At 39.5% G+C, this 144179-nt stretch overlaps 1 pseudogene; it reads right to left on the bottom strand.

Annotated features, from left to right (window-relative positions):
* Positions 1-26522: 26522 nt before the first annotated feature.
* LOC112311251 (Y-box-binding protein 1 pseudogene) lies at positions 26523-27499 on the bottom strand (annotated as a pseudogene).
* Positions 27500-144179: the final 116680 nt, after the last annotated feature.

Below are 144179 nucleotides of genomic sequence, written 5' to 3'. Positions count from 1 at the left end.
CCTTTGGATCAGGTACCTTTTCCTAATTTCTGACTTAATCTTTTCTGCTTGATATTTAAGTCTATATTCTCTGGGTTTCATCCTTTTGGAAACACAGAGAACAGCAGTTTGAGGACCTCCTGCTTCATAAGTTAAAGAATTCCCCCATTACTTCCTTTTATTTTCAGCTGAAATAACTGATTTCCATAACCTTTCTTATAGTTTCATTTACTATTCCTTTATTTTCATAACTCTACTTTGGATGTAACTGCTTATGATAAAAAAACTAATCAATGAAAAATATAATGAAAGAACTATTTCCTATTTTTTCTAAGACATTTCCAATTAAAATGCTCATCTTAGTTTTTAAAAAACAGCTTTTCTGACTATTGTTAATTTAGATTCAATTTGTGGTCCACATGTTCATGGATTGTTGAGGAAACCTATTTGGTTTGAAGAAAATTGCTGCAGACTAGAAATTCAGAGACTTACCATCTTAACCCTATTTTGTCACAATGTGAAACAACAAACAAACAATGTATCTTTTTATTTACTTTTAAAAACAGATTTAAGCCTGTTTATTTCACCTATAAAGTGAATCAGATGGAAAAATTGACCTCTAAATTTATTCACACTCTTCCCTGGCTAGTGTGGCTCAGTAGATTAATTGGCATCCTATAAACCAGAAGGTCACCAGTTCCATTCCCAGTTGGGGTACATGCCAGGGTTACGGGCCACGTCCCAGTTGTGGGCATGCCACAGGCAACATATTATTTCTCTCACACATGGATGTTTCTCTCCCTCTCTTTTCCCTTCCCTTCCCCTCTCTCTAAAAATAAAAATAAAATCTGTAAAAAAAATTTACTCTCACTCTAAAATTCTTATTTTCTACTCTCCTTTATTTTGATTCATGTTTTACTTTTCAATAACAAAGCAATTTGAACTCCTATGGCACTTTAGTTGTACATTTCTTAGAGTTGCTTCACTCCCTACCAACAGTACAATTATTTATCTCATATAATGCATGCCACACTTTCCCGGTAGACTAAGATCTCCTTAAAATCAGGGCCCAAGAGACTCTGTGACTGGCTTTAGGACAGTTCTTTACCAATAAACATTTGTTGAATAAGGTTATGCATGAATATTTAATGATCCTCTGTCAAGTCAAAAGTAACAATTTTAGGAGTAGGAAAATTATGCTGGCAAATTTGTCCTCTGTGTCCCCTCTGTGCTGAGATGTCTTCACTATTTGTTTTGGCCTCTTCTAGATAGTCTATTGCATGTAGATATGTCAACAATAAACAGATAAATGTGGATAAACAAGGTTATTTTCCCCAAGAGAAAATCAGAAACTTTAAAAGATTTGCAATACAGAGAGAACAAAGACTCTAGAGAAAGAAAGAAAGGTTAGTAAAGCAGAGAGGAGATTGAATTGGAAAAAAAGTCTCTGAAGTAAAGTGAAACAGGTTTCTCGGGCAGTCCAAAACCAAGGGATTAAACTGAGAGGTTAGAGATTTGGGCTTCAGGGAAATTGGTGAGAATAGTCACAAAAGTTGGACCTTATCAGTTCTGGGCACCTGTGACTTTCTAACTTGTAAATATTTTGAACTTCTATTGACTCACCTGCTGGATAGAACCCATATTACTGCAGACCAGAGACCCAAACGGTTTGAAGTTGCCATGGTGAAAACTTAACATGAAAAGTGGCACAAATTTGAATGGAGTGCTGCTGTGAGAGATTGGAAGAATTTTCAGGCTGAAAGAACAGAGAGTCCCCAAACTCTGGGAAATAGACTAAAAATGAGCTGACCATCCTCCATTCCAGAAGGCTAGCTTTAGGCACAGTCTACTGTTGACCATTCTTGCTCTCTTTTCTTCAAAGAAGTCTAGTAGGCCCAATAAAAGACAGTTTACAGTTGATTTATATTTTCCTTAGGTCTTTGACTCAGGGAAATAGATTCTGACATGGGGTAAGTCACTAGAATGCAATAGAGACACCACAGACATTTATGTGCCTTCAGAGATTGGCTCCAGAGTACTTTTTACTATCCAGGGATTCAGGAGTAACCTAGCCAATCCAATCAAATTTTGTGTATAGAATGAGGATATGTTCTGAGCACCAGAGTCACATTCTACTCCCCATCTCCCTTGTTTTTAACTCACTGTCTAAACAATTTGATGGTGCTTCTAGATGAATTGGAGGCCCACGACTCAAGAGAAAAGAACAATGGATACACTCTTATCTGAAGATGATAGTATTTTATTATTACAGGCTAGAAGTAGCCTTCCAAGAAAATTGTCCTTGTGATCTTGTTACTGCCAGAAAAAATGGTCTTTCAAATTAACCTTTCTAAGACCAAAGGCATCGTTTCTGGCAGTCATCTCCCAACTTTTTCCAGTCTTTTAGCTACATCTTACTATAAGTATGGTATCTGGGATCACTCTGCTAGAGTTTGAAGCTTGGCTCCCCTTCTCAGTTGTCAGATGATATTTCTTTAATTCTTCAGTTTATTGATCTGTAAAATGGGGACATAATGATAATTTTTATTTCACAAGGTTGTTGTGAGGATTAAATGTGTTTTGTGTAAAATGCTTAGTAGATAGTAACTATTTATATACGGTTACTAACCACATCTACCAGATGATGTCATCAATTACCAATACATACTGGGGAAGGTCAATTACTCAAAGCTAAGGACTCTTAGGTATTAGTATTATGTACGGTTTTTTTTTTTAGCTTTTCATGGTACTTGTTGCTTTTTAATGGTACAAATGAACAGTTGGCTATATCTAATTTAAAATGTACCCAGGTTAGACTTATTCTGGCACTGCTGAATAGTGCAAAACTTGGGAATCTCTCTCTATCATTTGCCTATGAGTCAGTGAATATCCAAAGTAACTTCCTCAGGACACTCTTGGCCTTTCCCCCACTGGCTGCACTCAGAAAGAAAGTGACGGTGCTTCTATTTAGACATGGTCCTTCTCTGGTTTCTAAATTTATTTTATATTGTACCTCAATTACAGTTCTCTGGATTTTCTCCTCCTTCCCCCACCCCACCCCAGCCAAACCCACCTCCCTCCCCTGCCTCAACCCTCCTCCTTGATTTGTCCATGTGTCCTTTATAATAGTTCCTGAAAACCCCTCTCCGCACTATGCCCTCCCCACTCCCCTCTGGCTATTATTACATTGTTCTTAACTTCAGTGTCTCTGGTTATATATTGTTTGCTTTTTTCTTTTGTTGATAATGTTCCAGTTAAAGGTGAAATCATATGGTATTTGTCCCTTAATGCCTGGCTTACTTCACTTAGCACAATGCTCTCCAGTACCATCCATGTTGTTGCAAAGGGTATAAGCTCCTTCTTTCTCTCTGCTGTGTAGAATTAGATTGTGTAAATGTACCATAGTTTCTGGATCCACTCATTTGCTCATGGGCACTTAGGTTGCTTCCAGTACTTGGCTATTGTAAACTGTGCTGCTAGGAACATTGGAGTGCATAGGTTCTTTTGGATTGGTGTTTCAGGGTTCTTAGGGTACAATCCCAGCAGCGGAATTGGTGGGTAAAAAGGCAGTTCCATTTTTAGTTTTCTGAGGAAATTCCATACTGTTTTCCACAGTGGCCTCACCAGTCTGCATTCCCACCAACATTGCACTAGGGTTCCCTTTTCTCTGCATCCTCTCCAACATTTGTTTGTGGATTTGTTTATTTTGGCCACTCTGACTGGTGTGAGATGGTACCTCATTGTGCTGTTACTTGCTTCTCTATGACGGCTAGTGATGCCGAGCATCTTTTCCTATGTCTCTGGGCCCTCTGTATGTCTTCCTTGGAGAAGTGTCTGTTCAAGTCCTTTGCCCATTTTTTAATTGGGTTGTTTGTCTTTCTGGAGTGGAGTCGTGTGAGTTCTTTATATATTTTGGAGATCAGGCCCTCGTCTGAGGTACCATTGGCAAATATGTTTTCCCATATTGTTGGTTCTATTTTCATTTTAATGCTGTTTTCTTTAGCCATGCAGAAGCTTTTTATTTTGATGAGGTCCCATTTGTTTATTCTTTCCTTTATGTCCCTTGCTTTAGGGGACGTGTCTGTGAGGATGTTGCTGCATGGAATGTCTGAGATCTTCCGGCCAATGGTTTCCTCTAGGACTTTTATGGTGTTATGACTTATATTTAAGTCTTTTATCCATCTTGAATTTATTTTTGTGTCTGGCGTAAGTTGGTGATTGAGTTTCATTTTTTTGCATGTAGCTGTCCACATCTCCCAACACCATTTGTTGAAGAGGCTATTTTTGCTCCATTTTATGCTCCTGCCTCCTTTGTCAAATATTAACTGACCGTAAAGACTTGAGTTTATTTCTGGGCTTTCTGTTCTGTTCCATTGGTCTATGTGCCTGTTTTTCTCCCAGTACCAGGCTGTTTTGATTACAGGGGCCTTGTAATACAGCTTGATATCACATATTGTGATCCCTCCAGCTTTGTTCTTCTTTCTCAAAATTGCTGCAGCTATTCGGGTTATTTATGGTTCCATATAAATTTCTGAAATGTTTGTTCTATATCTGTGAAATATGTCATTGGTACTTTAATAGAGATTGCATTGAATCTATAAATTGCTTTAGGGAGTGTCGCCATTTTGATGATATTAGTTCTTCCAATCCATGAACATGGTACATGCTTCCATTTGTTTCTAACTTCCTTAATTTCTTTCTTCAGTGTTGTGTAGTTTTCTGAGTACAGGTCTTTTACCTCCTTGATTACATTTATTCCTAGGTACTTTATTTTTCTTGTTGCTACATCAAATGGGATTTTTTTTCCTGATGTGTTTCTGATATTTCATTGTTGCTATACAGGAATGCCTTTGATTTCTTAGTATTGACTTTGTATCCAGCTGTTTTGCCAAATTCATTTATTAGGTCGAGTAGTTTCTTGGTGGAATCTATAGGATTTTCCATGTACACTATCATGTGATCTGCAAACAATGACAGTTTTGTTTCCTCCTTTCCAATGTGGATGCTTTTGATTTCTGTTTCTTGTCTGATTGCTGTGGCTAGGACTTCCAACACTATGTTGAATGGGAGTGGTGAGAGAGGGCATCCTTGTCTTGTTCCTGATCTTTGTGGGAAAGCTCTAAGTTTTTGTCCGTTACTATGATGTTGGCTATAGATCTCTCATATAAGGCCTTTATTAGGTTGACGAATGCTCCCTCTATTCCCACTTTGCTGAGAATTTTTTTCATAAATGGGTGCTGTATCTTATCAAATGCTTTTTCCATATCTATTGATATGATCATGTACTTTTTGTCTCTGCTGTTGCTTATGTAATGTATTATGTTTATCGATTTGCAAATATTGTACTAACCTTGCATGCCTCGGATGAATCCAACTTGGTCACTGTATATGATCTTCATAATGTATTGCTGGATGCAGTTCGCCAATATTTTGTTGAGCATTTTAGGGTGTGTATTCATCAGCGATACTCACCTGAAGTTTTCTTTCTTTGTTGTGTCCTTATCTGGTTTTTGGGATTAGGATGATGTTGGCTTCATAAAAAGAGTTTGGGAGTCTTCCATCATTTTGGATTCTTTGAACTAGTCTGTGAAGACTAGGGGCTAGCTCTTCCTTAAATGATTTGTAGAATTCTCCTGGGAAATCATCTGGTCCAGGGCTTCTGTGTGTTAGAAGCGTTTTGATTACTGCTTCAATTTCCTCTGCTGTTATTGGTCTGTTCAGGCTTTCTGCTTCTTCATCATTCAGTTTTGGAAGATTTTATTTTTCTAGAAATGTATCCATTCCACCTAGGTTTTGAAATTTCTTGTCATACAGTTCTTCATAATAATTTCTTACAATCCTTTGTATTTCTGTGGTATCAGTTGTAATCTCTCCTCTTTCATTTCTAATTGTGTTTATTTGGATCCTCTTTCTTCTTTTCATGGTGAGCCTACTTAAAGGCTTCTCAAGTTTGTTTATCTTTTCAAAGAACCAGCTCCTGGATTCATTGATCCTTAGAATTGTGCTTTTAATCTCTGTGTGTTTTAACTTTGCTCTAATCTTGGTTATTTCCTTCCTCATGCTTGCTCTGAGCTGTCTTTGTTGTTGTTCCTCCAGTTCTTGTAGGCTTAGGGTTAGGTTGTTTGTTTGAAATGTTTCTATCTTTTTAAGGTAGGCTTGTATTGCTATGAACTTCCCTCTCAGGACTGCCTTTGCTGTGTCCCATAGGTTTTGGATTGTTGTGAGTTCATTGTCATTTGTTTCCAAAAACTTTTTGATTTCTTCCCTAAATTCGTTCTTGCCCCATTCATTGTTCAATAGCATGCTATTCAATCTCCGTGATTTTGAGTGTTTGGGGTTTTTTCATTTGGTGTTGGTGTCTAGTTTCAGTCCCTTGTGGTCAGAGAAAATGCTTGGTATGATTTCAATTTTCTTCAATTTGTTGAGGCTTGCTTTGTGTTCTATCATGTGGTGTATCTTTGAAAACGTTCCATGTACCCTTGAAAAGAATGTGTATTTTGCTTCTTTGGGATGAAAAGCTCTATATATACAAGTTAAGTCCGTTTCATCTATGGAATTGTTCAATGCCACAATATCTTTGTTGATATTTTGTTTGGAAAATCTGTCCATTTTTGACAATGGAGTGTTAAAATCCCCTACTATAATTGTGTTGCTGTCAATATCTTTCTTGAAGTCCTCCAAGATTTTCTTTATGTATTTGGGTGCCCCTATTTTAGGAACATATATATTTACAATGTTTATGTCTTCTTGGTGGATTCTTCCTTTGAGAATTATGAAGTGACCTTCTGTGTCTCTCTTTATGGCCCTTTTTTGAAGTCTATTTTTCTGATATGAGTATTGCTACCCTGGCTTTTTCTTTCCTGTCCATTTCCTTGGAAAATTTGTTTCCAGCCCTTCACCTTCTGTCTGTGTAGGTCTTTTGTCCTCAGGTGGGTCTCTTGTAGGCAGCATATATGTGGGTCATGTTTTCTTATCCATTCAGCTATTCTATGTCTTTTGATTGGAGCATTTAATTCATTTATGTTTAAGGTTATTATCGATAGGTAGTTATTCATTGACATTTTTTTCATACCTGTGTTCCTCTCTCTTTCTCTTTTTCTTCCTTTCCTTAAGGGAGTCCCTTAAGCATCTCTTGCAGAGCTGGTTTGGTGGATGTGTATTCTTTTAGACTTCTTTTGTCTGTGAAGCTCTTTATTCGGCCTTCTATCTTGTTTGAGAACCTGGCTGGGTAAAGTAACGTTGGTTGCAAGCGTCTGGTTCTCATTACCTGGAATATTTTTTGCCATTCTCTTCTGGCTTGGAGCATTTCCATTGAGAAGTCAGCTCCTAACCTTATTGGGGCTCCCTTGTATGTTACTTCCTGTTTCTCCCTTGCTGCCTTTAAGATCCTCTCTTTGTCTTGGAATTTTGCCATTTAATTATGATGTGTCTTGCAGTGCACCTCTTTGGGTTCCTCTTGCTTGGGACTCTCTCTGATCCTAGACTTGTGTGATTTTTTTTCCATCAAATTAGGGGAGTTTTCCATCATTACTTTTTCAAACAGGTTTCTATCCCTTGTTCTTCCTCTTCTTTTTCTGGTATCCCTATTATATGGATATTGTTACGTTTCATGTTGTCCTGCATTTCCCTTAATCCCTCTTCATTCTTTCTGAGCCTCTTTTCCTTTTCTTGCTCTTTCTGGGTGTTTTTTTCTACTTTGTCCTCCAGCTCACTGATCCGATCCTCTGCTTCATCCAATCTGCTTTTGATTCCTTCTACTGTGTTTTTCAGTTCAGAAATTGTATTCTTCATTTCTTCTTAGCCCTTGTTGATAGTTTCTATTTCCTTTTTCATGTTAATATAGTTTGCAGTGAGTTCATTGTAGTTTCCCTGTAGTTTCTGGTAGTTCTCTGTGAGCTCAGTGAGCTTCCTGATAACCATTGCTTTGAACTCAGTATCTGATAGTTGACTTGCCTCTATTTCATTTAGCATTCTTTCTGAGGCCTCCCCCTTTCATTTCATTTGGGGATTGTTTCTTTGTCTTCCCATTGTTTGTGAGACTCTTTTTGTTAGCCTCTGCTTCTTAAGTTGATCTGTTCTGACTCCCTGAGTTTATGGTATGAACTTCTATGGTAGAATGCCAGTGGGATTCAGTGGTGCTGTCTCCATAATCTCCTGAACTCACTGGTCTTGGGCTGTCGTTTATGTTGGCTCTCTGTATGTCTTTGGGTTTTTATTGTTGTTGGTTCTTTCTTTGATGGGTCCTTTCCTTGAGCTGATTAATTGAGGGCCACTTTGTCCCCCACGTCTTGTATTCTGTCGTGCAGGTGTGGACAGTTTGTGTTGAAGTTGATTCTTCTGTGTGTATAAGGTTTTGAGGCTTTTCTCTCACTCTTGTTCAGTTGCTTGTTCTGAGTAATTTCTGTACTATTTAGTTGTATTTCCAGATCATTCCTGGATTGAGGTTAGTGTGGCTTCCACTCCCTTCTTCACCTTCTTCCGTTGTTATCTGTTGGTGGTTCCTTTGTTGGTGGGTTTCCTCTTCCAGCAGGTGTACTAGTGTTCACCGCTCCCACCTTGCAAGTTCTCTGGAGTAGCAAACTGAAATTTGTCTCGCTGTCTCAGTTATTAGGATGACCCCTGTTTGGGTTGAACTCTGGTCTTTTCAGATATCCAGGTTTTATTGTCTGACCTGTGGGAAAAGGAAAAAAAGAAAAGAAAAAGGGAAGGAAGGAAAAAGGAATAGAAAAGGGAAGGAAGGAAGGAAAGAAGGAAGGAGAAAAATTTTGGAGGAAGGAAAAGAAGAAGGAATTTTTAAAAAATTAAGATAAAAAAATAAATAAAAGAAGGCAGGAAGAAGGAATATAAAATAAAGGCAGAAAAAGGAAGGAATAAAAAAAGAAAGAGGGACAGAAAGGAAGAAGGAAATTTTTTTTTAAAGTCTTCTCCTGGCTTTAAACTGGTCTGGTCAGTTCTGCTGTTTTTTCTGTCTGTGAAAAGGGAGGGGGTGGGTGGAGGAATTGGTTTCACTTTTCTCCCTTCCTGAGCCACACTCTTCCCTGTTTTCCAGCCTCCAGTCCTGTTCCTCAGGGTCCTTCTGCTCCCCCCTAGGCCTTTAGTCCACCAGTTGTGCTGTCCTTGAGGTGCACCAATTAGGGGCAGCTCACACTCCACCTTCTTGCTCTTTGTTGTCCTAGATGCCAGTGGCTCTTGGTGATCCTTCAGGGTAGTTCAGCCCCCTACTGAGTCTAGTCTTTCCCGGGACTGCCATCTCCCCTTACCATGCATCTCCCTTCTGCTGGGCATTCTGCCTTCCTCCTAGAGAGGGAGTAGGCCCTGCAGGGCTCTGTGCACAGGGGCTAGGTGGGAGATGTTCAGTCCCCGGTGCTTCAGGCGTGGTTACTCACAGACAGCCGGGCCGCTGATCTGGGTGCATCCGACCCAGGCTTTGGGCCTGTGCACCTGGGTATCCAGGCCACTGATCTGGGTGCAACCCACCCGGGGTTTCAGCTGTGAGCACCCAGGCGGCTGGTCGGGGTGCACACTGAGCTGGGCTTCAGGGGTGTCCTGGGGCTGCTTATCCAGTGTTCACAGTCCAGGGACTGAGGGAGTAGGGGTGCAAGAGGCCACAGCTGCTGGGGAGAATTCTCTAAACAGCCACTGTGTGCCTCTCTTTTCTCTTTTTCTTTTTGAGAAATTCCTCCTATTCAAGCCCCCCAGTCCAAACAAGCACCTGGCCTCTCACACAGCCCAGCCTAGCTCTCTCCCAAGAATCTTACGGCAGACCCCGCCACCCCGGCTGGGGGCTTCAGCTGCCCTGGTCCCCGCACTGGTCCCAGGGACCTTATTGTCCTTAAGCACTCTTCTTACCATGTGATTTTTCAATGTTCTCTACAATTTTGGTCTCTGATCTTCATATATACTGGAATACCGTTGGCTGTTCACTCTGTTCCTCAGATCAGCTAGGCATTTCACTGGTGCCAATGGGAAGTGGACTCCGCTCCCACCTATCTCGCCACCATCTTCTAAACTCCCCTGGTTTCTAAATTTTTATAGCAGTGTAACATCAATTCTACCCCCAGATTGACTGATTTTTAGAATATATGATTTTGTATTCAACTTGTAACATTGGAGAGCTGCATTCCAGATGTTTGTCAAAAGGTATAAATTCAGGCATATTGATGCAGGTAATAAAGATATCAAAAGCCCTGCTGAAAAAAATAATATTCATGTAGGATTGTGTTGAGTTCCATTCTCTTAGGTCAGTGATTTCCCAGATTTTTATATTTCACAGACAAGATTTTTTTTTAACTTTATAATGGTTGCTGACATAGGTTGCTAATTTATTTTACAAAGTAAGATGTAACAAAAGAATAGGCTTTTAAGTTGAAGTTTTATAGAAATTTAGTATTATGAAAAATTCACTACTAACTGCAGTGTTCTTTTTTCAATTTTCATCAGGAACCCATGGAAATTTCATCACTGACTACCAGACTGGCACTTGAGAACAACTAGATAATTTACAAGTTGTCCTTAGGTGAAACCAGCTCACCAGTGATTTCATGCCAGGGATGCATCATTGTGGGTCCCTGCAGAAGTGCTTCTACTGAATTGCAATTTGATACAATGCTCTTAGCTAAATGAAGAGTATTGTTGAGATCATATGGTATTTCTCACTGCCTGGTGTATTTCACTTAGCATAATGCTCTCACCTATAAGTGGAACCTAATCAACAAAATAAGCAAGCAAAATATAACCAAGTCAGTGAAATTAAGAACAAACAGAAGGTAACCAGAAGGGAGGAGTGAGGGGATAATGGGGGAGAAAAGGGGAAGGGTTTTCAGGAACAACTATAAAGGACACGTGGATAAAATCAATCAATACTTTAAAAACTTTTCTTTTAAATAAACAATTGTTTTCCTTGTATGAGTGTTTCTATCTTCCCCAGAGATAACCACTGATCACTGTATTTTAGAACCAGAACAAAACCTTTAAAATATTAACAGTACATCCTCTCCAAATAACAAGTGAGGAAATTGATACCCATGCAAGTCAAATGACTTGGTCAGATTTAAAAATAACTAGCCATTGGCAGAACTGTGCCTACATTTTTAAAGCTTTGTGGATAAGTGAAAGTAAAAAAGGAAGGAAAGAAAGATGGACTCATGGAATAGCTGCGTTCCAGCAAAATTGCCAATAGAGTAAATTTCTAAGATGTAATTCTGTGTACCTGTTATTTTTTGTCCTAAAATTAGAATAGAGATGGGGTATAGTTGAAAACATGTGGCCATTTAAAAGCCAGACAGCCCTGGAGTGCTGCTGGTATTTAAATATAGTGCTAGAATTCCTGAACATAATAAAGGCCATATATGAGAGACATACAGCCAACGTCATACTCAATGGACAAAAACTTACAGCTTTCCCACTAAGATCAGGAACAAGAAAAGAATGCCTGCTCTCACCACTCCCATTCAACATAGTATTGGAAGACCTAGCCACCGCAATCATACAACAACAAGAAATAAAAGGCATCCAAATTGGAAAGGAGGAAATGAAACTGTCACTGTTTGCAGATGACAGGATAGTGTACATGGAAAATCCTATAGACTCCACCAAAAAACGGCTCGACCTAATAAATGAATTTTGCAAAACAGCTGGATACAAAGTCAATATTCAGAAATCAAAGCCATTTTTGTACACCAACAATGAAATACCAGAAACAGAAATCAGGGAAAATAAGCCATTTGAAAAGTAAATAAAGAAAAGTAAATAAAGTAAAGCAAGAAAAATAAAGTACTTAGGAATAAACCCAACCAAGTACGTAAAAGACGTGTTCTCAGAAAACTACAGAACACTGAAGAAAGATATTAAAGAAGACACAAGTAAATGGAAACATATACCGTATTCATGGATCAGAAGAATTAACTTTATCAAAATGTCCATACTACCCAAAGCAATTTATAGATTTAACACAGTCCCTATTAAAGTACCAATGGCACATTTCACAGATACAGAACAAACACTTCAAAAATTCATATGGAACCTTAAATGACCCCAACAGTCACAGCATTTGAGAAAGAAGAACAAAGTAGGAGAGATCACAATAATTGATATCAAACTGTATGACAAGGCCACTGTAATCAAAAGAGCCTGGTACTGGCATAAGAACAGACAGATGGACCAATGGAACAGAACAGAGAGCAAAGAAATAAACCCAAGTCTCTTTGGTCAATTAGTATTTGACAAAGAGTGAAGAAGCATAAAATGGAGTAAAAATTGCCTCTTCAACAAATGGTGTTGGGAGAACTGAAGAGCTACATGCAAAATAACGAAATTTGATCACTAACTTATACCATACACAAAAATAAATTCAAAGTGGATAAAGGATTTAAATATAAGTCATGACATCATAAAAGCCCTAGAGGAAAACATTGGCAGGAAAATCTCAGACATTCCATGCGACAACATCCTCACTGACATGTCCCCTAGAGCAAGGGACATAAAGGAAAGAATAAACAAATGTAATCTAATCAAAATAAAAAGCTTCTGCATGGCTAAAGAAAACAGCATTAAAATGAAAAGAGAACCAACAGTATGGGAAAACATATTTGTCAATGATACCTCAGACAAGAGTTTGATCTCCAAAACATATAAAGAACTCACACAACTCCACTCTAAGACAAGCAACCCAATTAAAAAATGGGCAAAGGACTTGAAAAGACACTTTTCCAATGAGGACATACAGAGGGTCCAGAGACATGTGAAAAGATGCTCAGCATCACTAGCCATCAGAGAGATGCAAATTAAAACCACAATGAGATACCACTTTACACCAGTCAGCATGACTATCATAAACAAATCAACAGACAACAAGTGTTGGAGAGGTTGTGCAGAAAAGGGAACTATAGTATACTGTTGGTGGGATTGCAGACCGGTGCAACCACTATGGAAAACAGTATAGAATTTCCTCAAAAAACTAAAAATGAAACTGCCTTTTGACCCACCAGTTCCACTTCTAGGATTATATCCTAAGAACCCTGGAACACCAATCCAAAAGAACCTATGCACGCCAATGTTCATAGCCATAGCGGCACAATTTACAATAGCCAAGTGCTGGCAGCTACCTAAGTGCCCATCAGTAAATGAATGGAACAAAAATCTATGGTACATTTACACAACGGAATACTATGCAGGAAAAAGAAAGAAGGATCTCCTCCCCTTTGCAACAGCATGGATGGAACTGGAGAGCATTATTCTAAGTGAAATAAACCCAGCGGTGAAAGACAAATACCATATGATCTCACCTTTAACTGGATCCTAACCAACAAAATGATCAAGGAAGCAAAATCTAACCAAAGCCATTGAAATTGAGAACAGGCTGACACTGACCAGAGGGGAGAGGGGAGGAGATAATGGAGGTAAAGGTTGAAGGGTTTACAGTAAGAATTATAAAGGACACATGGACAATAATAAGAGTGGGTAGAAACAGGGGAAGGAGGTGGGGAGGGCTGTGATGGGGGGGAGAAAAAGGCAGAAAACTGTACTTGAACAACAATTTAAAAAATAATAAATTTTTTTTTCAATTACAGTTTACATTCAATTTTATTTTGTATTAGCCTCAGGTGCACAACATAGTTGTTAGATAAGAGACGCTCATTTTTTAAAGTATATTTTATTGATTATGCTATTACAGTTGTCCCAATTTTTCCCCCTTTGCCCTCATCTGCCCTTCCTTCCAGTAATTCCCCTCTCCGTAGTTCATGTCATGGGTTGTGCATGTAAGTTCTTTGGCTTCTCCATTTCCTATGCTATTCTTAATTTCCCCCTGTCTATTTTGTTCCTACCAGTTATGCTTCTAATCCCTGTACCATTTCCCCAGTTGATAATCCTTCAAATGATCTCCATATCAATTATTCTGTTCTTGTTCTGGTTGTTTGTTTAGTTTTTTGTTTTTAATATAATTTTTTGATAGTTGTGACTATGTTGCCTTTTTAATGTTCATGGTCTAGATCTTCTTTTTATTAAATAAATCCCTTTAACATTTCCTATAATAATGACTTGGTGGTGATGAACTCCTTTAGCTTTACCTTGTCTGGGAAGCACTTTATCTGCCCTTCCATTCTAAATGTTAGTTTTGCGGGGTAGAGTAATCTAGGATGTAGGTCATTGCTTTTCATGACTTTGAATACTTTTTTCCAGCCCCCTCTTGCCTGCAAGATTTCTTTTGAGAAATTTGCTGATAGTCTTATGCGACTCCTCTGTAGGTAACTCTCTGTTTTTCTCCTGCTACTTTTAAGATTCTCTCTTTATCTTTAACCTTTGACATTTTAATTATGGTATGTCTTGGTGTGTTCCTCTTTGCATCCAACTTGTTTGAGACTCTCTGTTCTTCCTGGACTTGTATGTGTATTTCCTTCACCAAATTAGGGAAGTTTTCTCTCATTACTTTTTGAAAAATATTTTTAATTTTTTGCTGATCCTTTTCTGCTTCTGGCATCTCTATAATTCAGATGTTGACATGTTTGGAGATGTCCCAAAGGTTCCGTAGCCTCTCCTCATTTTTTTCTTTTTAAAAAAATTCTTGAATTAGAGAACCAAGATGGCAGCGTAGGTAGACACACTGCGCCTCCTCGCACAACCAGAACTGACAGAGAATCGACCGGCAAGGGGGTCCCACACCAAGGAAATAAAAAATAAACATTCATCCAGACCAGTAGGAGGGGTGGAGACGGGCACTGGGGTGGAGAGGACTCGCGTGGCTGTGGCGGGACCGACACTGGCGGAGTGTGGGACTAACGGGGCAGGTAGTCCCAACACTAGCAGGCCCTGCAGCCCCACATTCGCGCACAGGTAAACTGAGAGGACCAGAGTCAGAGTGGCGGAGAGCGGGGGCAGGCAGAGCGTGGGTAGCACACCCCGGCCCCACACTCCTGCACACAGATAAACCAGGGCAAATGGCGGGGAGCGAAGCAGACCACGCAACCCAGGGCTCCAGCTCGGGGAAATAAAGCCTCAAACCTCTGATTGAAAACGCCCGTGGGGGTTGGGGCAGCAGCAGGAGAGACTCCCAGCCTCACAGGAGAGGTTGTTGGAGAGACCCACAGGGGCCTAGAGTGTGCACAAGCCCACCCACTGAGGAACCAGCACCAGAGGGGCCCAGTTTGATTATGGGTATTGGAGTGAAAGATTGAAATCAGGAGGAGAGTGAAGCGGGCGCCATTGCTCCCTCTCAGCCCCTCCCCCACGTACAGTGTCACAGCCCAGCGACCAGCATTACCCAGCCCCGGTGGAACACCTAAGGCTCCACCCCATAAAGTAACAGACGCGCCAAGACAAAAAAAAAAAAAAAACAGGCCCAAATGACAGAACCCTTCAAAGCTCCAGAAAAAATACAACTAAGTGAGGAAGAGATAGCCAACCTATCGGATGCACAGTTCAAAGCACTGGTTATCAAGATGCTCGCAGAATTGGTTGAATCTGTTTGAAAACCAGATGAAAAAATGAAGCGTATGCTAAGAGAAACAAAGGAAAATGTACAGGGAACCAATAGTGATGCGAAAGAAACTGGGACTCAAATCAACGGTGTTGACCAGAAGGAAGAAAGAAACATCCAACCAGAAAAGAATGAAGAAACAAGAATTCGGAAAAATGAGGAGAGGCTTAGGAACCTCCAGGATATCTTGAAACGTTCCAACATCCGAGTGATAGGGGTGCCAGAAGGAGAAGAGGAAGAACAAAAAATTGAAAACTTACTTGAACAAATAATGAAGGAGAACTTTCCTAATCTGGCAAAGGAAATAGACTTCCGGGAAGTCCAGGAAGCTCAGAGAGTCCCAAAGAAGCTGGACCCAAGGAGGAACACAGCAAGGCACATCATAATTACATTACCCAAGATTAAAGAGAAGGAGAGAATCTTAGAAACAGCAAGAGAAAAGAACACAGTTACCTGCAAAGGAGTTCCCATAAGACTGTCAGCTGATTTCTCCAAAGAGACCTTACAGGCAAGAAGGGGCTGGCAAGAAGTATTCAAAGTCATGAAAGGCAAGGACCTACATCCAAGATTGCTCTATCCAGCAAAGCTATCATTTAGAATGGAAGGGAAGATAAATGCTTCTCACATAAGGTCAAGTTAAAGGAGTTCATCATCACCAAGCCCTTATTATATGCAATGTTAAAGGGAGTTACCTAAGAAAAAGAAGATAAAAAATAGGAACAGTAAAAATGACAGCAAACTCACAGTTATTAACGACCACACCTAAAACAAAAACAAGAGCAAACTAGGCAAACAACTAGAACAGGAACAGAACCATAGAGATGGAGATCACATGGAGGGTTGTCAATAGGGGAGTGGGAGGGGGAGAGGGGGGGAAAGGTACAGAGAATAAGTAGCATAGATGATAGGTGGAAAATAGACACAGGGAGGGTAAGAATAGTGTAGGAAATGTAGAAGCCAAAGAACTTATAAGTATGACCCATGGACATGAACTATAGGGGGGGAATGTGGGAGGGAGGGGGTGGGCAGGATGGAGTGCAGTGGGGGAGTGGAATGGGACAACTGTAATAGCATAATCAATAAATATATTTTTTTAAAAATCTTGTTTCTTCTTTTTGTTCTCCTTGAATGTTTATCTCTCTTCCTTATGTTCCAAATCATTGGTTTGAATCCCAGCTTCCTTCCATTGTTGATTTCCTATAGATTATTCTTTATTTCATTTAGTGTGACCTTTATTTCTTCCTTTATTTATTTTTAAAATATTTTTTAATTTATTTTTAGACAGAGGGGAAGGGAAGGAGAAAGAGAGAGAGAGAAACATCAATGTGTGGTCGCCTCTCACATGCCCCCTCCTGGGGACCTGGCTTGAAACCCAGGCATGTGCCCTGACTGGGAATTGAACCAGTGACCCCTTGGTTTGCAAGCTGGTGCTCAATCACTGAGCCTCACCAGCCAGGGCTTTCTTTTTCTTTTTTTTTCTTTTTTTTTTGCCACACTCAAGGAATTCTCTGAGCATCCTGATAAGCAGTGTTTTGAATTCTGCATCTAATAGGTTGGTTGTCTCTGTTTTACTTAGTTCTTTTTCTGGAGTTTTATTCTGTTCTTTCATTTGGGCCATTTTTTCTTTGACTCTTCAATTTAGCAGCCTCCCTGTGTTTGTTTCTATGTATTCAACAGAGCTGCTTTCATTCTCTGTCTTAGTAACATGGACTATGTAGAAAAGGCACCTCTAAATTGTGTGGGGCAGAGCTTTAAGTAATTGCTAAGGTGGAGCCTTAAGTAATTGCCAAGACGGAGCAACCGGCTTCACTTTGTGATTGTGTGGGGAGGGCTCAGAGAGGGAATAATGATGCTGCCTGGCTTCTGGTGGTTCATCCAGTGCTCCCTCCTTTTCCAGTCACTTCACCCCCTTCCCATTTGCAACTGGCACCCTTCCATCTGCTGCCCCAGTGATGAATCCCAGGGTGGGTGGGTTTGTGAATGTTCTAAGACTGTGCTGGCCTTTTAAGTGGCAAAAATCCGGCAGTTTCTTCTGCCACCCCAATCTGTGCTGGTTTCTACAGCCAGAGGTAACAGGGATCTATCTTCCCAGTGCTGGAACCCTGGGATGTGCAGTGTGGCCTGGGGCTGGGAACGCTCACTTCCAAGGTATCCTTCCTCTCCATCCCATCACCACCCCAGCCTTCCCCACACCACACTTCCTCTCCACCCCTTTCTGTGATTCTGTCCCTCCTACTCAACTAGGTGAATGTATATTCTTTAAATCACTGGTTGTTGGACTTCTGTACAGCTTGATTTTCTAATCGTTCTGGGTTTTCTAATCGTTATGTGTTTGAGATCTGGCTGTAATTCTTTCTATGACTATGCAAGAAGGTAAAGTGTGTCTATGTATGCCTCCATCTTGACCAGAAGTAGTCAAGCTCATTTTTTTTCTTTAATGTCATGATCAGATTGGCAATTTCTTTAGTTGGAGTCACCCTAAGAGGTCATGTATAAAGATTAAAACATGTCCAAGAATTAATAAGGTCTTAAAAGAACTAGTTAATTGTATGGAGTCTAGAGATTTAAAGACCAAGGCAGGATTCATTGATTTAGTACACCTGTGCAGTCACACAGCCCCACACTCAGAAGGACACCATCCTGAGTTTTACGACAGGTAGTTGGCATTTCTCGTGAAATTTTTAATGATTTTATCTTTGAACCTGTGTTTTGCAAGTAAAAGATGATGGGATATAGAGGCATGTGTGAGAACCGAAGAGATACATACAGCATGTATCCAGAGTTCCTTGCAACACCATTTGTATAGCATCTCTGCTGTCCTAAAAACACAGAATTCTGGTGACTCACGATATGTGGGAGTTCAGCAAGCCTCTAAGGAAGGAGAAGGTGGACTACCAATCAAGATGGAAGAGTAAGTAGATGCTATATACACTTTCTCCGACAATCACATCAAAATTACAACTAAACTACAGAACGACCATAACTGAGAACTGCCTGAAATCGAGCTGAACAAAAGTCTTATAACTAAGGATGTGAAAAAAACACATCAAGTCTGGTAAGAGGGGCAGAGACACATAATGGGCCAGTCCCACACCCACATGTGGCAGTTAAAAATCGGGAGGGGTATCTCAGCTACAGAGGTCCTTCTTGAAGAAAAAAGGGTCCCAACCCCACACTGGGCTCCCCAACCCAGGGTTCCAGTGCTGGGAAGAGAAGTCCACATAACTTCTTGCTGTGAAAACCAGTGTGGGTTGTGGCTGAGTGAGACTGGAGTACTGCTGGAGTCCTAGGTGTTCCTCTTAAAAGAAACTGCACACAGATTTACTCACTAACAGAATCACTTCCTCTGAGATCCAGCACTGGGGCAGCAAATGGAAAACCACTAGGGGCTTGTGGGGAGGAACTAAATTGTCTGGCTTTAACGTAAGGGCTGGAGGGGCAGCTTTCTCCTAGACTGAAGTGCTGGCAGAGTCCATTTTTCCTCTGTTGAGCTCTGCCCTCAACCAGCCTTCAGGTGCAGCTAAGCACCAAGTCTGACACTCCATCAACCTAACACTGTTTGCCCCACCCAAACTTTGGAACAACCCAAGCCTCTTCCAATGGCTTTTCCATACAAACAAACTGTCTTGTCTTGTGCTGCAAACTTCCTTAGAATCTCTCAAAGGTTTGCAAACACAAAACAAGCAGCATCTGGCCTTGGAGTGTCCTGTACCTCTTGCTAAACATCCCCAAAAATGGAACTAGTGACAGCCAGATTTGATTTGCAGCTGAGCCTCTCCCAGGCAACTCCAAGCCCACACAATTGGCAACCAGCTGCATGTCACTTTGTAGCTCATAGCAGGTGGCCTTGGGCAGAGCAAAAGCAGTGGCTAACCTTCACCTGCACCAGCGCCCCTCCCAATAGGCACCAAAACTAACACTCCCAGTGGCCAGCTTTAGAGCACACAAGAACACCATACAACCACCTCCAAAAATGGCACACCCAAATGGCACACTCACCTTACTTAAATGAATTTTGCTCCATGGTGTCAACACCTGTACTCCTCCAAATCTCCTCCACTCTAGTCACAGCCACTTCTCATAGCCTGTCAGCTTGAGGGTCAATCCCTCCTGCTGATGTGCCAACAACAATCAATGCTCAACTACAATATAAGGCTACACACAAGTGTGCAATGAACACACCTGGAGCACCTGGCTCAGGTGATCAGGGAGACCACAGTCACCGGAACCACAGGACACATAGTACAAAAGGATAACCTGACAAGATTGGGAGACATAGCATCTCTACCACATACCTAGAATCAAACACAGGGAGTCAGTCAAAATGAGGATACAAAGAAACATGTCCCAAATAAAAGAACAGAACAAAAGTCCAGAAAATGAACTAAACGAAATGGATGCAAACAATCTACCAGATACAGAGTTCAAAACACTGGTTATAGGATGCTCAATAAATAGAGGAGGAGTAGAGGAACTCAGTGAGAACTTTAACAAATAGATAGAAAACATGAATACAGATATAGAAAATATAAAATTAACCAGTCAGAAATGAAGATTACATTAGAAGGAATTAAGAGTAGATTAGATGCAGTAATAGATTGGATCAGCAATTTGCACCTGTCAAAGGAGCAGAAAACGCAGTATCAGGACAGCAAAAAGAAAAAAGGATCCAAAAAATGAGGATAGTTTAAGGGGTCTTTGGGTCAATGTCAAACATACTAGCATCTGTGTCATAGGGGTGCCAGAAGGAGAAAAGAGAGCAGGAATTGAAAACCTATTTGAGGTTGCTTCCAGTACTTGGCTATTGTAAACTGTGCTGCTATGAACATTGGGGTGCACAGGTTCTTTTGGATTGGTGTTTCAGGGTTCTTAGGGTATAATCCCAGCAGCGGAATTGCTGGCTCAAAGGGCAGTTCCATTTTTAGTTTTCTGAGGAAATTCCATACTGTTTTGAGGCCAAAAAAAGTGGCCTCACCAGCCTGCATTCCCACCAACAGTGCACTAGGGTTCCCTTTTCTCCGCATCCTCTCCAACATTTGTTTGTGGATTTGTTTATGTTGGCCACTCTGACTGGTGTGAGATGGTACCTCATTGTGGTTTTAATTTGCATCTCTCTGATGGCTAGTGATGCTGAGCATCTTTTCACATGTCTAAGTGCCCATCAGCAAACGAGTGGATCCAAAAACTATGATATATTTACACAATGGAATTCTACGCAGCAGAGAGAAAGAAGGAGCTTATACCCTTTGCAACAGCATGGATGGAACTGGAGAGCATTATGTTAAGTGAAATAAGCCAGACAAATACCATATGATCTCACCTTTAACTGGAACATAATAAATAGAAGAAAAAAGGAAACAAAATATAACCAGAGACATTGAAGTTAAGAACTATCCAACAATGGTCAGGAGGGAGTGGGGAGGGGACAGTGGGGGAGGGGATTACAGGAAGTACTATAAAAGACACATGGACAAAATCAAGAGGGAGAGTGGAGGTGGGGGAGGGAGGGGGGTTCGGCTGGGGTGGGGTGGATGGAGGGGGAGAAAAGGCACACAACTGTAATTGAGTAACAATACAAAATTAAAATTAAAAAAAAACAGTTCGAAAGTTGGATATTGCCTATGTAAATAAAGCCTATCATCTCGAAAGAAAGAAAAAAGAAAAGAAAACCTATTTGAGGATGTAATGACAGAAAATTTCCCTAACATGGTGGAGGAAACAGACATACAAGTCCAGAATCACAGAGAGTCCCAAACAGGATGAACCCAAAGGGGATCAAACCAAGACACATCATAATTAAAATGCAAAAGGTTAAAGATAAAGAGAGAATCTTAAAAGCAGCAAGAGAAAAGCAGTTAGTTACCTACAAGAGACCTTCCTTAAGACTGTCAGCTGATTTCTGAAAAGAAATTTTTCAGGCCAAAAGGGACTATCAAGAAGTATTCAAAGTGATGAAAACCTTGGTCCTATAATCAAGATTACTCTACCCAGCAAGGCTATCATTTAGAATCAAAGAACAGATAAAGAGTTTCCCAGATAAGAAAAAGCTAAAGGTATTCATCACCACTAAACCACTATTATAAGAAATGTTACAGGGTCTTTTTTAAGAAGAAGAAAAAAAGATTAAAAATGTAAATAATAAAATGACAATAACTACATACCTGTTAACAATCACTTTAAATGTAAATGCATTAAATGTTCCAATCAAAAGACACAGCTAAATGGATAAGAAAACAGACCCATATATATGCCCCCTACAAGGGACCCACTTCAGGTGGAAAGACATAAGCAGACTGAAAGTAAAGGGATAGAAATAAATATTTCTTGCAAATGAAAAAATTTTTAAAAACTGGGATAGCAATACTTAGTCAAAATGTACTTTAAAACAAAGGCTATAGCAAGAAATAAAGAAGAACTCAGCAATTTCACTTCTGGGTATTTATCTGAAGAAACTCCAAATACTAATTTGAAAAGACATATGCACCCATGCTCACTACAGCATTATTTACAATAGCCAAAATGCAGAAGCAACCTAAGTATCTAATAAGAAAATGGATAAATAAGAGGCAACACATATATACAATGGAATACTACTCAGGCATAAAAAAGAATGAAATCTTGCCATCTGCAACAACATGATTGACTTAGAGGATATTATGCTGAAATAAGTCAGACAGAGAAAGACAAATACCATATGATTTCACTTAAATGTGGAATCTAACAACAAAATAAACAAACTCATACATACAAAGAACATTTTGATGGTTGCCAGATGAGAGGAGGATTGGGGGGTTGGGTGAAAAGGATAAGAGATTAAGATATGCAAATTGCCGGTTATAAAAACAGTCATGGGGATGTAAAATACAGTATAGGGAATATAGTCAATAATGTTGTGATAACTATCTATGTATGATGTCAGATTGGTACTAGATGTATCAGGATGATCACTTGGTAAGTTCTATGTAATGTTTAATCACAATGTTGTACACCTGAAACTAGTATAATACTGAATGCAATTGTAATTGAAAAACAAAAAAGTATTTAAAAAATAAATTTAAAGAAAAGTGAGTGGAGGCAAGCATGTTACTTCAACAATTAAGTAGGCGGTGGGAGGGAAATGAAAGCTCTGAAGAGGCCACACTTTCTGTTTGAAACAGAACATGATTCCAACACACATGCACAAAAAGGTAATGGACTTCTAAGAAATAGAAACAACTAATGAATCCTATTATATCCTTTCTCATTTACATTACTTCCCTTTATAGACTACTACTCACACTGAAAATGATGATCTAGAAGGAAAGGAAAAGAGAACAATCCCTAGCCTCTTTGCCTTTCAGTCCTTCCTTACTCATCAGTAAACTGAAGGTAGAGAGTATTGGTAGAATATACACATATCAGAAGTGAAATGAAAACAGTTGTTAACTTTGTACAGTTTTCCCATTATTCTAAGAATGAAATACATGTACATGTGAGAGCTATGAAATTCTAATTGTATAACAGTGACTCCCCATGAATTAAATACTCTTACATTTGCATTTAAAGCTGATATTGTACAATATAAAGATGAATAGCAAAATTCACATTAATAATTTAAAATTTTAATTTTCCTTTACTTAGAATGACAGTAGATAGCAAATAAAACACACCATGAAAGTTGATAGACTGTGAAAGAAAGGAAAACATGTTATGTTACAGTACCTTTAACAACAATTTTTTCCTGCATTTTGAACAAGGAGTATCAGGATTTCATTTTACACTGGCCCTCACAAATGCTAAAGTCAGCACTATTAAAGATAACTGTTCAGCCTCCCAATCTATATGACAAACTGAGAATAGAAGAGACATGTAACTGTGCCCAAGATCACAGAAGTGGACCTGGCTCTACAGTCAAGGTGCAACCCCCAGGCCAGCACTCTTTCTACCATTCTTGCAGCTATTGAAAAAAGAAAGGAAAAAAAGGAAGGAAGGAAGGAAGGAAGGAAGGAAGGAAGGAAGGAAGGAAGGAAGGAAGGAAGGAAGGAAGGAAGGAAAAGAGAGAGAGAGAGAAAGAAAGAAAGAAAGAAAGAAAGAAAGAAAGAAAGAAAGAAAGAAAGAAAGAAAGAAAGAAAGAAAGAAAGAGAAAGAAAGAGAGAGAGAGAGAAAGAAAGAAAGAAAGAAAGAAAGAAAGAAAGAAAGAAAGAAAGAAAGAAAGAAAGAAAGAAAGAGAAAGAGAGAAAGAGAGAAAGAGAGAAAGAGAGAAAGAGAGAAAGAGAGAGAGAGAGAGGGAGGGAGGGAGGGAGGGAGGGAGGGAGGGAGAAAAGAAAGACAGACAACAAAACCCAAATTGACTTAAAACTAGGGAATTCCTACACAGTATTTCAAGTCAGGAAGTTTAAAAAATAACCAAATTACACACATTTGCTTCAGATGACTTTCAGAGACTTTGAGAATGGCATTGTGGCAGTTTGTACAAAGCAAGTAAGCATATTTTATGAGCCTCAAATTTTCCCATTACTAGAGAGCTTAAATAGATTATAAATATAGCATAGAGAGTATTCATTGGAAACCACTAAGGCTAACTTCCTATTTGCAAAGCTGGTTAGTTTCCAGTTAAGTGTTTAAAAGAAAAAAATACATATGCTGTATTTAAATGTGGACAGAAAGTGTCTTGTGTCCTGCCTCCTTGAGTACTTAAATGTTGGTGTCCATAGTGGCTACAAGTACCAGATGACCACACTGGACTGCAAGGGACAAGAGATTTGCTCTTCCTTTAATGCAAGCAGAGCACCATTTCTCATAATCAAAACTAGACAGGTAAATAAAACCTGCTCTTTGATTTTTATGATTTTTTACTATTTAAGATTTTTTATTAACAGGTGCTTGCAGTTTGTTGACTTTTTTTTTGAAAAAATCAAGTTGTAAACTTTTATTACAAATTAGAAATGAGGTTCTTGAAAATCTCAACTTGACCAGATATGAAACAATTTAAAAACCTTTAAACGTGTACTGAGAAAAACTAGGCTTATTGTTTTATTTTTATTTTTTAAGTATATCTTATTGATTAAGCTATTACAGTTTTCCCAATTTCCCCCCCTGTATTCCCCCTCCACCCTGCATGCCCCACCCCTCCAGCATTACCCCCCCCACCTTAGTTCATGTCCATGGGTTTTACATATAAGTTTTTTTTTGAGTTCTCTGTTTCCCATACCATTTTTGACCTCTCCCCATGTATTTTATGCCTACCAATCATGCTTCTTCTTCCCCGTACATTTTCCCCCCTATTCCTCCCTTCCCCCTCCCCACTGAAATCCCTGTTTGTGATGTCCATTTCTCTGATTCTGTTCCTGTTCTAGTTGTTTGCTTAGTTTTTGTTTTTCTTTTCTTTTAGGTTCATTTGTTGATAGTTGTGAATTTGTCGTCATTTTACTGTTTGTATTTTGATCTTTTTCTTAGATAATTCCCTTTAACGTTTCATATAAGGGCTTGGTTATGATGAACTCCTTTAATTTGACCTTATCTGGGAAGCACTTTATCTGTCCTTCCATTTTAAATGATAGCTTTGCTGGATAGAGTAATCTTGGATGTAGGTCCTTGCCTTTCATGACTTTGAATACTTCTTGCCAGCCCCTTCTTGCCTGCAAGGTTTCTTTTGAGAAATCAGCTGATAGCCTTATGGGCACTTCTTTGTAGGTAGCTGTTTCCTTTTCTCTTGGGATGCTTTTAGGATTCTCTCTGTATTTTTAATCTTGGGTAACTTAATGGTGATGTGCCTTGGTGTGTTCCTCTTTGGGTCCAACTTCTTGGGGACTCTCTGGCCTTCCTGTACTTCCTAAAAGTCTAATACCTTTGCCAGATTGGGGAAGTTTTCCTTCATTATTTGTTCAAATTTGTTTTCAATTTCTTGCTGTTGTTCTCCTTCTGGCACCCTTATAATTCAGATATTGGAACGTTTCAAGTTGTCCCAGAGATTCCTCAGCCTGTCTTCATTTTTTTGGATTCTGGTTTCTTCATTCTGATCCAGTTGGATGTTTATTTCTTCCTTTTGTTCCAAATCGTTGCTTTGAGTCCTAGTTTCCTTCCTGTCACTGTTGGTTCCCTGAATATTTTGCTTTATTTCACTTTGGTTATCTTTCATTTGTTCTTTCGTTTTTTGACCAAGCTCAATCAGTTCTCTTAGTATTTTGATTATCAGGGCTTTAAATTCTCCATCAGATAGGTTGGCTATCTCCTCATCACTTAGCTCTCTTTCTGAAGTTTTGCTCTGTTCTTCTATTTGGGCCATATTTCTTTGTCTTGGCTCACCTGCTAAATTGTAAGGGGGCAGGGCCTTAGCTATTCGCCAGGTCTGGGCAGCCCTCCTTGCTTCTCTACAGCACTGCCTGTGGGGTAGGGGCCAGAGAGGGAACAATGCAGGTCACTTGGTCAGCTCTAGCCCACTTTCCAAGAACTCTTTTGTGAGACTGGGTGTTTCTCCCACTGCAGTAACCCCTGCCATAGTTCACAGTGAGCTCTGCATCTCAGTTTCTCCTTCAGCCAGCCCCACCTGTGCAGTCTGCTACATTGCTGCAGCCAGCCCCGCCAACGTGGTCCACTGCCCTCGGAGGTTTCTCAACCTGCCCTGAAACAGTCGCCACCTCACTACAGTTTTTCTCAACCAGCCCTGCCGGCGCCATGGGTTCTTACCATTCTGGTTGTTTTGGTTGACTCTTACTTTAATTTCTTGGTTGTCAGAGTTCCATGCAGTTTGATTTTCTGGCACTTCTGATCACTTACTGAATTTAGATTAGTTTTTATCCTCCTTTTGGTTGTGCAAGGAAGTGAAGGGTTTCTACCTACGCCTCCATCTTGGCATTGTTTTAAATAACGTGCTCGTCATTACTAGAAAGAGATGTCTTTAGATAAAAATAATAAAAGCCCCATGCTGCATAGATAATGCAGATAGTTCTAGTCATCTGGTCAGTGAGCAAAAAGCAAGCACTTAAGGTCTTCACCTCTAATCTTTTGTTCATTTCTTATTGCTGGAATTTCATATTCATTTCTTCTTGCTAGATGACTAAACTGGGTGATGGTAGACGTGGTAACCCAGCATTTACTCTGCCCGACCCCATTCAGCCTCAGGAGCAGACAAATTCTCACCTGATGGATTGGCTGCTCTGTCTCTTTGCCATCTTATGGTTTAGGGTTTTCTGGGCATCTGCATGGGTAACTGAAGTTGCAGCAGTACCAAGTTGAGGTTGCTGCTGGCCTTGGGTCTCATCTTGATTTTTCTTATCTTCATTGCCATCCTCTCTAGGCTGTCTTTGGTGAGGAAGGCCCCTGAAAATTGTGGTCTGTACCCCCCCATAGATATTCTGCCTCACTGGCTGACCCTGTGCTCCTGCACCCCAGTTGTCAGCACCTCCATCACTTCTCCCTGAACAGGAGGGTTGAAATACTATGGTTGATGCCCATGGGGTCTCCGCATATATTAAGGTAGGAACTGTTACCTGCGGTAGGGCCAACACTGTTTGGCCTGGACTTTGGGAGCATTGTCTGATCCCTCAGTCTTTAACCCATTGTCACTATTCTGGTAATTCTGCTGGTAATTGTGCAGAGTACACGGATAGTATCTGTAATGGTTACAGTCTGCTGCATATTTACTGCCTTGCACTGTTAGGTCCACCAGGGCTTCAATGTTTGCTGTCTCTGCATCCTTTTCTCCTTCAACATCAAACTCCACGGTCTCTCCATTTTCCTACACTGTGAAGGTACTTCCTGGGGTTATTCTTCTTTATGGCAGTCTGGTGGACAAATGCAACTTCCTTGGTGTCATTCCTGTTGATGAAACCATATCCATTTCTTATATTGAACCATTTTACTATTCCCAAAACCTTCATTGCGATGACCTTCTTGTCCCCTCCAGCAGGTCCCCCGGATGTGAGGCTGAAGCTGTCTGCTCCCTGCCCTGCTGCCTATGGTGTCCAGCTTGGTGTCCACAGCACTGAGGGTAAGGGCAGTGGGAGTTGGGGGGGGGGAGTTGTGTGGGATGGAAACAGGTGGCTGCTGGGTATTGGCCTCGCTGCTCATGGTTGCCGTGATGGTGACTGGGCCGGCTGTGGCAGCTGCAGCTACTCTCAGGGTGTGATGGTAACTAGTCTGGCATGAGGCTGCTCTGGGCTCTCTGGGGTCTGCTCTCCTCTTCCAATATGGATCAAACCCTACCATTTGCTTTTTAAATTCACAAACAGCGATGATCAGAAGCAAGCTCGGAATCACCTTTAGAGAAATCTATATTTAGAATCACAAGATGTCATATGCAAAAATAAATAAAATGAAAACCTGAATCAATCTAGTTTGAGTCAAAAAGAATCTTCCTGGTTAAGTGTATGTTGCTGATTAAATAAATCTCCTTGTAGTCCTTAATGCTTTGAATCCTATCCCACACTCTGGTTTCCCTTCATCCTCTTTTCCCTCTCCTCCATGCAATGTTACAGACACATAAGCTCCTATAGGGTGGTAAGTAAACACTAAGCATTACAGTTAGGGGTTGGGAAAGGTGATCGACAATCATAATTAGAACTAACATTTATCTACTGTTTACCATTTATTGAGCACAGTACTGTTGTTACCTTACCAGGGCTGTCAAACTCATTTTCACTGGTGGCCACATCAGCCTCATGGTTGCCTTCAAAGAGTCACTGTAAGTTTAGGACTGTATAAATGTAACTACTCCTTAACTAGGGACAAGGAACTGGGTGCTGCTGCTGGATAGAAACAAGGTACCAGGCTGGATACAAGATAAAATAAGATTTGGCTGTGGGCCTTGTATTTGCCACCTGTGTCTTAAGACAGTCAGAATGCTGGGGAGTCTCCCTCATTGGCCAGTTGTGACAGGAGTAGATTCTTACACTGAATGTGCCAAAAGCTAGAAAAAATGAATGAATTGAGCCCAAGTATGCAAAAGCTAGCAAGATAATTATATGGGAGTGGGGGGAAGCCCTTTTCTCCCTATAAGGAATGGTGTGCTTGAGCAGGGAAGAGGTGGTCTTTGAGATGGGAGTCTACCATCCCCCCAGGTTGCCTAGAACCTGAATAAAATCTCTCTCTTTTTGCATCAGCACCTCCCTCACAAGTTTGACTTTCATTGTGGCAGACAGCTGAACTTCCATTTGTTAAGTTACACTATCCCATGGTTATACCATCTCATTTAAGATGAAGAAACAAAATTACAGAGAGGTAAGTAACTTGCCCCTTAGGTCACACCAACTCTAGAATTCAAAGCCAGTCTGATATCAGTTATCTATCAGTATGAGGTTCAGATACTGAGCTTTCTGTCCTTTTTTTTTCTTTTACCTGCACTGATACCTTCTTATTTTTCCCCCAATACTGCTCATCATTATAGCATCCTGCTGCTGGGACACTGTTCATCCAGGTGGTCAAGTATCAAGTATAGTGATGTACTGAAATCAGTTTACTCTAGTCCGCCATAAACCAGTCTTTTTGAGAGTTAGAAATAGTCACCTTCCTATGAGCTGACACAAAGGCTCTATTTGCTCTCACTCTCCTTAGGGAACAACCTCTACAGTATACATGGAGGTTCTGAGCTTATCTCATTCATTTTTTAGAGGATTTTTGTTTTTTTATTATACTTCATTGATTATGCTATTAAAGTTGCCCCAATTTTCCCCCTCTTTACCCCTTCACCCAGCACCCTGCACTCACTCAGGCAATACCCACACCATTGTTCATGTTCATGAGCCACGAGTATAAGTTCTTTGGCTACTCCATTTCCTATACTGTCCTTTACATGCCAATGGCTATTTTATAACTACCTATTTATACTTCTTAATCCCCTCACCTCTTTACCCATTCCCCCACAATCCCCTCCCATCTGGCAATCATCAAAACACTCTTTGTGTCCATGATTCAGTCTCTGTTCTTGTTTGCTTAGTTTGTTTTTTAGATTCAATTGTTGATAGATATGTATCTTCTGCCATTTTATTGTTCATAGTTTTTATCTTCTTTTCTTAAATTAGTCCCTTTAACATTTCATATAGTAATGGTTTGATGATGATGAACTCCTTTAGTTTTTTTCTTGTCTGTGAAGCTCTTTACCTGCTCTTTGATTCTAAATGATAGCTTTGCTGGGTAGAGCAATCTTGGTTGTAGTTCCCTGCCTTTCATGGCTTAAAATATTTCTTGCCAGTTCCCTGTAGCATTTCTTTGGAAAAGTCAGCTGACAGTCTTATGGGGACTCCCCTGTAGGTAACTAACTGCTTTTCTCTTGCTGCTTTTAAGATTCTCTCTTTATTTTAACTTCTGGTGTTTTAATTATGATGTGTCTTAGAGTGGGCCTCTTTGTATCCACCTTGTTTGAGACTCTCTGTGCTTCCTGGACTTGCATGTCTATTTCCTTCACCAAATGAGGGACATTTTCTTTCATTACTTTTTCAAATAGATTTGCAATTTCTTGCTCTTTTTCTTCTCCTTCTGGAACCCCTATAATGTGAATGTTAGAATGCTTGAAGTTGTTCCAGAAGCAGCTTATACTATCCTCGTTTTTTGGATTCTCTTTTCTTCTTGTTCTGATTGGTTGTTTTTTGCTTCCTTATGTTCCAAATCATTGATTTGATTCTTGGCTTATTCACTCTACTGTTGTTTCCCTGTAAATTGTTCTTTATTTCAATTAGCGAATACTTCATTTCTGACTGGATCTTATTTATGCTATTGATGTTCTCACTAAGTTCCTTGAGCATCCTTGTAATGAGTGTTTTAAACTCTGTATCTGATAGATTACTTATCTCTATGTTGTTTAGCTCTTTAAAAAAATTTTTGATCTGTTCTTTCATTTGGGCCATGTTTGTTGTCTTCCCATTTTGGCAGCCTCCCTGTGTTTTTTCTATGTATCATGTAGAGCTTCTATGACTCCCTGTCTTGGTATAGTGGATTAATATAGTAGGTGCCCTATAGGATCTAGTGGCACAATCTCCCCTATCACCAAAGCTGGGTACTCAAGATGCACCCTCCACGTGGGCTGAGTACATCCTCCTTTTGTAGTTGAGCCTTGGTTGTTGTTGGCAGGTCAACAGGAGGAACTTACCCAGGAAAATTATTTTCAAGGGTTGGCTCTGACCACTGACCACCAACCTCCACCCTCCATGGAGGATCAGCTATTCAGGGGCAGGTGGTGGTGCTCTGATGTGGTCTGTAACTGTCTACTGGGTGTTCAGGCCCTGTGGTTTCCTGGGTGGTGTAGGCCAAGATCAGCCCCCACCCATACTTTTCTTGGGGCCACCCTGACTGAGCTATGGAGTAATCTGAGGTGGCTGCCTCTTGTGCTGGGCTTGGAGATTCCCAAGTGAAGCTAAGCTGTAACTCTAGACTGGCTGCTGTTAGTGCCATGCCTGGAGCCACTTAGCAAAATCCATGGAGGTTGGGACTCACTAAAGTCAGCTGTTGCTTGTTTGAAAAGAGTTAGGAAGTTGTGAAGCTTGAGCCAAGACCAGCCATTCATATGGTAAAGCCACTGTTAAGTTGAGTGGGACAGAGACTCAGGAGATCTCCAGGGAAGGAAAACAGTGTTAGCCAAGTTGATGGAGTCTCAGATATGGCATCTGCCTGTCAGCTCTGTGGCCCTGCCTGCCCTTCTGTCTTTAAGAAAGCTGTCCCCCAGCTCTTGCCTTGATGCCAGCCACTTCAGTTCCTCCCTGTATGCCACTAATGCCTTTCAAGCTGCTACTGTGGTGCTGGAGCTCAGAGGGAGTGAGTCTAAGTAAGTTAGTGTGTGGGTTCTTTAAAAGGAACTGCTTGGCACTCCAGAAGTTTTTTCTACCAACTCCATCCCTGCTGGTTTTGAAGCTAGAAATTATGGGGACTTATCTTCCTGGCCCTGGTACCCAGAGCTGGGGGGCCTGGTGTAGGGCTGGGAGTCCTCACTCCTGAGATACCTCTCTCAAATTTTTATCCAGCACACATTGATATGGGACCAACCTGTTCCACCTCTCCACCCCTCCTACCAGTTTGGACGGATGTGGTTTCTTTAATTGCATAGTTAGACTTCCATTCAACTTGATTTCTGGCAGTTCTGAGTGATGGTTGTTCTATAATTTAGTTGTAATTTTGACGTGGTTGTGTGAGTGTGTGAGCCATGTTTTGTTTACCTATGCTGCCATTTGATTGGAAGTCCTCCTATCCCAGTCAGTTTGAATGAACTCATTTGAATGTCCCATTTTGAATGACAACAATATGATTATACTTCGATTGATTACATATGGACTATTATATGTTCCAGGGAAGACAAACCTGTCCTTGAAAGGAAATAAAAGGTTATCCAACAAATTAGTAAACCTCTATTCTGCAGTGGTTTCTCTGAGATCCAACTCCCAGGAGATTATCTGAATGAAGACTGGAGAGTTGGGTGCTGTTGAAGAGACTCATTATACTCAATAATACTTAATAAATAGACATACAGAGGAAAACTCCATGTGTCTTTTATATTAGAGTTCCTGAGAGAGAGCAGAATGCAACCATTAGGGAAATAAATAAAATCAGTAACAGTTTACTTGAACACAATCCAAGCCATTGGGTAAAGAAAGATAAGGACTAGATTTGCTTTCAAAACAATGGCTGGATCCTGAACCTAATAATAACTTTCCTGCCATCCAACCAAGAACAATTCAGCATTCAATTTGTCTGAATCTCCACAAATTTATTAAATGTAGGGAATTGAGTCATTTCTTTTGTTGTGAGAGAAGCACTCATTACTATGGAAGTCTCTAGAATTTACATCAAGGAATTAATCTTTCTTTTCAGTGATAGGACAAAAAAAAGAAGCTAGTCATTTGGTATGGCTCAAAATTCTAACACTCTCAGGTGGGTACAAGACAAATTCTAATTTCAAAGGCAGATTGTCAAGATATGTTAAATTATATTAGAGCCTTCCAAAACTATTAGGTCAAAATATCTTAACACAATGACAAAATTTGTGTGTAAAAAATCAGTGCTTCATATTGACCATGGACTTTAGAAAGATCCCTCTCAGAATTCTCCCTTTGAAACCAGCTTTTGTAAATAGGGGCTCATCTAATAACAATGGTTGACATAAACTTGAATTGTTTAAGACTTAAATCAAAAAAGACCCTGATGAACCACCACAATCTTGACAGTCTTCAAAAACTGTGTAACAGAACTATAATTTAGTTTGAACTGTATATGGGGAGAATCCATGGCAGAAATCAGAGCCTCAGAGAATGAAAAGTCAACCCCATTACCAATAGGAAGTTATATTAGGGGCAGCAAATCCTCTAAAGCAGCAAGTTTCTTTCAAAATCTTCTGTACTAAGATAAAAGAAAAAAGTTTTTAAGAAAAGGAAGCAAGTGTCAAATAACAGATTTATTTTCAGGATTATGTAAAGCACAGAAATGGAAGGATTCTCATTGTGCAGTGTTGTCATGGTTACCTGATCTTTTATCAAAAAGGAGAATCACAGAGAGAAGGGAAACCTAGAAGAGGCAGTAAAAAATGAGGCCTGCAGTTCCACAAGTGCTTTCCATCCAATTGAAGTTGTTTACAAGGGTATAAAATAGGGGATAACATTTTGCTGCTCTAGGTAATTTTTAAAGGATCTTATTTTGCTATGCAGAATAAGAAGTTCATTCTGCTATGCTTTCAAAAATGTGGAAACACGCTAGTTAAAAAACACCCATCATTTTTTGCAAAGATGTATAAATAAACAGGAAATAATGTACCTTTAAAATTTCCTCTCAATTCGATAAGCAAATATTTTCCCCAACAGCAAACTTGGAGTAGAGGCTGAATTGTTTTCTTAAGATAGCTGTATTTTTCTCCTCCAAAATATTTTAGAGGATTTTATTTGAAGGCTACCAGTTTAAGAAAGAAACTGGCAAATTATTTTTAGAGATTAAAAAGAACACCCCCCACCACCACCTTGGTTTTTGCTTCATAGCATAGAATGTGAACAGCAAAAATAGCATTGAATGGAGCAACACTTTACCACTTTTGTCCTTCACCATTAGCTCTACCTGCCTCTATAAATGATTAACCATCAATAAACATTTGTCCTGGAGAAAAAGAGACTAGTGATTGCTTTCCAAATCACAATCCAGTATTTCACATGCCTAACAACAGCTTGCAAAGTGCCCTGACCTCCAATGGCATATAGTGTAGAATCGGCATAAGACAACTAGCATAAAAAGATTCAGCTTAAGAGAAGAATGGGGCTGGAAAAGCAGTAAAGGCCAGTGTTTCTTTAACAGCTCTATATTTGGATTACTCCCACTTGTTATTTCCCCCACTCAAAAGACATTAAGCCCAACTGGGTAAACCACGCAAAGGGGACAAATAAGTTGGGACTCACAGTACATTTGACATTTCCGGGGGGAAAATGACAAGACTCAACATTCATTGAGAGCCTACTATGGGCTAGATATTGTACCAAGCACTTCATAGGTAATATGTTATATAATAATAGATAACATTCCTGTGAAATAGTGAATTCATTTAAATATGAGGATGCTAAGACTCAGAGAAGATGAGTAATTTGCTCCAAGACACAAAAAGCTTACTTCTAAACTCATTTATTGCTTTTCTCAAAACCTGAAAGAGCAGAGCACTAAGTGTTTCTCATTCAGATCACTTTCACTCCCTGGGAAATGTTTTGAAAATTTACACAGTTTATCTTCCAGTTTAGCCCTTCAAATACTGAAATACATATTGTTTTGTTATATTCATTATATTTATTTTATATCACATTTTGTATTTCATATTTTTAATTATGTGTATAATTAGATTATATTACCTGTGAATTTCATTTCAGAATAATAAAGAGGCATCTCAAAATATGCATGTATAATGTATAGACAGGCTTTGAGTCTGAAAAGCCTGAAAACCAACTTGTTATTCCCAGGTTAATGAAGAGTTGACCCTAATTTTTCGTTTTTTTAAATTGATTTGAGAGAGAGAGAGAAACATCGATCAATAGCCTCCTTTATGCACCCTGATATGTGCCCTGAAGGGGAATTGAACCCACTACCTTTTCGTGTACAGGTTGACACTCCAACTAACTGAGCCACCCAGCCAGAGCTCTAATTTTTCTTTAAAATTTGGAACACAGAAGCATTTCTCAAGTCTAAAGTGAGAAGTCATTGTTACTGGTGTGCAACTGTAAAGTTTCATAAACTAAATGTATGAGTATTTCTAAACAGTAACAGGGGAAAGGAAAATCCAAATTCATTTGCAAGGATAAGTCTCCTTTTCACTGTACCAAGCCTAGTAGTCAGAGGCCAGACTGTCAAGGGAAGCAACAATTAATTGCAATGCTGATGCTATACACAGAGCTAGAAATAAAAAAATAAGGCTTCATTTAGGCACTGGGTAAATGAAACAAGAGGTGGCTTCTCACTTTTTTATTTGTTTGTTTCCAAGTCCCATACACAATCCAGGAGAAGGGGATCTCCAGGTTATTTTATTTGAAGTCTCTAGCACCCTGGCATATTCTCTGGCATATACATTCACTTGGGCTTTTCTCCAGGAAAAACTTGGACTTTGGGCTACTTTAAAGTAATGAATATGTCCAACCAACTCACCTATTTGATTTTATGTGTACTGCCCCATCTTCCAACTTTAAGAAAGAATAGTAAATAGAATAAAAAAATAACAAATTCTCTTGAGCCTTTCTTTTGTTATTTTGGATTAATACCTTTTAGTAAGTGCCCTTATTCAACATGTATACAATGCAAGAAAGCACAGGATTTCTCTAGAATCAAAGTGACTTTTCAAAATTTATTTCCTCTGACAAGAAACCATGTTTTAATGGGGGAAGGAGGTTTTTTTTAGGTATTTAGGGGTTTTTTTAATTTTTTATTTTTTTAAGTATATTTATTGATTATGCTATTACAGTTGTCCCATTTCCTCCCCCTCACTCCACTCCATCCTGCCCACTCCCTCCCTCCCACATTCCCCCCTATAGTTCATGTCCATGGGTCATACTTATAAGTTCTTTGGCTTCTATATTTCCTACACTATTCTTACCCTCTCCCTGTCTATTTTCCACCTATCATTTATGCTATTTATTCTCTGTACCTTCCCCCCCCTCCGCCTACCACTCCCCTATTGATAACCCTCCATGTGAGCTCCATTTCTGTGGTTCCGTTCCCGTTCTTGTTTGCTTTTGTTTTTGTTTTAGGTGTGGTTGTTAATAACTGTGAGTTTGCTGTCATTCTTACTGTTCCTATTTTTTATCTTCTTTTTCTTAGATAAGTCCCTTTAACATTTCATATAATAAGGGCTTGGTGATGATGAACTCCTTTAACTTGACCTTATGTGAGAAGCACTTTATCTTCCCTTCCATTCTACATGATAGCTTTGCTGGATAGAGCAATCTTGGATGTAGGTCCTTGCCTTTCATGACTTGGAATACTTCTTGACAGCCCCTTCTTGCCTGTATGGTCTCTTTGGAGAAATCAGCTGACAGTCTTATGGGAACTCCTTTGCAGGTAACTGCGTCCTTTTCTCTTGCTGCTTCTAAGATTCTCTCCTCTTTAATCTTGGGTAATGTAATTATGATGTGCCTTGGTGTGTTCCTCCTTGGGTCCAGCTTCTTTGGGATTCTCTGAGCTTCCTGGACTTCCTGGAAGTCTATTTCCTTTGCCAGATTAGGAAAGTCCTCCTTCATTATTTGTTCAAATAAGTTTTCATTTTTTGTTCTTCCTCTTCTCCTTCTGGCACCCCTATAATTTGGATGTTGGAACGTTTCAAGATGTCCTGGAGGTTCCTAAGCCTCTCCTCATTTTTCCAAATTCTTGTTTCTTCATTCTTTTCTGGTTGGATGTTTCTGTCTTCCTCCTGGTCCACACCGTTGATTTGAGTCCCAGTTTCCTTTGCATCACTATTGGTTCCCTGTACGTTTTCCTTTGTCTCTCTTAGCACAGCCTTCATTTTTTCATCTAGTTTTCGACCAAATTCAACCAATTCTGTGAGCTTCTTGATTACCAGTGTTTTGAACTGTGCATCTGATAGGTTGGCTATCTGTTCTTCGCTGCTTAGTTGAATTATTTCTGGAGCTTTGAAGTGTTCTGTCATTTGGGCCATTTTTTTTTGGTCTTTTTTTTTTTATTGTTATTCAATTACAGTTGTATGCCTCTTCTCCCCATCCCTCCACCCCAACCCAGGTGAACCCACCTCCCTCCCACACCTCCACCCTCCCCCTTGGTTTTGTCCATGTGTCCTTTATAGTAGTTCCTGTAATCCCCTCTACCCACTGTCCCCGCCCCCAACCCCACCCCCGCCCTGGCTATTGTTAGATTGTTCTTAACTTCAATGTCTCTGGTTATATTTTGTTTGCTTTTTTCTTCTATTGCTTATGTTCCAGTTAAAGGTGAGATCATATGGTATTTGTCCCTCACTTCCTGGCATATTTCACTTAGCATAATGCTCTCCAGTTTCATCCATGCTGTTGCAAAGGGTATAAGCTCCTTCTTTCTCTCTGCTGCGTAGAATTCCATTGTGTAAATATACCATAGTTTTTGGATCCACTCGTTTGCTGATGGGCACTTCGGTTGCTTCCAGTACTTGGCTATTGTAAATTGTGCTGCTATGAACATTGGGGTGCACAGATTCTTTTGGATTGGTGTTTCAGTGTTCTTAGGGTATAATCCCAGCAGCGGAATTACTGGGTCAAAGGGCAGTTCCATTTTTAGTTTTCTGACAAAATTCCATATTGTTTTCCACAATGGCCTCACCAGTCTGCATTCCCACCAACAGTGCACGAGGGTTCCCTTTTCTCCACATCCTCTCCAACATTTGTTTGTGGATTTGTTTATGTTGGCCATTCTGACTGGTGTGAGATCACACCTCATTGTGGTTTTAATTTGCATCTCTCTGATGGCTAGTGATGCTGAGCATCTTTTCATATGTCTCTGGGCCCTCTGTATGTCTTCCTTGGAGAAGTGTCTGTTCAAGTCCTTTGCCCATTTTTTAATTGGGTTGTTTGTCTTCCTGGAGTGGAGTTGTGTGAGTTCTTTATATATTTTGGAGATTAGGCCCTTGTCTGAGGTATCATTGGCAAATATGTTTTCCCATATTGTTGGTTCTCTTTGTAATTTGGTGCTGTTGTCTTTAGCCATGCAGAAGCTTTTTATTTTGATGAGGTCCCATTTGTTTATTCTTTCCTTTATGTCCCTTGCTTTAGGGGATGTGTCTGTGAGGATGTTGCTGCGTGGAATGTCTGAGATTTTCCTGCCAATGTTTTCCTCAAGGATTTTTATGGTGTTACGGCTTATATTTAAGTCTTTTATCCATCTTGAGTTTATTTTCGTGTATGGCGTAAGTTGGTGATCGAGTTTCATTTTTTTGCACGTAGCTGTCCAGATCTTCCAACACCATCTTTTGAAGAGGCTGTTTTTGCTCCATTTTATGCTCCTGCCTCCTTTGTCAAATATTAATTGATCGTATAGATTTGAGTTTATTTTTTGGTCTTGGTGCTTCTGTTACTTAAAGGGGCAGAGCTTTAGGTGTTCCCTGGGGCGGGGTAATGCTGGTCGCTGCGCTGTGATGCTGTATGTGGGGGAGGTGCCGAGAGGGAGCAATGGCGCTTGCTCTACTCTCTGCTGGATTTGAGTCACTCCCTCTGCTACCCACAATCAAATTGGGCCCCTCTGGTGCTGGTTCCCGAGTGGGTGGGCTTGTGCACGCCCTAGGCCCCTGTGGGTCTCTCTAACAACCTCTCGTGTGAGGCTGGGAGTCTCTCCTGCTGCCGCCCAACCACCGCGGGTGTTTTCACTCAGAGGTTTGAGGCTTTATTTCCTCCTCGCTGGAGCCCAGGGTTTCGAGGTCTGCTTCGCTCCCCGCCGCTCATCCCAGTTTATCTTTGAGCGAATGTGGGGCTGTGGGGTGCTACCCGCCACTCTGCCTGCCCTGTTCTCTGCCATTCTGAGTCCGGCCCTCTCGGTTTATCTGTGTGCGAATGTTGGGCCACAGGGTCTGCTAGTGGTCAGACTGCCTGCCCCGTTGGTCCCACACTCCACCAGTCTCGGTCCCACCACGGCAAAGCAAGTCCTCTCCACCCAGCTGCTGTCTCTGCCCCTCCTACCAGTCTGGATGAATGTTTATTTTATATCTCCTTGGTGTCGGACTTCCTTGCCGTTCGATTTTCTGTCAGTTCTGGTTGTGCGAGGAGGCGCAGTGTGTCTACCTACGCTGCCATCTTGGTTCTTTCATCCATAGTGGTTTTATCCACTCATCTACTGACAGACAGGTGGGCTGCTTCCATATCTTGGTGATTGTAAATTAGGCTGCAATGAACATAGGGTTGGAACTATTGCATATAGCTGGTATACATTAGTTGCTATAGAGGGTTCATGGCTATATTTGGATAAAACTTAGAACAAAATCAATTTGACAAATAGCATTATGTGCAGTACCCCTGCTCCAGCATAGCCAATCTTCCCATGTTCTTTGCCCACTCCACTAGGCATTCAGTCTCCTAATCTTCCTGATTCTCTCTGCAGCCACTCCACCCCCACATTGCAATTTTTTTTGAGCTGTTATGTAATTGCCTACTTCCCCTTGGGTTAAGCGTTAAAGACCTAACCATGTAAAATCTGGATTTTGGGGTTTGTGATTATATGCTGTGATTATCAGCAGGATTTCCATGTTGAAGGGGAGGAAAGTGACATTTAGGGAAGAGAGTTCAGCAATATTGGCTCTGGATCCTTAGGATATGATGATTCTTGTGTACAAGGGATGGAAGGAAATTCAATGGGACTGGCCAGTCCTTAAATGGATTAGAGTCAAGCCTCACAATCAGGCAAACCAATACTAATATTAACACTAATATAATACTAACACAAATAAAATCTGTTTGATGCTTCAGAAATGATATGTCTTAAGAGTAAAGCAGTTGTAACTCAGGTGTAAAATAATTTCAAGATCAGGAAGAAGGCTTCTGTGCTTTCTGAGTAAATTTCCATCAATTTTCCTGATAGTGCATGCAACTCCTTTAACACAGGAATAAAGTTTTATTAACAGCACAATTAAAGATAAAAGGCTTAATAATGTAAATGTGTAGGAAAGGTGACATACTAGTAGTGATTTCCTTCAATGTACAAACAATAGTATCAGGAACTATCTTGGTTCCCTATTCTGCCCTAATACTAAGGATTTAGTATTATTTTTTTTAATCCTCACCCCAGCATATATTTATTGATTTTGAGACAGAGAGGGATGGGGAGAGAGAGAAACATCTATCAATTGCCTACCATATGCACCCCAACCTGGGATGGAATGCACAGTCTGGATATATGCCCTTACCAGGAATCGAACCTGCAATATTTTGGTATATGAGACAACCCACCAACCAACTGACCCATCCAGCTAGGTCAAGAACTTAGGGGGGGGTTTTGGCATCTGTCCTTACACCTGTTCCCTTCTGAACCCCCATACATCAATAATCCTTCTGTTCACCAGTATTATCAATATCAATTATTCAGCACTCCAAGTGCTAATTATTGTCCTAGACACTGGGGATATCACAATGGGTAAAATAGACAAAATTCATTGCACCAAGGGAAAAGATAAAACAAGAAAGAGGGTGTGATACTTTAAGGAGATAATATTGCAATTTTAGAAGGAGTGGTTGATGTCACCCTGAAAGGGTAACATTTGAACAAAAACTGAAGTAGGCAAGGGAGTGAGCATTCCAGGCAGGAGAAGCAAGGGCAAAGGCCCTGAGATATGCTTGAAATAGCACATGTGGTCAAGGTACAAGGTCTTTCCTGGAAAGGCCCAACCATTGTTAATATAATAGGAACAGTTTGCGACATCTACGTAACCTGGCATCCAAGAAGACTGGACTGGAATGTGCATTTGTGAACAATGATGACTTCACTGTACTAGTCAGTGGGGGATGGTAGACACCAATGAGTGAGCATGTATACTGTGTGGTCATTGCATTCAAAATGACTGAGTGAGTAGAACAATGAATCTGCATCAAATTTTGCATTAAGCTTGAGTATTCCTCCATGGAAACTATTTGGATGATTCAGAAGGCCATAGCTATGGGCAACTGGTGATTGGCAGCTTCATCATGACAATGCTCCTATTCATGCATCACCTCTCGTGTAAAGTTTTTTGTTGAAACATCAAATCACCCAGATGACTCAACTCCCTACAGCCCAGATTTGACACCCACCACTTCTGCCTTTTCCAAAAACTAAAATCATCTTTACCTTTGAAAGGGAAGAAATTTCAGACCATCAGTGAGATTCAGGAAAATATGATGGGGCAGCTGATGGCAACTGGGAGAACTGTGTGAAGTCCCAAGGTGCCTACTTTGAAGGGGACTGAGGCATCATTGTCCTATGTATTATGTTTCTTTTATCTTGTATCTTCTTTAAATAAATGTCTCTATTTTTCATCTTAAATGGCTAGGTACCTTCTGGACCGGCCTCCTATGCTACTAGTAAAGGGTACAGGGCTTCTAAAAGGGAAGCAGCCAATCGTCAGAGGGGTTGAGTTAAAACAAACAAACAAATGAAATAGAATATAATCTACTGAAATAGACAATTGAGGACCCACGTGGACAGAGCCAGATTGTCTTGAGCTGACAAGTAAGAATAAGCTAAGGGAGCAGAGCAAGTATGGACAATGTTTTAAAAACACTGGACTATTGAGAAAGGAAGGAGATATATAGGGCACAGCTAGATGCGATTGAGAGTTGTTTCCTTTTGCAATATGGAAGCCAAAAAATGCTAAAAGAAGCTAAAGGAAAGAAGCCAGTGGAAAAGCAAGGACCATTGTCCATACTCCTAGCTAAGGCCAATCCCTTTACTTCCATTCAATCCCGTCTCAAAGACATTGCTCCAGTGATTTTTTTCTTTCTCTCTTACTTTATGAGTTTTTCCTTTCTACTTGATTTTACCCATCAGCATACAAATTCACTAAGATCTCTGCCATCTTGAAAACAAACAAAAAATACAAACAAAATCTTTTAGACAACTAAAATCTTTTAAACTCACTTTCTCATCTCAATTCATTGCCTGTTTTCCCCCTTCCATTCTCAAGAAAACACCTTGAAAGAGGCTTCTGTGTCAGTTGTCTCTAATTTATCACCTCTCATTCTCTCTTCAATTAACTCCAGTGAGCGGTGGTGGGGTGGAGTACTGTGTCCATAATTCTTTCAAAGTTTCCTGTCAAGATTATCAAAGACCTTAGGTAGCTAAATTCAATGGTCAACAAATAGTTTGCATTTTCTGTGACTTATCTGCAGTGTTGGCACATTTGATCACTCCTATCTCTTGACATACTCTCTTTGCTTGACCTCCAGTCCTTAGTCCTCTTGACCTTTTTACCTATGCTTACTCCTATAGTAATTTCACCTTAATATCATCACTTTAAACTCCAGTCTGGACCTCTACCAAGAACTGTATATCTAGCTGCATAGTCAACATCTCCACTTGCATATCTAATTATAATTCAAAATCGAGCCTCTGGTATTCCATCCCAGTGCTTGATCCTTTCAAAATCTTCCTCATCTCAGTGAATTACAGCTCCATTCTTACAGTTGCCAATGCCCAATGCCTCACAGTTATCCTTGACTCTTCTCTTGTTCTTGGACTCTGCATCTGATTTTTTGGTTCTCCTCTTCAAAATAGATCCAGAATTCGATCACTTTCTATCACATCCTTAGTTATGAGGAACTTTGCAGGTCACCACCATCTTTTACCTAGATTTGTTGCATCAGCCTCTTAAGTAGATACCCTGCTTCTACTCTTGTGCCCCTCAGTCTATTCTCAGCACAGCAGCCAGGATACTCTTATCAAAATATAAGTCAGATCATAACACTCCTCTGGTCAAAATCCTCCAGTTGCTTTCTACCTCATTCAGAATAACTGTCAGGTGTCATGAACTATACAAAATCACTGATGTTCTTCTATCAGTTCCCTGGTGTATGAGGTCTGTCCAGAAGGTACGCAGCCATGTAAGATAAAAATTAGAAACATTTATTGAAGAAGATACAAGATAAAAGAAACATGGTACATAGGACAATGACTCCTCAGTCCCCTTCAAAGTAGGCACCTTGGGACCTCACACAGTCCTCCCAATCACCATCAGCTGCCCCCATCATATTTTCCTGAATCTCACTGATGGTCTGATATCTCTTCCCTTTCAAAGGTGATTTTGTTTTGGGAAAAGCCAGAAATTGCAGGGCACCAAATCTGGGCTGTAGGGAGTTGAGTCATCTGGGTGATTTGATGTTTCAACAAAAAACTTTACACGAGAGGTGATGCATGAATAGGAGCATTGTCATGATGAAGCTGCCAATCACCAGTTGCCCATAGCTATGGCCTTCTGAATCATCCAAATAGTTTCCATGGAGGAATACTCAAGCTTAATGCAAAATTTGATGCAGATTCATTGTTCTACTCACTCAGTCATTTTGAATGCAATAACCTCACAGTGCACATGCTCACTCAATGGTGTCTACCTCCCCCTACTGACTAGTAAAGTAAAGTCATCATTATTCACACATGTACATTTCAGTCCACTCTTCTTGGCTACCAGGTTACATAGATGTTGCACAAACAATGGCTGGACTTTTTCTGGACAGACCTTATATATCCATCCTAGGCCTAGCCTCCTGGTCCTCTCTCCAGTCTTGTTCCTCTGCCATACACTTCAAATATTAGTGTTCTATAGTTTTTTTCAGCCTTCTTCTTGTTTGACAAAAGAATATTATATATACAATCCCACTGGAGTTACTAAAATTTCCATATAGGGAGAGCTAGGAGATTTGTCTTGAAGTTGTTTGCAGAATAGGCCAGCTACTTTTCCTTGAACTCTTTCTTTATTTGAGACAGCTTGTTGGGTGCTGATGTAGTTTATAGGATGACATAATGCTCCCTTAATTCCCAGTCACCCCTTATTCTTCAGAGGTCAAGTCTTCAACTGTCACTTACACACGGGTTATTTTACCTGATGAGTATTAAAGTCATACTAGAAATACCATATCTTTTCAATGGTAAATGAAATGTTTGAGAAAGAATGGAACAAGGTAACAATTACATTAAACAAATACAATTGATCTATATTTGCTGCTCTGTCCCTTGGCCAAATGAGCAGGCAGCTGCATTTCACGTCACTGGATTAAAAAAATTGTCTTTAAACGATGGCTTACTTTATGAACACAATTAGTATTAAAACAGCAAAGAATTTCTTTTACCTCTCAAATAAATATAGCATTTTATAACAAAAAAAAAGGAAAAGAAAGGGGGAGGAGAATTGAAAAATGAAATTAATAAATGTTTAATAAGCTGCCTACAATTATATCAAGTAGTCATCTGTAATTTAAATAATATGATTACCTATTCAATATATTGTATATTAAATGTTTTGATGTATGTTATATGATATGAAGAAGAGTCTCCAAAAATAGGAGTGCTTAGGGGCTACCTAAAAGAGATATTTACTGAAAATTCAATGCAAAACTTCTTTCTGAGCTTCATACTCTCTCTTCCAATTGCCTAGTATACTCACCTCAATAACCATAGGAATCTCAAACACAACACATCCCAAAATAAAATCATTTTTCTTCCCAAATGGACTTCCATAGTTTATACAGTAGAAATAGTATAGGCTTGAACACTGGCCAATTTGTTTGAACTTCACTCCTTAAGTTAGTCATGTTGTGGAAAACAAGAATTTAAAATAAGACTTTGTCATTTACTAAGTATTTTATTGCAGGAAGGCAAGGAAAAGAGTGCTCATCAGCCAGAGCTGTAAGCACATGAGTGTGATAAGCTTTGGTAAGGGCAATTATAGAAGGCTGTTGGGATATAGTGAAAAACAGGAGAGAAGAGGTCAAGAATGTCTTCAATGAGGGAACAGGAAAGACTTCTCAGAGGGTAATACTGAAGCACTGTCTAGAACAAGAAAGACTTGTGTAACACAGCACATGGCTAGTACAGGGCAAGGAGGAGACGATTAGCATGAAATAACATGGTCGCCTAGTGCCACTAGCAGTTTTCTGGGCACAACAGAGGAGGATGGAAGAAGGGCTTACATGGCATTAGGAATGCTTGTTTATCAGGAGCCAGAGATGCAATGTAATACTGAGGATAATGAGAAGTTACAGAGAAAATCTGAGCAAGGAACAAATGTGATCCAATTTGCATTTGAGAAAAAGAACTATGGTAGCCATGAAGGGGGTAAATTAGGGCCAGGTTGGAGGTAAAGAGAATCTTAATAGACAATTGCAAATATCCATACCAGATGATGATGAAACTGAATTAATACAGAGCAGTGAGGAAGAAACGAAAGGAGAATTAGGTAGCTGTTAAAGGATAAACCTGATCCCATGGCTGGATGCTAGGTAATAAGGGGTTAGAGAAAAGGAATATTTCTGTCTCAGAGACTCATCTGATTGTTGAGAAAACTAAATGAAATCATGTATGCCTGGCACAAGATCAAAGAGAAAGAAATATTATTTCCTCTCATTTTTCTTCCTTATTACTGGCACCATCACCTATCCAATGACTGAGACCAGAAAAGTGGGAGAAATTCTAGTCCCCTCTGTCTTTTACCCACCATATTCAGAATTACCCAAACCTGATGCCACCAAGTGAGGAAAGGGAAAGACAGACCAAAAGAGGGAAACAATCTGTGTGGAGTTTACAGTCTACCTCTGACTTGGGCTTATTTTTTAGAGGAGTGAGCAAACAGAAGCCTTGGTGGAAGGTTATTTTGTGACTTTCCCACCTTCATGGGTGGCAGGAAAATAGGTACTTGGTAAAGCAAAGTTCCCCCTCACCTTTGCTACCTAACCTCCTCTTCCCTCACCATGACAGGAAGATGGGATTGGAAATTAATCTGGAAGGTTACCCACACCCACCCTAAGGAAAATGGTTAATAAACTAAATTTTAAACAGAGACAAATACAGTTCGGGGTGTGTTTTTTTAAATATTTTATTTATTTGTTTATTGGGGATGGGAGAAAGAGAGAGAGAAATTTTGCCTCTCATTTGCCCCCCACTGGGGACCTAGCCTGCAACCCAGGCATGTGCTCTGATGGGGAATTGAACCAGTGACCCCTCAGTTCACAGGTCAGTACTCAATCCATTGAGCCACACCAGCCAAGGCTGGGGTTGGTTTTTGAGGACAGGGTGTCTTATTTTTATAAAGAGTAAGGACTGGAAAAGGCAAAACTATGGGAACAGAGAAATGGGTTCATTGTTGCCAGGGACTGGGGGTAGAGGGACAGGGGGCTGAGTGATCATTGGGGAAAGTGATAGAAATATTCTATAGCTTGACTGCAGCTTGGTGACACAACTAAGTTTTGTCAAAAGGCATTGAACTAATGTAAGTGAATTCTCACATTCCTCTTATAGATGTTTAACATATCCTCATGTCATTGAAATAAAACAGCCTCACAGAGGTTAAGATCTGATGTCTGAGGTGGATTCCAAAGTCTATCTTTTCTTTTCTTTTAATTTCCTGTTTATTTTTTTAATTGAATTGATTGGGGTGACATTGATTAATAAAACTACATAGGTTGCAGTTGTATAGTTCTATGATACTTCAACTATATACTGTGTTGTGTATTCACCACCCTAAACCATGTCCCCTATCACTATTTATCCCCAATTTACCATCTTCTACCTCCCCCAACCCTACTTCCCCTCTGGTAATCACCACACTGTTGTCTGTGTCTATGAGTTTTCTTTTCAACCACCAAGTTTTCTTTTCAACTCCACTCAATGGAGTGCTCCAAGTGGACCACTCTATTTAATTGGCCGACAAAGCCTTTCCTATTTATATAAATTCTGGTTTCTCTTGCAGGAGCCCATCAGTCTTTCTGTTTTTCCTTGCTCACATGTGATAAAGTTAAATGGCCTCACTGAGGGTTTACAATTACATTTAGGATGTATCAATAAAGTGATTATTTATGTAAAGTCAAAAAAAGGCATGGAACTAACTGTACACTAAAGAGCATAAATTTGACTGTATGCAAATTATACCTCAATAAATCCACCTTAAATAAGCAAATAAATAAAAAAATAAGTAAGTAGTAATGTTTCAATAAATGTTTGCTAAAGTGATAGTGATGGATGGTGATAAAGTATATTAGCTGTCAAAGCTGCAAGATTTTACTCCCTCCTTACATGTTTGCATTTTAATAAAGGATTTTTAAAGCTGGAAAAAACCTTTAAAGCCCAAAGAAGCTCATCTCTAATAGAATAAGTTTTTCTTATTTAATTATATTTTATTATTTATGTTATTATAGTTGTCCTGATTTCCCCCCCTTTGCCCCCATTCACATAAACCTCCCCCCATTCCCACAGTCAATCCCCTCATCACTATCCACAACCTTGGGTCATGTATATATGTCCTTCGATTAATCCTTTCACCTTCTTTCATTCAGGCCCCACCTCCCCTCTATCCTCTTAGAGCTGTCAGTCCATTCTATGTTTCTATTCCTCTTAGTCTATTTTGCCCGTTAGTTTACTTTGTTCATGAGACTCCACTTATGTAACATCTTATTTGTCTTCCACTGCCTGGCTTATTTCACTTCACATAATAATCTCCAGGTGTATTCATGCTGTTGTAAAAGGTAACAGTTCCTTCTTTTTTACAGCCAAATATTCCATTGTGTAAATGTATCACAGCTTTTTTTTGGAGGGGGGGTTGTAACTTAGATGTTCAGCATTTATTTTTTTTAATTATTTTGGTGTTGTTCAAGTACAAAGTGTGCATTTACCCCTCTTCATTCCCCCCACCCCAGCCATCCCCACTTCCCTCCCCTGCTTCCACCCCACCCCTTGATTTTGCCCCTGTGTCCTTTATACTTGCTCCTGAAAACCCTTCCACTCTTGCCCCCATTATCCCTTCCCACCTCTCCTCTGGTTACTGTCAGATTGTTCTTAATTTGTATGTCTCTGGTTATATTTTGCTTCCTTGTTTGTTTTGTTGATTAAGTTCCAGTTAAAAGTGAGATCATATGGTATTTCACTACCTGGCTTATTTCACTCAGCATAAGGCTCTGCAGACCCATCCATGCTGTCAAAAAGGGTAGGAGCTCCTCCTTTCTCTCTGCTGTGTAGAATTCCATTGTGTAAATGTACCATAGTTACTTGATCCATTCATTTACTGATAGGCACTCAGGTTGCCTCCAGCACTTGGCTATTGTAAATTGTGCTACTATGAACGTTGGGGCTCATAGGTTCTTTTGGATTTGTGTTTCAGAACTGTTAGGACATAATCCTAGTAGTGGAATTGCTGGGTCAAAAGACAGTTCCATTTTCAGTTTTCTGAGGAAATTCCATACTGTTTTCTTTTCTTTTCTTTTCTTTTTTTTTGCAGTATCTGACTATTTATTTAGAGGCACTGACTTATTTTTCCTTAGACTGACAAATTAAAAAATAATATCCCACACAAAAATAGCTGTCCACTGTGAATGAATCAAAATTATACTTATTTTTGGCAAAATAAGTATAAGTAAATAGGTATACTTGTCATTTGGCAAAAAATGTATTTTCTGGTTTGCTACAGAATTTTAGTAATTAGTTTATGTGTGCCATTAGATAAAAATGTTTGAAAATTGGAACACACAACTGTAACTACCTACTTTTTTTTAAATTACTTTATTGTTGTTAAATTACCATTGTCTGCATTTTCTTCCCATCACTCACCCCCACCCCAGCCAAACCCACCTCCCTCCCTTGCTTCCACACTCCCCCTTGGTTTTGTCCATGTGTCCTTTATAGTAGCTCCTGAAAACCCTTCTCCCCACTGTCCCCTCTCTCCTCCCCTCTGGCTATTGTTATATTCTTCTTAATTTCAATGTCTCTGGTTACATTTTGTTTGCTTTTTTCTTTTGGTGATTATGTTCCAGTTAAAGATGAGATCATATGGTATTTGTCCCTCAATGCCTGGCTTATTTCATTTAGCATAATGCTCCCCAGTTCCATCGATGCTGTTGCAAAGGGTAGGAGCTCCTTCTTTCTCTCTGCTGCATAGAATTCCATTGTGTAAATGTACCATAGTTTTTGGATCCACTCATTTGCTGATGTGCACTTAGGTTGCTTCCAGCACTTGGCTATTGTAAATTGTGCTGCTATGAACATTGGAGTGCATAGGTAATTTTGGATTAGTGTTTCAGGATTCTTAGGGTATAATCCCAACAGTGGAATTGTTGGGTCAAAAGGCAGTTTGATTTTTAGTTTTCTGAGGAAATTCCATACTGTTTTCCATAATGGTTGCACCAGTCTGCATTCTCACCAACAGTGCACTAGGGTTCCCATTTCTCCACAATCTTGCTAGCACTTGTTTGTTCATTTGTTTATGATGGCCATTCTGACCGGTGTGAAGTGGTATCTCATTGTGGTATCAACTGCATCTTTCTGATGGCTAGTGATGCTGAGCATCCTTTCATATATCTCTGGGTCCTCTGTATGTCCTCTTTGGAGAAGTATCTCTTCAAATCCTTTGACCATTTTGTAATTGGATTGTTTGTCTTCCTGGAATGGAGTCGTGTGAGTTCTTTATATATTTCGGAGGTCAAACCCTTGTATGAGTTATCATTGGCAAATATATTTTCTCATGCAGTTGGTTCCCTTTTCATTTTGCTAATGTTTTCTTTAGCCATGAAGAAGCTTTTTACTTTGATGAAGTCCCATTTGTTTATTTTTTCCTTTATGTCCCTTGCTCTAGGGCACATATTGGTGAAAATATTGTTATGTAGAATATCTGAGATTATCCTGCCTATGTTCTCCCCTAGGAGTTTTATGGTGTGACAACATATTTAAGTCTTTTATTCATCTTGAGTTTATATTTATGTATGGTGCGAGTTGGTGCCCAGATTTGATTTCTTTGCATGTAGCTGTCCAGATCTCCCAACACCATTTGTTGAAGAGGCTATTTTTACTCTATTTTATGCTTCTGTCCCCTTTGTCAAGTATTAATTGACCATAGAAACATGGGTTTATTTCTGAGCTCTCTATTCTATTCCCTTGATCTGTGTGTCTGTTCTTATGCCAGTACCAGACTGTTTTGATTACAGTGCCTTTGTAATATAGTTTGATATCAGGTACTGTGATCCCTCCTACTTTGTTCTTCTATCTCAAAATTGCTGTGGTTATTTGAGGTTTTTTGTGGTTCCACATACATTTTTGAATTGTTTGTTCTATAACTGTGAAATATGCCATGGGTAATTTTATAGGTATTGCATTGAATCTATACATTGCTTTGGGTAGTATAGACATGTTTGATGGTGTTAATTCTTCCAATCCATGAACATGGTATATGATTCCATTTATTTGTGTCTTCCTTAATGTCTTTCTTTTGTATTGTGCAGTTTTCTGAGTATAGGTCTTTTACCTCCTTGGCTTGGTTTATTCCTACGTACTTTATTTTTCTTATTGCTATATCAAATGGGACTTTTTTTCCTGATTTCAGTTACTGATATTTTGTTGGTGGTGTACAAAAGTGCCTTCAATTTCTGAAATGACTTTGTATCCCACAGTTTTGCCATATTCACTTATTAGATTCCATAGTTTTTTGATGAAGTCTGTAGGGTTTTCCATGTATATATCATGTCATCTGAAAACAATGACAGTTTTGCTTCATCCTTGCCTATTTGGATGCCTTCTATTTCTTTTACTTGTATGATTGCTGTGGCTAAGTATTCCAATACTATGTTGACTAGAAGTGGTGAAAGTGGACATCCTTGTCTTTTTCCTGATCTTAGTGGGAAAGCTTTTATTTTTGCCCATTGAGTATGATCTTGGCTGTGGGAGTCTCATATACAGCCTTTATCATGTTGAGGTATGCTCCATCTACACCCACTTTGCTGAGAGTTTTTATCATAAATGGGTGCTGTGCTTTATCAAATGCTTTTTCCATATTCATTGATATGATCATGTGATTTTTGTCTTTCATTTTGTTTGTGTGATGTATTAAGTTTTTTGATTTGTGAATATTGTACCATCCTTGCATCCCTGGGATGAATCCCACTTGATCATGGTGTATGATCTTTTTAATGTATTGCTAGATGCAGTTTGCCAATATTTTTTAGGGTTTTAGTATCTATGTTAATCACTGATATTGGCCTGTAGTTTTCATTTTTGTTGTATCTTTACATGATTTGGGGATTAGGACAATAGTGGCCTCATAAAAAGAGTTTAGGAGTCTTGCTTCCAATTGGATTTTTTTGGAGTAGTCTGAGAAGGATAGAGGTTAGCTCTTCCTTAAATGTTTTGTAAAATTCTCCTGTGAAACCCTGAGGTCCAGGGGTTTTGTGTGCCTGGAATTTTTTGATCACTTCTTATATTTTACCAGCTGTTATAAGTCCATTCAGACTTTCTGCTTCTTCTTGATTCAGTTTTGAAGATTATATTTTTCTAGAAATTTGTCCATATCATCCAGGTTTTCAAATTTCTTGTCATGTGTTTGTTCATAGTAATTTCTTACAATCCTTTGTATTTCTGTGGTATCAATTGTAATCTCTCCTCTTTCATTTCTGATTTTATTTATGTGGGTCCTCTCTCTTTTTTTCTTGATGAGTCTTGTTAATAGCTTGTCAATTTTGTTTATGTTTTCAAAGAACCAGCTCCTGAATTTGTTGATCCCTTGTCTTATTCTTTTAGTCTCTATGTTATTTAACTCTACTCTAATCTTAGTTATTTCCTACTTTCTACTCACTCTGGGCTTTGTTTGTTATTGTTCTCCCAGTTCTCATAGATGTCGGGTTAGTTTGTTTATTTGAAATGTTTCTATCTTTTTTAGGTAGGCCTGAGAAGATACCTTTTCTAGATAAGGGCATCTTTCTTCACCAGTTTCATCAGCTTCATCCAACAGTTCCATCAGAGTCCTGTCTTTTCTTGGATTATTATTCTGGCCTATGGTGATAGATTCTTATCAGGGAAAAAATCTATATTTACTAAAGGTAGAAAGATACTGCATGTAAGTTCAAGTTGGAGAATGGGAATTGTGCCTAGCTTTTGGACCAGGGTCTATTTAAAGTCAACCCATACTGAATCTGTCCCTCCCCTAACCCCATTGATCAAACCAAATGGTAGTTTTCAGGGAACCAACTTTCTCCTCTCAGGTTGATCTTCCAGTAAGATGGCACATGCCAGTCAGGTGCTAAAGGATGAGAACTGATGTTAGCATTGTTCGGCCACCTGGGTCTGCTGATAACCTGAGAAACTACCTGGAGAGTTTTGAAATGGAAATTCTGTCTTTTTCTCTAAGAATCACTGTGCAATCTTGTAACACCAAAGCACTTTACTTTCCTTTTTAATTCAAATTTCTTCACTCAGACAACAAGGATTATTTTTTATATACCATTCAGAGAACTAATTGCTTTCTAAACAATTCAAAGCCCCACATGACAAATTCTTGACTTTTGTGCCACTCTAGACAGTTTTCCTGCCTCGTTTCCCCTTACAGCATGTGAGCACCTGTTGAACTGATGACATAGTATCTGTTGTCCTCGGCAGCCAAAGGTGGAGGAGGCGTTGAGAGAGGAGTTGTCATTTTCTGCTGTTTGCCCCTGACACTCCACCCTGGTGACCAGGGCAAAAGTTGGAGTACTGCTTGTTCCTTGGGTTAAGGTCATCAGTGTTGACAGAATTGTCTACTCCTCATCCCTATGTTACAGGTTTAGGAGAAGGAAGCATTTGACCGCCGTGCTGGAGAGGAAGTGACCACTGACTGAAGCCATGATGGGCTTCTGTCTTTGTCCCTTGGTCCCAGGTGTCTGGAAGGCCCAGGAGCAACAGTAGTTCTCACACCTACCTCTTTCCACTTGTGTCCCCAAACCGCCTCTCCAAAATTAAAGCCTTAAACAGTGGCTGAGAGCTTTTTTTTAGTAAATTCCTCTTGTTTGCACCCACTGTTACTTAACAAGCACCCAGCTTTTCACACATCCCAACTCTCTGACCAGACCAGAGACCATCTGGGTCAGGGTCCATCATGGCCCAAGTCTTCTCCCTTCTCCAGGTGTCACCTGGCTCCCCAATTTCTCTGCTGCTGTCCCAGCTGGTGACCACAGTGCCAGCAGGGAAACATTGCCTCTGTGCATCTCCCACTTCATCTTCATTCCCCCCAGCCACTTCAAGCATCCAGGTCTATCCTGGTGCCACACTGTCTTCCCTATTTTGGTAGGTGAGGGAGCTGCTGGTCCAGTTCTCCAAAGATCCTGCAACCACTGCTAATCACAGCGGCAGGCACGGGGCAAAGGCGCAGCTGCCTTGGTCCCCGTGCAGTTCCCAGGGACCTTACTGTCCCAACACGATATCCTTATCATCTGTTTTTTTTAACATCCTCTACATTTTTTTGTTTCTAAACTTCCTAAAACCTGGTATTCCATTGGTTGTTCACTCTGTTCTTCAGAGGATCATTTACGTATCCCAGTTGGGTGCAAGAGCAAGTGTGATCAGCTCCCACCTACCTCGCCACCATCTACTTGCTGTCTACAATTTTTATATGTACAAAAATCAGTTGTGTTGTATATATCATCAAAAAAGAAAAAATATGTTAAAACTAAGTTTTTTACAGTAGTACTTGGAATCAATCTAAAAAAAATATTGACAACTATATTGAAAACTACAAAATGTTATTGAGAAAAAATTTTAAAGTTCTTAAGAACTTAAGGTATCTCATTGAAATATGAAATTGAATTCAGTTCAATTCAATTATGAATTTAAATTGTGACTATGGCCAACTCTTGCTGAAATTGATCTATTGATCTACAGATTAAGATAATCTCAATCTCAATTCTTATAGAGATTGTGTGTGTGTGTGTAAATTGATGGGCTGATTCTAAAATTGAAAGAGTAGTATAAAAAATTGAGAACACTAAGATAATCTTGAAACAGAAGAACAAAACTAGAGGATTTATGCAATATAACAAGCATTTTAAAGTTCTCATAATTGGGTACAAGAATAGACAAAGTCCAATGGAACAGAATAGAGTCCACAAACATAGAAGGTTACTTAATTAAAATAAAGATGACTCTGTACTGCGGTGCAGAAAAACCAATTAACTTTTTAATGGGGCTGGATCAGTTGGAAATCGATATGGAAAAAATGAATCTTGACTACTATCTACTGTGTTGTATTATACCATAAAAATATCAATTCCAGTTGCATTATAGACCTATGTCAAACAATTTAAGCTTTACAAGAAAATATAGAACAATATCATCATGATAGGGAAAATTTTCTTAAGTAGGGCATAAGAAGAATTAGCAAGAAAGGAAAAAATCTGGTAAGTTGTAATAGTTGCAAGAATAATAGGCCATTGAGGTCTAGAGTGATGGATCAGAGCAGGAATATTGATGGCTCAAACAGTGGCAGATTTTCCAGGAAGCTAAACTGCAGGTCCTTCCATTGCACAGGCCCCTTCCAATTCCCTGGCAATCTGTCCATGTGGTCACATATTTTTATTAAGTAATACAAATATTGGGCTTCACAAATCCTGGCCCTGTCCCAAGGCATGCTGGTTGCAGCCCCTTTTTCTATCCCATGGCATTCTGTCCCACCAAGCCAGACCAAGATTCTGTTCTCCCTGAGCTCCTGGTAGCCTCTGTTGATCAAGCAAAACTGAAATCTATTAGCCATCCTTTGTGATTCCTTTGTCCCAGAGTTGGGATTGACCTGGGAGTTTGACCCAGATTGGGGACGTAAGGCAGTTATGGGTTAAATGGCTTGGAGAGAAGAGAACTGTGGCAGGGGAAAGATGATAGGCTATAGGGAGTGACCAAATATAGATATAAGTGGTATCTCATTTACCAAATTTTATGTCAGGCTCCTGGAGCCCTCTTCTGGACTAGGTCCCAAACACTGAACTTTTGTGTCAATCTTTGCATCAGCCAGTTTTAGCAAAAATCCTGCTAAGTCAGTTTAGCAAGAATCCCCTCCCTCGATAGCTGATCAAATCCGCATCCTTTACTCTGGCCTGCCTTCAGCAAGAACCCTATCAATTTGGTTTAACCAGAATCCCTCCTTACTCTTGATTTTTTTTTCCCTCTTAGCAGTCTTCTATCTCCTGAAGCCCCACCCCAACTGCTTGGCTATAAATTGTCTCTTGCCCATGCTTTACTCAGAATTGAGCCCAATTCTGTACTGGAGTCTCTTTTCCCCTATTGCAAATTCTGGGGATTCTTTATAAAATTTATCTTCACTCTTTTAACTAGTGTCCAGCTCTAGTTATCTCTGACAGGGGAGAAAGGACCTGATACCCATCAGAATTCTAGAAACACATGTTTTGGCTGTAACAAAACAGGCTCATATATGGGACTGAGCAGCACGTAAACCCATTATCATTCAGCACAATAACAATTACCTATATTATTATTAAACATGTATGCAATTAACTTTGATGACAACCTTCAACTCCATTGAAGAGTGAGCCCTCTGCACAGTGTTGTTCTCTCAGTTTGTTAATTCAATGGTACTTTAAAAACTCAGAGGATACTACTTTCAAGATACACTAGGCACGATGTGTTACTACGGTGTCATAGTTCCCATACAGTGCTGGAAGTGACTCATTTTCTCTTTAATGTATGCTATATATACTTCAGAAAAATGAATTGGCATTTATAAGAATACTTAATAGAAAAGAACAGAGCTATTTCTTTTTCTTCCTGTTATCTAAAACTCTTAGATCATAGACAACTCAATGTGTAGGGAGCTAAAATATGCACTTCATCATGCAAAACAGCAAAGAACTATTAAATACCTAAAAAAATAAAGTGTGTTTATTCTTTTCACTGAAGCTTATTTTTGATCCTTTGATGGAAAATTTGAGCTAGATAAAAAGGAAGCACAGAGCAATAAGTCATCTCCCACAAAATATTTTCTTTGCTCATCTCACAGTTCTAGATATACGTGGGAAAGATGAAGAAGAATAGATGAAAGAGTAACTATGTATTTAAAAAATCCATTCATTTAAGTACTCTGAGATGAATAAAAGGTTACACATGTCAAAAAGTAATTTACATAAGAAAGTGTTCCATTTGTTGAAATTGGAATTATGGAAGGATCAATGGTAAGGCCTTATAGGGGTCAGGTTATTGACTTATATCTTGAGTATAGCAGAGTTGCTGGGAGTGAAACTGGATTTATTGGTCAGGTAAGAGCTATATTACTTTTTTCTCTACTTCTCTCTAGAATAGAGGCATGAAATAGGAAGGAAGAAACAGAACAACAAAAATAGATTTTACAAAATAGATTCACTTAAGCCCATGTATCTTACTCAAAAGAAATATATCTCCACTCCCTATAAGTATCTCTTAGAAGTTTATTTTAGAAGTTAATATATTCAAAAAAAGTTGGACCGTTTTATCAGCCCAAAGATTAGAATCTGAGGAGAGGGCCAGGATGGGATGGACACTGCTGAGAGGAGACACACTAGCCATTTTTAAAAGGGAGGGTTAATAACCTAAGATGGAGAGAAGAGACAGAAAAACAAATGCTAAAATAAAATAAAATAGCTCAAACCCATAAAAATCCAGGTTATTTGGTGTGGGGGAAAGACCCTGACAGCATCAGAACAATGTCAAAGCAGAATCACTGACAATAACAATGACCTTAGGTACAGAAAACAGAGTGAAGAAACAAGAATTCAAAAAAATAAGGAGAGGCTTAGGAACCTCTGGCACAAGTTTAAAAGTTCCAACATCCGAATCATAGGGGTACCAGAATGAAAAGAAGAAGAGCAAGAAACTGAAAACTTATTTGAAAAAATAATGAAGAAAAACTTCCCCAATCTGGCAAAGGAAATAGACTTCCAGGAAGTCCAGGAAGCTCAGAGAGTCCCAAAGAAGTTGGACCCAAGGAAGCACACATCAAGGCACATCATAACTACATTAGCCAAGATTAAAAATAAGGAGAGAATCTTAAAAGCAGCAACGGGAAAGGAGACAATTACCTACAAAGGAGTTCCCATAAGACTATCGTCTGATTTCTCAAAAGAAACCTTGCAGGGAAGAAAGGTGTGGAAAGAAGTACTCAAATTCATGAAAAGCAAGCAACTACATCCAAGATTACTCTATCCAAAAAGCTATCATTTAGAATGGAAGGGCAGTTAAAGTGCTTTCCAGATAAGGTCAAATTAAAGGAGTTCATCATCACCAAGCCCTTATTATATGAAATGTCAAAGGGATTTATTGTCTAAAAAAAAGAAGATAAAAAATATGAACATTAAAGTGACAACAAACTCACAACTATCAACAAACGAACCAAAAAAAGAAAAAGAAAAAAAAACCAAAGACAAAAACAAACTAAGCAAACAACTAGAACAGGAATAGATTCACAGAAGTGGAGATCACATGGATGGTTTTCAGTGGGGAGGGGGACGGGGAGAATGGGGAAAAAGATACATTACAGGGAATAAGAAGCATAAATGGTAGTTACAAAGTACACAGGGGGAGGTTAAGAATAGTATTGGGTAGAGGGGTGAGGAGAAAATGCAGACAACTGTAAGTGAACAACAATAAAATAATTTAAAAATTGAAAAAAAAAAAAGAGAATAGTATAGGAAATGGAGAAGCCCAAGAACTTATATGACCCATGGACATGAACTAAGGTGGGCGAATGATGATGGGGGTGGGTATAGGGCAGAGCTGAATAAAGCGGAGAAAAGAATGGGACAACTGTAATAGCATAATCAATAAAACATATTTTTTGAAAAAAGAAGTCAAAGAGGTAGTTACAGAGTAGCCACGGGGATGTAAAGTACAGTATAGGAAAGGGAGTAGCCAAGGAACTTACACACATGATGCATGGACAGGAACAAAGGTGGGGGGATTGCCTGAGGGTGTGGGGAATCCTGGGTAGAGAGGGGCAAAGGGGAAAAAATCAGGACAACTCTAATAGCATAATCAATAAAATATAATTAAACAAAAAAATACATGTTGCTAAAACAAAATGTTGTATGTAAAGTAAGTATGAAAAATACTGGATTAAATTAAAATAAATTTTGGTTCTCTACACCTTATGGGCCTTAAGTTGCTGACCATGACTCTCTAAGAGGGAAGTATGACAAGTCATGTTTCTTAAACTTTATCTGACCACAAAACTTTTGACCTGTTTATTTTTGTTTTGAGAACACCTAACAGGATTACGTTAACTAAGAACAAACCCTTTAAAACATTGCAGTAAGTTTTCAGGAAAAGATGATTTTACGTATTGGTCAGAAAGAGGAATCATAAATTTTAGGAAATTTCCTTCTGTATAAACATAGTTGGCTCTACACCAAACATTTGTGCTTGGTGGAGGGTTGTCATTGAGAAGTGGTTGCCCAGCCAGGGACTGTATTTTTGACTCACCTTTGAAGTTAGATGCAGCCAAGTAATGAAATCCTAGTCAAAGGATGGTGAGCAGAAGTGATCTTCACCAATTTGGAGGTTCCACTCACGACCTTCATGTTTTTACTCCTCTGCTACCTGAATGCTGACATTCAGGTAACCTTGGAAACCTAGCAATGAAGATGGCAAAGCTGCATCAGACTGAGCAACCCCTTGCCCCACCCCACCCCCACCACTCTCCAACACACACACACATCCTACCACATCTACTTGACCTACAACTGCATTGAGTTATTATGGGAACAGAAAATACACTATTATTGTTAAGTCACTATCATTGAAATAGTTAAAGTAAGATGAGGATAGGGTTCTATATTGTAAATTTCAGCTAGATCTATCCCTTGGCAGGGCCATGGACACAGCTGCTCTAGGCCCTATGGTTGTGCTGCACCTTACTCTTCTATTTTGGACCATTTTAAAACTTCTCTTTTGAATAATGATAACTCAATGGGCCTATGAAAGACATTGATGGAGTGACTCCTTTCAAGTGAGATTCAGTATAGATTATCTTATGAATCTACACCAATTGAGTTGTCCAAGGCCCTTCGCCTTTTAGAAAGGTCCTAAATTTAGTTATTTGGAAAACCCATCTCATTCTCTGGAGGTGCCAGATATATTAACTTTTCAGTAGATGTGCCTATTCATTTTGTAGTTGTGCAAATTCCTTCCTCTCTGGGAATCCTGTTTGAACAATACTTGACTCAGCAAATGTTGATGAAGCACCCACTATGCATCAGGTGCTGGCAGCTAAGAGAGGTTTGCTCCAGAGCAGCAATAATCAAACACAAAATAAGACAAGGGGCTTGAAAGCCACCTTCCCAGGCTAAGATGAGAAGTAGGCCACATTCATCATTAGTGCTAGCCCTGGTGCATAGCACTTCTTTCTTGCCCCATGGCTACCTCTACTAACAAAAATATAGTGTTTCAGAAACAGTGTCCAGTGCTCTATATCAGTGGTTCTCAAAGTGTTATCCCCAAACCAGCAGCAACAAGATCACCTGGGAAATTGTTAGAAATGAAAGTTCTTAGGGCCCATCCCAGGCCTGCTGTATCAGAAGTTTTGGAGGTGGGGCCCAATAACCTGTGTTTTACTAAGGCCTCGAGGTGATTCCATTGCATAGTAAAGTTTGAGAATCATCACTCCATACTCCAAACTCTCTCTTCCTTTTCTTGGGATGTAATCTCCTTCCACCAATTCCATCTGTCCTCTTCTTCTGCAAGGCTTGAAGATACATAGGGTACAAACATAGGCCCACTTACCATATGTCTAAAATATTTTATGTTATAAATCAAACTACCAAATTATTAAATAAAATATCATACTACTTTTGCAAATATACCTTCATAACAACTTGAAAAGCCAGATTCAAATTTAAGATTCTTAGATTTCACAGCATTCTGCACCGGAATTTGATCATGGAAGGTGAAATTGTTCCCAGTTATCTCCCTTGTCTTCCCATCTTTGGCTCCAGAGCAAATCAAGAAAGGCCTCATGTTTGGAGACAATTGTGCACATATCCAAGCTCCATCCCCAACCCCCTGTAAAGAGCTGCCCTTTGGCCATCCGTTGGCTTGAGTATAAGGGAGTCAACTTTCAGGAGGACAAGCTAGAATAGAAACATATTCATGCCCAGAGCAAGAAGTATAGGGGTGAACCATGATTCCAGGTGAGAATATTCCCATGGCCCTGTGAAAGGGGAATAAGCAGTGAAGGGCTATATTGGGGTGTCTAAAGAAACTGGAGAGCATTATGCTAAGTGAAATAAGCCAGGTGGTGAGGGACAGATACCATATGATCTCACCTTTAACTGGAACATAATCAACAAAGGAAAAGAGCAAGCAAAATACAACCAGAGACATTGAGCGGGGGAACAGTCTAGCAGTGGCCAGGGGGGAGTGGGGTGGGGACAGTGGGAAGAGGGGATTGCAGGAGCTATTATAAAGGACACATGGACAAAATCGGGGGGGATGGTGGGGGTGGGGGAGGGAGGTGGGTTCAGCTGGGGTGGGGGGAGGTAAGGGGAGAAAAGGCATACAACTGTAATTGAATAACAATAAAAAATAAATTTAAAAAAATAAAATAAAAATAAAGAATAGATCTCATTAACAGGAGACTTTCTTGCCTTATTGAAGGGCAATTCTGCCCACATCATCCCCCAGATGCTCTGAGAAAAAGGATTCCTAATCAAAAATGTTTGAAAAACAAAACTTAGAAATTTATAGTGAACATTGTCATCACTGTAAACATTAGTGTATTAGTCAGCTCAGGTGGCCGTAAAATAATACCATACCATAGGTGACTTAAACAATAGGAATTAATTTATCACAGTTCTGGAGGCTGGGAAGTCTGAAGTCAAGGTGCCAGCCAATTCAGTTTGCTCATGAAGGCCTTATTCCTGGCTAACAGACTTCTCACTGTGTCCTGCATGGCAGAGAGAAACCTCTTGTCTCTCTTCCTCTCCTTATAAGGACGCTAATCCCATCATGGAGACCCCACCCTTAAGATTTCATCTAAACCTAATTACTTCCTAAAAGGTTCTACCTCCAAACACTGTCTAATATTAGGAGTTAGGGTTTCAATATATAAATTTAGTGGGACATAAAAATTCAGTGCATAGTAAAGACCCCAAAAAGGTCTGATGTGAATAAATCTATGTGACTTTTAACCATATTTATGAAAAAAAAATATTTCTAGGTTGGTGGATCAATTATACCAAGGAAAATCATTGTATTTACTCTAAATCACAAGTAACTTAAATCAGTCACTACCTTTAGCTCTACATTCTTGGCCACAGTCTATTTCACGAAAGGGGTACCTCACTTCAGTCTATGATCTCATATCTATATGTGATAAACAGTATCAATAAATTCTGTATCTAGGTTTCCGTGTCTTTCATTCTCAGACCTATTCTCTTTAAATTGTTTTAACAATACAAACCATTCCTAGAGTACCAGGCAAGCATATTTTATTCACATTTACTACAGTAATATCTGCAATATTGCTTAACCTCAACAGGTAAATGGGTGATGTTATGACCAATTTTTAAATGTAATCAATAAGAAAGTGGCTAAGATTCTGACTTCATTTCCAGAGCACTAATGTACAGCATGAGGATTTATAGTTAATATTACACTATTGTGTACTTGAAATTTGCTAAGAGAGATTGTGTTTCCATCACACACACACATATACACATGCAAATAGTGACTTTGTGAAGTAATTAATGGATATGTTAATTAGCTTGATTATGGCATTCATCTCACAATGTATACACATATCAAGACATCATATTATATGTCTAAAGTACAGTTTTTATTTGCCAATTTTATCACTTTGTACACCTGAAATATAAACCATTTTATTTACCAAGATTACCTCAATAAATCTGGGGGGAAAAACAGTTATTTTCTATTAGCCTAATTATAATTATGTTTAGAGCAGTATAAAAATAGACTGTCCAACATAATGTATTTTTCAGTAACAACTTCACTTCATATGTATTTCTAAACACTAATCTGTTGAAGAAATATTGCTTATTGTTATATAATTCTACATTCACTTCACAATTAAATCTTGTTTATCTTCCTGTTTTTCACAAATAGGCCATTATGCAAAATTATGAACACATGGCTGAACTGTGTGATAAAGCATTCCTAATTTTTTTTCCCAGTCTTTGGATCCTTATGTGAATTTAAGTTCAATAATTTTGACTTCAGTATTGGTATATCCATAGCATGAGAAATTTTATTGAAAATACTGACTTCATAGAATAGATTCAAAACAGCTCTTCAAGTTCACTATTCTTCTCCTTTCTTTTTTTTTGTCTTTTTTTAAATATATTTATTGATTATGCTATTACACTTGTCCCATTCCCCCCCCACTCCACTCCATCCTGCCCACCCCCTCCCTCCCACATTCCCCCCCTTTTAGTTCATGTCCATGGGTCATACTTATAAGTTCTTTGGCTTCTACATTTCCTACACTATTCTTACCCTCCCCCTGTCTATTTTCCACCTATCATCTATGCTACTTATTCTCTGTACCTTTCCCCTCCTCTCCCCCTCCCACTCCCCTATTGACAACCCTCCATGTTATCTCCATCTCTATGGTTCTGTTCCTGTTCTAGTTGTTTGCCTAGTTTGCTCTTGTTTTTGTTTTAGGTGTGGTCGTTAATAACTGTGAGTTTGCTGTCATTTTTACTGTTCCTATTTTTGATCTTCTTTTTCTTAGGTAAATCCCTCTAACATTTCATATAATAAGGGCTTGGTGATGATGAACTTCTTTAACTTGACCTTATCTGAGAAGCACTTTATCTTCCCTTCCATTCTAAATGATAGCTTTGCTGGATACAGTAATCTTGGATGTAGGTCCTTGCGTTTAATCTTGGGTAATGTAATTATGATGTGCCTTGGTGTGTTCCTCCTTGGGTCCAGCTTCTTTGGGACTCTCTGAGCTTCCTGGACTTCCTGGAAGTCTATTTCCTTGGCCAGATGAGGGAAGTTCTCCTTCATTATTTGTTCAAATAAGTTTTCAATTTTTTGTTCTTCCTCTTCTCCTTCTGGCAACCCTATAATTCGCATGTTGGAACGTTTTAAGATGTCCTGGAGGTTCCTATGCCTCTCCTCATTTTTCCAAGTTCTTGTTTCTTCATTCTTTTCTGGTTGGATGTTTCTTTCTTCCTTCTGGTCCACACCGTTGATTTGAGTCCCAGTTTCCTTCCCATCACTATTGGTTCCCTGTACATTTTCCTTTGTTTCTCTTAGCATAGGCTTCATTTTTTCATCTACTTTTCGAACAGATTCAACCAATTCTGTGAGCATATTGATAACCAGTGCTTTGAACTGTGCATCCGATAGGTTGGCTATCTCTTCCTCGCTTAGTGGTATTTTTTCTGGAGCTTTGAAGTGTTCTGTCATTTGGGCCTTTTTTTTTTTTTTTTTTTTTTTGGTCTTGGCGCTTCTGTTACTTTAAGGGGCGGAGCCTTAGGTGTTCACCGGGGCAGGGTAACGCTGGTCACTGTGCTGTGAGGCTGTACGTGGGGGTGGGGCCGAGAGGGAGCAATGGCGCCTGCCTCACTCTCCTCCGGATTTCAGTCTTTCACTCCGATACCCACAATCAAACTGGGCCCCTCTGGTGCTGGTTCCCCAGTGGGTGGGCTTGTGCACACTCCAGGCCCCTGTGGGTCTCTCCAATGACCTCTCCCATGAGGCTGAGAGTCTCTCCTGCTGCTGCCCCAACCCCCACGGGTGCTTTCAATCAGAGGTTTGAGGCTTTATTTCCTGGAGCTGGAGCCCTGGGTTGCGCAGTTTGCTTTGCTCCCCGCCGTTCACCCGGTTTATCTGTGTGCGAATGTGGGGCCCCGGGGTGCTACCCACTGCTCTGCCTGCCCCGCTCTCCGCCACTCTGAGTCCGGCCCTCTCTGTTTATCTGTGCAAATGTAGGGTTGCAGTGTCTGCTAGTGCTCGGACTGCCTGCCCCGTTTGTCCCACACTCTGCCAGTCTCAGTCCCGCCACGGCAACGTGAGTCCTCTCCACCACGGTGCCCATCTCCGCCCCTCCTACCGGTCTGGATGAATGTTTATTTTGTATTTCCTTGGTGTTGGACCCCCTTGCCGTTCGATTTTCTGTCAGTTCTGGTTGTGCGAGGAGGCGCAGTGTGTCTACCTACGCCGCCATCTTGGTTCTCCTCTCTCCTTCCTTTTTACATTTGGAGATAAGTGAAGCCTGGTAAGTAGAAAATAAAAGGAAAAATCAGAAATGCAGAATTAAAAATGAGATAAAACATGTTTCTCTGTCAACTAAAACAAATTGTTCACTTTCCCCCTTTTCTTCCACCCTTTAAATTGGGGACTTTTATGAAGATTTGCTTAGAATTTCTAAAATCCAAAAGAGTAGAAGTGTTGCATAAAGTCAAGAGAAGTGTTTCATGTTGAAGAATAATCACAGTGCATGCTTACATTTACTAGAAAAAACTTAAAGGATTCCCAGCAGACCAATCCTAAATGCTAGTCACTATTAGGTCATGTTGAAGCCATCATCATAACTCCCCTTAGTACTCAGCTGAAAGTTCCCAAGTATTTCAGCCACAGCATTGCTGTGGTGACTGCTGCAACCTCTTGCTCATTTCAGCTAAGAGACATATTCAGATTGTTAGGCTGGGCTACCAGATGATATTTGCTGAACATTGAGGTCACTGACATTGCCTTCTCAAAGCATGTTATCAATCTAGCATGCAGCAGTAAGGGAAAGCTGACAGTTGTTGATTAGGCTGGGGGCCAGTAGGGTCACAGGGAATGACAAGTTCTTGGTATTCGCATTTAAGTCTAGTCCTCAAGTCTACAGAGTGAGTTCCTTTGGTGTACTTAGAGACAATTGGATTCTAGGTTGTCAATTAACTTTAGTCAAATTCATAAAAGAAAAATATACAGTTTGAATATAATATAATTACCAAAAATATGGTAATTCCAATGTAGTTCCAATGGTCACTAAATTCTCTGTGTGGTACCTAGAAAACCAAATTCAAGTGAGAAGGTTGTTCTGTTATCTGGGAACCAAAGCCAGGGGAAAAAGTGAAATGATTTTAGTGGCTGTTACCAAAGTTAACAACTCCGCTTCACGCCTTTCCTAAGTTCATTGCAGTGCATTTCCCTGTATAAATCATCTTCTTTTACATAGTAGAAAAACCAATTAACTTGCCTACATCCTTAGACAGACTAATATAAGCATACTCTTCTGAGTTTATGGTTTTAATACCTTTATTTAATGTTGGATATTTCTCAACATTTTGGATTCCCATTTACAAATAATTGCTTAGGATGTGTTAATTCTATAGATGGCTGATGTCAGATTGACTTTTCCTAATGTAATCGTATGTTTAGTTTGGGAGAAGTCTATACCAAATACAGAACACAGTTCAATGTTTAAAATTTTAGAAGGAAAACAAGGAAGAAGGAAGACACTATAGAATAAAAACTTAACAATTTGACACATGACAATTTGATACATGATCCCTAGAGTGAGATTTGATTTTTTTTAATTTTTATTAATTCTTACTATGCTCTGAAAGATGAAAGGCAGTTGCCATTTGTGGTAGGCAAAATTCCTCGATTCATACCCCCTGATATATAAGTCTAGCATAATACCCTCCCAACCTTGACTGTGGTAAAAGTTAGTGAATATGTTGGGATATCAAAACTATGATTAGAATCTTAATCAGTTGACACTTTATTAATTAAAAGAAAAAATACCCTTTGTGGGCCTGTCCTAATTCAGCAAGCCCTTTAACAGATGGTGAAATAGCAGAGAAATTCTCTGCTGCTGGCCTGGCAAAAGCTAATAGTCACATGATTAACTGCCTATGGAGAGAGTCATGAAATATATCATTACTTCAACAACCATGTCTACTCAGACTTCATCTGTATACATTCTTGAAAAATCTTGTAATTTGCTGTGTATAATGCAAACCCACATTTTTGGCCCAAACTTTAAAGAAAAATATATTTGTTTTGATTTTTTAATTCAATTATTTATTTATATTTAGATACTTGGGGGTTTTTTTGTATTATATAAGATTTTTAACATTTATTTTTGAACATACTATGGTACAAGAAATTTTATGTAACATATAATTACAAAACACAAGAATATACTCTGGTTTCCCTTCAGATTGTATAAGTCTTTTGCCTTTTACAAAACACAAGAACAGATACAAGGTATTTCAGGTACTACCAATGTATAATATGCATTCTTATTCTTCCCTCAAAAATTTGGGCAAAAGAGTGCACATTATACATGGCAAAATATGGTACACTCTATATAACAGAAAACAATGAAACTCTCATATGTCACTTGAAAGGAAACACTAAGTATATAGCTGTTCTGAAAATTATGCTTCTTTGGTTGGTTTTTTTAATGCTATACTTCATCATATTTCCTCTGAAAAACTGCTGAATGCAGAGAGAGTTTGGACCTTACTCTAGGATTGTGTCTTTATAAATAAGCCAAATAAAGATAATATTCAATAAAGAATACTTCTCCTTGGTATTCCCTATGCAGAAACAAGAAGTTGTCTGAAGATAAGCACTGAATAATAGTAACCGAATGGATAATAACTGAAATCACAATGATAATGAGATACAGTGCACTCTAAATATTTATATGTGTATATTTATGAATAACCAAGACTTGGGAGGAATGACATTGATCTCGAGTTCCCTCAGGGCTTGGTTGAAGGAATAATTTAGTCCAGAATGGATCCCTCTTCTTCTGGTCCCAGAGATCCTTTGTGTGTATCTCATTCATACCATCTTTCCTTGTGCCATGGGGCTGACTGGGATTCCCACTCCTTATTTTTGAGATCATGATGCCAAATTTTTAGTCTTTACCTGTGGAATTGGCCAAGACAACATCTTTAAGTGTTAAATCTTTGTCAGTGGATTTCTGGGGGACCTCTTAAGTTCCTTTTAAGAAATATTAAGTTTTCTATTGTTGTGGTTTAAGAAATACTGACTTCCTTTATCCTTGTGTCATAAAAATATAAAACCACTTCTGCCTCCCTAAGGGTACTGAGGTGGCATATTCATCCGAAAGAGAGATAAATTCCTACCATTCCACACCCTTCCATGTCCAGGGATGCATGAGATAGACTTTCCTTTCTCATGCATCCCTGTACATCTAAGTCTACACCTAAGACTACACCTAAGTCTTGATCCTATTAAGAGCAAGAACACAATGGTGCTTTGAGAATCAGGACAAATATGTTTGGCTGAGCAGTTTAATGAACTTTATCTCCCCCAGCTATCTGATATGAGGCCCAGAGCTGAGTTTTCAGATAAGGGCAAGAAAGAACTAAGTTGCCTAGAATAAAACAGTGAGAGAGGAGTTGAGCTTTAGGACAAAGGAAAGAATTCAACAAGATGGGAAAAGTCCTCCCTGTCCATGGAGGGCAAAGCCAGTAAGAAATTTACTTGGGCAGGAATGACCCAAGAACTTATAAGTTCAAAATTAATTAATACTTGTTTTAAATTGTCTCCCTACTGCCTTAGATCAGTGGTACTCTGGGGTATAAAGGAATCTGGCAATTCCTAATACAGTGTAATGTTGAGGAGATGGACAACACATATAGGGGTAATAAGAAGAGTGGTGATGAAGAATTCAGTTGAATAGAACATTTAGTTTAGAGATGACATAAAGAAAATGTAAACACTTAAGAATCCTGAGAAATATTTCAAGGCTTCTGGGGCATCCTCCTCTGCCCCAGTAGGATAGGAGCTTGAACCATTTTAAATTTAAAAATTATAATAGAACAGATGAGCTGATGACACTGAAGCACTTGGGAAACTACAGAGGGTTGATATCTGCTCAAAGGACCCACTATGTGCTGCTGCTGCTCCTGTCTTTTCACCTCCTTAATCTCAGCATATATGGCTTATTTCCCCTGAAGGAGCAACACTCAATATGGCCAGAGGAGGGGTATTTCAAACTTCTTGTAATAAGAAGAGCCACTGTTTTGTAAGAGTGTGGGCTGAAAATAAAACCTTTGTGCAAGGATGTCATTTCACTGCCCAAACACCTCCATTGGACATGCTCCTTACTGCAGAAGATTAGAAGCAGCTAGCATGTTCACATCCATTGTTCAATTACTGCAGACCCATCAATCACAATCCAAATTAAACATCATCAAATTGGTAAGAAGCCCCTCTGAGAGCAAAGGAGAGGAGGGCCTATTAACTCTGACCTGGAATGTCTATACAAGACATTTTAAAATTCCCCACACTCTCATCTCCGGTAGTGAATGATGCCAATGTGAATTCATTGCTCTCATCTGACCTGGTAGGTCAAGCCCTGTTATAACAAGGCCTGTTTTAACAATGCCCCAATACAATATGACTCTTTTCCCATAAAATTTCTATGATTATATTTTTTGAGACTTGATCCCACATGATCACGTATTTAAAAAAATAAAAATTCATATGCAGATAATAAATTCACAGAACCTGTCCTGAATGATCTCAGACATGCACAAAGCAGACTCAACAGTAAACTTGATAAAGGCAAAAACTTTGGGCTCACTGTTATCTGCCAGAATCTAGCACAGTGCCTGACAAATAACAGGCCCTCCATGGCTCAGTCCTTTTATTATTCCTATATGTCAGGCTCATTTGCATGGTGGTCTCCAGTCTTTAAGCACCACACTTTACTCCTTCCAGGCAGCTGGCTGTCTCTCTCCCGAAGACTTCCAGGACAAGAGCCTAGATAGCCTCCTTGGCTGCTGACTCATCTTCCCATCAGGAAATTGTTTCTGCCTTAGCTTAATAGGTAAGCAACTTTCTAACTATTTCAAACATAAAACCTACATTTAGAAAAGATTAAGTGACTAGCTCAAGGTTATACACAAACTGTGGCCTAGTTAGGAATAGAACACAAGTGGTTCCTAACATTCAATCCTACAATTTCAATCCTGTTCATTTTGCAGAGGAACCTACCTTTATAATTTACAGATATTGTTCCCAAATCAGTCACTGGAAATTCTGCCTAAATATTAAAGGTAAAACATCTTCAAGTATCCAACAAAGATAGAATATACATAAAAGGAAATTTTCCCCACATGAGGAATGTATCATTGTAAATACCATTTGTTCAGTCATCTCATTACAAACTAAGAACACTCTTCCCCCTGGCCTCAAAATCCAAATGTCCCATTTTGTTACTAAACAGTCTTAACACCAAGCCCAAAATAAGTCACAGTGTTAATGCGAACATCTTGCAAGCCAAATAAAAGGACTTATACCAAATTTATCAGGTTAGAGGGAAATTGTGTTGGATCTGTCTGTCTATGAGAAAATTTCTATTAGTCACCAATCAATAGGGTTCCAGCATCTTCCGATGCAGACTGAACGATATGAGTAATAAGAGACAACTTTAGAAAATATGTTTTTCTTCCATAGTTAGCAATGCATGACTCACTAGAACCCTCCAGACACTAAACCGCATGAATGACTCAAAAGTCTACCAAGGAGAGAGCACAATCGGTTCTCCCTTCCTGCACCAGGATTTCTCCTTTCAATCATCAGTGATTTGTTAGCTTACTTTAACAGCAGAAAAACTGGTCTACTTCTCTTCCTCTTTTAAAAACAGGCATACACTCTTAAATAGAAAAACAAATATTGAAGTGCTACAGGAAAACAGAAATTAAACATTATAGTGAATGTTGAAAGCAATTTTCAACTGGCCCAACTCCTACCATTTGGGAGTCCATGTTGGGCAATGACCAGGGTTAATTTCCTTCTGGAATATTGACCAATAAGTAGATATTGTTGAGAAATAACTTAATGTTACAGACCTGACTATCCAAATCTTCAGTAGCCAATAGAAGTACCAAAGATATTTTGAGAAATAGTTTAGTAGCTACTCTCCATAACAAGGTTTCAATTTCTCTCAAATAACTGTTCTCTTCCATAATTGCAGTAGCCTCCCAGTTAAGGTCCACACTTCCAGGCTGTTTCCTTTCCATTTCATATGGCATTCCAACTCCAAATTAATTTTTCTGAAGGATTGTTCTGATTATGACATTAGTTTAGCATGGTGACAGAGGCCAAGTCTTGGAATTAGAGCACCTGACTTCAAATCCTGGATTCCCCAATTAATTTTTGACTTCTTTGTGCTCCAGCTTTCCCATCTGTGACATGAAATTTATAAGATGCTTGCAATAACTTTTATTTTAATTTTGTGTTAAAAATGAATATGTGTTAATAGGATAGGCTCTGGACTCATACCTGGGGTTAAAATCCTGGTTCTGCCATTGAACTATCTACAAGATGATACCAGATATCTAATGTTTTGTTATAAATCACCCCAAAACTTTCTGGCTTACAACAATAATCATTTTTTATCTTACACAGTTTCTGTAAGTCAGAAATTTCACAGTGGCTTGGGTAGGTGATTCTAAAACAAGATCTTGTCATGAGGTTGGATAGGGCTACAGTCACTGAAGACTAGACTGGAACTGGGAACTTCTGTGGTAAGTAGGTACAGGCTATTGGCAGAGAGTCTCAGGTTCTTCCCACATGGGCTCCATAGGCAGCTTAAGCATTCTGATAACATGGAAGCTGGGTTACTCCAGAGTGAATGATCCAACAGAGCAAGGAAGAGGCTACAATTTTATGACATCTACTTGGAAGGTATATAACATCACCTCTGCCATTTTCTACTGGACACACTGGCCAGCCCTGATTCAATGTAAGAGAGGACTATATAAGGGCACTAACATCAGAAGGAGATGATCATTGACAGAAATCTTGGAAAATGACTACCACAACAACCTTGGACAAAATATTTTAAGCTCTTTAAACCTTAGTGTCCTTATTTACCTAATACAGAAAATAATAAAACACTATTACATAGGGTTGTTTTGAAAATTGGATGAGATGATGCATGTAAAGTACTTGGTTACATAGTAAATGATCAAAATATATTATTTAGTATTATTATAATCCAGTACTAGACAAACTATTCCAGAGACTGTCCTGAGGAAGAAGATGTTATATTCTGGGGAGCAGACAAAGCTATAAACTCCCTCCTTTTTCCCCTATTCTTACTTCTTCCAGTGGACTTTATTTTATCTCATATATATCAGGTTTCCTAATAACATTCTCACTTGAAGAAAGAATTTTTCAGCTTTTAAAAAAGGTGAACCATAGCTGTAAGTCATTATTTATTTCAAATTTAGAAATTTCAGGATAAATAAATATGTATGCACAGATTTATATCTATGTATATTAGCTGGGAAATTGTATATATATTATATACTATACATAAAGCATATATATTAACTAGGAAATTTATATATGTTACATATAATATAATATTTAATATTATATATAAAATATACAATTATGTATAATTATACATAAAATACACATAATATAAAATTATATACAATATTATATATAACTTCCTAGCTAATAAAGATAAATATGAATGGAAATCAGAGAATATCAAATTGAAAAGCCCATAAGAGACCAAGAGACCAGCTAGTCCAATGTTAAAAACCTTAAGATTATTAAACCACTCATCTTCCATAACAATCACATGAAAGTACTGACATTTGAGGTTGCTGGAATGGATTACATAAACTCCTGCACATCCCAAAGAGTCACCCATTCGCCATATTTATTCAAGCATCTATTTTGTGCATGCACTTTCCTAAGTGCTGAGTATACAACACTGAACAAGATGGATAAAAGTCCTACCTTCCATGGAACTTGCATTTTAGTCAGTGAGAAACGTTAAATAAATAAATGAACAAACAGACAGACATCATAACCTTAAGCAGTAATAAATGTTCCAAAATTAATGAAATACAGCAATGTGAAGCAACTGCAGAGTAGAAGGACTTAGTTATCCAGGATGGTCAAGGGAGTGTTCTACAAGGAGATGACATTTGAACTGAGATGTCAACAATGAGAAGAAACAAGCTATATCAGAAGCTAAGAGAAGAATTCATAGACATGTATTAACATGAAACTTTGGGAAGAACCTTATTCCAGTGGAAGTCTCACAATTCATTAGTCTTTTGTACAAAAGCTACACATATAGACCTATGTGCCTTTGATTATCTATCTAATTAGGGACATTTGGTTACAATTGCTGACCAGAGTCAAGCTTTCTAGAAAAAAAAAAAAAAAAAACATGAAATTGACAATAGATCATGTGGCTAAAACTAATGCTCCAAGTTAAAAACTAGGTCTGAATCTCAAAATATCCTAGACTATCTGGAAGATCAATGAAACCTATGAAAACAGGAATCAGTAGAACGAAGACCCAAGTGTAGAGCAACTACATACATACTATTGTCTACTTACCAAAAATACTTTCAATCCTTATTTTTCACCACTAACTAATACACTTGGAAGTGAGGTGGAAGGAGCAAGGAAGAAAGACATAAATGGGACCTGAAAGTCTTAGAAAGGAAAGGAGTGAGTTACAAAGTGAAATCAAACTAGCAATGGCTTTGTCCAACACACTCATGTTATACATAAGCAAATAAAGGCTAAAAGAAACTGAGCTAAAAGGTACCTCTGTACCTTTGAGGGCCCCAAAGGTACAGAGCTAATGGCTGTAGACAGCTCTCTTACAGGCCAACAAAGTGGGGAGAGGTCCCTCAATTCCCATACAGCATCAGCTTCATCTATGGTGAGCAATGACCTCTTCACCCTGAATTCAAAGAATGCTCCACACCCAGATCCCCTTCTTAGCAGGTAAAATGCCTTAGTTTAAAGACTCTTATTATGAAACCTCTCTCTGGAACAGCAATAATAACAGATTCCTTTTACCAAGCACATTTTTAATATTATTTTTAATTAATCTTTCTTCCTTTGCTCATTTCCTTCTTTCCTTCCTTCCTTCTTTCTTTTCTTCCTTCTTTCCTTCCTTCCTTCCTTCCACCCTTCCTTCTCTCCACAAATACCTATTAAGTGCTGGAGAAATACTAATAGTCAAGGTGGATACAGTTCCTGTTTTAAGGAGCTAAGGGTATAAGAGGAAAATGAACAAAAAAGATCCAAGATGGTGGAGGAGTAAGTGGAAGTTACACTAACCTCCTCCTAGGACCAATCTGGAATTACTAAAATATAGAGAAAGCTTCCTGAATAACCAACTGAACATTAGCAGGAGATAAGCTTTATAACCACGGAGAGACAGAAGAAACCATTCACCACAACATGACTTGTACAGAGTGCAGAGAAGTGAGAGGGGTGGCTGGGCTCCCAAGGATGGCAGCTGAAGTGCCAGAGGGATATTTCAGTGGCTGGGGGTATCCTCCTGAGAAGTGTGGAGTCTAAACTCCTAGCTGAGTTCCATAGCCTACAGCACCAGAGCCAGCAAGGAACCCAGATAACATCCAGGTGTGAAAAGCAGCAGGGGTTCTGTCAGCTAGAGAGAGACAGCTGGAGACACAGAGAGCCTTTTAAAGGGTGAAAGTACAAAACTGCATTTGCAGCCACCTACCCTGGATGCCAGCAAAGGGAGGGCAGAGTGGACTAGAGATAGTTGAGGACAACCTGGGGTTGGTGGTTTCTGGAAAGAGAAATAAGGGAACAGTCACCAGGATCCATGTGCTGAGTCATTCCCCATACTGCAGGAGCCATTTCTCTCAGGCAGAGCACTCCTCTCTGAATGGCATCAGCCTAAGGAGAAGCAATAGCCCTACCCCAAGGAATTACTCTGCCCTACCCTGTGGTGCTTAAGCCTGACTGCAGATTACAGACTGATTAGATTAAAACTTATCCGTTTAACAGGTGACTAGTTTAACATCTAAGGAAGAAAACACAAAGAAGCAGCAAAAATGGGAAGACAAAGAAATAGGCCCCAAATGAAAGACAAAGAGAGTTTTCCAGAACTAGATGAAATAGAATTAAGCAATTTATCAGATAGAGAATTTAGAGTAATGATTATAAGGATACTCAACAGCATGAAAAAAGACAGAAACCATAAAAATGGGTCAGAAATGAAGAATACAATACCCAAGATAAATAATACATTGGAAGTAATAAATGGTAGGTTAAATGAAGCAGAGAATCAAATGAATGTTTTGGAAAACCTGGTAGAAAAAAAACAATCAGGCAGAGCAACAAAAAAGAAAAATGAATTCAAAAAAATGAAGAGAGCTTAAGAAACATCTTGGACAACATGAAGCTAACAACAACCACATCATGTGAATACAAGAAGGAAAAGAGAGTGATCAAGGGATTGAGAACCTGTTAGAAGAAATAATGACCAAAACCTTCCCTAATTTGGTGAAGGCAAAAGTCACACAAGTCCAGGAAGCTCAGAGTACCAAACAAGTTGGACCCAAAGAGGCCTGCACCAAGACACATCATAATTAAAATGATAAGATTTAAGGATATGGAGAGCTCCTAACAGCAGCAAGGGAAAAACAGGAAATTACCTACAAGGGGATACCAATTAGACTGTCATCTGATTACTCATCTAAAACATTTCAGGCCAGAAGGGAGTGGCATGAAATATTCAAGGTGATGAAAAGTAAGACCTACAACCAAGACTACTTAGGCAGCACGTCTGTCATTTAAAATTGAAGAAGAAATAAGGAGCTTCACAGACAAGAAAAAGCTAAAGGAGTTTGATAACACCAAATCAATACTGCAACAAATGTTAAAAGGCTTGCTTTAAGAACAAGAAGACAAAGAGAAAGGGAAAAAGAAACAGAGGAAAGCAGTCTAACAATAAAATGGCACTACGTACGTATCTATCAATATTCACCTTAAGTAAATGGCTCAAATGCTCCAACCAAAAGACATAGGGTGGCTGAATGGATAATGAAACAAGACCCATATCTATGCTGCCTCCAAGAGACCTGTCTCAGATCAAAAGATACACACAGCCTAAAAGTACAAAGATGGGAAAAGATATTTCATGCAAATAGAAGAGAAAAAAAGCTGGAGTAGCAGTACTTATATCTGACAAAATAGACTTTAAAGCCAAGGCTATAGTAAGAGACAAAGACGGACACTACCTGATGATAAAGGGAAGAATCCAACAAGAGGATATAACCCTAGTAAACATTTACACACCAAACACAGGAGCACCTAAATATGTAAAGCAAGTCTTGAGGGACATAAAGGGGGAGATCAACAGAAGTACAGTCATAGTTGGGGATTTTTAACACCCCATTAACTTCAATGGATAGATCTTACAGACAAAATATCAACAAGGAGACAGTGGTCTTAAACAACACACCAGATAAAATGGATTTAATTGATATCTTCAGAGCATTTCACCCCAAAGCAGCAGAATATACATACTTTTCAAAGGCACGTGGAATGTTTTCTAGGATAGACCACCTCTTAGGATGACACAAAAGAAGTCTTAATAAACTTAAGGATATTGAAATCATATCAAGCATCTTCTCTGACCAAAATGCTATGAAACTAGAAATCAATCAAAAGAAGAACACTGAAAAACATGCAAAGACATGGAAGCTAATTAACATGTATTAAACAACGAATGGGGACTACGACAAGATGGCGGCAACATAGGTGGGAGCGGAGTCCACTTCCCCTCAACGCCAGGGAAATACCTAGCTGATCTGAGGAGCAGAGCGAACAGCCCACAGTATTCCAGCATATACGAAGATCAGAGACCAAAGATAGAGGACACTGAAAGATCTGACGGTAAGAAGAGTGCTCAAGGACAATAAGGTCCACGGGACCCAGGACCGCGCGGTACAAGGGCGGTAGAAGCGCCAGCCCTGGCGCAGGGGCTCCTGCAGGAGTCTTGGGAGAGGGCCAGGCTGCGCTGTGAGCAGCCAGGTGCTTGATTAGACCAGGGGGGCTTGAAAAGGAGGAATTTCTCAAAAAGAAAAAGAAAATAGAGACACTCAGGGGCTAATTAGAGAACTCTCGGTAGTAGCCGAGGCCCCTGGCGCCCCTCCCCCTCCACCCCTGGACTGCTACGCTCACCTGAGGTCCGGTCGCGCGCGTGAGCAGATTAGCAAACGGGACCCACACTTGAAACCCCGGAGGGGCGCCCACACCTGAAACCTCCGAGATAATTTGGAGCAGAGACTAGCTGCTCCACCCACAGGCCCAAAACCTCGGAACCGAGTGCCGCGTGATTCAGTCCCAGGGCGGCCCCGCCCGCCCGAGAGACTCAAGCCCAGGGCGGCTGGATCGGGCCCCCAAGCACAGAGCCTGTGGCTCAGCGGGCTGCGCGCGCTCACCAAGCACAGGGCCGGCTGGGTGCCTGTTTTCCAAATACAAAGCTGCTGGCGAGTGTCCTAACCCCAAGGCGGCTGAATCTGCCACCTGCGCGCCAGCGTTCCAAGCCCTGGCGGCTCGATTGGTCCGCCGGCTGCGCGCTCAGGGCACAAAATAACGTCACAGACCCAAAGCGGCTGGATTCCCCTGCTGCGCACGCACGCGTCACAAGCCAAAGCGGCTGGATTGGCTGATCAACGGACTGATTGACTGCCAGGGACCACACCTACAAAACAGCGAAGAGTGTGACCCAGGAAGAGAGAAAAGTGAAACCAATCCTTCCAACCACCCCCTCCCGTTGCACAGACAGGACACCAGCAGAAATAACCTGACCGGTTTAAAGCCAACAGAAGATTTTTTTTTTTTTTTATCCTTTTTCTTTTTTTTCCTTTCCCCCTGAATTCCTTCTTCCTCTCTCTTTTTTTCTTTTTTTTCATTCCTTCTTCCTCCCATCCTTTACCATTTTTATGTCTTCTTCCTGCCTTCTTTTATCTATTTCTATGTTTTAATTTTTGCTAAAATTCCTTCTTATCTTGCCTCCGATCTTTCTTTATTCCTTCTTCCCTCCTTCCTTCCTTTCCTCCTTTCCTATTTCCTTTTTCCCTCCTTCCCATCTTTGTTTTGGTTTGTTTTGTGTGTGTGTGTGTGTGTTTTTTTTTTTTTCTTTTCTTTTGCCCCCCCTTTCTCTTTTTCCCACAGGTGAGACAACAAAACCTGGAGTGCTGAAAAGACTAGAGTTAGACCGTGTTAAACACATAAACGTCAGCTCAAGACCAGTGAGCACAGGAGAGTAAGGAGACAGCACCACCGAATCCCATTGGCATTCTACCATAGAAGTTCATATCATAAATCCAGGGAGTCAGAACAAAGCAATTTAAGACGCAGAGGCCAACAAGAAGAGCCTCACAAACAATGGGAAGACAAAGAAACAATTCCCAAATGAAAGGAAAGGAGGAAGCCTCAGAAAGAATACTAACCGAAAAAGAGGCAAGTCAACTATCAGATACTGAGTTCAAAGCAATGGTCATCAGGAAACTCACTGAGCTCTCTGAGCTCAAAGAGAACTACCAGAAACTACAAGGAAACTACAATGAACTCACTGCAAACTATATCAACATGAAAAAGGAAATAGAAAATATCAACAAGAGCCAAGAGGAAATGAAGAATACAATTTCTGAATTGAAGAACACAGTAGAAGGAATTAAAAGCAGACTTGACGAAGCAGAGGATCGGATCAGCGAGCTGGAGGACAAAGTAGAAAAAAACACCCAGAAGGAGCAAGAAAAGGAAAAGAGGCTCAGAAAGAATGAAGAGGCAATAAGGGAAATGCAGGACAACATGAAACGTAACAATATCCGTATAATAGGAATACCAGAAGGAGAAGAAGAAGAGCAAGGGATAGAAAACCTGTTTGAAAAAGTAATGATGGAAAATTTCCCTAATCTGAGAAGAGAAAAAGTCACCCAAATCCAGGAATCACAGAGAGTCCCAAACAAGAGGAACCCAAAGAGACCCACTGCAAGACACATCATAATTAAAATGGCAAATTTCCAAGACAAAGAGAGGATCTTAAAGGCAGCAAGGGAGAAAAAGGAAGTAACATACAAGGGAGCCCCAATAAGGTTAGCAACTGACTTCTCGATGGAAACGCTCCAAGCCAGAAGAGAATGGCAAAAAATATTCCAAGTACTGAGAACCAGAGGCCTGCAACCAAGACTACTTTACCCAGCAAGGCTCTCAATCAAGATAGAAGACCAAATAAAGAGTTTCCCAGACAAAAGAAGTCTAAAAGAATACAGCTCCACCAAACCAGCTCGGCAAGAGATGCTAAAGGGACTGCTTTAAGGAAAGGAAGGAAAAGAGAAAGACAGAGGAACACAGGTAGGAAATAATGGCAATGAATAACTACCTATCGATAATAACCTTAAACGTAAATGGATTAAATGCTCCAATCAAAAGACATAGAACAGCTGAATGGATAAGAAAACATGACCCACACATATGCTGCCTACAAGAAACCCATCTCAGGACAAAAGACTTACACAGACTGAAAGTGAAGGGCTGGAAACAAATCTTCCAAGCAAACGGACAGGAAAAAAAAGCAGGGGTAGCAATACTCATATCTGACAAAATAGACTTCCAAAGAAGGGCCATAAAGAGAGACCCAGAAGGTCACTTCATAATACTCAAAGGAAGAATCCACCAAGAAGACATAAACATTGTAAATATATATGCACCCAACATAGGAGCACCCAAATACATAAAGAAAATCTTGGAGGATTTCAAGAAAGATATTGAGAGCAACACAATTATAGTAGGGGATTTTAACACCCCACTATCAAAAATGGACAGGTCTTCCAAACAAAAGATCAACAAAGATATTGTGTCACTTAACAATACCTTAGAGGAAATGCACTTAACTGATATATACAGAGCTTTTCATCCCAAAGAAGCAAAATACACGTTCTTTTCAAGTGTCCATGGAACTTTTTCAAAGATAGACCACATGATAGGACACAAAGCAAGCCTCAACAAATTCAAGAAAATTGAAATCATATCAAGCATCTTCTCTGACCACAAGGGTCTGAAACTAGAAACCAACCCCAAGGGTAAAAACCCAAAACACTCAAAATCATGGAGACTGAATAGCATGCTATTAAACAATGAATGGGTCAAGAACGAGATTAGGGAAGAAATCAAAAACTTCCTGCAAACAAATGAAAACGAACTCACAACAACCCAAAACCTATGGGACACAGCAAAGGCAGTCCTGAGAGGGAAGTTCATAGCAATACAGGCCTACCTTAAGAAGTTAGAAACAGTTCACACAAACAACCTAACCCTACGCCTACAAGAACTGGAGGAACAACAACAAAGACAGCCCAGAGCAAGCAGAAGGAAGGAAATAACCAAGATCAGAGCAGAACTAAATGACATAGAGACTAAAAGCACAATTGTAAGGATCAATGAATCCAGAAGCTGGTTCTTTGAAAAGATAAACAAAATCGACAAGCCTTTAAGTAGGCTCATCAAGAAAAAAAGAGAGAGGATCCAAATAAACAGAATTAGAAATGAAAGTGGAGAGATTACAACTGATACCACAGAAATACAAAGGATCGTAAGAAATTACTATGAAGACCTGTATGCTAAGAAATTTGAAAACCTAGATGAAATGGACACATTTCTAGAAAAATATAATCTTCCAAAACTGAATGAAGAAGAAGCAGAAAACCTGAACAGACCAATATCAGCAAAGGAAATTGAAGAAGTCATCAAGAAACTCCCATCACACAAAAGCCCTGGACCAGATGGTTTCACAGGAGATTTCTACAAAGCATTTAAGGAAGAACTAACCCCTATCCTTCACAGACTATTCGAAAAAATCCAAACTGATGGAAGACTCCCAAACTCTTTTTATGAAGCCAACATCATCCTAATCCCAAAACCAGATAAAGACACAACGAAGAAAGAAAACTTCAGGCCAATATCGCTGATGAACATAGACGCTAAAATTCTCAACAAAATATTAGCAAACCGCATCCAGCAATATATTAAAAAGATCATCCACCATGACCAAGTGGGATTCATCCCAGGGATGCAAGGATGGTACAATATTCGCAAATCAATAAACATAATGCATCACATCAACAACAGCAAAGACAAAAATCACATGATCATATCAATAGATGCGGAAAAAGCATTTGATAAGATACAGCACCCATTTCTGATAAAAACACTCAGCAAAGTGGGAATAAAGGGAGCAGTCCTCAACATAATTAAGGCCATATATGAGAGACCTACAGCCAACATCACACTCAATGGACAAAAACTTAGAGCTTTCCCACTAAGATCAGGAACTAGACAAGGATGCCCTCTCTCACCACTCCTATTCAACATAGTATTGGAAGTCCTAGCCACAGCAATCAGACAAGAAAAAGCAATAAAAGGCATCCAAATTGGAAAGGAGGAAATGAAACTGTCACTGTTTGCAGACGACATGATAGTGTACATGGAAAACCCTATAGACTCCACTCAAAAACTACTCGACCTAATAAATGAATTTGGCAAAACAGCTGGATACAGAGTCAATACCCAGAAATCAAAGGCATTCCTGTACACCAGCAACGAAACTGCAGAAACAGAAATCAGGAAAAAAATCCCATTCGATATAGCAACAAGAAAAATAAAGTACCTAGGAATAAACCTAACCAAGGAGGTAAAAGACCTGTACTCAGAAAACTACACAACACTGAAGAAAGAAATTAAGGAAGATACAAACAAATGGAAGCATGTACCATGTTCATGGATTGGAAGAATCAACATTATCAAAATGGCCATACTACCCAAAGCAATTTATAGATTCAATGCAATCCCTATTAGAGTACCCATGACATATTTCACAGATATAGAACAAACATTGCAGAAATTCATATGGAACCATAAACGACCTCGAATAGCTGCAGCAATTTTGAGAAAGAAAAACAAAGCAGGAGGGATCACAATACCTGATATCAAACTGTATTACAAGGCCACTGTAATCAAAACAGCCTGGTACTGGCATAAAAACAGGCACATAGACCAATGGAACAGAATAGAGAGCCCAGAAATAAACTCAAGTCTATACGATCAATTAATATTTGACAAAGGAGGCAGGACCATAAAATGGAGCAAAAACAGCCTCTTCAACAGATGGTGTTGGGAGATCTGGACAGCTACGTGCAAAAAAATGAAACTCGATCACCAACTTACGCCATACACGAAAATAAACTCAAGATGGATAAAAGACTTAAATATAAGCCGTAACACCATAAAAGTCCTTGAGGAAAACATTGGCAGGAAAATCTCAGACATTCCACGCAGCAACATCCTCACAGACACATCCCCTAAAGCAAGGGACATAAAGGAAAGAATAAACAAATGGGACCTCATCAGAATAAAAAGCTTCTGCATGGCTAAAGAAAACAGCACCAAATTACAAAGAGTACCAACAATATGGGAAAACATATTTGCCAACGATACCTCAGACAAGGGCCTGATCTCCAAAATATATAAAGAACTCACTCGACTCCACTCCAGGAAGACAAACAACCCAATTAAAAAATGGGCAAAGGACTTGAACAGACACTTCTCCAAGGAAGACATACAGAGGGCCCAGAGACATATGAAAAGATGCTCAGCATCACTAGCCATCAGAGAGATGCAAATTAAAACCACAATGAGGTATCATCTCACACCAGTCAGAATGGCCAACATAAACAAATCCACAAACAAATGTTGGAGAGGATGCGGAGAAAAGGGAACCCTTGTGCACTGTTGGTGGGAATGCAGACTGGTGAGGCCACTGTGGAAAACAATATGGAATTTCCTCAGAAAACTAAAAATGGAACTGCCCTTTGACCCAGTAATTCCGCTGCTGGGATTATACCCTAAGAACACTGAAACACCAATCCAAAAGAATCTGTGCACCCCAATGTTCATAGCAGCACAATTTACAATAGCCAAGTACTGGAAGCAACCTAAGTGCCCATCAGCAAACGAGTGGATCCAAAAACTATGGTATATTTACACAATGGAATTCTACGCAGCAGAGAGAAAGAAGGAGCTTATACCCTTTGCAACAGCATGGATGAAACTGGAGATCATTATGCTAAGTGAAATAAGCCAGGAAGTGAGGGACAAGTACCATATGATCTCACCTTTAACTGGAACATAAGCAATAGAAGAAAAAAGCAAACAAAATATAACCAGAGACATTGAAGTTAAGAACAATCTAACAATAGCCAGGGCGGGGGTGGGGGGTGGGGGCGGGGATAGTGGGAAGAGGGTATTACAGGAACTACTATAAAGGACACATGGACAAAACCAAGGGGGAGGGTGGAGAGGGGGGAGGGAGGTGGGTTCACCTGGGGTGGGGTAGAGGGATGGGGAGAAAAGGCATACAACTGTAATTGCATAACAATAAAAAAAAAAAAATTAAAAAAAAAATAAAAAAAAAATAAAAAAAGAAAAAAAAAAAATAAACAACGAATGGGTCAACAACGGGATCAAGGAAGAAATCAAAAGATATATTGAAACAAATGAAAATGAGGACACAATAATCCAAACTCTGTGGGACACTGGGAAAGCAATCCTAAGAGGGAAATTCATAGCATGACAGGCCTATCACAAAAAGCAAGAAAAATCAAATAAATAATCTAATCTTACACTTCAGAGAACTTAAAAAGGAGCAACAAACAAACAAATGTGGATAGAAGGAAGGATATAATTAAGATCAAAGCAGAAATAAATGAGATAGAGACTAAAAACAATATACTAAAAATTAATTAATTCAAGCTGATTCTGTGAAAAGATAAACAACACTGACAAACCTTTAACCAGACTCATCAAGAAAAAAATAAAGGACTCAAATAAATAAAATCAGAAATAAAGAGGACAAATAACAACTGACACCAAAGAAATACAAAGGATTGTAAGAAAATATTACAAATAATTATATGCCAACAAACTAGACAACTTGGAAAAATTGGATAAATTCCTAGAAACATACAATCTTCCAAAATAAATCAGGAAAAAACAGAGACCTGAATAGACAGATTACATCTAATGAAATTGAAGTAGTAATCAAAAAACTCCCAACAAACAAAAGCTCTTGACCGGATGGCTTCCCAGGTAAAATTTACCAAACATTCCAAGGAGAATTAACACCTCTCCTCCTCAAACTATTTCATAAATTTCAAGAAGAGGGAAGGCTCCTAAACTCATTTTATGAGTCGAGCACTATCCTAATTCCAAAACCAGATAAAAACAATACAAAGAAAAAAATTATAGGTCAATATCACTGATGAACATAAATGTTAAAATCCTGAAAAAATATTAGCAAACCAAATACAGCAATGCATCAAAAAGATAATACACCATGATCAAGTGGGTTTATTCCAGGAATGCAAGGATGGTACAACATTCATAAGTCAATAAATGTGATTCACCATGTAAAAAATGAAGGATAAAAAAAAAATGATTATATAAGTAGATGCAGGAAAAGCTTTTCATAAAATCCAGGCCCCATTTTTGATAAAAACTCTCAGCAAAGTGGTAATAGAGGGAACATAACTAAACATAATAATGGCCATATATGACAAACCCACTGACAGCATCATAGTCAATGGGCAAAAAATACAAGTGTTCCCCTTAATATTGGGAACAAGACAGGAATGTATGCTTTCACCTCTTTTATTGAACATAATCCTGGAAGTCCTGCCACAGCAATTAGACAAGAAGAAGAAATAAAAGGCATGCAAATAGGAAAGAAAGAAGTAAAACTGTCCTTATTTGTAGATGACATGATACTATACTTAGAGAATCCGAGATTCCAAGAAACTACTAGATCTGATAAATTCAGCAAAGTGCCGAGATATAAAATTAATATTCAGAAATCAGTTGCATTTTTATATGCCAATAATAAGCTAACAGAAAGGGAAATTAGGAAAGGAATCCAATTCACAATTACTTCAATAAGAACAAAATACCTAGGAATAAACCTAACCAAGGATGTAGAAGATCTGTACTCAGAAAATTATAAGACACTGAAAAAAGAAATTGAAGAAGATACAAATGTGTGGAAGTATATACCATGCTCATAGATAGGACGAATTAACATCATTAAAATGTCCATACTACTGAAAACAGTCTATACATTGAATGCAGTTCCTATCAAGATTCCAATGATGTATTTCACAGAACTAAAACAAATATTTCCAACATTTCTATGGAACCACAAAGGCCCCACATAGAACAGCAATCCTGAGAAATAAGAACAAAGTTGGAGGAACAACACTACTTAATATCAAACTGTACTATAAGGCCGTAGTAATCAAAACAGCATGGTACTGGCATAAAAACAGACACATAGATCAATGGAACAGAATGGAAAGCACAGAAATGAACCCACACCTTTATAGTCAATTAATATTTGACAGAGGAAACAAGTACATATAATGGGCTAAAGATAGTTTATTCAAGGGGTGTTGGGAAGATGGGACAGATGGCATGCAGAAAAATGAAACCAGACCACTTTCTTACACCACACACTAGAATAAATTCAAAATGGACCAAAGACTTAAATGTTAGATTAGGAATCATAAAATTCCAGGAAGAAAATATAAGCAGCAAAATCTTGGACATTGGTCATAGAAATTTTTTATTGGATATATCTCCCCTGGCAAGGGAAACAGAAGAAAAAATAACAAATGGGATTTCATCAAGCTAAAAAGTTTTTGCACAGCAAAGGAAATCATCAACAAAATAAAAAGGCAACTCTAGAATGGGAGAACATATTCACTGATACATCTGATAAGGGGTTAATATTCAAAATTTATAAATTACTTATAAAACTCAACAACAAAAATAAAAACAACCAAATTAAAATAGGTCAAAGGACCTGAATAGACATTTCTCCAAAGAGGACATACAGATGGCCAATAGACATATGAAAAGCTGCTTAATGTCACTAATCATCAGAGAAATGCAAACCTAAACCACAATGAGATAGCATCTCACACCTATCAGGAATGGCTATCATCAGTAAATCAACAAACAACAAGTGATGGCAAAGATGTGGAGAAAGGGGAACCCTTTTGCACTGTTGGTGTGAATGCAAACTGGTGCAGCTACTGTGGAAAGCAGTTTGGAGATACCTCAAAAGATTTAAAATGGATCTACCCTTTGACCCAGCAACCCCACTTCTGGCAATATTTCCGAAGGAACCCAAAAAACTAATTTGAAAGAATATAAGCACCCCTATGTTCATTGCAGTATTATACAATCACCAAGATATGGAAGCATCCCAAGTTTCCATCAATAAATGAGTGGAGAAAACAAGTTTCGGACATTTACGCAATGGAACTCTACTCAACCATAGAAAAGAAAGTTTTACCCTTTGCAACAGTATGGGTGGACCTGGAGAACATTGAGTTAATGTGAAATAAGTGAAATAAAGCTGTCAGAGAAAGACAAATATGATTTTACTCATATGTGCAATCTAATGAACTAACTGAACTAACAAGCAAAACAGAGACAGACTCATAGTTGGGAGAACAGATGACAGCTAGTGGGGGCAGTTGTTAGGGGGTGGAGGGATTGAACAAAAAGAAAAAAGGATTCATGGACATGGAGAACAATGTGGTGATTGCTGGGGGGAAAGGGTGTTTAGGGGACTAAATAGTAATGGAAAAATATAATAAAGATTATACATTAAAAAAGAAAATAAATAATTGAACAAGTCTTTGCAGTATACTTGATAAGTGCAACATGAAGGAAATTTCAGAGCATCATGGAGCTGCTGAGCGTGGGCAATTAACCTGGTCCAGAGGAGGAATGGAATGAGGAAAGGCTCCCAAAGGAAATGGCATGTAAGTAGAAGGCAGAAAAGGAGAGGGTGTGACCCGAGCTTTCCAGGCAAAGAGAACCACCCTTTCAAAGGCCAAGGGAAAAGCAAGTCCATGGCACATCTCAAGAACTAAAAGCAGCTCAGTGAGATCGCATATAAAATACAAGAGGGCAAGTGACAAGAGATGAGAGGTCTGGACAGGAAGATATCAGTAGTTTGTACTAATATGGTCGCAATGAGGAGGGAAAGAAGTGGAGAGATAGAGGATAACACTGATAGGACATAGTAATGAACTGAAAACGTAGTGAGGCAGAAGGTGAAGTCAGTGATGCTGCCAAAGTTCTGGCTTAGGCAACTGGCTGGAAGGGGGACCCATTCACTAATCTAGGAAAACTACAAGAAGAGCAATGTTTTGTTTTATTGGGGATGGGATGAAGGTGAGTTCGGTTTTGGACAAAATGAATTTGAGTTGCCCATGAAACACCTACATAGTATCCAGTTGGCAGTTGAACATAAGGGTAGGGAGCTTAGGAGAGAGATCTGGGCTGACATGTAGATTTGTAAATCTTTGACACATTAATTCCTGCTTTTAGATAATGAATCTGAGACACAGAAACGTGGAGAAATTTCCCAGGGTCATACTAGCAGATACAGAGATTTAAACCCTAGTCTTCATGATTCCCATGCCTGTGCCCTTTCCATAGGAACTTGCAGTTGTAATTATGTGCTTTGATGAGGAGAGGTAGGAGGGCTTTGCAGCAAAACCATGCTCTTTAATTTCCATTACATATTTCTATTTCTAGAATATATAGAGAAACATAAATATAGGCCTTATATGTGTGTAGCTATATACATTCTGCAGCTTGTACGGCCACCAAATTGCCTACTGCCAAGGAATCAGGTACTCACCCTTGTCCCTTGGATACATTTCCAACAAGAAATCTCTGTTAAAGTAAGATAAGTCAAGTTTACAACTTCTGAAAATTTCCTTCCTCACTCCTGTAATTTACCCAAAAGAACACAAGCTGTCAGTTGTGCCCTCCTTTTATAGGCATCTTAGGTGTCATGGCTCTACTCTGTACAACTCAAGGGGTCTGTGTTGGAGGAAGCAGCAGGCATCAGTATCAGCTGCACCGAGACTGGGAGCCCAACCAGTCATTCATGAAGCTGTAAAGTGGAAGCTTCAACCTCTGAGATCACTGAGAGACTGGATTAAGTGCTTTTAAAATATCAATATTGAGTACAAAACAATGTCCAGAAAAGAACTAAGGATAAATTAATAATTTTAGCTGCATTATTTTATGGTCTGCAGGTCACAATGGAAAACAAAAGGAGATCCACAACTATAAATTAAAGCTCTAGGGGTACAACTAAGAAATTTCTAATCACATGATTGGCCCATTTTCAGCCTTTTTTTGTTCAACAAGAATTTCCCAAGGACCTTAGATGCCAGCCTCTCAGTCCCTACCTTGATTTTTGGTCCTTGTTTCTTTGCCTCAAGCCCAATGAGCTTTAGAATTTACAATAACCAAGTACTGGAAGCAACCTCAATGCCCATCAGCAAAAAAGTGGATCAAAAAACTATGGTACACTTACACAATGGAATTCTATGCAGCAGAGAGAAAGAAGGAGCTCCTACCCTTTGGGACAGCATGGATAGAACTGGAGAGCATTGTGCTAAGTGAAATAAGCCAAGTGGTGAGGGACAAATACCGTATGATCTCACCTTTAACAGGAACCTAATCAACAAAACAAACAAGAAAGCAAAATATAACCAGAGACACTGAAATCAAGAACAATCTGACAGTAACCAGAGGGGAGATGGGAGGGGCTAATGGGGGGAAGGGTTTTCAGGAATAGCTATAAAGGCCACATGGACAAAACCAAGAGGGAGGGTAGAGGCAAGGGAGGGAGGAGGGTTTGGCTGGGGTGGGGAGGAAGTGGTGGGGGGTAAATGCAGACAACTGTAATTGAACAACAATAAAATAACTTTAAATAAATAAATAAATAAAAGAATAGAGGTTACTGTGTGTCCTGTGGTATGTGTTTGGAGAGTGGGGCAGAGACAAGTAGTGTAGAAGGGGCTTCATGCCTACCAAGCACAAGCCATACTGAGTCACCCAGACCACTGGGGTTTCTGCCATGTGCCTTTGTCACTGTCATTTCCAAGGATGATAGGGAGATGCTAGAGAACTTTTTGTTGCAAAACCTTTAGCTCCCCACTCCTTTCTTCTATCATGCAAAACAAGCAAATGCTTATCCAGTTAGGCCTGTAGAACTGAATATAATTCAGATATAACAAATTGGTCCTACCCCACACCTCACTGTCCCCATGTGAAGCCTTAATCATGCACTGAAGAGCCTCAGTGACCTGGCCCCAGCCTACCTTTTCCCACGTTCTTCCCAACATTACTCCCAATCTTTGTGCACCTCAGAACCAGATTCTTGAAAGCTGTCCTGTGCTTTTTAAAAAAATCCTTACCCAAGGATATGTTTTACTGATTTTAGAGAGAGAGAAAGTGAGAGAGGGAGGGAGGGAGGGAGGGAGAGAGGGAGGGAAAGAAAAAGATGTGAAAGAGAAACATTAATTAGCTGCCTCCCATACATGCCCCAAACAGGGATCAAACCCAAAACCTAGGTACGTACCCTGACAGGAAGCAAACCTGCAATCTTTTTGCATATGGAATGATGCTCTAAACAACTGAGGCACCTGACCAGGGCTGCCCTGTACTTTCTTTACACTATGCTGTTATGCTTTTTTACCCAAAAAAGACTTCTTTGCCATTTTCCCCTGTTGAAATCATATTTATCCTAAAATCCCAGCTTCAATACTGTTTCTTCACAAAATCTTCCCTGAGCCACTGATTGCCTGACTGAAAATAATCTCACTCCACCACATACCAATGGCATTTTGTTTTAGCTTATTTACCTCACACTTTTCATATTACACCTTGACCTGAATTCTCTGTGAACATCCTTCTCTTCCCACCAAACTTTGAGGGGCAAGAAAATGCCTTTTTCATCTCTGCACTTACCCCAATTTCCTGCATGTTTTTCCCATAAAATACTAGATAAATATTTGTTGCAAGGCCCTAAGTTAGTCAACATAAAAGACTGAGCAATGGAGAACAACCCAGAAAGAGATGGTATAGGAAGCTGTGATCTTGGATGTGTTCAGAAGTGGCCATGCCAAGATGTCAATGATTCATTGTAATTGAAGATGCTGCTTGTCAGCATCTTTCACATTAGCAATGATTCTTTAAAAATATAAACAAATCATAGTCAATCATAAACAGGGCTTTGAAAATGCTTTAAATCTTCATTTAAAATTAAATAGATAACTGTCTAGTTTAATGTTATCCTTCCCCTAGAACACTGCCCCACTCCTAGGCAACATACCCTGGGTCGCCTCTGTATCCACCACAGCCCCAAGCTTGGAAAAGGCTCAGAGGGCAGGAACAAGGCTTGGGTGCTTGTATCTTTCCTTGTCCTTGCCAAGCTAACTACTTGAGTTAAGAAGTAAAAACAGTTAAAAAACGTTTTTAAAAGGTAAAAATGTAAGTACATAGTAATGATTTTAAGTACTATTTAGTAAAACTAGAAAATTTTGTAAGGAATTAATAGAGCAGAAGAGCAGACTATTTTGGGTTATAGAAAGAAAGAAAATTTTAACTACTGTAAGTGGCAATATTTCTAAAATTAATTATAAACTTCTTTCTAAGACAGAGCACACAGAACTGAATTTTCTTTTCTTTGTGAATGACCCATTATCATCATTATGAACACCAATGCATTAGTTAACTGTGTAGATTTGACCAAGGCATGCCAACCTCTCTGCCTTCTCAGTCAGTGTTTCTTACTCACTGGAGAGCTCTGACTGGAGCTTCTGAGCCTACTGCTCATTTGTCTGATTTCTGCCATGCTCTCAGCATTCTAGCCATTACTTCTTCCTATTCCTAGTAAGCCTACCTGAAATAGCCTCAAAACCTAAAGTCTTTCCTTGCTCCCATCCCACATGACCGTCTCTAATTTGCTTTGTTAGAATGATGTCCAAAATATTAAGAAATGGGTTCTGACTGAATAGTTCTTCAATAAGCAGAGAAATTTTCAACAAAACTTTTGGCTGCTCAGAGACCCGTATTCACTTACTACTTAGTGTTCAGCTATATTCTCAAGTGATAGGAACTCAAGCTAACTTGGATCTAGATAGGAAAAGCTTACTTTGACATCATTAATCAGGGTAATATATCTCATAACAGATACAGAAGGAATACTTTCTTTTTGATGATTCTTGATGATGTTTATTTAGTATCAGGAAATCTTTAATTTTTTAGGGAAAAAAGTTTACATGCTCTTCCCTCTGCCTAAGAGGCTCTTCTGCTACCTGAAAATATACTACTTTTTAGATTCAAATCCATAAAATTACCTTTTATGACCTTTTAACTCCCCAAAAGTGGAATTATCTGACCAAACAGACTGTGAGCTGTTTGAGATTAAGAAGTACATCTTGTCCATTTTTGGACACCTAAGGCCTAACATAGGCACTGATATTTGATGCTTAAAATATTTGTGTATAAATGTATGTATTTACATTATTCCATTATATTGTGTGGCCATCTTAAGATGTTAGAAAGATGTATAAATAGTTGAGGATGGTACCAGGGAAAAAAAACAGTGTGAAAGAAGAACAGGCAAGAAAGTCAAGGGATGAGGAAAGAGAAAGAGAAGAAGTGAATAATAGAGAGAGAGATGTTGATAAGGAGAACAAGATTTGATGGGTACAAGAGTGTTGGATTACCCATTCCTACCAACTTTTCCATTTGTTTAAGCCATGAATTTCAGAGTATGGTTCCTTTCTTACCTCTGAGATGTTAATTAGCTTTCAAAACATTGTTCATAATATTTCTTTTTTTCCTAACTTAACTCTTAGAGTTTCAAGGCTATTCTTCCATCACTCCTACCCTCCTGACTCAGAATGTCAAGTTTCTTAACTCACTCCTTCTGTATTATCATCAGAAAATATGGTCAGAATGCAAGAAACATTTCTGTCATCAGAATATTTTAGATGGGATGAAAGGGATAAGTTGTTTAAGGACCTGTGACTCATCCTTGATTTGTTGTGTCCATCACCAAAGGAAAATAAATCTCACTTAATTGGGACTGTATTCAGTATTCAACAAGATACCCTTTTACTTGAGGAGAGGAGAGGAGAGAAAGAGGAGGGTGGAGATGAGACTGCAAAGAGCTTATTTCATATGATCTATAAAATCAAAAGGCAAATAGCAGGGAGTCACAGATAGCAATTAGGGATTTAAAGAAAGAAAATATCAAACTTCTGAATCCCATAGTTTCAAAATGAATTTATTCACTATTAATCAATCTTACATTTCATTAGCTTCACCCCAGAAACAAGACTGAATGTCAACTATTTTTCTGACCTATAAATAATAGGTGCCACTTGCTCAGAAATAAAACAGAGCATTATAACAAAGTGAACCATATGATTGTTACAATGCTAAAAAAAATTATAGGCTAAGTCCTGAATATTTGGGAAAAGGAGAAGATTCTCATTCCCTACTCTAAGAAAAAAAAATCTTTTCCACAAGAAAATTGATAAATTGTCTTTTAGCATCCCTAAATTTAAACCAAAAAAATCTAATAATTACATATTAAGAGGCATACTGTTCAATCATTTATTTAATCCTAATGAATAGCTGAAACAATGATATTATCTCATAGGTTAATGATGATGGTTTATGGCTGGGTGTGGCAAGACTAAGTTCTTAACAACGAAGAGTGAGTAGAATGTGTGTCACTTCCAGACCTGGCTCTAAAAAACCTGCCATGCACATTCTTCCATGCTCTTTTTTTATTCCTACTAATGGGAATGAAGATGACTAAGGTGACTAAGACACTTGTTCAATACGGCAGAGCCTCTGTCAGTCTGAGCCCCTAAATGACTGAGTGGAGTAGAGCTACCACTGATGAGCCTGGAGCCAGCAATCTGCTCTGTTACATAAGAACTTGACTGACAGCAGCCAGAGGGGAGAGAATAGGAGGATAATGATGGGAAGAGGGGGAAAGGACTAGTCAAAGAACATGTATGAATGGCCCATGTGTTACAGAGCTCACCAAAACTGTAGGCAAGCAAACCAGGGTCCATTCATGTGTTGCCTTCGTGAAAGACCTGACAATCAATGTTGGAAGGAGCATATCTTTATTTACAACATTCCAACCTTGGGGAAGATCAGAGCACCTCACCTCAGAGCCCTCCTTTCCCAGGAGACCCAGCACTTCCCATGCTCCCCACCATGTACTAGCCAAAAGCCCCCAAACTTCCCCATGTCCTTATCTTAAGCCAACTGCACTGAATCAGCGTGCAGCTTAATCCAGCGTCTCTGAATCAAAGTCACCATCTTCATGCAGCATCTCTCTCATTCAGGACCTGGGTTGCATGTCCATCGGCCTTCATTTAATAGTCCACAAAAGCACATGCTGTGTTTCTCTAGATCATGGTGAAACTCAGGAAAGGCACAAGTCTTAATAGTCCAGGTAAAAATCAAGGTGTAGCAGGACAGGATCTTGCAAGGAACTAACTCCTTTGCAGCTCTCCAGGCCACATGGCCTCCTTCCTCACTATAAACTACATCCTACAGGGCAGAAACCCTCCTCCTCCTTCCTAAACAGCATGGCCAAGAAGAGGCCCCACATGGCTGCCAAGCTTGAGTTTAAATCCTTACCCAGCTCCTCTTCCGTAACCCCATTTCCAACTCCTCCCACAGTTGGCTACCTATGCCAGTACTCTGGTCTCTTCTGCCTTTCTCTGGCTGCCACTGTTAGTCTGGGCAGCCATGGCCCCTTGACATAGGGGAACTATCTTCCTTCTCTCACATAGGTGCAGCAAGCCCCTCAGGCTACATACATCACAGTCAAAGTCACACTCATCTCAATGGCTCCTAGTGTCTCAAAGAAACATATCTATGAAGCTAGCCATCTATTATTGATAGGCAAAGTACCTCTCCACTGGTCCATCCACTTCTCTATCCCCTAAGCTATGGCTGTGAGGGTTCGGGGGGCTTCTCAGCCTATACCCTCTCCTGGAACTCATTCCACATACTTTATATGTGGACATGGACAACAGTTTGGGGATTGACCGTGAGAGTTAGGGGAGGCAGATTTGCTGGGCAGAGGAAGGCAAAGGGGGAAAAATTGAGACAACTGTAACAGAATTAACAGTTTAAAAAATTAGGGAAAAAATTTCTTTCATGATCTCTCGTACATGATTAATCTGCCAAAATTACACTTGTGATTGTGAAGAATGTGTTCTTTAATTGTAGAGTTGTGTTTCATATGTTAATCAAATAAAGACCATTAATTGGAAAAAAGAAAGAGTTAAACCTCTGGTTCACAAGCCACTACATTTTGGAGTTTTATTTGTCAGAGCAGCATATGTGTGTGTGTGTGCTTTTATTTCATTTTTAAATTTAATATAAATAATACAAATTCACTGAAGAATAAGTATTATAAATACAAATAATACCCCAAAAAGAAAATAAAAATCCATAATTAATCAACATAATGAGACCTACTATTAAAAAACAGGGATCACTTACCATTTTGTAAGGCTTTTTTTCACTTAAAAATATCATAAATATCTTTCCTTCTGTTTTATTAAATAGTATTCTGCTATATAATTTTAGTGGATATATGACAAAGTTTACACAGATTATTGGAAAATCATAGTTGAATGAATAGCAATACTTCTGTTTACAAATAATGAATCTAGAACATTTCCAGGCAACAGTTGTTCTCAGAATACTTAGATCCTGGATTAATAGGTGATCACTTGGAAAATTATATTTGGTTCTGGTATATTACTATTGAACTACTTGATATTATGGTAGAAATTAAGTTGCTATAACCAAAAAAATCTTTATCAGAATACAGGGAACATTTTCATCAACAGAATACTTAAGATGGGATGGGGAAGTAGTTGTTTAATAACTGTGACTTACCCTTGATCAGAAAAATAAAAAATGTTATCACAGTCCAGAAGGTCCAAGCCAACTTGGCAGTTCTGCTTTCCCCCATGGGAAGAAGGGAAGTCCAGGGTGAGCAATTTTTTTGACAGAAGTTGAAGGCATCCATTTTGTTCACATTTCAGCCAAAACTAGTTTCAAGGACATCTGGTAAATGAAGTCCAATAGGAGCCTTGTATCACCCAAAACTCCATCATATGGAAGAAGGAGAGAACAGATTTGGGGGCACAAAGACCAATCAGCCACATCTTCTAAAGTTAGCACAGAGCACAGTGTTTAAGAATAGGAACTCCGACTGCCTGGGGTGGGGTGGAGGGAAGGGGAGAAAATGCAGACAATTGTAACTGAATAAAAAATAAAATAAAATAAAATTTTTTAAAAAAGAATAGGAACTCCAGAAGATAGCAGTGAGATAGGTGGGAGCAGAGTCCCTTGGCACCAGTGAAACGCCTAGCTGATCTGAGGAACAGAGCTAACAGCCAAAGGTATTCCAACATATATGAAGATCGGAGACCAAAGATAGAGGACATTGAAAGATCAGACTGTAAGAAGAGTGCTTAAGGACAATAAGGTCCCTGGGACCAGCGTGGGGACCACAGTGGCAGAAGCCCCAGGCTGGGGCACAGGGTCTGCTGCAGGATTCTTGGGAGAGAGCCAGGCTGGGCTGTGTGAGAGGCCAGGTGCTTGTTTCGACCAGGGGGCTTGAATAGGAGGAATTTCTCAAAAAGAAAAAGAGAAAATAGAGGCACTCAGTGGCTGTTTACAGAATTTGCTGCAGCAGCTGTGGCCTCTTGCGCCCCCACCCCATCAGCCCCTGGACTGTGAACACCGGATAAGCAGCCCCAGCACACACCTGAAGTCCGGTGAGTGCACACCCCAATCAGCGGCCTGGGAGCCCACAGCTGAAACTCCGGGTGGGTTTGCACCCAGATCTGTGGCCTAGATGCCCAGGTGTACAGGCTCAAAGCCTGGGTCGGCACGCACCCAGATCAGCGGCCCAGCTGCCTACGAGTGACCACGCCTGAAGCACCGGGGACTGAACATCTCCAACCTAGCCCCTGCACACAGAGCCTTGCAGGGCCTACTCCCATTCTAGGAGGAAGGCAGAAGCCCAGCAGAGGGGAGCTGCAGGGCTAGGGGAGACTGCAGTCCCCAGAAAGACTTGACCCAGTAGAGGGCTGAACTACCCTGAAGGATCACCGAGAGCCCCTGGCATCTAGGACAGCAAAGAGCAAGAAAGTGGGGTGTGAGTTGTCACTAATTGGTACACCTCAAGGACAGCACAACTGGTGGACTAAAGGCCTAGGGGGGAGCAGAAGGACCCTGAGGAACTGGACTGGAGGCTGGGAAACAGCAAAGAGTGTGGCTCAGGAAGGGAGAAAAGTAAACCACCCCTCCTGTTTCACCAAGAGGAAGACCAGCAGAACTCACCTGACAGGTTTAAGGCCAGAAGAATTTTTTTTTCCTTTCCCCCTAAATTCTTTCCTCCTTTATGTACTTCTTTCTGTTTTTTATTCCTTCTTCCTTCCTTCCTTTACTTTCTTATTCCTTCTTCCTGCCTTCTTTTATTTATTCTTTTATATTAATTTCTGTTAAAATTCCTTCTTCTTATCTTTCCTCTGATCGTTTATTATTCCTTCCTTCCTTCCTTCCTTCTTTCCTTCCTTCCTTCCTTCTTTCCCTTTTCTATTCCTTTTTCCTTCCCTTCCTTCTCCTTTTTTTCCTTCTATCTCCTGTTCCCACAGGTGAGACAATAAAACCTGGAGCTCTGAAAAGACCAGAGTTAGACCCTGTTAAACCCATAAATGTCAGCTCAAGACCAGTGATCTCAGGAGATTAAGGAGACGGCACCACTGAATCTCACTGGCATTCTACCATAGAAGTTCATATGATAAACCCACGGAGTCAAAACAGATCAATTTAAGAAGCAGCGGCTAACAAGAAGAGTCTCACAAACAATGGGAAGACAAAGAAACAATCCCGAAATGAAAGGAAAGGAGGAAGTCTCAGAAAGAATGCTAACTGAAAAAGAGGCAACTCAACTCTCAGATACTGAGTTCAAAGCAATGGTCATCAGGAAGCTCACTGAGTTCACAGAGAATTACCAGAAACTACAGGGAAACTACAATGAACTCACTGAAAACTATATCAACGTGAAAAAGGACATACAAACTATCAACAAGGGCCAAGAGGAAATGACGAATACAATTTCTGAACTGAAGAACACAGTAGAAGGAATCAAAAGCAGACTTGATGAAGCAGAGGATCAGATCAGCGAGCTGGAGGACAAAGTAGAAAAAAACACCCAGAAAGAGCAAGAAAAGGAAAAGAGGCTCAGAAAGAATGAAAATGGATTAAGGGAAATGTAGGACAACATGAAATGTAATAATATCTGTATAACATGCCTAACAGAAGGAGAAGAGGAAGAGCAAGGGATAGAAAACCTGTTTGAAAAAGTAATGATGGAAAATTTCCCTAATTTGATGAGAGAAAAAGTCACACAAATCCAGGAACACAGAGAGTCCCAAGCAAGAGGAACCCAAAGAGACCCACTGCAAGACACATCATGATTAAAATGGCAAAATTCCAAGACAAAGAGAGGATCTTAGAGGGAGCAAGGGAGAAACAGGAAGAAACATACAAGGGAGCCCCAATAAGGTTAGCAACTGACTTCCCAATGGAAACGCTCCAAGCCAGAAGAGAACAGCAAAAAAATATTCCAAGTAATGAGAACCAGAGGCCTACAAACAAGGCTACTTTACCCAGCAAGGCTGTCAATGAACACAGAGGCCAAATAAAGAGTTTCCCAGACAAAAGAAGTCTAAAAGAATACAGCTCCACCAAACCAGCTCTGCAAGAGATGCTAAAGGGACTGCTTTAAGGAAAGGAAGGAAAAGAGAAAGAGAGAAAAACACAGGTAGGAAAAAATGGCAATGATGTAAATGGATGAAATGCTCCAATCAAAAGACATAGAATAGCTGAATGGATAAGAAAACATGACCCACACATATGCTGCCTACAAGAGACTGACCTCAGGACAAAAGACCTACACAGACTAAAAGTGAAGGGCTGGAAACAAATTTTCCAAGCAAACAGACAGGAAAAGAAAGCAGGAGTAGCAATACTCATATCAGACAAAATAGACTTCAAAAGAAGGGCCATAAAGAGAGACCCAGATGGTCACATCATAATACTCAAAGGAAGAATCCACCAAGAAGACATAAACATTGTAAATATATATGCACCCAACATAGGAGCACCCAAATTCATAATGAAAATCTTGGAGGACTTCAAGAAAGATATTGACAGCAACACAATTACAGTAGGGGACTTTAATACCCCACTGTCTAAAATGAACAGATCTTCCAAACAAAATATCAACAAGGATATTGTGTCACCTAACAATATCCTAGATGAAATGAACTTAATTGATATATATAGAGCTTTTCATCCCAAAGAAGCAAAATACACATTCTTTTCAAGTGTCCATGGAACATTTCAAAGACAGACCACATGATAGGACACAAAGCAAGCCTCAACAAATTCAAGAAAATTGAAATCATATCAAGCGTTTTCTCTGACCACTAGAGACTGAAACTAGAAACCAATCCCAAAGGAAAAACCCCAAAACACTCAAAATCATGAAGACTGAATAGCATACTATTAAACAATGAATGGGTCAAGAACATGATTAGGGAAGAAATCAGACACTTTCTGGAAACAAATGAAAATGAACTCACAACAACCCAAAACCTATGGGACACAGCAAAGGCAGTCCTAAGAGGGAAGTTCATGGCAATAAAGGCTTACCTTAAAAAGATAGAAACATTTCAAACAAACACCCTAATACTACGCCAACAAGAACTTGAGAAACAACAACAAGGACAGCCCAGAGCAAGTAGAAGGAAGGAAATAACCAAGATCAGAGCAGAGTTAAATGACATAGAGACTAAAAGCACAATTCTAAGGATCAATGAATCCAGGAGCTGGTTCTTTGAAAAGATAAACAAAATTGACAAGCCTTTCAGTAGGCTCATCAAGAAAAAAAGAGAGAGGATCCAAATAAACACAATTAGAAATGAAAGAGGAGCGATTACAACTGATACCACAGAAATACAAAGGATTGTAAGAAATTACTATGAAGAACTGTATGATAAGAAATTTCAAAACCTAGGTGGAATGGACACATTTCTAGAAAAATATAATCTTCCAAAACTGAATGAAGAAGAAGCAGAAAACCTGAACAGACCAATAACAGCAGACGAAATTGAAGCAGTCATCAAAAAACTCCCAACTCACAAAAGGCCTGGCCCAGATGGTTTCACAGGAGAATTCTACAAAGCATTTACAGAAGAGCTAACCCCTATCCTTCAAAGACTATTTGAAAAAATCAAAAATGATGGAAGACTCCCAACTCTTTTTATGAAGCCAACATCATCCTAATCCCAAAACCAGATAAAGACACAACGAAGAGAGAAAACTTCAGGCCAATATTGCTGATGAACATAGATGCGAAAATTCTCAACAAAATATTGGCAACCCGCATCCAGCCATACATTATGAAGATCATAGTCAATGACCAAGTAGCATTCATCCCAGGGATACAAGGATGGTACAATATTCCCAAATCAATACACATAATACATCACATAAACAATAGCAAAGACAAACATCACATGATCATATGAATAGATGTAGAAAAAGCATTTGATAAGATACAGCACCCATTCGTGATAAAAAACACTCAGCAAAGTAGGAACAGAGAGAGCATTCCTCAACATAATAGAGGCCATATATGAGAGACCTACAGCCAACATCATACTCAATGGTCGAAAACTTAGAGCTTTCCCACTACAATCAGGAACAAGACAAAGATGCCTGCCCTCACCACTCCCATTCAACATAGTATTGGAAGTTCTAGCCACAGCAATCAGACAAGAACAAGAAATGAAAGGCATCCAAATGGGAAAGGAGGAAATGAAACTGTCATTGTTGGCAGATGACATGATAGTGTACGTGGAAAATCCTATAGACTCCACCAGAAAACTACTTGACCAAATAAATGAATTTGGCCAAACAGCTGGATACAAAGTCAATACTCAGAAATCAAAACATTCCTGTACACTAACAACAGAACTGCAGAAGCCAAAATCAGGAAAAAAAATCACATTTGATATAGCAACAAGAAAAATAAAGTGCCTAGGAATAAACCTAACCAAGGAGGTAAAAGACCTGTACTCAGAAAACTACACAACACTGAAGAAAGAAATTAAGGAAGACACAAACAAATGGAAGCATGTACCATGCTCATGGATCGCAAGAATTAACATCATCAAAATGGCCATACTACCCAAAGCGATTTATAGATTCAATGCAATCCTTATTAAAGTACCCATGACATATTTCACAGATACAGAACAAACATTTCAGAAATTCATATGGAACCATAAACAACCCCGAATTGCTGCAGCAATTTTGAGAAAGAAGAACAAAGCAGGAGGGACCACAATACCTGATATGAAACTGTATTACAAGGCCATTGTAATCAAAACAGCCCGGTACTGACAAAAACAGGCACATTGACCAATGGAACAGAACAGAGAGCCCAGAAATGAACCCAAGTCTCTACAGTCAATTAATATTTGACAAGGAGGAAGGAGCATTAAATGGAGCAAAAATAGCATCTACAACATGTGTGTTGGGAGGTGCGGGGAGATCTGGACGTGAAAAAAAATGAAACTTGATTACCAAAGTACACCATTCACAAAAATAAATTCAAGGTGGATAAAAGACTTAAGTATAAGTCATAACACCATAAAAGTCCTAGAGGAAAACATTGGCACGAAAATCTCAGACATTCCATGCAGCAACATCATGACAGACACATCCCAGAAAGCAAGGGACATAAAGAAAAGAATAAACAAATGCGACCTCATCAAAATAAAAAGCTTCTGCATGGCTAAAGAAAATAGCATTAAAATAAAAAGAGAACCACCAGTATGGGAAAACATATTTGCCAATAATAACTCAGAGAATGGCCTATCTCCAAAATATACAAGGAACTCACACGACTGCACTCCAGAAGACAAACAACCCAATTAAAAAATGGGCAAAGGACTTGAACAGACACTTCTCCAAGGAAGACATACAGAGGGCCCAGAGACATATGAAAAGATGCTCAGCATCACTAGCCATCAGAGAGATGCAAAGTAAAACCACAATGAGGTACCATCTCACACCAGTCAGAGTGGCCAACATAAACAAATCAACAAACAAATGTTGGAGAGGATGCGGAGAAAAGGAAACCCTAGTGCTCTGTTGGTGGGAATGCAGACTGGTGAGGCCACTGTGGAAAACATTATGGAATTTCCTCAGAAAACTAAAAATGGAACTGCCCTTTGAGCCAGCAATTCCGCTGCTGGGATTATACCCTAAGAACCCTGAAACACCAATCCAAAAGAACCTATGCACCCCAATGTTCATAGCAGCACAATTTACAATAGCCAAGTACTGGAAGCAACCTAAGTGCCCATGAGCAAATGAGTGGATCCAGAAACTAGGGTACATTTACACAATCTAATTCTATGCAGCAGATAGAAAGAAGGAGCTCCTACCCTTTGCAACAGCATGGATGGTACTGGAGAGCATTATGCTAAGTGAAATAAACCAGGCATTGAGGGACAAATACCATTTGATCTCACCTTTAACTGGAACCTAATCAACAAAAGAAAAAAACAAACAAAATAAAACCAGAGACACTGAAGTTAAGAACTATCTAACAATATCCAGGGGGGAGTCGGGGGGGGGGGGACAGTGGAGAGAGGGGATTACAGGAACTACTATAAAGGACACATGGACAAAATCAAGGGGGAGGGTGGAGGTGGGGGAGGGAGGTGGGTTTGGCTGGGGTGGGGGGTTCGAGGGATGGGTAGAAAAGGCAGACAACTGTAATTGAATATCAATAAAAAATGTTTTATAAATTTTTAAAAAAGAAAAGAAAAACGATTAAAAAAATAGAATATGAACTCCGCCTCTGGAGCTCTGTAATATAATATGGACTCCCACTTTGGCAATTATTAGCTGTCTGACCTAGAACTGTTACTTAACCTCAGTTTGCATAATGGAGATGTTAATATTCACACAACTTGGTATAGTAATTAAATGATTTAATTATTATAAAGCACTTATAAAATGTTGACTCTAATTACTGTGTCCAGAAGAGCAAAGTGAACATAATACATCAAGGAAACAGAACCTAAAGTACTCTAAATATAGTGTAGTGGTTAAAGGGATAACTTCGGGGTCAGACTGCCACGATTTGCCCACTTGGCAAGTTAGACTACTTCTGTGCCCCAGTTTCCTCATCTGTAAAGTGGAGATTATCATTAGTATCTAATTCATTGGGTTGTTTTGATGATTAAGTGAATTAATTTGGAAATTGTGCAGCATGGAACCCCACCCCATAGCAAGCACTATATAAATGTTAGCTGCTATACATCTTTAGTATTGCCAAAGAAAATTAACCAGTAGTTTTTACAAAGTCCATATATTCACCTGAATCCTTGCAAGTGCCTTAGAGCTCCACACACACTGACAGACACACTAAATAGCATACCATTTCTATTCCTACTCCCTGGTACTAAGGTCTCTGTGCTTTCAAAATAAATAGATGGCATTCTATAGCATAGGAGGTAGGAGTACATTCATCACCCAAACCGAACAGAAATCACATCTGCATCCAATTTCATTTCCTTCTGGACAGTCATGAATGTTCACATTCATCTTCTTTGGTTCTGTAATACAGGCTTCTGAATGAACAAAAATGTTTTTTCAGGTAATGAATTTACCCAAAAATGTCCCTGTTGATTCTGACTTTAGGAAAGTTATTGAGAATAAAATTCAGAATTATATTAGGCCTTGTCTTTATTATTTATAATCACTGCAGTCTTGAATAATAATATATGAGGACTGTCTGGAAAAAGTCCAGCCATTTTAATATAATGAGAACAGTTTGTACGATATCTTTGTAGCCTGGCAGCCAAGGAGAGTGGACTAGAATACTCATGCGTGAACAATGATGGCTTCCCTGGACTATTCAGGAAGGGTAATAGACACCATTGAGTGAGCATGGGTACCATGTGGCCCTCACATTCAAAATGACTGAGCAAGTAGAGCAATGAATCTGCATCAAATTTTGCATTAAGCTTAACCATTGCTCCACGGAAAGTATTTGGATGATTTGGAAGGCCACCTGTGGGCAACTAGTGATTGACAGCTTCATCACAACATGCCCACTCATGCATCACGTCTCATATAGAGTTTTTTTTGTGAAACATCAAATCACCCAGGTGACTCAACCTCCATACAGCCCAGATTTGGCACCTAGCAACTTCTGGCTTTTCCCATAATTAAAACCACCTTTGAAAGGGAAGGTATTTCAGACTGTTGATAAGATTCAGGAAAATATGATGGGGCAGCTGATGGCGATTTGGAGAACTGTTTGAGGTCACATGGTGCCTACTTTGAAGGGGACTGAGGCATCATTGTCCTATGTACAATGTTTCTTGTATCTTCTTCAATAAATATCTCTATTTTTCATATTACATGGCTGGATACCTTCTGGACAGATCTCATATGCCAAAAATGAAAATAAAAAATAAAGCCCTCAGAAAAATGGCTACATTTTAGCTGCAACTAAACTTACCCATTTAAATACATGATAATTTGTAATCAGGAAAAATTACCAAGATGGTAAGAATGCCTCCCTGAAAGTCAGATTCTATCAGTCTACTTAGTCTATGATAAATGTGATTAATTTGTGGACCATCTCCCTTTTGTGGAGGATTGCTTTCTTAGAAAAGTTTCCATAAATCAAAGTTATGTAAGTTGAAAATTACATTTCCACAGATTTAAAATCATATTAGGGCATTAAATTCCTAATCAAATGTTCAACATCCAACTGTTTATTAAAATAGAACTAAAGACTATATTTACTTGATTATAAATTACATACCTAATATATGCCACAAACTATTTAAAGTCATATACCAAATTTTATCTTGTGAATAATTTCTGCCTTATTTTATCACATAAACCTAAAGGTGAAAGAATACCATCATGGAATTCAGAACAACACTTTCTCTTCTAATTTCTTTATTTTGAAATAAATTTAGACCTAAAAGAAAGTTGTAAAAATATTACACGGAGTGAAAATTTATTCTGGCCTCTGGTCAAGATGGCGATGTTGACAGACATGGCTCACCTCTTCGCACCATCACATCAAAATTAAAACTAAAACATAGAAAGACCATCATTCAGAAACATCAGAAATTAAGTTGAATAGAAGTTTGACAACTACGAAATTGAAGAAACTACATCCATCCAGACTGGTAGGAGGATCGTGGATGTGGAAAGGGCTGGCACCACACCCACATGGAGAAAAATTCAGGAGGGATATCTCAGAAGCAAGAGCCCAGACCCCCATCAGCCCCCCCGCCCCCAGCCCACGATTCCAGTGACAGGCAGATAAGTCCCCACAATTTCTGGATGTGAAAACCAGCAGGGATTGAGTTAGTGGAGGAGACTACTGGAGCCCTAAGCAGTTCCTCTTGGGGAATGCACACACGGACTCACTTACTCTGACTTGCTCCCTCTGCACTACAGCACCAGAGAGGCAGCTTGAAGGGCAACAGTGGTATACAGGGAGAGACTGAGGTATCTGGCAATGCGGTGAGCAGAGGCCATTGTCCTTTTGCTAAGCTCTCCCCACCCACAGAGCCCATAAGCTGGTGCCATGTCTGAGACTCCATCAAACTAACATTGTGTGACCCACCTTGGAAATCCACAAAGGCTTCACCCCACCTGAATTACAGGCCCACCCAAGCTACTTTCCATAAGGATAACTGATCTAGACTCCTAAATCCTATCAAACAAACAACAGCTGGCTTCAGTGAGGCCTAGCAGCAGCCAGATTAGATCATAGCTTGGCTTCACCTGGGAATCTCCAAGCGCAGCACAGGTAGCAACCATCTCAGATTGCTTTATAGCTCAGTCAGGGTACCCCAAGCAAAACACAGGTGGGGGCTGACCTTGGCCTGCACCACCCAGGAAACCCCAGGACCAGCGCACCCAGTGGTAAGCTACAGACCATGTCAGACACCATCGTCCTGCCCCTGCACAGCTAATCCTTCACAGAAAGCAGATGTTTGTGGTCAGGGATCACAGCCAGTCCTTGCAACTGACTGGCCTGGGTAAATCCCTCCCATTGATCTGCCAACATCAACAAAGCAGAGGGTTCAACTGCAAGAGGAGGGTGTACTCAGCCCACACAAAGGGCACACTTTGAGTACCTAGCTTGGGTATTGAGGAGGTTGTACCACTTGACCCTACAGGACACCTTCTACAGTAGGCCACACTACCAAGACACAGAGTCAAAGCAGCTCTACCTAATACATAGGAAGAAACACAGGGAGACTGCCGAAATGAGGAGACAAAGAAATATGGCCCAAATGAAAGAACAGATCAAGACTCCAGAAAAAGAGCTAAATGAAATGGAGATAAGCAATCTATCAGATGCAGAGTTCAAAATAATGTTTATAAGGATGCTCGAGGAACTTAGTGAGGACCTCAGCAGCATAAAAAAGACCCAGTCAGAAATGAAGGATTCACTAATTGAAATAAAGGACAATTTACAGGGAAACAACAGCAGAATGGGTGAAGCCAAGGATCAAATCAATGATTTGGAACACAAGGAAGCAAAAAACAACCATGCAAAACAACAAAAAGAAAAAAAAAATCCAAAATAATAAAGATAGTATAAACAACCTCTGGGACAACTTTAAGATGTCTAACATTCACTTCATAGGGTTTCCAGAAGGAGAAGAGAAAGAACAAGAAATTGGAAATCTATCTGAAAAAATAGTGAAAGAAAACTTCTCCAGTTTGGTGAAGGAAACAGACATGCAAATTCAGGACATTACAGAGTCCCAATTATGATGAATCCATAGAGGCTCACTCCAAGACACACCATTATTAAAATGCCAAATGTTAAAGAAAAAGAGAGACTCTTAAAAGCAAGAGAAAAGAAGTTTGTTACTGGGGGGTTGCCAGATGGGAGAGGGCTGGGGAGAATGGGTAAAGAGGTGAGGGGATTAAGAAATACAAATAGGTAGTTACCGAATAGCCATGGGGATGTAAAGTACAGTATAGGAAGTGGAGTAGCCAAAGAACTTATATGCATGACTCATGGACATGAACAATGGTGGGGGCATTGCCTGAAGGAGTAAATGGCGCTGGGTGGAGGGGGGCATAGGAGGAAAAATCAGGACAACTATAACTGCATAATCAATAAAATACAATTTAAAAAATATTACATGGAGTTCCATGTCCCCTTTACTCAATTTTTACTATATCATTTTATATAACCATAGTACAAATGTTAAAATCAGAAAATTAACATTAATACAATGAAACTAACTAATCTATAGATCTTATTTAAATTTCACCAGTTCAGCTACTAACAACATTTTTCTGGTGCCAGATGAAATTCAGGATCCCTCTTCACATTTTGTTATCGTGTCTCCTAGTCTCTTCAATTTGGAAGTTAGTTGTTTAAAAAGCATATAAACCAGTTATGTTGTAAAGAACATCTGTCAGAGTGTCCCTCATAATTTCTCTAATTTCTTCTCATGATTAGTTCAGATTATGCATTTTTTTGCAAGAATGATGTTGAAATTCAACCATCTTAATGTATCACACTGGGTGGTACATGATATTTATCTGTCTTATTATGGTAATGTAATGGTATAGTAATTTGATTACTTGGTTGAAGAAATGTTTGCTGAGTTTGTACTCTATAAACTTACGTTTTCCCTTTATAAGTAAGACTATCTTTAAGAGAATATATTTAAAAACTATACAAATACAGTTTCTCATATCTTCACTCACATATTTAGCATCCATTAATGGCTCCTGTAACAACTATTACAGTGGTCTCTGCCAAACACTGATTTTTCTATTGCCATCATTTCTTCTACATTTTTCTTTTTCTTTTTTTTTTAATTGTTCGTCAATTACAGTTGTATGCCTTTTCTCCCGATCCCTCCACCCCACCCCAGGTGAACCCACCTCCCTCCCACACCTCCATTGTCCATGTGTCCTTTATAGTACTTCCTGTAATCCCCTCTACCCACTGTCCCCACCCCCACCCGCACCCCCGCCCTGGCTATTGTTAGATTGTTCTTAACTTCAATGTCTCTGGTTATATTTTATTTGCTTTTTTCTTCTATTGCTTATATTCCACTTAAAGGTGAGATCATATGGTATTTGTCCCTCACCTCCTGGCTTATTTCACTTAGCATAATGCTCTCCAGTTTCATCCATGCTGTTGCAAAGGGTATAAGCTCCTTCTTTCTCTCTGCTGCGTAGAATTCCATTGTGTAAATATACCATAGTGTTTGGATCCACTCGTTTGCTGATGGGCACTTCGGTTGCTTCCAGTACTTGGCTATTGTAAATTGTGCTGCTATGAACATTGGGGTGCACAGGTTCTTTTGTATTGGTGTTTCAGTGTTCTTAGGGTATAATCCCAGCAGCGGAATTACTGGGCCAAAGGGCAGTTCCATTTTTAGTTTTCTGAGGAAATTCCATATTGTTTTCCACAGTGGCCTCACCAGTCTGCATTCCCACCAACAGTGCACGAGGGTTCCCTTTTCTCCGCATCCTCTCCAACATTTGTTTCTGGATTTGTTTATGTTGGCCATTCTGACTGGTGTGAGATGATACCTCATTGTGGTTTTGATTTGCATCTCTCTGATGGCTAGTGATGCTGAGCATCTTTTCATATGTCTCTGGGCCCTTTGTATGTCTTCCTTGGAGAAGTGTCTGTTCAAGTCCTTTGCCCATTTTTTAATTGGGTTGTTTGTCTTCCTGGAGTGGAGTTGTGTGAGTTCTTTATATATTTTGGAGATCAGGCCCTTGTCTGAGGTATCATTGGCAAATATGTTTTCCCATACTGTTGGTTCTCTTTGTAATTTGGTGCTGTTTTCTTTAGCCATTCAGAAGCTTTTCATTTTGATGAGGTCCCATTTGTTTATTCTTTCCTTTATGTCCCTTGCTTTAGGGGATGTGTCTGTGAGGATGTTGCTTCGTGGAATGTCTGAGATTTTCCTGCCAATGTTTTCCTCTAGGACTTTTATGGTGTTACGGCTTATATTTGAGTCTTTTATCCATCTTGAGTTTATTTTCGTGTATGGCGTAAGTTGGTGATCGAGTTTCATTTTTTTGCACGTAGCTGTCCAGATCTCCCAACACCATCTGTTGAAGAGGCTGTTTTTGCTCCATTTTATGCTCCTGTCTCCTTTGTCAAATATTAATTGATCGTATAGACTTGAGTTTCTTTCTGGGCTCTCTATTCTGTTCCATTGGTCTATGTGCCTGTTTTTATGCCAGTACCAGGCTCTTTTGATTACAGTGGCCTTGTAATACAGTTTGATATCAGGTATTGTGATCCCTCCTGCTTTGTTCTTCTTTCTCAAAATTGCTGCAGCTATTCGGGGTCGTTTATGGTTCCATATGAATTTCTGAAATGTTTGTTCTCTATCTGTGAAATATGTCATGGGTACTCTAATAGGGATTGCATTGAATCTATAAATTGCTTTGGGTAGTATGGCCATTTTGATGATGTTAATTCTTCCAATCCATGAACATGGTACATGCTTCCATTTGTTTGTATCTTCCTTAATTTCTTTCTTCAGTGTTGTGTCATTTTCGGAGTACAGGTCTTTTACCTCCTTGGTTAGGTTTATTCCTAGGTACTTGATTTTTCTTGTTGCTATATCGAATGGGATTTTTTTCCTGATTTCTGTTTCTGAAGTTTCGTTGCTGGTGTACAGGAATGCCTTTGATTTCTGGGTATTGACTCTGTATTCAGCTGTTTTGCCAAATTCATTTATTAGGTCGAGTAGATTTTGGTGGAGTATATAGGGTTTTCCATGTACACTATCATGTCGTCTGCAAACAGTGACAGTTTCATTTCCTCCTTTCCAATTTGGATGCCTTTTATTGCTTTTTCTTGTCTGATTGCTGTGGCTAGGACTTCCAATACTATGTTGAATAGGAGTGGTGAGAGAGGGCATCCTTGTCTTGTTCCTGACCTTAGTGGGAAAGCTCTAAGTTTTTGTCCATTGAGTGTGATGTTGGCTGTAGTTTTCTCATATATGGCCTTTATTATGTTGAGGACTGCTCCCTTTATTCCCACTTTGCTGAGTGTTTTTATCAGAAATGGGTGCTGTATCTTATCAAATGCTTTTTCCGCATCTATTGATATGATCATGTGATTTTTGTCTTTGCTGTTGTTAATGTGATGTATTATGTTTATTGATTTGCGAATATTGTACCATCCTTGCATCCCTGGGATGAATCCCACTTGGTCATGGTGGATGATCTTTTTAATGGTTTGCTGGATGTGGTTTGCTAATATTTTGTTGAGAATTTTAGCGTCTGTGTTCATCAGCGATATTGGCCTGAAGTTTTCTTTCTTCGTTGTGTCTTTATCTGGTTTGGGGATTAGAATGATGTTGGCTTCATAAAAAGAGTTTGGGAGTCTTCCATCAGTTTCGATTTTTTCGAATAGTCTGTGAAGGATAGGGGTTAGCTCTTGCTTAAATGCTTTGTAGAAATCTCCTGTGAAACCATCTGGTCCAGGGCTTTTGTGTGATGGGAGATTTTTGATGACTGCTTCAATTACGTCTGCTCATATTGGTCTGTTCAGGTTTTCTGCTTCTTCTTCATTCAGTGTTGGAAGGTTATATTTTTCTAGAAATGTGTCCATTTCATCTAGGTTTTCAAATTTCTTAGCATACAGTTCTTCACAGTAATTTCTTACAATCCTTTGCATTTCTGTGGTATCAGCTGTAATCTCTCATCTTTCATTTCTAATTGTGTTTATTTGGATCCTCTCTCTTTTCTTCTTGATGAGCCTACTTAAAGGCTTGTCAATTTTGTTTATCTTTTCAAAGAACCAGCTCCTGGATTCATTGATCCTTAGAATTGTGCTTTTAGTTTCTATGTCATTTAACTCTGCTCTGATCTTGGTTATTTCCTTCCTTCTGCTTGCTCTGGGCTATCTTTGTTGTTGTTCCTCCAGTTCTTGTAGGCATAGGGTTAGGTTGTTTGTTTGAAATGTTTCTAACTTCTAAGGTAGGCCTGTATTGCTATGAACTTCCCTCTCAGGACTGCCTTTGCTGTGTCCCATAGGTTTTGGGTTGTTGTGAGTTCGTTTTCATTTGTTTCCAGGAAGTTTTTGATTTCTTCCCTAATCGCGTTCTTGACCCATTCATTGTTTAATAGCATGCTATTCAGTCTCCATGATTTTGAGTGTTTTGGGTTTTTTCCCTTGGGGTTGGTTTCTAGTTTCAGACCCTTGTGGTCAGAGAAAATGCTTGATATGATTTCAATTTTCTTGAATTTGTTGAGGCTTGCTTTGTGTCCTATCATGTGGTCTATCTTTGAAAAAGTTCCATGGACACTTGAAAAGAATGTGTATTTTGCTTCTTTGGGATGAAAAGCTCTGTATATATCAGTTAAGTCCATTTCCTCTAGGGTATTGTTAAGTGACACAATATCTTTGTTGATATTTTGTTTGGAAGACCTGTCCATTTTTGATAGTGGGGTGTTAAAGTCCCCTACTATAATTGTGTTGCTGTCAATATCTTTCTTGAAGTCCTCCAAGATTTTCATTATGTATTTGGGTGCTCCTATGGTGGGTGCATATATATTTATAATGTTTATGTCTTCTTGGTGGATTCTTCCTTTGAGTATTATGAAGTGACCTTCTGGGTCTCTCTTTATGGCCCTTCTTTGGAAGTCTATTTTGTCTGATATGAGTATTGCTACCCCTGCTTTTTTTTCCTGTCCGTTTGCTTGGAAAATTTGTTTCCAGCCCTTCACTTTCAGTCTGTGTAAGTCTTTTGTCCTGAGATGAGTCTCTTGTAGGCAGCATATGTGTGGGTCATGTTTTCTTATCCACTCAGGTATTCTATGTCTTTTGATTGGAGAATTTAATCCATTTACATTTAAGGTTATTATCGAGAGGTAGTTATTCATTGCCATTATTTCCTACCTGTGTCCCTCGGTCTTTCTCTTTTCCTTCCTCTCCTTAAAGCAGTCCCTTTAGCATCTCTTGCAGAGCTGGTTTGGTGGAACTGTATTCTTTTAGACTTCTTTTGTCTGGGAAACTCTTTTTTTGGTCTTCTATCTTGATTGAGAGCCTTGCTGGGTAAAGTAGTCTTGGTTGCAGGCCTCTGGTTCTCATTACTTGGAATATTTTTTGCCATTCTCTTCTGGCTTGGAGCGTTTCCATTGAGAAGTCAGTTGCTAACCTTATTGGGGCTCCCTTGTATGTTACTTCCTGTTTCTCCCTCGCTGCCTTTAAGATCCTCTCTTTGTCTTGGAAATTTGCCATTTTAATTATGATGTGTCTTGCAGTGGGTCTCTTTGGGTTCCTCTGGCTTGGGACTCTCTGTGATTCCTGGATTTGGGTGACTTTTTCTCTCCTCAGGTTAGGGAAATTTTCCATCATTACTTTTTCAAACAGGTTTTCTATCCCTTGCTCTTCTTCTTCTCCTTCTGGTATTCCTATTATACGGATATTGTTACGTTTCATGTTGTCCTGCATTTCCCTTATTACCTCTTCATTCTTTCTGAGCCTCTTTTCGTTTTCTTGCTCTTTCTGGGTGTTTTTTTCTACTTTGTCCTCCAGCTCGCTGATCCGATCCTCTGCTTCATCAAGTCTGCTTTTGATTCCTTCTACTGTGTTCTTCAATTCAGAAATTGTATTCTTCATTTCCTCTTGGCTCTTGTTGATAGTTTCTATTTCCTTTTTCATGTTGATATAGTTTGCAGTGAGTTCATTGTAGTTTCCTTGTAGTTTCTGGTAGTTCTCTTTGAGCTCAGAGAGCTCAGTGAGCTTCCTGATGACCATTGCTTTGAACTCAGTATCTGAGAGTTGACTTGCCTCTTTTTCAGTTAGCATTCTTTCTGAGACTTCCTCCTTTCCTTTCATTTGGAGATTGTTTCTTTGTCTTCCCATTGTTTGTGAGACTCTTCTTGTTGGCCTCTGCTTCTTAAATTGCTCTATTCTTACTCCCTGGGTTTATGATATGAACTTCTATGGTAGAATGCCAATGGGATTCGGTGGTGCTGTCTCCTTAATCTCCTGTGCTCACTGGTCTTGAGCTGACGTTTATGGGTTTAACACGGTCTAACTCTAGTCTTTTCAGCACTCCAGGTTTTGTTGTCTCACCTGTGGGAAAAAGAGAAAGGGGGGAAGAAAGAAAAAAAAAGAAAAAAAACAAAGATGGGAAGGAGGGAAAAAGGAAATAGAAAAGGGGGAAAGGAAGGAAGGAGGGAAGAAGGAATAAAGAAAGATCAGAGGCAAGATAAGAAGGAATTTTAACAAAAATTAAAACAGAAATAGATAAAAGAAGGCAGGAAGAAGACATAAAAATGGTAAAGGATGGGAGGAAGAAGGAATGAAGGAAAAAAAAAAGAGAGAGAGGAAGAAGGAATTCAGGGGGAAAGGAGGAAAGAAAAAAAAAAATCTTCTGCTGGCTTTAAACCGGTCAGGTTAGTTCTGCTGGTGTCCTGTCTGTGCAACGGGAGGGGGTGGTTGGAAGGATTGGTTTCACTTTTGTCCCTTCCTGGGTCACACTCTTCGCTGTTGTTCAGCCAGCAGTCTCCCCTAGCCCTGCAGCTCCCCTCTGCTGGGTGTTCTGCCTTTGTCCTAGAGAGCTAGTAGGCCCTGCAGGGTGCACATCTGTTAGGTAGGCGTTGTAGGTGTGGTCCCTGGCAGGCAATCAGGCCGTTGATCAGCCAATCCAGCAGCTTTGTTCTTGGGACGCCCAAGCGGCAGCTCCAGCCGCTTTGGCTTGGGCCAGCCACTTTGGGTTTGGGACGCTCTCAAGGGGCTTTGTGCTTGGAGCTCGCAGCCGGCTGATCCAGCGGCCTGGGCTTGAGCGCGCTCGTGGCTCACGCGCAGGCAGTGGATTCAGCCGCCTTGGGTTTAGGAAGCTCGCAAGTGGCTTTGTGCTTGGAAAACCCGCATCCAACCAGCCCTGCGCTTGGCGAGGGCGCAGCCGGCCGAGCCAGCGGCCCTGTGCTTGGGAGGCCCATCCAGCCACCCTGGGCTTGAGTCTCTCGGGTGGGCGGGGCCGCCCTGGGACTGAATCACGCAGCACTCGGTTCCGAGGTTTTGGGCCTGTGGGTGGAGCAGCTAGCCTCTGCTCCAGATGCTCTCAGAGGTTTCAGGTGTGGGCGCCCCTCCGGGGTTTCATGTATGGGCCACTGTTAGCTAATCTGCACGCGCGCAACCGGGCCTCAGGTGAGCGCCAGGGCTCCGGTGCTGCTTATCCCGGGCTGGCAGTCCAGGAGCGGAGGGGGGAGGGTCGCCAGGGGCCTCGGCTGCTGCCAAGAGTTCTCTAACTAGCCCCTGAGTGTCTCTATTTTCTTTTTCTTTTTGAGAAATTCCTCCTTTTCAAGCCCCCCTGGTCCAATCAAGCACCTGGCTGCTCACAGCTCAGCCTGGCCCTCTACCAAGACTCCTGCAGCAGCCCCTGCGCCTAGGCTGGCGCTTCTGCCACCCTTGTACCGCGCAGTCCCGGGTCCCGGGGACCTTATTGTCCTTAAGCACTCTTCTTACCGTCAGATCTTTCAATGTCCTCTATCTTTGGTCTCTCATCTTCATATATGCTGGAATACTGTTGGCTGTTCGCTCTGCTCCTCAGATCAGCTAGGTATTTCCCTGGCGTTGAGGGGAAGTGGACTCCTCTCCCACCTATGTTGCCGCCATCTTCTGCATCTCTCTGTCTCTTCTACATTTTTCAATTGATATTCTACTATAAGGAAGAATGGTCTTTCTCTCTCGCTTATTATTTATTCAATTATTTATTTCTCTCAATATGGATACTTGGGTATTTATTTTATTTTTATAATCAATTACTATCATTATTTATTTTGTTGTTCTAATTGTCCTAGATTTGGCCATAGGAAGTTATAAAAGGGCCTAAAGGTTTCACAGTTGTCTCTGAGGAGACCTACAGGGGAGACCTAAGACCACTGAAAACTTTTTGAAAAATGATCAAGGGATGTGTTTTGTCATTCTCTTAAATTTTTATAAGAATTTTCTGCAGCAAACATGGTTATTGAAGATAACTTTTTTGGACTCTATTCAAAGTTGCCTGGGAGATAGACATTCATCTATGTGTTTACAACCATGAATCCAGGAAGTATTAACATGGGTTAATATCCTTTGGTGTTCCTCCTTTCAAATGTATGACAAAATTACTTCCACCCCTTTCGGGAAGTCAGATTCTCCCATGGATGAAGCAGTGTCCAGTCACATTTTTTGTTCTTCTCTCCAGTATTTTATAAGCTTCTCCTCAAAGGGAAGGAGAATCACCAATATGATTAGAGACTAAATACTGATTGGACTATGATTTACCACAAAGGGAGTTTACTTACTGTGTCTTTTAAAAGATACTGGGCCATGCCCTACTTTTTCCCTTGCTGTACCTGAGATGTAAGCTAGCCTGCAGGGCTTGCTTCTGGGGCAGTCTAGCCAAGGCCTCTCTCAGGTCCATTATTTTCTATTCCAGTTAAACATAGATGTTGGGAACCTCCCTGCCTGGTTTCAGAAGCTGTAATCCCCCGTGGCTAAGGCTGAGTAAAAAAACCTTGGGACCATAACCACTAAGGAGACAAAGCTTATCTTCCTGGTAGGTGCACTGCATCTGCCCCTTTTTACTTCACCCTGCTTGGCCCCGGGGCTGATGACTGGTTAGCCAATGACAAGTAAGATTCCTCAAAGGAGGGGCAACCTAAGGCATGGTCTCGAAGGGGCCCTCAGGGAAGGATTTGGGGGGCTGTAGTAAAAGGGGGTGATGGACCCTTGCCCCTTGGCTTTGACATAGCCTGAGTCCTCATTCTCTCTGCAAGAAGTCTCTTAATCTCTTGGCTGCCTTACTTCCCCTACCTGACTTAAACCTGAAGCAATGCCTTAAGCTTCAAACAATGCAGGAGGTGGGTGCAGCCCTGTGCTGGAAAGGGTGGGTTCCCTGGGGTGATCAGGCCTAAGGAAGAATGCATAAAATCCTATGAAACCTACTTTGCTAATACCCTCAATTTAAATGATAAAGGTTCAAGCATGAAATGAGTTTGTTGCTCAAAGTTTTATGGCCTTTTAGCTATCTGACCCTGACTCAAAAGAAGCCCTCAGAATTCTTTGAATGTTATCTATTGTGTGATCATTACTGCCTGATGAGCTTTACGTATATGCCCTGTATTCATATGCAAATTAAACCCAATAAAAGCCCATTGAGGAACAGGCTCCTGGTCCTTCTCCTTTGAGAGATCGGCCACCTTTCCTTCCCAAGCAGATCACGTCTTGGTAGACTTATTCTCATCCGCAGTGGACAGGGGGCTCTGTGGATAAAGCTCCCCCACACATAGACTCTGCCTTTCTATTTTCAAGCAGAAATGAATCAAAAGCCTTGTTGCGGTCTCCCAGTCTAAGCTATATTTGAAAATATAGCATTTTAACCAGAGAACTTGCTTTGAAGAGTATTGGATGTTTACAGCTCTGTTAATAAGCAGTACTTTGTCTTCCAGCAATTGCCAGGGCAATGCATGCTGCTGGGGAAGAAGTGTGACAAGTGGGAAAAATCCACCTCTAAATCCCTACATCCTAGAGTAGACATATGATCGTTTTCGTGCTACACCATTTCTCATCTTTCTACAATTACTTGCTCTTCATGATGATCATCTTGACAAGCCTCACCTGTGGATCATATGGGTCAGCCAATCCTGACAAAGAGGGGAAAACTCACTATATGATATGTGGAACAGAATAATCTGCAGACCAGAATTATCCGCTAAAAGTGCAGATTTCTGGGCCTCGTCCCAAATGGATTTACCAGGATGGTAGGTTCCAGGAATCTACTTTTTTTTTTTTGTAAGATGTCCCAGATGCACTCTGTGTTTATTAACTTTGAGAATCACAGTTCTGTTCATTGGGCATAAATTTAAATCATCTTCTCTAGAGCAGGTGGCCTAGTCAAGACTGCAGGACCCCTCAGGTCTCCTCAGCCTGTCTTCCTCTTGTTAAACAGTCTGGGATATTCGCCATTCTTAATGTAGCTTCCAAACTTGTAGTATCCCATACCATCAATAGAAGTTTATCTAAAAGACTACACTTTCTAACCAAAATCCTCCCCTGCTTAGTGCTCCTCTTGTCCTGTCTCATACCCTGTCCCAGCCTAGGATGGAGGAATGACACTGAATCCCAAGTCTATTGGGGACCAGGTCCTATTCCCTGCCTGAAATTCCATGGCCTATAAATAGGTCTTCTATAATCACACCACACTGTCTGCCTGACTCCCATGCATTCCACCATTTCATGAATTTCTCCTGTGCTGACACATAGCCATAACTCTATATTTCAGGACACCATCTTTACATCTTGGACTAGATCCCCTAAATCTTCCTCATTGTACCTAGACAATCTAGTGCTTCCTCTTCTCCATGAAGCCTCCTGTCAGTTCTGTTTTCCTCATTCCTTCCTATCTCTCCTTCATCCTACTCCCCACCAGCTCCACTTGGCTGAGATAGCAACCTACTCTTTGTATATGTTGGACACCCCAACATATACACAAGAAATGATACCAAACTTTGATGCGTGGAGATTACCCTGACCTCTCCCACTTTCTACCAAGCTTACTTAAGGCAGGGACCAAGTCGCATTATTTTTTTTAAGTTTTATTGTTTATGCTATTATATTGTCCTAATCTTTGCCCCATTGCACCCCTCCACCAAGCCAACCCAACACTTCCATAGTCAATCCCCACACACTATTGTCCATGTCCATGGGTCCTTCATATATGTTCTTTGCCTAATCCCTTCACCTTCTATGAAACAGTCCCCACCTCCTTCCTCCCATCTTACAGCTTTCAGTCTGCTCCAAGATTCCTCTGTTCCAGATCTATGCCTCTGGTTCTATTTTGCTCATTAGTTTACTTTGAATATTAGATTCTTCTTGTGAGATCATATGATATTTGTCTTTCACCAACTGTGTTAGGTCACTTAGCATAATAGTCGCAAGTTCTATACATGCTGTTGAAAAAGGTAGGAATTCCTTTTTTCTGTTGCATAGTATTCAATTGTGTAAATGTACCACTGTTTTTTAATCCTCCTGTATACTGAAGGGCACTTAGTCTGTTTCTATATCTTGACTATTATAAATAGCACTGCTATGAACATGGGGAAGCATAAATTTTTTTGAATTGGTGTTTTGGAATTATTAGGGTGTATTCCCAGAAGGGGGGTCACTGGATCAAAAGGCAGTTCCATCTTTATTTTTTGAAGAAATTCCATACTGTCATCCACTGTGGCTGCACCAGTCTGCATTCCCACCAACAGTGCACTAGGGTTCCCTTTTCTCTGCATCCTTTTAGCACTTGTTTTTTGTTGATTTATTAGCGATAGCCATTTTGGCAGGTGTGAGGTAATATTTTTATTGTGGTTTAATTTGCATCTCTCTAATGGCTAGTGATGTTAAGCATTTCTTATATATCTATGGGCCATCTGTATGTCCTCCTTAAAGAAGTACCTATTCAGGTCCTTTGCCCCCACCTCCCTTTTTTTTTTTTTTGGTCCAGTTGTTCCAACACTATTTATTGAAGAGACTATATTTACTGCATTGTATGCTCGTGCCCCCTTTGTCAAATATTAACTGACCATACAGACATGGGTTTATTTCTGGACTCTCTATTCTGTTCCATTGATCTATGTGTCTATTCTTATGCCAGTACCAGACTGTTTTGATTACAGTGTCCTTGTAGTATAGTTTGATATCAGGTATTGTGATCTCTCCAAGTTTGTTCTTCTTTCTCAAGATTGCTGAGGCTATTCAGAATCTTTTTTGGTTCCATATTAATTTTTAGAATATTTGTTCTAGATCTGTGAAATATGCCATTAGTATTTTAATAGAAATTGAGTTGAATCTATAGATTGCTTTGGGTAGTATGGACATTTTAATGATGTTAATTCTTCCAATCCATGAACATAGTATATGCTTCCATTTATTTGAATCTTCCTCGATTTCTTCAGTGTTCTACAGTTTTCTGAGTACATACCTTTTATGTCCTTGGTTTAATTTATTCCTAGGTACTTTATAATTTTTTTTGCTATAGCCAATGGGATTTTCTTATTTTCTATTTCGGATAGTTCATTGTTGGTGTACAAAAATACCTTTGATTTCTGAATATCTACTTTGTATCCTGGTACTTTACTGAATACACTTTTATGTTGAGTACTTTTTTGGTGGAGCCTATAGGGTTTTCTATGTACACTCTCATGTTGTCTGGAAACAATGAAGTTTTACTTCCTCTATTCCAATTTGGATGCCTTTATTTCTTCTTCTTGTCTGATTGCTGTGGCTAGGACTGCCAGTACTATGTCAAATTAGTGTGGTGAAAGTGAACATCTTTGTCTTGCTCCTGATCTTAGTTGGAAAGCTTTTTTAGTTTTTGCTCATTGAATACGATGTTGGCAGTAAGCCTTTATTGTTTAGGCATGCTCCCTCTATTCCCACTTTGCTGAGTGTTTTTATCATAAATGGGTGATGGATTTTATAAAATGTTTTTTCTACATCTATTAATATGATCATGTAATTTTGTCTTTCATTTTGTTTATGTGATATATCACATCTATTGATTTGTGAATATTGTACCATCCTTCTATCCATGGGAAAAGTATCACTTTATAATGGTGTATGATCTTTTTATGTATTGCTGGATCAGGTTTGCTCATATTTTCTTGAGAATTTTAACATCTATGTTCATCAGAGACATTGGCCTGTATTTTTATTCTTTTTATCTTTACCTGGTTTTGGAATTGGAATAACATAGAACTCATTAAAAAAGTTGGGAAGTCTTCCCTCTTGAATTTTGTGCAAGAGTTTGAGAAGGATAGGAGTTAGTTCTTCTTTGAATGTTTGGTAAAATTCACTTATGAAGCCATCTGATACAGGGCTTTTGTGGGCCAGGAGTTTTTGATTACTACTTCAATTTCACTAGTTGTTATTGGTCTATTCAGGTTTTCTGCTTCTTCCTGATCACTTTTGGGAGAGTTGTATGTTTATAGAAATGTATCCATTTTGCCCCATGGGTCCAATTTTTTGGCATTAGTTGTCCATACTCACTTCCTATAATCCTTTATATTTCTGTGGTATCAGTTTTTGCTCCTCCTCTTTCATTTCTGATTTCACCTATTTAGGTGGGTCCTTTCTCTTTTTTTCTTGATGAGTCTGACTAAAAGTTTGTCAATTTTGTTTATCTTTTCAGAGAACAAGCTCTTGGATTCATTGATCCTTTGAGCTGTTTGGTTTTTGTTTGTTTGTTTGTTTGTCTCTATATCCTCAATTCCGCTCTCATTTTAATTATTTCCTTCCTGCTACTCACTCTGTGCTTTGTTTGTTGTTATTCCTCCAGCACTTTTAGATGTAGGGTCAGGTTGTTTATTTGAGATTTTTCTATCTTCTTTAAATAGGCCTGTAATGCTATGAACTTCCCTCTTCAGACTGCTATCTCTGTGTCCATAGATATTGTGTTATTGTGTGTTCATTTTCATTTGTTTCCCAATACCTTTTGATTTCTTCCTTGATCTCATTGTAACCTATTCAGTATTTAATATCATTTATTGAGACTCCATATACTTGAATGTTTTGAGTTTTTTTCATTGAGGTTATTTCTAGTTTGATCCAAGAAGATGCTAGATATGCTTTCAATTTTCTTGAGTTTTTTAAGGCTTGTTTTATATCCTATCATGCAGTCTGTCTTTGAAAATGATCCATGTGTACTTAAGAAGAGTGTATGTTTTGCTTTTTGGGGATGAAATGTCCTGTAAATATAAATCAAGTCTATTTGATCTGGAGTGTGATTTAATCCTACTATATCCTTGTCGATATTTTGTCTGGAGGATCTATGTGTTGTTGACAGTGGGATGTGAAAATCCCTACAATGACTGTATTGCTATTAATCTCTTTCTTAAAGTCTTTCAAGATTTTCTATATATATTTAGGTGCTTCTATGTTGGGTACATATATATTTACAATGGTTATATCCTCTTGTTGGACTACTCCCTTGAGTATTATGTAGTGACCTTCTTTGTCTCTTATATGACCTTTATTTTGAAGTCTACTTTGCCTGATGATATAAGTATCACTACCACAAGGGTTTTTTTTTTTTTTCATGTCCATTTGCATGGAATATTTTTTCCATCCCTTCACTTTCAGCCTGTGTAAATGTTTTGTTCAGAGGTGCGTTTCTTGCAGACATATATGTGGATCATGTATCCTAATTCATCAGTGTCTTTTGATTGGCTCATTTAATTCATTTATATTTGAGGTTATTAGTGATAAGTACTATTTCATTGCAGTTTTGTACTGGCATTCCTATTTATCTCTATTTCTTTTTCTTTTTAAAGCAGTCCCTTTTGCATCTCTTGCAATGCTAGTTTGGTGGAGGTGTACTATTCAGCCTTTTTTTAAATATGGGAGGATCTTTATTTCATCTTTTACATTATTTATTTTATTTATTTGTTATGATTTTTATCATTTTTCTACTAATTTTTGAATACAGTTGTCTCCATTTTCCCATCACCACTTTCCTCTCCCACACCCACCAAAAACTCCTACTTCAATCCACCCACCTTTGGCTTTGTCCATAGGTCCTTTATACATGTACTTTGATGACCATTTCCCTTCTTTCCCCTGTTATTTCCCTCCAACCTCCTACTGATTACTGTCAGTTTCTTCCTAATTTCAATATCTCTGGTTATATGGTGCTTCCTTGTTTGTTTTGTTAATTAGCTTCCACTTATAAGTGAGCTCATATGGCATTTGTCATTGACAGTCTGGCTTACTTCACCCAGCATACTGCTCTCCAGGTACATCCATGCTCTGGTGAAGGATGGGATGTCCTTCTTTCTTTCTGCTGCATAGAATTCCATTGTGTAAATGTACCACTGTTTTTTGACCCACTCATTTACTGATGGAACCTAGGCTACAACCAGCACTTGGCTATTCTAAATTGTGCTGCTATGAACATTGGCATGCATAGGTTCTTTTGGATTGGTGTTTCAGGGCTGTTAGTGTATAATTCCAGCAGTATAATTCCTGGGTCAAAAGGCAGTTCCATTTTTAGTTTTATGAGGAAATGCCATACTGTTTTCCACAGTGGCTTCACCAGTCTGCATTCCCACCACCAATGTACTAGGGTACCCTTTTCTCTGCATCATCTCCAACATTTGTTTGTTGATTTGTTTATGTTGGTCATTCTGACCGGTGTGAGATGGTACCTCATTGTGGTTTTAATTTGCATCTCTCTGATGGCTAGTGATGCTGAGCATCTTTTCATATGTCTCTGGGCCTTCTGTATATCCTCCTTGGAGAAGTGTCTGTTCAGTCTTTTCCCCATTTTTTAATTGGGTTGTTTGTCTTCCTGGAGTGGAGTCATGTGAGTTCTTTATACATTTTGGTGATCAGAACCTTCTCTGAGGTACCATTGGCAAATATGTTTTCCCATACTGTTGGTTCTCTTTTCATTTCAATGCTGTTTTCTTTAGCCATGCAGAAACTGTTTATTTTGATGAGGACCCATTTGTTTATTCTTTCCTTTATGTCCCTTGCTTTAGGGGATGTGTCTATGAGGATGTTGCTGCATGGAATGTCTGAGATTTTCCTGCCAATGTTTTCCTCTAGGACTTTTGTGATGTTATAACTTATATTAAGTCTTTTATCCACCTTGAATTTATTTTTGTGAATGGTGTGAGTTGGTGATCGAGTTTCATTTTTTTGCATGTAGCTGTCCAGATCTCCCAACACCATTTGTTGAAGAGGCTATTTTTGCTCCATTTTATGCTCTTGCCTCCTTTGTCAAATATTAATTGAGTGTAGAGACTTGGGTTTATTTCTGGGCTCTCTGTTCTGTTCCATTGGTCTAAGTGCCTGTTTTTATGCCAGTACCAGGCTGTTTTGATTACAGTGGCCTTGTAATACAGTTTGATATCAGGTATTGTGATCCCTCCTGCTTTGTACTTCTTTCTCAAAAGTGCTGCACCTATTCGGGTTCATATATGGTTCCATATAAATTTCAGAACTGTTTGTTCCATATCTGTGAAATATGTCATTGGTACTTTAATAGGGATTGCATTGAATCTATAAATCGCTTTCAGTAATATGGCCACTCTGATGATGTTAATTCTTCCTATCCATGAACATGGTACATGCTTCCATTTGTTTCTAACTTCCTTAATTTCTTTCTTCAATGTTGTGCAGTTTTCTGAGTACAGGTCTTTTACCTCCTTGGTTAGGTGTATTCCTAGGTACTTTATTTTTCTTGTTGCTACATCACATGAGATTTTTTCCCTGATTTCTGTTTCTGCTGTTTCATTGTTGGTGTACAGGAATACCTTTGATTTCTGAGTATTGACTTTGTATCCAGCTGTTTTGCCAAATTCATTTATTAGGTCAAGTAGGTTTTTGGTGGAGTCCATAGGAATTTTCCATGTACACTGTCATGTCATCTGTAAACAGTGACAGTTTCATTTCTGCCTTTCCAATTTGGATGCCTTTGATTTTTTGTTCTTGTCTGATTGCTGTGGCTAGGACTTCCAATACTATGTTGTATAGGAGTGGTGAGAGCAGGCATCCTTGTGTTGTTCCTGATCTTAGTGGGAAAGCTGTAAAATTTTGTCCATTGATTATGATGTTGGCTGTAGGACTCTCATATATGGCCTTTATTATGTTGAAGAATGCTCTCTCTATTCCCACTTTGCTGAGTGTTTTTATCATAAACAGGTACTGTACCTTCTCAAATACTTTTTCCGCATCTATTCATATGATCATGTGATTTTTGTCTTTGTTTTTGGTTGTGTGGTATATTATGTTCATTGATTTGCAAATATTGTACCATCCTTGCACCCCTGGGATGAATCCCACTTGATCATGCTCTATGATCTTTTTAACATATTGCTGGATGAGGTTTGCCGATATTTTGTTGGCGATTTTAGCTTCTATGTTCATCAGCGATATTGGCCTGAAGTTTTCTTTCTTTGTTAAGTCTTTATCTGGTTTCAGAATTAGGATGATCTTGGCTTCATAAAAAGAATTTGGGAGTCTTCCACCTTCTTGAATTTTTTCAAATAATCTGTGGAGGATGGGGTTAGCTCTCCCCTAAATGCTCTGCAGAATTCGCCTGTGAAACCATCTGGTCCAGGGCTTTTGTGTGTCGGAAGCTTTTTGATTACTGTTTTAATTTCATCAGGTAATATTTGGTCAGTTCAGGCTTTCTGCTTGTTCTTCATTGAGTTTTGGAAGGTTATATTTTTCTCAAAATTTGTCCATTTCATGTAGGTTTTCACATTTCTTGGCATATAGTTCTTTGTAGTAAATTCTTACAATCCTTTGTATTTCTGTGGTATCTGTTGTAGTCTCTCCTCTTTCATTTCTGATTGTGTTTATTTGGATCCTCTCTCTTTTTTTCTTGATAAATCTGCTTAAAGACTTGTCAATTTTGTGTATATTTTCAAAGAACCAGCTCCTGGATTCGTTGATCCTTACAATTGTGCTTTTTGTCTCTATGTCATTTAATTCTCCTCTGATCTTGGTTATTATCTTCTTTGTACATATTCTGTGTTTTCTTCGTTGGTGTTCCTCAAGTTCCTGTAAGTGTAGGGTTAAGCTCTTTAGTTGAAATGTTTCTATTCTTTTTAGGTAGGCCTGTATCCCTATGAACTTCCCTCTCAGGACTGCCTTTACTGTGTCACATAGGTTTTGGATTGTTGTGAGTTCATTTTCATTTGTTTCCAGAAACTTTTTGATTTCTTCCCTAATCTCATTCTTGACCAATTCATTGTTAAATAGCATGCTATTCAATCTCCATGTTTTTGAGTGTTTTCGGGATTTTTCCTTAAGATTTGTTTCTAGTGTCAGTCCCTTGTGGCCAGAGAAAATGCTTGATGTGATTTCAATGTTCTTGAACTTGTGGAGGCTTGAACTTGCGGAGACCTATCATGTGGTCTATCTTTGAAAATGTTCTATGTGCATTTGAGAAGAATGTGTATTTTGCTTCTTTGGGATGAAAAGCTGTATATATATCAGTTAAGTCCATTTCATCTACGTCATTGTTCAATGCCACAATATCTTTATTGATATTTTGTTTGGAAGATCTGTCCATCTTTGACAGTGTGGTGTTAAAATCACCTACTATAATTGTGTTGCTGTCAATATCTTTCTTGAAGTCCTCCAAGATTTTCTTCATGATTTTGGGTGCTCCTGTCTTGGGTGCATGTGCATTTAAAATGTTTATGTCTCCGTGGTGGATTCTTCCTTTGAGTAATCCTCTGGGTCTCTCTTTATGGCTCTTTTTTTTTGAAGTCTATTTTGCCTGATATGAGTATTGCTACCCCAGCTTTTTTTCTGTGTCCATTTGCTTGGAATATTTGTTTCCAAGCAAAGTCTGTGTAGGTCTTTTGTCCTGAGGTAAGTCTTCTGTAGGCAGCACATGTGTGTGTCATGCTTTCTGCTCCATTCCACTCTTTTGTGTCTTTTGATTGGGGCATTTAATCCATTTACGTTTACGGTTATTATTGATAGGTATTTGTTCATTCCCATTTTTTCCTGTGTTGCTCTCTCTTTCACTGTATTTCTTCCCATTCTCAAACCAAGCCCTTTAGCATCTCCTGCAGAGCTGGTTTGGAGGAGGTATATTCTTTGAGTCTTCTTTTGCCTTGGAAGCTCCTTATTTGGCCTTCCATTTTAATTGAGAGCCTTGCTGGATAAAGTAGTTTTGGTTGCAGGCCTCTGGTTTCCATTACTTGAAATATTTCCTGCCTTTCCCTTCTGGCTTGGAGTGTTTCCATTTAGAAATCAGCTCCTAGTCTTATCGGGGCTCCCTTGTATATTACTGCATATTTTCCCCTTGCTGCCTTTAAGATTCTCTCTTTCTCATGGAATTTCACCATTTTAACTATGATGTGTCTTGTAGTGGGACCCTTTGGGTTCCTCTTGGGACCAAAAGCCACACAATCCCAAAACACAGATATTGGGACCCTCTGTGTTTCCTGGATTTGGGTGAATTTTTCTTTCATGAAATTAGGGAAGTTTCCATCATTACTTTCTCAAACAGGTTGTCTATCCCTTGCTCTTCTTCTTCTCCTTCTGGTATCCCTATTATACAGATATTATTAAGTTTCATGTTGTCCTGCATTTCCCTTAATCCCTCTTCATTCTTTCTGAGACTCTTTTCCTTTTCTTGCTCTTTCTGGGTGTTTTTTTCTACTTTGTCCTCCAGCTCACTGATCTGATCCTCTGCTTCATCAAGTCTGCTTTTGATTCCTTCTACTGTGATCTTCAGTTCAGAAATTGTATTCTTCATTTCCTCTTGGCCCTTGTTGATAGTTTCTATTTCCTTTTTCATGTAAATGTAGTTTGCAGTGAGTTCATTGTAGTTGCCCTGTAGTTTTTGGAAATTCTGTGTGAGCTCATTAAACTTCCTTATAACCAATGCTTTGAACTCAGTATCTGATAGTTGACTTGTCTCTTTTTCATTTAGCATTGTTTCTGAGACTTCCTACCTTCCTTTCATTTGGGGATTGTTTCTTTGTCTTCCCATTGTTTGTGAGACTCTTCCTGTTAGCCTCTGCTTCTTAAGTCGATTTGTTCTGTCCCCCTGGGTTTATAGTGTGAACTTCTGTGGTAGAATACTTGTAAGATTCAGTGGTACACTCTCCTTGATCTCCCAAACTTACTCATCTTGGGCTGTGGTTTATGTTGGGTCTGTGTATGTCTTTGGTTTTTGGTTGTTGTTGGGTCTTTCTTTGGTGGGTCCTTCCCACCCTCTGGTTAACTGAGGGTCAGTCTGTCCATCACCACTTGTTTTCTGTTGTGCAGGTGTGGGTAGGATGTGGTGGAACTGGTTCTTCTGTGTGTACAAGGTTTTGAGGCTTTTCTCTTGTTTTTGTTCAGTTGTTTGTTCTGAGTAATTTCTCCACTATTTAGTTGTATTTCCAGATAGGTATTGGGTAGAGTTAGTTTGACTTCCACTCCCTCTTTCACTTTTTTCTGTTCTTATCTGTTGGTGGTTCCTTTGTTGGTGGGTTTCCTCTTCCAGGAGGTATCCTGGTATTCACAGCTTCTGCCTACTCTTCTTTGTGATAGGATGGAGGGGGGAAGGCAAAGTGGTTTAAGACAACAGGAGTGTATTCTATGATATTTAAAGTACCAGCCCTTAGAGAAAAAATAGGAGATCCTTTGGATATGTATAGTGTTAGCCATGATAATTCATCCACCTAGACACTTTTTAGAAAGGGTGTAAAGAAGATAAGATTCTTGGTGGTGGTTAGGGAGAAGGATTGTGAGCCGGATCTAGAAAGCTGTGAGCTTGTGGAAGGTCAGATTATTAGGTAAAGTGAGTGTAAAAGGTAGAAAATAAGTGCAATGTGTGAGAGAATAGAGTTAACCACAACGTAATAAAGTTCAGGAAACAGTGAAGTGGGCTCAGATTTGGGAGGGGTGCTGTCTAGTACTTACAAATGTATGGAACAGCTATTATTTACAATAGTAATGGAGCAACAATCATTTGAGAGAATCTATGTGATCTGGGTAACTAGAATAGGGAGTATAGGTCCTAGAGTATTGTGCTAATGGAACACAAGTGAAGTGAAAGACAATTAATTAACCATACACTATGAAAGAGAGAACAAGGGGAAACCAGTCAAACAATGCAAATTAACCAGTCATGAAGAAGACTAAACAGAAAGAAGAGAGATACAGAAATACTAATAAAATGAGTGATGTAAGAATAATGAAAAAAATAATAATACGAAATTACAATAACTTGCAACTTCTCTAGAGTAGCAAAGTGAAATTTGTTTCACTGTCTCAGCTGTTGGGATGCCCCCTCTTTGGGTCCAACTCTGGTCTTTTCACAGTTCCATGTTTTATTGTCTCACTTGTGGAAATTTCAAAAAATAAAGAAACAAGAATAAGGAAGGAAGAAGAGATATAAAGGGAAAGAAAGAAGGAATAAAACAAGAAAGAAGGAAATAGAAGAAGAAGGTGTTAAAAGAAAAGGAATAATAATTAAAAAATAATAATAAAGAATTACTTTAAAAAAAAAAAAAAAGCCTGCTTGTTTCAAAATGGCCAAGTTTTGCTGGTCTTTTTGGCTGCATCAGGCTCAGAGAGGCTTAGTCTAGCTCTTCTCTGTTCCCGACCAGCACTCAGCCAGTCTCCAGCCCAGCTCCCCAGCAGCCCCTGGTCCCGCTGGTTTAGGTGCGCACTCTCCCGGGTGCCTTGGAAGTGTTCCCAGCTCCCTCGGAGCTGGGTACTCTCCCAGGTGCCTCGAATGTAGGCCCAGGGGGCCCTCTGAGGTGCGCAGTCTCCTTGGTGACTTGGATGTGGGCTCCATGTTCCCTACACCCACACAGGAGCTCTGCTTGGCTGGGTGGAGAGGAGGCTGGAGCTACTGCTGCAGGAGAATTCCCCAAACTGCCGCCAAGTGTCTCTTTTTTTTTTAACTTTTTCTTTTTGAGAAATTCCTCCTGCTCAATCCTGCTGCTCCATACAAGGAAGGGCCTATTTTCTCACACAGCCCACCTCTCCAGCTAGACCGGGGACTGTCTGGGGCAGGGCATGACACAGCCCAACTCTCAACTCTCCCCAGCCAGCACACATGGTCTCCATGTGTTTACCACTTCATCCTTATTCCCCTCCCTGTGACTTCAAGCAACCAGGTCTCTCTTGGTGCTGCTCAAACCTTGTTTGGCAGGGGAGGGAGCCATTAACCTGGCTCTCTCCCAGAAGTCCTGCAGCAGGCCTGGCACCTGCCAGGCCTGGGGCTGCACTTGCCCTGGTCACCGCGCTGGTCCCAGGGACCTTATTGTCCTGAAGCAATCCCCTTACCATCTGTTTTTTCAGTGTCCTCTATACTTTTTGGTCTCCTATCTTCATATATGCTGGGGTACTGTTGGCTGTTCACTTTGTTCCTCAGTAGATCGGCTAGGTGTTTCATCCATGTGTAGGGGAAAGTGGACTCCACTCCCACCTATCTCGCCACCATCTTCCCCTCTCCCCTTTGCCCATTTTTAATTGGATTGTTTGTCTCCCTGGGGTGGAGTTGTGTGAGTTCTTTATATATTTTGGAGATCAAACCCTTGTCTGAAGTATCATTGGCAAATATATTTTCCCATACAGTTGGTTCCCATTTCATTTTGCTAATGTTTTCTTTAGCCATGCAGAAGCTTTTCATTTTGATGAGATCACATTTGTTTATTTTTTCCTTTATGTACCTTGCTCTAGGGTCCATATCAGTGAAAATACTGCTACATGGAATATCTGATATTTTCCTGCCTATGTTCTCCCCTAGGACTTTTATGGTATCGTGACTTATAGGTAATTCTTTTATCCGCCTTGAGTTTATTTTTGTGTGTGGCTTAAGTTGGTGGTCAAATTTCATTTTTTTGCAGGTAGCTGTCCAGATATCCCAACACCATTTGTAAAAGAGGCTATTTTTATTCCATTTTATGTTTGTGTCCCCTTTGTCAAATATTAATTGACCATAGAGACTTGAGTTTATCTCTGAGCTCTCTATTCTGTTCCATTGGTCTATGTGTCTGTTCTTATGGAGTGTCAGACTGTTTTGATTACCATGGACTTGTAATATAGTTTCATGTCAGGTATGGTGATCCCACTTAATTTTGTTCTTCTGTCTCAAAGTTGCTGCAGCTATTTGGGGTCATTTATGGTTTCATATAAATTTTTGAAGTGTGTGGTCTATATCTGTGAAATATGTCATTGGTATTTTAATAGGTATTGCATTGAATCTATAAATTGCTTTGGGTAGTATGGACATTTAATGATGTTAATTCTTCTAATCCATGAACATGGAATATGCTTCCATTTATTTGTGTCTTTCTTAATTTCTTTTTCCAGTGTTGTATAGTTTTCTGAGTACAGGTCTTTTACCTCCTTGGTTTGGTTTATTCCTAGGTACTTCATTTTTCTTGTTGCTATAGCAAATGGTATTTTTTTCCTAATTTCTGGTTTTGATATTTCATTGTTGGTGTACAAAAATGCCTTTAATTTCTGAATATTGGCTTCGTATCCCACTATTTTGCCAAATTCACTCACTAGGTTGAATAGTTTTTTGTGGAGTCTATAGGGTTTCCTATGTACACTTTCATGTCATTCATAAACAGTGATGGTTTTATTTCTTCCTTTCCAATTTCTATGCCATTTTTTAAAGATTTTTATTTATTTACTTTTAGACAAAGGAGGAAGAAAGAGAGAGAAAGATACATCAAGATGTGGTTGCCTATTGCACACCCCCAAATGAGGATCTGGTCCACAACCCAGGTATGTGCCCTGTCTAGGAAATGAACCAGCAACACTTTTGTTCACAGGATGCCACTTAATCCACTCAGCCACATCAGCCAGAGCCCCAATTTTCATGCCTTTTATTTTTTTCTTCCTGTCTGATTGCTGTGCTAGGAATTCCATACTATGTTGAAGACAAATGGTGAAATAGGACATCCTCATCTTGTTCCTGATGTTAGTGGGAAAGCTTTTAGTTTTTGTCCATTGAGTATGATGTCAGCTGTAGGTTTTTCATATATAGTCTTTATTATGTTGAGGTATGTTCCCCCTACTCCCACTTTACTGAGGGTTTTTATCATAAAGGGTGCTAAACCTTATCAAATGCTTTTCCCACATCTATTGATATGATCATGTGATTTTTATCTTTCCTTTTGTTTATATGATGTATTACATTTGTTGATTTGTGAATATTGTGTTATTCTTGTATCCCTGGTATGAATCCTACTTGGTCATGGTGTATGATCTTTTTGATGTATTGCTGGATGTGGTTTGCCAGTACTGTGTTGAGGATTTTAGTGTCTATGTTCATGAGCATAGTAGTTCATGAATGTTCATTGACCTGTAGTTTTCTCTCTTTGTTGTGTCTTTATCTGGTTTTGGGATTGCATGATGCTGGCTTCATAAAAAAGGTTTGGGAATCTTCAAATGTCTTGGATTTTTGGAATAGTCTGTGAAGGACAGGGGTAGCTCTTACTAAAATGTTTTCTAAAATTGTCCTGTGAAACCGTCTGGTCTAGCGCTTTTGTGTAATGGGATTTTTTTTTATTACTGCTTCAATTTCATCAACTGTTATTGGTCTGTTCAGGCTTACTGCTTCTTCTTGATTCAGTTTTGGAAGATTATATTTTTCTAGAAATTTGTCCATTGCATGTAGGTTTTCACATTTCTTGGCACATAGTTCTTCATAGTAATTTCTTATAATTCCTTGTCTTTCTGTGATATCATTTGTAATCTCCCCTCTTTCATTTCTGATTTTATTTATTTGAGTCTCTCCCTTTTTTTTTCTTGATGAGTCTGCTTAAAAGCTTGTTGATTTTGATTATCTTTTCAAAGAACCAAGTCCTGGATTTATTGATCCTTAGAGTTGTTCTTTTAGTCTCTATGTCATTTAATTCTGCTATGATCATGGTTATTTCCTTCCTTCTACTTGCTCTGCAGTTTGTTTGTTGTTGTTCCTCCAGTTCTTGCAGATGTAGGGTTAGGTTGTTTATTTGAAATATTTCTATCTTTTTTAGGTAGACCTGAAAAGGTACTTTTTCTAGGTAAGTGCATCTTTCTTCGCCATTTATCCAACAGTTCCATAAGAGTTGATTTGAGATGACCTACTGAAATAGAAATGATTTTGAGAAGTTAAAGGAAAGAGCACTAATAAGAGTTGGGAGTTGGAGCAATGGAAAAAGAAAAGGTAAAGTTTACTTCATAAATAAAAAAGAAAATGAAGAGTGTGGAATGGAGTATGAAAGGGAAGCATATGATATTAGGTTTAAACATAAATTAAAATAACATAAAATAAAATAAAGTGAGAGAGAGAAGGAAAAAAAGGAAGGAAAAGTAGTAAATAATTAATAAAAATATAGAGGCCAAATTGGTGACAAAGATCCATGACAGTACTATCAACAACAAACGAGCTAAAATTAATATAGGTGGTATGGGAATAAGAGGAAAAAAAGGAACAAGGAAAAGTCTGAGATGTTTAGGAACTGATTTTGAAATGATAGAAGGAGAGGGAATACTGAGTGAGGAACAAAAACCAGACCTAGAGAAAGAAAAATTAAAATTAGGGACATACAGAAAAAGAAAAAAAGGAAAAGAAAAGGAGAAAAAAGAAAAATAAAAGGGCAGGGTGAAAGAGAAATAGAAGAAAGACTATAAAAGAAAAAAAAACAGGCTAAGATGGCAAAATTAAAATTTGAGACAAAAAAAGAGTAGGAGAGGGGGCCAGTAAAATTTGTTATTTGAAATACAGAATTGGTGAAGCTCTAGAGGTATAATAGAAAAAGCATTTCAATAACAAATACCCTACCCACAACCAACTAGCAAAGATTGTTGAAAGTATAGAGAGAACATGGGTATTTTAAGAGCTGGGCAAAGGGATGTGAAATGACCCTTGACAAGAAAATTGGTTTTGTGTGTCTGGATCGAGGAGAAATATTAAGAGTGTGGAATGGAAACAAGTTGTTGCTAGAGAGAAAACAAAAATTCAAAATGAAAATAATGCAAGGAAAGAGGAAGGCAAAATGGTGTTAGAGGAGGGAGGGGCAAATATGTGAATTAAGGTACACTATAGTGTAAAATCTAGTGATTTAATATATACAAACTTTCTGGACAAGAAATGAATGTTAAAAAGCTATGCAGGAAAGAAAATATTGCAAATCATGAAGAAGACCACAGTGCCTTTCATCTCGGTAGCCTCTTGTATTTACCCCTGTTTTTTTCTTTCTGGATCTACCTCTGATGATGTCAGATGTTGACCCCATCTGACCTTAGGCAACCTGTTCAATACTTCTGGTTATCTTCTGCCCCTGACTGTCTCCTTCAATTGTTAATCTGGTCACCCTGCACTTAACAGTCAGGTTTAAGCACCTAGTGTCAGGCCAAATTCCTCCTGGGTGGGGGTTATTGTTTCCCCTCAGGCTGCTGCTGCTTGGAAGGGAGTTGTCTGCCTGAGCAAGATGGTTGCTACATATGGGGATTGGTTCAGCACAGGGATTCCAGTTCTATTCTCTCAGTTCTTTCCCCAAAGCCTCTGTCTCGTCTTTCCTCCAGTCTCTCTAGTCCACTCTGCCCAGAGATCACTTTTCCAGGGATCTACTGTCTCTGGCTATCCCCTTTGTTTGTTAAGTTGGTAACTAGCACTCAGCAGTCAGGCTCAAGCACCAAAGGGCCAGAGCAGAGACCCTCCTGAGGTTGGGGTTATTGTTCCCCTCAGGCTACTGCCGCTCCAAGGGGAGTGGTCCGCCTGAGTACAGAGGCTGCTATAATCTGGGGGATCAGTCAGCACTGAGATCTGGGCAGCTACTCTCTTAGTTCTCTTCCTAAGGCTTCTATCCCCAGTCTCTCTTCAGGTGTCCCTAGCCCACTCTACCCCTACCTTTGCCAGAACCCAGGGTAAGTGACTGCAAATGAAAATTTGTGTGGTGGCCTTTTAAACAGCCCTTGCATCTCCAGCCATCTCTGACAAAGAGCAACCCTGATGCTTTTTACCACTGACTGTTATCTGTGTATTCCTTGGGCTCTGGTGCTCTAGGCTGGGGATCCCAACTTAGGGTTTAGACCCCATTCTTCTCAGAGGGATCCAACTGGCTGCTTAATTATCCTTCTGGCACTGCCATCCATGAGCACCCAGCCAGCCCTTTCAAGTCCTTACTGCACACCTTACCAGACAGGTTGTGCCAAAGCTGGTTCTTCTGTCTGTCTGAAGTTTTACAGCTTCTCTCTGGCTATGGCTCAGTTGTTTGTTCTGGGTGGTTTCTCCACAATTGAGTTGTAACTCCAGATTGGCCCTGGGAGGAGGTCGGTGTGACTTACATTCACTCCTCCACCATCTTCCCTCCCTCTATATGTCTGTTCTTATGCCAGTACCAGACTTTTTGATTACTGTGGACTTGTAATATAGTTTGATGTCATGTATGGTGATCTCACTTACTTTGTTCTTCTTTCTCACAATTCCTGCGACTCTTCGGGGTCATTTATAGTTCCATACAAATTTTTGAAATGTTTGTTCTCTCTCTGTGAAATATGTCATTGGTATTTTAATAGGGATTGCATTGAATCTACAAATTGCTTTGGGTAGTATGGACATTTTAATGATGTTAATTCTTCCAATCCATGAACATGGAATATGCTTCCATTTATTTGTCTTCCTTAATTTCTTTCTTCAGTGTTGTGTAGTTTTCTGAGTACAGGTCTTTTTCCTCCTTTGTTAGGTTTATTCCTAGGTACTTCATTTTTCTTGTTGCTATAGCAAATGGGACTTCCCTCCCCCACCCCAGCCCGATTTCTGTTTCTAATATTTCATTTTTGGTGTACAAAAATGTCTTTGATTTCTGAATATTGACTTTATATCCCATTCTTTTGCCAAATTCACTCATTAGGTTAGAGTAGTTTTTTGGTAGCTTCGATAGGATGTTCTATCTACAGTATTGTGTCATCTGCAAGCAATGACAGTTTTACTTCCTTTTTTCAATTTGTATGCCTTTTATTTCTCTTCTTGTCTGATTGCTGTGGCTTGGACTTCCATACTATGTTGAATAGAAGTGGTGAAAGATGACATCCTTGTCTTGTTCCTGATCTTAGTGGAAAAGCTTTTAGTTTTTGTCTATTGAGTATGATGTAGGCTGTGGATTTTTCATATATAGCCTTTATTATGTTGAGGTATGTTCCCTCTACTCCTACTTTGTTGAGGGTTTTTATCATAAATGGGTGCTGAACCCTATCAAATGCTTTTCCCACATCTATTTATATGATCATATGGTTTTTGCCTTTCCTTTTGTTCATGTGATGTATGACATTTATTGACTTGTGAATATTGTGTCATCCCTGCATCCCTGGGATGAATCCCACTTGATCATGGTGTATAACCTTTTTGATGTATTGCTGGATATGGTTTGCCAGTGCTTTGTTGAGGATTTTAGTATCTATGTTAATCAGCGATCACCTTCTATTTTAAATGAAAGCCTTGCTGGATAGAGTTCTCTTAGTTGCAAGTCTTTGTTTTTCATTATTTGGAATATTTCATGCCAATGCCTTCTGGCTTGTATTATTTCTGTTGAGAAATGAGCTGATGTCTTTATTGGAAATCACTTGTTATTAGCTGATTCTCCCTTGCTTTCTTTAAGATTCTCTTTGCTTTTAAATTTTGCCATTTTAATTTGATGTGTTTTGGAGTGGGCCTGTTTGGGTTCATCTTGATTGGGACTCTCTGCTCTTACTGAATTTATGTGATTTTTTTTCTTCACCAAGTTAGAGATGTTTTCTGTCATTATTTTTCAAAGAGGTTTTCTATCCCTTGTTCCCTTTTTCTTCTGGTATCTCTATGACATGAATGTTGTTTTGTTTCATGTTGTTTTAAAGCTCCCTTAAACTATCTTCATTCTTTTTAAGTCTTTTTTCATTTTGTTGCTCTGACTGGATGTTTTCTTCTACCTTGTCTTCCAACTCACTGATTTGATCCTTTGCTTCATCTAGGCTGCTTTTAATTCCTTCTAGTGTATTCTTCACTTCAGATATTGTAGTATTCATTTCCACCAGGTTCTTATTCATAGTTTCTATGTCCTTTTTATTTCTGATGTGGTTCCCACTATGTTCCTTGTAGCAACCATAAAGATTTTTGTAGTTCTCACTAAGTTCCTTGAGGATCCTTATAACCTTTATTTTGAACTCTATGTCTGATAAATTGCCTCAATTTCATTTAGCTCTTTTTCTAAGGATTTCTTCTTTCTTTTCATTTGGGGGTTGTTTCTTTGTCTCCCTATTTTAGCTAACTCTTTTTGTTTATTTCTACATCTTAGATTGATCTGTTTTGTCTCCCTTATTTATGGGGTGTTCTTCTGTGGTAGGAGTCTTGTAGGACTCAGTGGTGCAGTCTCCTTGATCTCCTGAGCTGATGTCCTGGGGATGCCTTTTATAGTTTATGTGGGCTCCCTGTTGTATTTCAGTTTTGTTTGTTGTTGGCCAGTTCATTGATGTTTTTTCCTCTCCAACTGGCTGACTGAGAGTCTTAACTCTCACCATGTCTCGTACACTGTCGTGCAGGTGCCAACTGAATACAACAAAACAACATAGAAAACAAAACCCACACATGTAAATACCATCCTCCAAAAAACAATAATATCAGTGACAAATGAGCAAATATTAATGAAGGTGGAAGGAGAATAAGAATAGTATAAGAAAGAAAAAAGTATGAGATGACTACAAAAAGAAATATGATTGTGAGAGGATAGAAGGATAAGAAATAATAAGAGCAAGAATATATGTGAGGAATTACCACAAAAGGTTGGAGAAATGGAAAACAAAATTTAAAATGAAAATCAAAAAGTGAAGGAAGAAGGTAAATTGAGTAAAAGGGGGGGAGAGTAAAATAAGAGATTTGAAATCAAAAATAGTGAAAAAAAGGAACAACATTAAAAAAAGAAAAATGTTGAAAAACTATGAGAAAGAAAAAATAACACAAATAATGAAAAAGAACAAAGTGGAATTTGTCTCAGCAGAGTTTGGTGCTGGCCTTTTGTGTTTAAGCTGGTATAAGCCAATGTCAGATACTGTCCCAGTCTAGCTCTAGGCCACCTGTTCAAAGGTACTAGCAATCCACAGTCTGTACCTGTCTCCTTCGGGTTTATCTGTTCCCATGATGATCCTTAATGCTCTGCACTGCTGGCTTTTTATCAGCACAAGGCCCAGGGGTGGGTCAACTAATGACCAAAATAACCACAGGTACCACCTCCACCTGCCTCTGTCTGTGGTCCTGCCATTAGTTTTAGTCTAGCAGCTGACCCATCTGTTTCTGAGAGGGCTTCTGGTGGAATTATGAGGATGGGATCTTATGAGGATGGGACCCACCTGATCTTAGGTGGGATTTGACGTTCAGACTTCAGGAAAGATGGTGGGTGCATTCCCATGTCTGAGTCTATCCCAGATTATTTCCCTGAACTCGGCAAGGTAAAGCTCCTAATAGGATAGCAGGTGGAACCTCCGGAGCCCAGAGTTTGAGTCTACCAGAAATCAATAGGGTGTTCCTAGGTTCTCTAGTGAAGAGGAAGTGCCAGTCTCATTCCTGGGAAAGTATATGGAATAGGCAAGCCCTAAAGCCTGTCTCTCACACACCTGAGTCCACCTATGTTGCTCTCTCCTCTGCAGGGGATAAGAAACAGGTTGGGGGAAAGTAAAAAAGAAATATATATTAAAAAATAAAAAAGATACAGGGTGTTGCAAGCAGGATTTCAAAAGGTGTAGCAAGCGAGATTCTAGAGGATAGGGCTAGGAGGATTCCTGAGGCTGTGGCAAGTTGTTTTCCCACAAGGTAGGGTAACTGTTCTTCCCCTGGGAAAGACTTGTTCTCAAGAGAAATGGCTGCTATTTATGGTATGGTGTTATATCCTAGCACAGGAAACCCAGCAGTCATCCCCCCACATCTCTCCCCCAAGGCTCCCACTCCAGATTTTCCTTGTGCAACTGCAGACCATGCTGCCCTTCCTTTGCCTGAGCCAAAGGTGAGTGGCTGGGAATGTAAAACATGTGTGTTGGCCTTTTAAAACAAAGAAAGAAAAAAGAAAAATGGTGTCTTTTTCTCCAGTGGGCTCCATCTTCTCAAATAGGGCGGGGGGGGGGGGGGAACATGGCCTTTCACTGCTGGATGCTGTGTGGGCAGGTGATCCCAACACTGGTACTCTGTGCTTGGAAGCCCAGTCTGAGATTCAGGCTTTACTCCTCTCCAGGGAGAAGTTCCCACAAGCATGCAACAACCTCGGCCACCACCCATGAAAGAAGTTCTGGCCTTTTTTGCATCCCTGCGCCTTCTACTGGTCACGAGGTGGTTTCTGTCCATCCTTGGTTAAGTATCTCTTCTTTAGATAGTCTTCAGTTGTTTATTTCAGGTGGATGTTCCCCTCTTTATTTTTATTTTTACCTTAGTTCCAAGCAGTGGTATGAGATAAATTCCCCTACTGTGCCACCATCTTGCCCATCTATCACATTATTTTTTTACAACCCCATAATATTCAGCATTTTGCCTTGACATTTACAATTATAACTTGTATTGAGAGGTTCAAGATAGAGTAAGCATATGCTACCTGTCTCTTCCACTTAATAGATCTATAGAATGCAAGCAGCAGCTATTTGAAGATTCTTTAAAGTAAATAGTAATAGACATATTGGGGGGAAAAGATAAATTTTGAAGTACAATCATACCCACAGTGAATTTATTATATTTTCCCCTGTCCAGTCTCCCTTGGCCTAGACGAAAAGCAGCTCAAATCCTGGAAGTGGCCATTAGCATGGGCAGAGAGATCTCCAGGAGGAATCCTGTAGTTCAGGCTTAAGGAGGGATCAATAGAGGTAGTGACCTAGAGGTAGTAGGGACCCACAAGGCCTAGTATACAGTTGGCGCTAAATTAACTAATAATAATGATAATAATTATGGTGATGACAACAACTAATATTTATTAAACTCTTGCTGTGTGTCAAGAACTCTTCTAAGTGTGTTGTTTATCCTCATAAAAAATGCCATGAAGTAGGTAATATTACTATTCTGCTTCGGGGATTGGCGAATTTTTTTCTGTAAAGGATGAAATAGTAAATATTTTCAGCATTGGGAACCATATGGTCTCTGATGTAACTACTCGACTCTGTTATAATGTGAAAGCAGTCAGCCATAAACAATATGTAAATAAATGACATGATGATCACAGGGAGAAGGGGGATATAAGGGTGTAAAATGGTAATGGAAAAAATACAATAAAAAAATTTAAATGACATGACTGTGTTCTAATTAAAAAAAAAAAAAAAAAAAAAACAGACAGCAGGATGGGTTTGGCCCCAAACCCAAAGTTATAATTTGCTGACCCCTTTCCTATTTTGAAGGTGGATAAATTTTAAAAAACACAGGGAAGTTAAGTAACTTGCCCAAGATCATACAGCAGGTAAATGGCAGCATCAAGGACAAAACCTGGTTCTAGAGTTTGATTTTTAATCACTATGCTACATTGATTTTCTTTTTTGAGTCAATGAATGAAATGATGACATAAAGGTGGACCCAAGTGATATATTTGACATGAAAATTTTCAGAGTCCATGGGTAGATGATGAATGTCAGAATGTGCCAAATAAGATAAAATTACAATTCTGAATAAGACTGCATTAGTTTCCTATTGTGACTGTAACACATTGCCACAAACTTAATGGCTCGAAGCAACACAAATTTGTCTTTTAAATTCTGGAGGACATCACTCACTAAGCTGAAATCAAGGTATTGGCAAGGCTGTATTCCTTCAGAAGGCCATAGAAGAGAATCTACTTCCTAGTCTTTGCACTGCTAAGAATGCCTTGCCTGGGGTCCCTTCATCCATCCTCAAATGTCTCTCTTTTTCTCTCTCTCTGTCTCTCTTTCTCTCTCTGAATGACCCTCTTGCCTCTAATAAAACCCTGGTGATTACATTGTCCCACCTAGATAACTCAGGGAAATATCTCCATCTCAAGATCCTTGATTCAATAACATCTGTAAAGTCCCTTTTACCATGTAAGGTAATATACACAGGTTTCATGGATTAGGACATGAAAATCCTGGAGAGGCTATTTCTTCTACCTACCACTAAGGCCTTCAGGATAAATAGCACTGACCCACCAGGCTTTTCCCTCTAATATGTGCTCACAACATCTCTTGAAATTTGAGCTAGAGCAGAACAGACACTGTAACATGCCCTTGTACCTTTACGCCTAAATGTGCCCAGCACATCTCACAGTCAGAGGAAAGATAAAACACTTCAGGACCTGAGTTAAGCCAAAAATAAATGGCTATCAGTTTGTTTTTTATTTCCATGTCTCTGGTTCTGTTTTGCTCACTTGTTTTGTTGATTAGGTTCCACTTATAGGTGAGATCATATGGTATTTGTCTTTCACCACCTGGCTTATTTCACTTAGCATAATGCTCTCCAGTTCCATCCGCACTGTCACAAAGGGCAGGAGTTCCTTCTTTCTGCTGCATAGTATACCAATGTGTAAATGTAACACAGTTTTTTTATCCACTCATTTAGTAAATGAGTCTATAAACTTAAGGACAACTAGGGGTGAGGGAGGATCGAATATGTGAGGTGGGAGGTGGAAGTTGGGTGGAGCAGGGGAGAGTGGTGGGGAAAAATGGAGATGACTAATTGAACAACAATAAAATAACTATTTAGTATAAAGACATATCTTAAACAGGACACAAAAATGTATTAACTATATAAGAAAATATTAATAAACTGGGCAAGATTAAAATAAAAACTAAAAAAAATGAATGTCTGTGTCACCATATCCAGGTCTAGCCACAAAACTAAATGGAACCTTAAGCCTTTTTTTTAAAACAAAATGGTGGTGTTAATGGTTTGTTTTCTTTGCAAAAATTTCAGCCCTAACAATGATGCCAATATTCATTGGAGGAGATGCTTATGAAGGATTAAGGGGCAAGGGAGTAGGAAAAAGTTGGGAACTATCTGAAAAAGGAGAGGAGGAAGGAGGGAGTATTGTGTAGAAAGAGCCTTCAGTTCCAGTACAGCTCTGTGAGAGTCTTGGCCATGACAGTGGGAGCTCCAGAGAAAAGACTGCTTTTTAGAAGAATGGCCAGACTCTATTTTCCCCTCGATGCTTAGTCACTAACCAGGAGTAACTCGGAGAGAATATAAACTTGGTGTGAATGCTGTGGCAGATTCCACATACCTGGGAGAGTAGAGGCTGCTGGCTTACTACTATTTTCACAACCAGTTCGCTCTTGAAGGAAGATCTAAGAGGCAAACCTCCATGACCACCATAACACATTACAAACTTTGTGGCTATAATAATCACGAGAGAAATTTGCCTACCTTCAACTTTAAATGGACTAACTACAGGGTGTATAATCTAAGTAATATTGCCTTTCTTTCCTTTAAATATTTGGGAAATTTAATACCTAATAAACTAGTTCCTAGAATCTTCTTTGTGAGTTTCTTTACAAATAAACTTATTTCCTTCCTGTATGGATTGTCTCAGAGTCTTCCTTTGACATTTGTTATGGTAATAAGGACTTGTTTGAGGAGGGATAAGGAACTAAGAGGAAAATATGAAAATACTGCAATAGAATAAGGAATTTTTCACTGGGTCGAATGTACTTGTCGGAGCTGGGATTCTTACAGTGCTTGCTCCCATGGTGCCGTCAGAACAATGAGGACAGCTTGCTGAAGATCTGTGAACTGAACAAATGATCATATTTACTGGATTTCCAGGCAAGATGGAGGTGTAAGTAGACACATTTCACCTTCTCAAGAAACCAGAGAAAGAATTACTAGATCTCAAAATAAATAATACCCAGAACCATCAGAAAAGCAAGCTGTATGGAAGTTTGACAACCAATGATTTAAAGAAGCCACATTCATCGAGACAGGTAGGAGGAGCAGAGTTCTGGAGACAGATGGAGTAGCACAGAGGTGCAATGTAGCATAGAGAGCAGATGCTAGCAGTGGAATGGGAGGCCCCACATGCACATATGGTGAATAAAAATCTGGAGGGATACTTTGGGAGGGAATGATATCAGCCCCAGGGCAGACCACACAGCCCACCTAGTGTTCCAGCACTGGGAACATAAATCCCCAAAACTTCTGGCTGTTAAAAACCAGCAAGTGTTGGGGAGGCAGAAGAAACTGCCAGATTTTCAGGAAACTCCATTTAAAGGACCTGCATGGACTTCGAACCTATGCAAAACCACCCACTCTGGGATTCACCACCAAGGCAACAGCTGGAAGGACAGCAGTCACATATAGGAAGTGGGAGAAGTGACTGGAGATGGGGCAGGTGCCAGGCAAACCTTCACAACCCAGGCAGCAGCATTGTCCCTTTATGAACCCTCCCCCCACATAGACCCACAAAGTGGTGAAGTAGGTTGTACCACCCTGGCAATAAGCTAAGGCTCCACACAACACAATTTACAAGTGCTTTTTCCACAACAAGTAATGCTACTAAAACAGGGAGTCAAAGCGGCTCTACCTAATTCACAGAAACAAACACAGGGAGGCTGCCAAATTGAGAAGACAAAGAAATATGGTCCAAATAAAAGAACAGAAAAAAACTTCAGAAAAAGAACTAAATGAAATGGAGATACCCAATATATCAGATACAGAGTTCAAAATACTGGTGATCAGAGTGTTCAAAGAACTCATTGAGTACGGCAACAACATAAAGAAATAAATGTTACACTAAGTGAAACAAAGAAATATCTACAGGGAACTATCAGTGGAGGGGATGAACTGGGGATTCAAATCATCAATTTGGAACATAAGGAAGAAATAAACATTCAACCAGAACAGCAAAAAGAAAAAAGACTTAAAAAAATGAGGATGGTATCAGGAGCCCCTGAGAGCCTCTGGCATCTCCAAACGTGCCAACATCCAAATCATAGGGTTGCCAGAATGAGAAGAGGAAGGGCAAGAAATTGAAAAATTATTTCAAAAAATAATGAGAGAAAACTTCCTTAATTTGATGAAGAAAATAGACATACAAGTCCAGGAAGCACAGAGAGTCCCTAACAAGCTGGACACCAAGATACATCCTGATCAAAATGCCAAAGGTAAAGATAAAGAGAGACTCTTAAAAACAGCAAGAGAAAAACAGAGAGTTACCTACAAAGGAGTTCCCATAAGACTGTCAGCTGATTTCTCAAGAGAAACTTTGCAGGCAAAAAGGATTGGCAAGAACTATTCAAAGTGTTGAAAAGTAAGGACCTACAATGAAGATTACTCTATCTGGGAAATCTATCATTTAGAATGGAAGGGTAGATAAAGTGCTTCCCAGACAAAGTAAAGCTAAAGGAGTTCACCATCACCAAGCCATTATTATATGAAATGTTAAGGGAACTTATTTAAGAAAAAGATCAAAACTATGAACATTAAAACAGCAACAAATTCACAACTATCAACAACTGGATCTAAAAAACAAACTAAGCAAACAATCAGAACAAAAAATCATGGATATGGAGATCATTTGGAGGGTTATTAACTGGGAGGGGGAAGGAGGAAATTGAGGCAAAGGTGCAATGATGCGGATCCTGGCCCTGGGTAGGATCCGTGTGTTGTGGCTGCAATAGACAAATACACACGGACTACAGAAATCCTGTGGAGAAAAAGGGATGGTATGGCCATGCTCTAAGTGAGAGAGGGTGAGATGGCCAGAAAGAGCCCAAGAGAGAGAGCCCGACCCCTGGCTGGACAGGCTTTTATTGCTTTTCTGGGCACATTACATCAGAGGATGGTCCTCATTTACTATGCACAGGTTCACTGTAGGTGATTACCTTTTACAGACAACAAAGGAAAGAATGCTGGTAATTACTTCAAAGAGAAGGATGTTACAGATCAAGGGGGAAAGTGGTTGAACTGGTTACACTCCATACTTGGGAGGTTTAGCACAGACTTTAGGAAGTTAAAGATACTCAGTAAACATTTGCTGCCTCAATTTAGGGTGAGGGAGTTTTAGCAGAAGCAAGTCTCATAGTAGCCTAGGTACAATGCAGGCCTGATTCCCCATGGGAGAACCTGTCCATGAGCATGGGTCCTGCATGCTGAACCTTGCACCCACTGGCTTTTCCGAGTGTGAGCTGGGCTGCAGTTCAGGGATTAATAAGCATGATTTGTAGGTATGAAATAGACAGGGATACACTCGCTGGTGTGGCTCAGTGGATTGAGTGCCGGCCTGTGAACCAAAGGGTCACTGGTTTGATTCCCAGTCAGGGCACATGCCTGGGTTGCAGGCCAGGTCCTTGATAGGGGGCATGCTAGGGACAACCACTCAATTATATTTCTCTCCCTCTCTTTCTCCCTCCCTTCCCCTCTCTCTAAAAATAAATAAATAAAATCTTTTAAAAATAGACAGGGGGGTGTTAAGAATAGAATAGGAAATGAAGAAGCCAAAGAAATTATATGGACTACCCATGGACATGAACTAAGGGGGATGGATGCTGGAGGGAAAGGAGGTACCTGGTGTATAGGGACAAAAGGGGAAATATTGGGACAACTGTAATAGCATAGTCAATAAAATATATTTCAAACTATCATCTTTACTGTTTCCCAGGACTTTAAGAGGCAGCAGGTCCCTGGGGTTCCTGATGACTATGATTTCTGCCCCAGCTTTTTCTAAAGAGGATTTGAATAGGGAAGGAGATAGAAGAATATCAATAACTTGTAAACTATAATGGTCTTCAGTTGGTTTTACTGAGAGTTTAAAATATTACACTAACATAGTGACAAATTCAGAAAGGAGGTTGGACTGAAAAATGCTTGGGGGAAACAAGAGTGCTCTCTCTTATCCTTAGCACATATCTATAGTATGTCATATTGTTACCTAACAGAAATGGGTTTTTTCTACACATTGCCCATAGGCCAATTCTGGAAGCAAACATTTGGTGAAAAGGAAAGGGGTCTTTTATTCAAAAGCTACACAATTTTGGAAGAATGGCAGGCTTATGCCTTAGAGCCCATCCCCTCTAGAATACCCAGAGAAAAACCCTGCCACCCTATGCCAACCTATCCAAGGCTGCACCCAGAGATCCTTCTCCCATTTAAAAATACTGTCCTTTGGGAAACCACAGGTGACCACTGCATGATCATCCAGGTGGATTAGCTTGTTCTTGGTTGAAGTCCAGCTTCGGGCTCCTTTCTGAATTCTGTGCGCATGCACTCTGCACCAGCAGGCAGCATTGCCAATTCCTGCACTCCTGAAAGGTCAGCTCCCCAGCCAATGTTGTCCTTTTCCAGGCCAGACTGACAGGTCCCACTCCAGTGCAGTACCTCCCCCCTTCTTCCATGTACCAGAAGGGAGTAAGAGGTCTTTTCTCTCTGTCAATCACCCTTGCCACCCTCACACAGACTTCATGCAGGGCCCCTCCACCGTGTTTCTGCCCAGGGCTAGAGAGATCTGTTGTCATGCACTGTGCTAGCAGTATGGCTTCACTCCTGCACCTTGGGTATTTCCTGATACCCCTCCCTCATTCCTGGGTCTGGGCCCGCACAGGTATAAATTTCTGTCTTTACCACTTCTGGACCCTTGTAATCTTACAGGAGCCAATGGGCATAGGTCTCATTCTTCTGTAACTATGTCTTGCTGGCCAGAGTATAGTCTTATTTATCCCTTGGTCCAGAGAACAATAAGGGAAGTCCGGAGAGGAGGGAAGCCTTTACACGAGGGAAAAAGATCTTGCAAAGTCCAGGTCAGTTGACTGTCCCTGGGAAGCAGCCTATGTGATGTCCAAAGGATGGCATTGCTGGACAGGTTGTAATCCTTGTCCTATTTTAGAAGTGACAAATTTGGCAAGAAAGTTAGAAGGCATAGTCAGAACAATAACAACTAAATTACAAAGGAAGGGACTAATTCCCAGATTAAGATAGGAGTGACTTCCTTGGAAGAAGTATAAGGCACATCACACCTTTCTAAAGCCCTTTTGTCCACCATAATTAATTCAAATTAGGTTGAGAGGAATATTCTAAGGTTTACCTCCCCTGAGGAATTGTGGGCTGTTTCTGTCTTAAGTTAATTAGTGCACTAAAGGAAAGCCATTTCAAAGGAAGCCAATAGACTGTCCCATACTTCACCAATTCAACCATGTAGTCTAACCATCTAGTCCATCTAGTCCAAGTCTCATTTCAGGAGACAGTAATGCAGATGGGTAAAGCTTCTTAAGTGAGGCTTATACTATGTAAACAAGCAACCAGGTAATGAGATCATAGGCATACACACTATGAAAATAAAAGGAAGAACAAAAAGGTTAATTCACACAACAAATCATAAACCAGTCTCTGAGTCCACAAAAATGTCATTTGAGATGTCCAGTTGCAAGGCCTTTGCAGGAATGATATTAAGCAGTGACAATTTGACAAATTCTTGCCTATAAATTGAACATCTCTGATGATGTCATCAGATACTGAGGTAAAATATGTATGGTATACACAGACACCAATTCAGCGTTCAAGTGGAAAAAAAAAAAAAAAACTTTGGAAAAATGTTAGCTGCACTAGATTCCAATATCCACAACTGAGCTTTGTGATTTTCCTTGAAACATTATTTTTCTCCTTAAGATCGCCTGCATCACCATCAAAGAGACTGCCAGTTTGCCTGATTATTTGCACAAACACAAGAACAGTAATCAATCATATAGGCTCCTTTGTCTGCTTTGCTTGAACTTCCACAAGGAACCTTTAGATTGATCTTCAGTCAGCCCTTCAGGGCACACAAGCCAAGCCACATAACTGTCATATGGCTTTGCTTGCAGTACCTATATTCCTCAAGTCCTTGATGTTCCCAAAGTGTCTCAAGGTTTATTCTTGCCATATTTCAGGTAAGCAACCTTCATTTCTTATCTGGAAAGAGTGCCAAGAACCACACAACCAAACAAGGTACCAGGCCATTTCTCCAGAGAGCTTTCATTAGTTTTGAAAGTAACTCTCAGGTTCTCAAGGTTTTCTGGTGACATCCAGAGTCTAGGCATGCTTCCTTTAGGCATGACATTCCAGTCAAAGTCCTGGTTAATAAAGCCACCATTAGAAAATGGTCTTATTAGAGTTACACAAATAAACTTTATGCCATTACCCTCTCACTAAGAATGCCAAACTCTGGAGGGATCAGGTTGAGAGAAAAATACAAGCAAAAAGGGAAATCCTTGGGAAAAGGCAGAAAACTATGCTTGAACAACAATGAAAAAATGTTTAAAAAAAGAAAAGAAAGAAAAAGAAGGTTTTCTGTAAAAAAAAAAAGAAAAGGAAAATCCTTGTTCTTCAACATGGCATCTCCATGTCATATAACTTCTATTACTAAAAATGTACAATTTCCTACCAAATTAATGTGAACTTTTAACTTTTAGAAAACTCAATTTCCTCTCAAAACAGAAACAAAAACAAATCTAAAGCGAAGATAAACTTTCTAGAAGGGGGACAAGGACTAGCCTTAGAATCTTGTCTCACACCAACTGGTACAGTAACTGGTCCCTCAG

Source organism: Desmodus rotundus, chromosome 13 (assembly GCF_022682495.2).
Source record: "Desmodus rotundus isolate HL8 chromosome 13, HLdesRot8A.1, whole genome shotgun sequence".
Classification (NCBI taxonomy): domain Eukaryota; kingdom Metazoa; phylum Chordata; class Mammalia; order Chiroptera; family Phyllostomidae; genus Desmodus; species Desmodus rotundus.
The sequence above is the reverse complement of the archived record's forward strand: the minus strand, read 5'-3'. Positions and strand labels throughout refer to the sequence as shown.